This window comes from Oncorhynchus kisutch, linkage group LG20, assembly GCF_002021735.2.
Source record: "Oncorhynchus kisutch isolate 150728-3 linkage group LG20, Okis_V2, whole genome shotgun sequence".
Classification (NCBI taxonomy): Eukaryota; Metazoa; Chordata; class Actinopteri; order Salmoniformes; family Salmonidae; genus Oncorhynchus; species Oncorhynchus kisutch.
Genome location: NC_034193.2, coordinates 26,015,569 through 26,159,747, shown reverse-complemented (window position 1 = coordinate 26,159,747; position 144,179 = coordinate 26,015,569). Strand labels below are relative to the sequence as shown.

At 41.6% G+C, this 144,179-nt stretch overlaps 2 protein-coding genes across 24 annotated transcripts; one reads left to right on the top strand and one right to left on the bottom strand.

The window, feature by feature from the left end:
* Window positions 1-37,287: 37,287 nt before the first annotated feature.
* On the top strand, window positions 37,288-93,735 carry kansl1a (KAT8 regulatory NSL complex subunit 1a). Of its 3 annotated transcripts, XM_020453820.2 has the most exons (14): window positions 37,288-37,325; window positions 37,952-38,028; window positions 48,828-50,220; window positions 73,721-73,862; window positions 80,668-80,825; window positions 80,968-81,103; window positions 87,622-87,790; window positions 88,453-88,608; window positions 88,971-89,192; window positions 89,451-89,608; window positions 89,910-90,089; window positions 90,561-90,673; window positions 91,479-91,722; window positions 92,041-93,735. In XM_020453820.2, exons 3-14 carry the CDS (start codon window positions 48,896-48,898, stop codon window positions 92,236-92,238), a joined length of 3,201 nt encoding a protein of 1,066 aa, XP_020309409.1. In that variant the 5' UTR covers window positions 37,288-37,325; window positions 37,952-38,028; window positions 48,828-48,895; the 3' UTR covers window positions 92,239-93,735. The 3 variants fall into 3 exon arrangements, with proteins under 3 accessions (XP_020309409.1, XP_020309411.1, XP_020309407.1); XM_020453822.2 differs by lacking the exons at window positions 37,288-37,325; window positions 37,952-38,028 and adding an exon at window positions 45,961-46,761 and having other exon boundaries at window positions 89,913-90,089; XM_020453818.2 differs by lacking the exons at window positions 37,288-37,325; window positions 37,952-38,028 and adding an exon at window positions 46,053-46,761.
* Window positions 93,736-97,220: 3,485 nt separating this feature from the next.
* On the bottom strand, window positions 97,221-140,336 carry mapta (microtubule-associated protein tau a). 21 transcript variants are annotated; one of them, XM_031799467.1, is made up of 17 exons: window positions 135,582-135,724; window positions 127,797-127,979; window positions 124,729-124,857; window positions 124,183-124,305; window positions 123,135-123,158; window positions 120,970-121,007; window positions 120,634-120,762; window positions 112,682-112,745; window positions 112,568-112,585; window positions 112,156-112,412; window positions 111,789-111,881; window positions 111,368-111,460; window positions 108,610-108,702; window positions 107,047-107,128; window positions 104,626-104,732; window positions 103,342-103,507; window positions 97,221-100,584 (listed from the first exon to the last, which is right to left on the bottom strand). In XM_031799467.1, exons 2-17 carry the CDS (start codon window positions 127,960-127,962, stop codon window positions 100,580-100,582), a joined length of 1,587 nt encoding a protein of 528 aa, XP_031655327.1. In that variant the 5' UTR covers window positions 127,963-127,979; window positions 135,582-135,724; the 3' UTR covers window positions 97,221-100,579. The 21 variants fall into 21 exon arrangements, with proteins under 21 accessions (XP_031655327.1, XP_031655322.1, XP_031655325.1 ...); XM_031799462.1 differs by lacking the exons at window positions 103,342-103,507; window positions 135,582-135,724 and adding an exon at window positions 140,198-140,336; XM_031799465.1 differs by lacking the exon at window positions 103,342-103,507 and having other exon boundaries at window positions 135,582-135,719.
* Between the last annotated feature and the right edge of the window lie 3,843 nt (window positions 140,337-144,179).

Genomic DNA, 144,179 nt, shown 5'->3' with positions numbered 1-144,179 from the left:
ATGGTCTGTCCTCGGTTGCAACACTCACTAGTGCCTCTGGAAGCAACATCATCACAATAACTGTTCGTTGGGAGCTTCATGAAATGGGTTTCCATGGCCAGGCAGCCACATACAAGCCTAAGATCACCATGTGCAATGCCAAGCGTCGGCTTTAGTGGTGTAAAGCTCTCTGCCATTGGACTCTGGAGCAGTGGAAACACGTTCTCTGGACTGATGAATCACGCTTCTCCATCTGGAAATCCGACGGACGAATCTGGGTTTGGCGGATGCCAGGAGAATGCTACCTGCCCCAATGCATAGTGCCAACTGTAAAGTTTGATGGAGGAGGAATAATGGTCTGGGGCTGTTTTTCATGGTCCGGACTAGGCCCCTTGGTTCCAGTGAAGGAAAATCTTAACGCTACAGCATACAATGACAATTCTGTGCTTCCAACTTTGTGGCAACAGTTTGAAGAAGGCCCTTTCCTGTTTCACCATGGAAATGCCCCTGGGCACAAAGCGAGGTCCATACAGACATGGTTTGTCGAGATCGGTGTGGAAGAACTTGACTGGCCTACACAGAGCCCTGACCTCAACCCAAAAGAGTCGCTCTCTTGTCCCACTCTCTTGCCCATTGAGATGATGTTGAATGGTCCAAAGTCATGCCCACCTACCTGCAGAGCCCTAGACTTAAAGGGGCAACATTTCTGACCAAACCTCCTGTTGTTGAAAAAGTGTCCCACTTTTGTCTCCTCCCTACCGAAATTGTTAACTGGTCCGAAGTGAAGCCCAGCCCACCTAGAGAGCCATATACAGTGCATACGGAAAGTATTCAGACCCCTTCCCCTTTTCCACATGTTGTTATGTTACAGCCTTATTCTAAAATTGATTAGATAAAAGGTCCTCATCAATCTACAAAAAATAAAAAACAGAAATATCTTATTTACATAAGTATTCAAACACTCTGCTATGAGACTCAACATTGAGCACAGATGCATCCTGTTTCCATTTATCATCATTGAGTTGTTTCTACAACTTGATTGGAGTCCACAAGTGGTAAATTTCATTGATTGAGTCAGAGACAACGATAGACAGCTAACTCTGATTGGGAACCATACCAGGCCAACAAAGAAATAGAAAACATAGATTGCCCACCCTAGTCACACCCTGACCTAACCAAATAGAGAATTAAAAGGATCTCTAAGGTCAGGGCGTGACAGTCCCACAGTTGACAGTGCATGTCAGAGCAAAAACCAAGCCATGAGGTCGAAGGAATTGTCAGTAGAGCTCTGAGACAGGATTGTGTCGAGGCACAGATCTGGGGCAAGGGACCAAAACATTTCTGCAGCGTTGATGGTCCGCAAGAACACAGTGACCTCCATCATTGTTAAATGGAATAAGTTTGGAACCACCGAGAGCTGGCCACCTGGCCAAACTGAGCAATCGGGGGAGAAGGGCCTTGATCAGGGCGGTGACCAGAACCCAATGGTCACTCTAACAGAGCTCCAGAGTTCCTCTGTGGAGATGGTTGTCCTCCTGGAAACACTCCACCAATCAGGCCTTTGTGGAAGGGTGGCCAGACGGAAGCCACTCCTCAGTAAAAGTCTCATGAAAGCCCGCTTGGAGTTTACCAAAAGACACCTAAAGGATTCTCAGACCATGAGTAATAATATTCTCTGGTCTGATGAAACCAAGGTTGAACTCTTTGGTCTGAATGCCAAGCGTCACATCTGGAGTAAATCCCTACGGTGAAGCATGGTGGTGGCAGCATCATGTTGTGGAGATGTTTTTCAGTGGCAGGGACTGGGAGACTAGTCAGGATTGAGGGAAAGATTAATAGAGAAAAGTACAGAGCGATCCTTGATGAAAACCTGCTCAAGAGCGCTCAGGATCTCAGACTGAGGCGACCCTAAGCACACAACGAGGAGTGGTTTCAAGTCTGAATATCCTTGAGTGGCCCAGCCAGAGGCCGGACTTGAACCCGATCAAACATCTCTGGAGAGACCTACAAATAGCTGTGCAGCGACGCTTTAGAGGATCTACAGAGAAGAATAGGAGAAACTCCCCAAATACTGATGTGCCAAGCTTGTAGCATTATATCCAAGAAGACTCGTGGCTGTAATCGCTTCCAAAAGGTGCTTCAACAAAGTACTTAGTTAAGGGTCTGAATACTTATGTAAATGTGATATTTTAGTTTTCTGTTCTTAATAAATGTGCAAAATTGTCTAAAGTCCTGTTTTTGCTTTGTCATTATGGGGTATTGTGTGTGGATTGATGAGGGAGGGAAAACAATTGAATCAATTTTAGAATAAGGATGTAACGTAACAAAATGTGGAAAAAAATCAAGGTCTGAATATTTTCAGAATGCACTGTACTTACTAAGGACACATCTCTGACCAAATGCCAGATCAATGTTGAGTCCCAAACTAAAATCATCAACCAGTCCAAAGTGGAGCTCAGCCTCGTGAAGACCCCTGTATTTATTGCAGAGGACACATCTCTGAAAAAACCTAGAGCTGTTAAAAAGGACTCTTCTTTCCTCCCCACATCACCACCACCATCCTGAAGCATCTGCTTAAGGACTTGTTCCGCAATATGTGGGGGGGTTCGCCTTTAATGGAGAATGAGCTGACCTTGCTCAACAACGACATGGTGAACCCCATCATCGCCCCGATGAGATGCCATCTGCTCACTTTTCAACAGAGCAGAGTCTGTTTCTACCGGCTCCACTTGCTGTATGAGAATGAGCATCGTCTGAAGCTCACCAGCAATCTGGCCCCGGGACATCCTGATTGAGTGTGCCTGCCCACGTCCTGCATCTCCAGGAAGGTTTGAGGAGGGACATCCTAGACATGGAGATATGCCTAGATGTTTGCAGCGTTATCAGCAGACATCTCCTGAACAACATGAGACCTCCAGACCTGTGGAGCTTATGGGACTATGCCAGAGGATTTGATGGACCCTACCTCATGCCACCAATGGCGAGACTCCAACAGCGCCTGGGAAAAGACACCGAAATACCTTGGTGAAGCTCTGGAATCTGTAAGACCACAGACAACTTATGACACCAGTACCATTGATGCTATAAATGATCATGTGAATCCGAAATAGCACACTATTCCCTATGTAGCGCACTACATTTGACCACTGCCAATAGGGCTCTAGTGCACCATATAGAGAATAGGGTGCCATAAGTGTGTCAATCCAGTCACCATTCATCTCCAACATGTATAGTTGTTAACACTGATCATTCCTCTCTCTGTTCCAGCCCACTATTTGAAGACTTCCGAGATTAGGCCAGGCAGAGCCTGAGTGATGCAAAGTTAACTTTTGCTGTACCTAAGCAGCTGAAGGCCCGGATGTCCCAGATCACAAGTCAGTTCTTGCAGTTCATGGGAGTGAACAAAGGGTGTCGAAAAGACGCTCTGGATAGCCCAAATTATTACACGCTCTACTTTATTATTCGAATATGAAGTGGTAGCAAAGGAAAAATGCTTATGCCTTACTGACATGTCAACTTGACTACCGGTATGCATATGTATTAGTAGGCCTAAGCTGAATTGCTACTGCAACCTACCCATTTTTGAAGTAGGCTAGATTACTTATTATTGATGATTAAAATAAAGTGTTACAATCAAACTACACAATTTTCCTACTTTTTCCCTTTCTTGCTCGTTATCACCTTTTCTTAATGACTTTAGGGAAAGATATTAGTTCTATATCCATCTCAGATGTTCATGTCATTTTCTGAACACCAGAGGGCATTTACATAATAGCCTACAAATGTGTAACAGTTCTTTTAGCGAAATCCAGACAACCTTTTGATACAGGATGCAGTGATGAGTGTCAAAACTGTCTGTAACAAATCGAAGGGTGTCATGGTAGATGGCCGCCATGTCTTCCCCTTTATCTACCACTCCGTTGTATCACCCGTTAGGTAGAGTTTTTTTTCTTGTGTTTAGACACTACTCCTGTTTTTGTATTCACTACATGTTCGTTCCTAATAAACTCACCGACTGCACCTGCTTCCTGACTCGCTGAGTCTCCGTTACAATGGCATCCAAAGGTTTAAGAGTAGTAGCAGCTGCACTATAAAAAAAAGAATATCGCCATAATCAAGAACAGATAAAGGTTGACTGAATAATCTGCTTCCTACTGCTTAGAGAACGGCACAATCTGTTTCTGTAGAAAAAGCCAAATCTTAGCTTCTTCACCAGCTCATCTAAATGTTTCTTAAACATCAAATCCATATAAATCCAAATGTGCAGGAACACGTTCGATTAGAGAAGCATCTAATGAGTGAACATGCATTTCATCTGAAACATTCTTATGAGAGTTTAAAAACAACATGTATTAAATCAGTATTAAAGTATTAAATCAGCAATGGATTCCTACATCACTAGAAAATCTGACTAGTTTTGACACAGCCAGATCAACAGTCGGGGCAATAACATACATAATAGTATCATCCACATACAGATGAAATGTATATATTTTTTAGATTGACTATATAAATAGTGAAGAGAACAGGTCCCAAAATCGACCCCTGTGGTACACCTTTATGTACTTCAAGATATTCAAGCTTAACCCCATCAATCACGATGACCTGAGTTCTGTCATTAAGATAATCATGAAACCAGGTGTCAGAGCTCAGGCCTATCACTGATAACCTATTCAATATAATAGCATGATCAATATAATCAAAAGCTTTTGACAGGTCCACAAACAAAGCAGCACATTTCACTTTAGTGTCTAAAGCATTGACAAGATCAACAACTAAAGTGGTAGCTGTAATAGTGCTATGCCCAGGCCTAAACCCTGATTGTCTTTTTATATTCAAGATACATTGCTCTGATAAGAAAGAGCAAAGTTGTACATCTACCAAGGATTCAAGATTCTTCACTGGACAAGGAAGCCTTGAAATGGGGCGATAATTATTATGATCACTACTATCCCTGCAATTATGGAGTGCATACTTTTGGAATATTTCCTGATGATGCTAAATACAAAATGTGGGTTATTGAGCCAACAATGATGGGCCCTGTAGACTTAAGCAGACCAAGATCCAATTGGTTGGCCCCTGTGGATTTCTTGTTGTCTATTGCTAGCAAAGCACCAGGACTTTTTTGTAAATAGACTAAAAGAAAAGCTTTGACTATGATTTCTCTGATCAATCAGCAAGTTTCCCCTATCAGCATCCAGCCCAATATCATTGTGAATAGGCTTAGAAGATCTTTCGAAGAGATGGTGATTAAATGCAGTGACAGGGGTAAGGGGGGATACCTAGTCATTTTTTGCATCATCGTTGCATGCGATCATCATTCTCAAAGCCGCTGTTTACTTCTAAGATCACTTTAGCACCGTCCTAAAAACCCGATTCAAATTCGACACAAACCTTCAAATAGGTATGTATTGACACCTTATATAAACTCTTTATAGTGTTTTATTTACATTTTAGAGGCGATAAGGTGATAAGTTGGACAGATCGAGTGAAAAAAAGCCATTTCCCCACACGTGATCTCTCCTTCTCACTATCACGCATTAGTTTCGCTTCCCCACCCGCCATTTTTAAAAAGACCAGACGGGGCTCATTGCCTGCCTGAATTATGCAGAAACAGGCAGTGTTTAGGTCATGTAATTGATAATGTTGGAAAGGGGAGAAATTGTGCTTTACAATGGTATTGACATTACAGTTGATCTGGAAGTATTACGTTTTGGGGGCGCTAAAATAAGGGCAATTGTACGGACCAAGGCGATGTACGAGTTTACGTGAGTTTACGCTAGCAGGTCTCCCTCAGCATAAGGGTTGGCTAATGCTACTAAGCTAGCATTAGCTATTGGGTGTCAGTCAGTTATTTAACAGTATATTTGGTAAATGGTCAAGCTAAGGATGTTGATATAAATCATGATATTAGGAAAAGTGTTTAGTTCCAGAGAGTGTATTTGATGGGTTTCGTTTCTGTAGCTAGCTTGGCTGGATAGCTAGCTAGCTGAGACAGAAGAGATGAGAGAAGGTTTTTCTGACTGAAGCACATATCTTTTGACAGTGACAAGGTGCCCCCCTATGGACTGAAACTGAACCTTACTACAAGATAAAAATGTTATCCTGTTTAAAATTAGCCATGTTGAGGTGGTAGAACTGACCAAATTAAATTAATCATAGAGGTCTTATAACCTATTACATTCTACAGGTAAACATGCTTGGCTCATGTCTGTTATTTCAATATAGGCTATGTACAGTTGAAGTCGGAAGTTTACATACACTTAGGTTGGAGTCATTGAAACTCGTTTTTCAACCACTCCACAAATTTCTTGTTAACAAACTATAGTTTTTCGTAAGTCAGTTAGGACATCTACTTTTCCAACAATTGTTTACAGACATATTATTTCACTGTAGCACAATTCCAGTGGGTCAGAAGTTTTCATACACTAAGTTGGCTGTGCCTTTAAACAGCTTGGAAAATTCCAGAAAATGATGTCATGGCATTAGAAGCTTCTGATAGCCTAATTGACATCATTTGAATCAATTGAATGTGTACCTGTGGATGTATTTCAAGGCCCATCTTCAAACTCAGTGCCACTTTGCTTGACATCATAGGGAAATCAAAAGAAATCAGCTAAGACCTCAAAAAATCAAAAGTCTCGTTCATCAATGGGAGCAATTTCCAAATGTCTGAAGGTACCACGTTCATTTGTACAAACAATTGTACGCAAGTATAAACACCATGGGACCACGCAGCCGTCATATCGCTCAGGAAGGAGACACGTTCTGTCTCCTAGAGATGAACGTACTTTGTAGTGAAAAGTGCAAAACAATCCCAGAACAACAGCAAAAGGACCTTGTGAAGATGCTGGAGGAAATAGGTACATAAGTATCTATATCCACAGTTAAACGATTCCAATATCGACATAACCTGAAAGGCCACTCAGCAAGGAGAAGCCACTGCTCCAAAACCGCCATAAAAAAAACAGACTACGGTTTGCAACTGCACATGGGGAAAAAGATCATACTTTTTGGAGAAATGTCATCTGGTCTGATGAAACAAAAATAGAACTGTTTGGCCATAATGACCATCGTTATGTTCGGAGGAAAAAGGGGGAGGCTTGTAAGCCGAAGAACACCATCCCATCCGTGAAACACGGGAGTGGCAGTATGATGTTGTGGGGGTGCTTTACTGCAGGAGGGACTGGTGTACTTCACAAAATATCATGAGCATCATGAGGATGGAAAATTATGTGGATATATTGAAGCAACATGTCAAGACATCAGTCAGGAAGTTTAAGCTTGGTCGCAAATTGGTCTTCCAAATGGACAATGAGCCTAACCATACTTCCAAAGTTGTGGCAAAATGGCTTAAGGACAACAAAGTCAAGGTATTGGGGTAGCCATCACAAAGCCCTGACCTCAATCTTATAGAAAATTTGTGGGCAGAACCGAAAAAGCATGTGCTTGCAAGGAGGCCTACAAACCTGATTCAGTTACACCACCTGTCTAGAGGAATGGGCCAAAATTCACCCAACTAATTGTGGGAAGCTTGTGGAAGGCTCCCCGAAACGTTTGACCGAAGTTAAACAATGTAAAGGCAATGCTACCAAATACTAATTGAGTGTATGCAAACTTCTGACCCACTGGGAATGTGATGAAAGAAATAAAAGCTTAAATAAATCATTCTCTCTACTATTATTCTGACATTTCACATTCTTAAAATAAAGTCGTGATCCTAACTGACCTAAGACAGGGAATGTTTACTAGGATTAAGTGTCAGGAATTGTGAAAAACTGACCTTAAAAGTATTTGCCTAAGGTGTATGTAAAACCTCCGACTTCAACTGTAACTATTGGTACAAAAATGTATAAAACAAAAAATATATGTCCATTATTTAATTGGTGAAATTCTTGAGTTTGTATTTTTATTACTCTTTTTATTCACACTGTAGCTACTTACCTTTTTATTGTTGTTGCATTGTCGAAGAGTTAACCTACAATTAAGCATTTCATTGCACTGTGTACTCCATGTACGTGTATCATGTGTATATGACAAATAAACAAACTTGAGGGTGCTCAAGCCACAGCTTTTTGTTTAGATTGCATTTTCAATGTTTTGTTAACGTACATAGGCCCTTAAACTATGTGTCCTCAAATGTTATGTAATCTAAACATCTCACATTAGCTGGTAGAAGCGACAAATTGAAATTAATTATAGAGGTCTTATAAGTTATTCCATTTTACAGGTAATTTTTAGGGGCTCATGTCTCTTTATATTCATATAGCAAAGGGTAGCTTCTTATCTGTCATGTTGGGAGTTGTGTTGCTCTGTTATGCGGGAACTTGAATTTTTCTTTACCATGGTCGTGTCAGTGTACAGTAACTGTAAAGAGCAACTGCCCCTAAAATCCAACTTCTCATTTAGAAAACAGACTTTGTGGTATCGATATGGGTCAGAAACTTTTATTCTTCTGTCAAAATTGACTACAAAGTGTAAATAGGATAATTTGTCATAAAGTCAGTCTCCTCCAAAACTGAGTTTTTCAAGTCTTGTGGTCATCACTGCATCATAGCGTAAATGAAGGTTGGGTTTGTTTCAAGCCTGCCCACATGCCCACAGCTGGCAGCACACAAGTAATCATCAATTCGGAGTGCAGCTGCACGCAACCTAATCGTAATGCCTGTGATAAATTTGGGTAAAATTTGATAAAAATGGAGATCCCCATTTGTATTTATTATAGATCCCCATTATCTGTGTGCCAAGGCAGCAACTACTCTTCCTGGGGTCCAGCAAAATGAAGGCAGTTGTACATTCTTTTTATTACAATTTATTCACAACATATTAAGTGTTTACACTCAGTCCCCTACTCTACTACCACATATCTACAACACAAAATCCATGTGTACGTGTGTGTGTATAGTGCGTTTGTTATGTGTGTTTGTATGCATGTGCCTATGTTTGTGTTGCTTCACAGTCCCCGCTGTTCCATAAGGTGTATTTTTATCTGTTTTTAAATAAATTTTTACTGCTTGCTGGAGTTACTTGATATGCAATAGAGTTCCATGTAGTCATGGCTCTATGTAGTACTGTACGCCTCCCATAGTCTGTTCTGGACTTGGGGACTGTGAAGAGACCTCTGGTGACATGTCTTGTGGGGCTAGTTAGGGACCATCTGTAAATTACACAATGTACATGGGACAATGTTAAAATTCCAATAGCTTATAAACCTCAAACCAACTATAAACTCTAGAAATGTCCATACAAATATTGAAAGCATTTCATGAGAAATCTAAAAGGTGTGCAACATGAAAATATTGTCTCATTTACATTGTGTATTTCATTGACGGTCCCTACCTAGCCCTGGAGATAGGCTATCCAAAGTCAAAGTCTGGTCGCACACCAGCCGACTGAAGCTAATTGGCTAAATAATTTGGCTAACTCTTCCCACCTACGAACACACAGGAGACAACCACATCAAACCATACCCGAAACCAACTCACTTTTGATTTCAGTCATGGCTGCTATCACTTCTTAATTAACCAAATCTAAAACAAGGCGAAATCAGAAAGTACAGTCGCCCTATAAAACAAACTAATTACATGTTGCACCTCTACCTGGCTACCTTTCTGATGAGCCAAGGAAGAGGTCAGATGAGAACAACAGGCCAGGGGGAGTACTTAGAACAATAGCAGCCAGGGGAAAATGGTAGGGAATAGGATGATTTAGGTGACCCAGACATAGGCCCAAAACAATTTAAGCTACCCTAGTATCCCCTTGACTGTTTTGGATTGCAAAACTAAAAGGGACACACCAGACAAGACACAGAGGCAGCAACAGTGGTGTAGATGATGGAGAGAGACAAGAGATAAGACCGAGACCGCAACAGAAGAATAGTATATGATGGAGAGAGACACCAGAAAAACAGAACGGGATAGACAGACAGTAACAAACAAGAACCTGAGACAGCAACAGACAAGACACAGAGAAAGTGACAGAAGAGAGAAGACGGAAATAGAACAAAGGGTCAGTTGAGCACACAGCATATTATCACTTCAAGCTGCTCTATAGATTCTAATTGTTTTATTTATTTGCACAAATTATAGCGGGTGAAATACAGACAGTGAAAAAGTGAAACATAATTTACAAAGAATTTGCAGGTGAGGTGTAAAAGCCTGAAATTACTATTAAAACAATTGTTTACTTTTCACTTTTTGCAACCAGGACCAGTATGAGAAAGGGTACACAGGAGACAGCAACATAGAATACTCAGAGACAGCAACAGAAGAGGGCAGACAAGAGACAGCAACAGACGACACAGAGAAAGTGATGGAGAGAGGCAGAGGGGTGAGCACACTGTAGACTGTCACTTAAAGCTGCTCTATGCATTCTAATTACTGCATATTGTGTGTGTGCGTGCGTGCGTGCGTGTGTGTTGGAGAGAGAAATGGTGTTTGGGTACTGTGGGATTCATTAATCAGTTTGGCTCATGGGCTCAGAGTCTATGTTGTGGTTCTTGGCAATAGATGTATGTGTTCCAGAGTAAGGAGTGTTCCAGAATGGAGAGACCCACAGTAACAACTGTAATTGAGCACTGGTAGTGTCTGCTGTGGCAGGTGGGAAGTTGCAAGTTTCCTGAAAAAGATCTCAATGTTCATCTCAAAGTGCAACAAATGGATGCATTTAGCTATTGAAATTCATTTTTTTCCGGGGTAAAATGTCCCCAGACCCTCCTACTGGCTTTGGGCTGAGCCCCCAATGTCTTAAAATCCTAGAAACATCCCTGAGTTCTACACATTTTCCCATGAGGTGGAGAGACATTTTCGCCGTTTTAAAGCAAATATCCTGAAATTCTACACTTTTTTCAAAAACTTATGCCATGTTGATATGATTGTCGTGCCCAGTCTGTAATTCGGCCATGATGTTAGACTGTCACATAACAAGAGAAAAAAAACTGCTGATGCAAAACCAAATTTTGAAATTGCACCTTGTGTATTCTAACTGTCAACAGTAAGTTGAGACCCTGATTGAGTCCATAAATATTTTTAAATATCAAATGGGGGCCCCCTGGACGTCAGGGTCCCTGGGCATGTGGCCTTCGGGCCCGGTTGGTAATTTCACGGCCATGATTACTACAAATTAAATAGCTGGCTAGACTAATTTACCAATCTAAAAATGTTAGCTGACGTGCTAATTGAGTGACTTTCAGTGACTGACATAAAAGGAAAACTGCTGATGCACAACCACATATTCTACTATTATAACTCTCAGTAAGTTGAGACCTCGAACTGAGTTCCCCCAAAAATGCCTAGGGCTAGCCATGTTGCTAAGTTAAGGAGCCATTTTGCTATGCCAGCCCTAGAACAACATTTGTACTATTTATAGTGCAGTGACACACACAATTGCGCACGCACACACACACACTGGATAATGCACTCCAGCTTTTTAACCAGCAAATATTTTTTATTGAACACACATAAGAATTGTGTACATGTACTTTGTAGAAAAGTGTGCATTTCTTATATAGACAAAATACAGACACAAAAAAAAGATCTAAATAAAAACAGAACAAGGACAAATAAACAGACAAGATGGCAGATGTCCCCCCTCACAGCCCTCCCTCCCACCCAGTTATACACAGCCCCCCCACCTCCCCAATCTCTCTCCACTAATTTAGTGTAATCTGTGTAAAATCTTGAATTGTATAAAACAATGTCTGGAGTTAATTGAGCCGGTGTGGATATACTCCAAGCTATCCTCCCAGTCTGCTACAGAAATGTCAGTGCCTAGTTCTTTCTCCCATTTTGCCTGAATGGCATCTGTAGAGGGTGTGCTTAGCAATTGAAAAGCATCATATAGATATCAGTTTGCCTGAGGTGGGACATATTTTGATGCCACCGTCAAACGTGGAAGGTTTAGCATTTTCAAATGTAGGAAGATGTTTTCTAACAGTCTCTAATCTGTAGGTATCTGAAAGGTTACTTCTGGGAAGATTATAGGTACCCTTCAGCAAATCAATAGAAGCAAAGGTCCCTCTATATATAGATCCCCTATGGGTTTGATCCCTAGCTTTCCCCATAGCTCAAATGTGTTTTCAAGGTTAGAAGGGACAAAGGAGGGATTCCTTGCTATAGGGAGCAGGAATTATATTGGTCTAAGGTCAAAATGGGCCTTCATTTCCTTCCAGATACAGACTGTGCTATGTATAATTTGATTATTAGTGGGGTTATTGGGTTTCAGTTACATAGATGAGAATGTCATCTGCGTATAGAGAGATCTTATTTCGAGTATCTTTAGTATTATAGCTGTGTATTATTACGTGAGATCTGATTGCTTGAGCGAGAGGTTCAATGACAAGAGCAAAAAGCAGAGGCGACAATGCACAACCCTACCTCGTCCCTCTATAAAGATTCAATTGGGGCGGCAATGATTGGTTAGTGAGTATTCTCGCGCAGGGGCTCCCATATAGAATCTGGATCCATTTTATGAACCTGTTTCCAATATCACATTTGGGTTGGACCGCAAATAAATAGGACCACTCAACTTGGTTAAAGGCCTTTTCGGTAGAGATATTTTCGGTAGAGATATTTTCGCATTCAGGAAGTTAGAATCTTCCTGCTCCAGGGCGGTAAGATTACACTACTCCAAAAAGTTTTCCATGATTATTAAAGGGTTAGGATCTGCTTTAGATCAAATCAAATCAAATCAAATTTATTTATATAGCCCTTCGTACATCAGCTGATATCTCAAAGTGCTGTACAGAAACCCAGCCTAAAACCCCAAACAGCAAGCAATGCAGGTGTAGAAGCACGGTGGCTAGGAAAAACTCCCTAGAAAGGCCAATACCTAGGAAGAAACCTAGAGAGGAACCAGGCTATGTGGGGTGGCCAGTCCTCTTCTGGCTGTGCCGGGTGGAGATTATAACAGAACATGGTCAAGATGTTCAATGTTCATAAATGACCAGCATGGTCGAATAATAATAAGGCAGAACAGTTGAAACTAGAGCAGCAGCACAGTCAGGTGGAAGTTGAAACTGGAGCAGCAGCATGGCCAGGTAGACTGGGGACAGCAAGGAGTCATCATGTCAGGTAGTCCTGGGGCATGGTCCTAGGGCTCAGGTCAGTTGAAACTGGAACAGCAGCATGGCCAGGTGGACTGGGGACAGCAAGGAGTCATGTCAGGTAGTCCTGGGGCATGGTCCTAGGGCTCAGGTCCTCCGAGAGAGAGAAAGAAAGAGAGAAGGAGAGAATTAGAGAACGCACACTTAGATTCACACAGGACACCGAATAGGACAGGAGAAGTACTCCAGATATAACAAACTGACCCCAGCCCCCCGACACATAAACTACTGCAGCATAAATACTGGAGATGAATACAGAGATTCATAAAAGTGATGAAATCTGGCATTGATTAAAGGCCATCAAAAAGAAGAAGAGACTTGCTTGGGCTAGTTCACTAGCAAACACTAGCAATGGACATTAGACCAGTGGAAATTTGTCCTTTGGTTTGATGTGTCCAAATTTGAGATTTTTGGTTCCAACCACTGTATCTTTGTGAGTAGGTGAACGGATGATCTCCGCATATGTGGTTCCCACCGAGAAGCATGGAGGAGGAGGTGTGATGTGTGACATGCTGACCAGATCGGACATGTCGCGTGCGCGAGCGTTACAAATTCAATTTAGAAATCCATGTTATTCAATAATTTCCCCCACACTGCTCGCGCGTGCCAACAAGCGTCTGCGACACCAAGGGCTAAAATAGAACTCATTCCTATTTCTGATGCAGATTGCGCTGAAAGTCCTGCCTATCTCCTCATTGGTTTATAGAAGCAGGTACCCACATGCCATCTCCTCATTGGTTATACCCACGTGGGTGACTGAAAGACAAACTGTTTTGCCGGTTGTTGTGGTAATACAATGAAAGTTTAGATGCGATCACCATATAAGTTAAACGATGAAAAAGCCTGGAAGGAGGAGAGATGACTAGAAACGATTTGGTTGACCGTTTTATGTGTGGGTTAATTGTCAGAGTAGAGGTCCTTGTGCATTTCAGGTAAAATAACAACTCAATGTTTATATCCCAGGACAAATTAGCTAGCAACAGCAAGCTAGCTAAATAGGACAAGTTAACGTTAGCTAGCAAATGCAAGCTACCTAGCTAAATTGTCATACATGTTTAATGATTTTAGACCTGTCCCCAAAATAATGTAATTGGTTCAGAGTTTGTTTTGATATTTTAACCTGCGTGTCGTGATCGCGTTTGGTGTGGGGGTGGCAAAATAAATTTATGCACAATAGCGCACGATGGCGCACGCGCGCAGCCGGTTTGGGTTCCGTGTGAGGGGCTTTGCTGGTGACACTGTCACTGATTTATTTACAATTCAAAGCACACTTAACCAGCATGGCTACGACAGCATTCTTCAGAAATACGCCATCCCATCTGGTTTGCGCTTAGTGGGACTATCATTTGTTTTTCAACAGGACAATGACCCCAGACACCTCCAGGCTGTGTAAGGGCTATTTGACCAAGAAGGAGAGTGATGGAGTGCTACATCAGATGACCTGGCCTCCAGAATCATCCGACCTCAACCCAATTGAGATGGTTTGGGATGAGTTGGACCGCAGAGTGAAGGAAAAGCAGCCAACAAGTGCTCAGCATATGTGGGAACTCCTTCAAGACCTTTGGAAAAGCATTCCTCAATGCCAAGACTGTTCAAAGCTGTCAAGGCAAAGGGTGCCTACTTTGACAAATCTAAAATATATTGGAATTTGAAAAATACTTTTTTGGTTACTACATGATTCCATATGTGTTCATAGTTTTTATGTCTTCACTATTATTCTACAATGTAGAAAATAATACAATTAAAGAAAAACACTCTATTGAGTATATGTGTCCAAAATTTTGACTGGTATTGTATATACATACAGTGCATTCGGAAAGTATTCGAACCCATTAACTTTTTCCACATTGTGTTATGTTACAGCCTTATTCTAAAAATAGATTAAATTATTTTTTCCCCTCAATCTACACGCAATACCCCAAAATGAAGCAAAAACAGGGTGACACATTTTTGGAAATGTATTAAAAATAAAACAAAAATGCCTTAATTACATAAGTATTCAGACCCTTTGCTATGATACTTTAAATTTAGCTCAGGTGAATCCTGTTTCCATTGATCATCCTTGAGATGTTTCTAAAACTTGGAGTCACCGGTGGTAAATTCAATTGATTGGACATGATTTGGAAAGGCACACACCTGTCTATATAAGTTCCCACAGTGACTGTGCATGTCAGCACAAAAACCAAGCCACGAGGTCAAAGGAATTGTCCATAGAGCTCTGAGACAGGATTGTGTGGAAGCACAGCTCTGAGGAAGGGTACTAAAAAATGTCTACAGCGTTGAAGGTCCCCAAGAACACAGTGGCCTCCATCATTCTTAAATGGAATAAGTTTGGAACCACCAAGACTCTTCCTGAAGCTGGATGCCCAGCCAAACTGCGTAATGAGGGGGAGAAGGGCCTTGGTCAGGGAGGTTACCAAGAACCCGATGGTCACTCTGACAGAGCTCCAGAGTTCCTCTTTGGAGATGGCAGAAGCTTCTAGAGGGACAATCATCTCTGCAGCACTACATCAATCAGGCCTTTATAGTAGAGTGGCCAGACGGAAGCCACTTCTCAGTAAAAGGCACATGACAGCCCGCTTGGAGTTTGCCAAAAGGCACCTAAAGGACTCTCAGACCATGAGAAACAAGATTCTCTGCTCTGATGACACCAAGACTCTTAAAAATCCACCTTTCCAGAAACAAGTCTCTTACTGTTGCAACTTGCTATAGACCACCCTCTGCCCCCAGCTGTACTCTGGACACTATATGTGAACTGACTGTCCCCAATCAATCTTCAGAGCTCATGCTGCTAGGTGACCTAAACTGGGACATGCTTAACACCCCGGCCATCCTACAATCTAAGCTTGATGCCCTCAATCTCACACAAATTATCAATGAACCTACCAGGTACAACACCAAAGCTGTAAACACGGGCACCCTCATAGATATCATCCTAACCAACTTGCCCTCCAAATACAAGATCAACCAAGATCTCAGCGATCGCTACCTCATTGCCTGCATCCGTAATGGGTCTGCGGTCAAACGACCACCCCTCATCACTGTCAAACGCTTCCTAAAACACTTCAGCGAGCAGGCCTTTCTAATTGACCTGTCCTGGGTATCCTGGAAGGATATTGACCTCATCCCGTCAGTAGAGGATGCCAGGTTATTCTTAAAGTGCCTTCCTCACCATCTTAAATAAGCATTCTCCATTCAAAAAATGTAGAACCAGGAACAGATATAGCCCTTGGTTCTCTCCAGACCGGACTGCCCTTGACCAGCACAAAAAAATCCTATGGAGTTCTGCATTAGCATCAAATAGCCCCTGTGATATGCAACTTTTCAGGGAAGTTAGGAACCAATATACACAGGCAGTTAGGAAAGCAAAGGCTAGCTTTTTCAAGCAGAAATGTGAATCCTGTAGCACAAACTCAAAAAGGTTCTGGGACACTGTAAAGTCAATGGAGAATAAGAGCACCTCCTCCCAGCTGCCCACTGCACTGAGGCTAGGAAACCCTGTCACCACCGATAAATCCACTGTAATTGAGAATTTCAAAAAGCATTTTTCTACGGCTGGCCATGCTTTCCACCTGGCTACCCCTACCCCGGTCAACAGCCCTGCACCCCCCACAGCAACTCGCCAAAGACTCCCCCATTTCTCCTTCACCCAATTCCAGATAGCTGATGTTCTGAAAGAGCTGCAAAATCTGGACCCCTACAAATCAGCCGGGCTAGACAATCTGGACCCTCTCTTTCTAAAATGATCTGCCAAAATTGTTGCAACCCTTATTACTAGCCTGCTCAACCTCTTTCATATCATCTGAGATTCCCAAAGATTGGAAAGCAGCCAAGGTCATCTGTGTCTTCAAAGGGGGAGACACTCTAGACCCAAACTGCTACAGACCTATATCTATTTTCTAAGGTCTTCGAAAGCCAAGCCAAACAGATTACCGACCATTCCGAATTCTCCACTATGCAATCTGGTTTCAAAGCTGGTCATGGGTGCACCTCAGCCACGCTCAAGGTCCTAAACGATATCATAACCACCATCGATAAGAGACAAAACTGTGTAGCCGTATTCATCAACCTCGCCAAGGCTTTCGACTCTGTCAATCACCACATTCTTATTGGCAGACTCAACAGCCTTGGTTTCTCTAATGATTGCCTCGCCTGGTCCACCAACTACTTTTCTGATAGAGTTCAGTGTGTCAAATCGGAGGGCCTGTTGTCCGGGCCTCTGGCAGTCTCTATGGGGGTGCCATAGGTTTCAATTCTGGGGCCGACTCTCTTCTCTGTATACATCAATGATGTTGCTCTTGCTGCTGGTGATTCTCTGATCCACCTCTACGCAGACGCACCATTCTCTATACTTCTGGCCCTTCTTTTGACACTGTTAACTAACCTCCAGACGAGCTTCAATGCCATACAACCCATTCCATGGCCTCCAACTGCTCTTACATGCAAGTAAAGCTAAATGCATGCTCTTCAACCGATCGCTGCCCGCACCTGCCCGCCCATCCAGCATCCCTACTCTGGACGGATCTGATTTAGAATATGTGGACAACTACAAATACCTAGGTGTCTGGTTAGACTGTAAACTCTCCTTCCAATCCAAAATTAAATCTAGAATCGGCTTCCAATTTCGCAACAAAGCATCCATCACTCATGCTGCCAAACATACCCTCGTAAAACTGACCATCCTACCGATCATCGACTTTGGCGATGTCATTTACAAAATAGCCTCCAACACTATACTCAACAAATTGGATGCAGTCTATCACAGTGCAATCTGTTTTGTCACCACTGCCCCATATACTACCCACCACTGCGACCTGTACGCTCTCGTTGGCTAGCACTCGCTTCATACCCGTCGCCAAACCCACTGGTTCCAGGTCATCTACAAGTCTTTGCTAGGTAAAGTCCCGACTTATCTCAGCTCACTGGTCACCATAGCAGCACCCACCCGTAGCACGCGCTCCAGCAGGTATATCTCACTGGTCACCCCCAAAGCCAATTCCCCCTTTGGCCGCCTTTCCTTCCAGTGCTCTGCTGCCAATGACTGGAACAAACTGCAAAAATCACTGAAGCTGGAGACTCATATCTCCCTCACTAGCTTTAAGCACCAGATGTCAGAGTAGCTCAAAGATCACTACACCTGTACATAGCCCATCTGTAAATAGCCCATCCAACTACCTCATCCCCATATTGTATTTATCTCCTTTGTACCCCAGTATCTCTACTTGCACATTCATCTTCTGCACATCTACCATTCAAGTGTTTAATTTCTATATTGTAATTACTTCGCCACCATGGCCTATTTATTGCCTTACCTCTCTTATCTTACCTCATTTGCACACACTGTATGTAGACTTTTCTACTGTATGTTTGGTTATTCCGTGTGTAAGTGTGTTGTTGTATGTGTCGAATTGCTTTGCTTTATCTTGGCCAGGTGGCCGTTGTAAATGAGAACTTGTTCTCAACTAGCCTACCTGGCTAAATAAAATTTTGTTTTATTTTAATTTTTTTAAAGATTTAACTCTTTGGCCTGAATGCCAAGCTTCACATCTGGAGGAAACCTGACACCAATACTACGGTGAAGGATGGTGGTGGCAGCATCATGCTCTGGGGATGTTTTTAAGCGGCAGGGGACTGGGAGACTAGTCAGGATCGAGGGAAAGATGAAGGGAGCAGAGTACAGAGAGTTCCTGGATGAAAACCTGCTCCAGAGCACCCACGACCTCCGACTGGGGAAAAGGCTCACCTTCCAACAGGACAACGACACTAAGCACACAGCCAAGACAATGCAGGAGTGGCTTTGGGACAAGACTCTGAATGTCCTTAATTGGCCCAGCCAGAGCCCGGACTTGAACCCTATCGGACCCTGGAGAGACCTGAAAATAGCTGAACAGTGAAGCTCCCCATCCAACTAAACAGCGCTTGAGAGGATCTGCAGAGAATAATGGGATGAACTCCCTAAATACAGGTGTGCGAAACTTGTAGAATCATACCCAAGAAGACTCAAGTCTGTAATTGCTGCCAAAGGTATTTCAACAAAGTACTGAGCAAACATTTCTAAAAACCTGTTTTTGGTTTGTCTTTCTGGGGTATTGTGTAGATTGATGAGGGGGAAAAACGATGTAATCAATTTTAGAATAAGGCTGTAGCGTAACAAAATATGGAAAACGTCAAGGGGTCTGAATACTTTCCGAATGCAATGTACACACACACACACACGTATACATACACACTTATGTATACATACATACAGTGCATTCAGAAAGTATTCAGACCCCTCAACATTTTCCATATTTTCTTACACTCCAGTCTTATTCTAAAATGGATTAAATAGTCCCCCCCCCTCATTTATCTACACATAATACTACATAATGACAAATCAAAAACAGGCAGACATTTTTGCATTTTTATATATATTTAATCAAAAACAACAAACACTAGCACTCAAAACTAACATGGGGGAAACAGAGGAAACTGAATTCAAGAACTAACAAAAGGAAACAGAAAACACACCTCTCAAAGTTAATGGGGAAACCATCGTGAAATAAGACACACCTGAGTACAATAAAGGTCTCTAGGGCGGTGTCTGCCGCCCTCTTGTGCCAGGAGAAACCATGACTCTTTGAACACAGGTCTGTTGTTGAGTATACCACCGACGCCGAGGACCATTGTGGGTGAATGCTCAAGTTAAGTATCTCTCTCTTAGTGTGGCTTTGGTGCAGTACGTGTATTAGCATAGGCCTACCCGTATTTCTCACATTTCAACATCCATTTATGGCTTTGCCAGCACCAAAACAAATAACAAGGGGATTTCTAAGTAATTACATAGTAAAATGGTAACTATGTTTAATAACCTAATAATGCTGTTTAAGCACCTTTTAATATGGTGTTATATACCATTACGTACACAGAAGACTGAGGGGAAAAAAACTATTAGAGAATCCAATAAGGTCCGACAGATATATCATAAATCTTACAGTAAATGAGGCATAGCTCTGCACAAACATAAGCTTAACCATCCCTGCTGTTTGAAATCATAATCTTCCCATGGTTTCATCCTCAAACAATCCTCCTTTTATCTTGACTGAGCAGAAGATTGATGTTGGGGGGACACATTGTGCTTATTATCATTGGATGGTTAGATAAGTTGTTATGAATGGTCAGGTTATGTAGTGTCAATGTGTCATATGACTCATAACACATACACACACGCTCTTGGCTGTGTGGGCATTAAAAGTGCACAAAGGTTTGGCACAATTCCAACCATTTTGGCTCATATCCATGACAACATGACACTTAAGAGTAGTATAGTGGCTGCAACATAATCTTGTTTTCATCAAATATGAAACATTATGGAAACTCGCTTGAGGAAGCACTTTCTGATCTATTGGTTTTCATCCTGTCCACATGTTTGTATTTCAAACTCTGTATGCTGCATTGTAAACCCCAAGGCATTTTTAACTCAAATACTTCTAGTAAGTGAACTCAAAGTCAATAAAAAGTCATTATTACTTATTATACCACAGAATTGTTAAATACTCGTTTCTGATTGGCTAGAATGACATTCTAGAATGGACATTTCAACCAGATTAAGGGATATTTGGAAAATATATCAGGACAGTTGAAGAAGATCTCCGGACAGCTTGCAATCATGACGCAATATGTGCTTACACATGCAGACCGTACTTGCTACAAAGTTACAGAAAGTTAAACCAACAACTGTCACGCCTTGGTCATTGTATTTTTGTGTTTTCGTTATATATTTGGTCAGGCCAGGGTGCGACAGGGGTTTATGTTATTGTATTTTCATATTGGGGTTTGTAGTATTTGGGATCGCGGCTGATTAGGGGTGTTGTATAGGCTTGGCTGCCTGAGGCGGTTCTCAATCAGCAGTCAGGTGATTCTCGTTGCCTCTGATTGGGAACCGTATTTAGGTAGCCTGAGTTTTGCTTTGTCTTTCGTGGGTGATTGTTCCTGTCTCTGTGTAGTTTCACCAGATAGGCTGTAATTAGGTTTCACGTTCCGTTTGTTGTTTTTTGTATTTATAAGTTAGTTCATGTATCGTTCCGTCATTTGTTTCATTAAAGATCATGATTAACCACCACGCTGCATTTCGGTCCTCTCTTTCAACAAACGAAGAACGCCGTTACAACAACCACACAAAACGAAATTGGATACATTGTAAACACAGGTCCAACGACAAAAAACATAGATAGCTAGCTAGCAAGTGATTTGTTTTTGCAAAGACATTTTTTGGGGAGCATCTAACTTGGTGAGTGAAGATGAACATGACTTTCTCCGGTCCCTACTGTCAAATACTCCCACATTACATTTTTTGTTTGACAAGCTGTTTTCAGCAACTGATATTTTTGAATTCAGTTTGCTAACAAACTATTTTGTATTTTATTAGGATCCCCATTAGCTGTTGCATTAGCAGCAGCTACTCTTCCTGTGATCCATACAAAACATGACATAATACAGAACATTAATAGACAAGAAGAGCTCAAGGACAGAACTACATCAATAAAAATAGGCACACAGAGCCAACATATCAATACACAAACTATCTCGGTCAAACTATCTAGGTCAAATAGGGGAGAAAAAGGTTAGCTTCTAGCCTAGTGTTTGATATGCAATCCTCGTAATGAACAGTGTCAACGTGTGTCCTGATGAGCCAGGCAAAATTGGGCATCATCAGCTCATTGTTATGGAGGTATCCACATTTTGATTTATCTATTTAACCTTTATTTTATCAGTGACTCATACTGAGACTAAGGTCTCTTTTACAGATGAGCCCTGAATTATGTCAATCACAGAAAATACACACAGCAAAATATAAATACAAAATACAAACCCCCCCCAAAAAAAAAGACATTAGAAAATATCTTAAACAAACAAATGCAGCTACTTTGCTGTTATTCTGGCTGCAGAGGTTGTGACTGTAAAGCCAAGTTATGCTTGCTCTGGAATACAATCCATAGGCTCAGAACAGAGAGTGTGAAGCAATTGCGGAGCCTCAGGAGGCTTACAGAGGCCAAATCGAGGTCAGTACAAGGCTCTGCATGTACTGCATGGTCAATCTGATGTCTGAAGTGTCCGTACAGAATTTACTGCGGTGCAGCCTCCGCAGACGTCAGTGCTATCCTACTTCTTGCGCTTAGTAGAGCAGAGCTATTGTGAAGGAAGTAGTCAAGAAATTGAGTTTGTATTTATATAGGACGCACCACCCCCCCACCTACCATCAACCAGGAGACAAAGGGCTGTGAGACATGAAAGGTGGGATGAATACGAAGGGTATGGGGCAACTGAAGATGAACAGCATAGGGACGAATACTTTTGGAGATGGGAAACGGGACAATAAACCGCGGGGAGAGTTTACGGGATTACCCCCGGAGTCGCAGATCCCGGGTGGATAGCCATACCTTCTGCCCGAGACCGAGGAGCCGGGGTCCGATGGCAATCCGCTTGTCGTCGATACCTGGGGGTGGTCTTGAGGAACGCCGACTAGGCTCTCCTCCAGGTATGACGACAACGGCAGCCAAACATCTGGGCAGAAGGTATGCCAACCTCTTCTTCCTGCTTGGGGAAGAGCGGGGCCTGATACCCCAGGGAACACTCAAATGGCGATAGGCCTGTGGCAGAGCAAGGAAGGGTGTTGAGGGCGTATTCCACCCACACAAGCTGCTGGCTCCAGGTGGTGGGGTTGGCGGAGACCAGGCAGCACAGAGTAGTCTTGAGGTCCTGGTTGGCTCAGTAATCCAGATAGGTGGGGCAAAGTTACAAGACGGCAGGCAGGCAGAAAAGGTCAACTGCTGGAAAACTAGAAAACAGCAACAAGCGAGAGATAGGAAGAGAGGGAAAACCGCTTGTAGGCTTGACGAAACAAAATTAACTGGAAACAGACAGAGAACACAGGTATAAATACACAGGGGATAATGGGCAAGATGGGCGACACTCGGAGGTGGGTGGAGACAATCACAAAGACAGGTGAAACAGATCTGGGTGTGACCCTCAGCATTGTTACAAATTTTGAGAGGTGCACAACGATGCGGTACAGACCTTGATTTGGCTTCTGCATGCCTCCGGAGGCTCTGCAATTGCGTCACACCCTCCAAACGAAGCCTTGGACCACGTTTCAGGATTAAGCATAAATTGGCCTTAATGTCTCCCAAATAGGCCTTGTGTCTCCCAAATTTAGCAAGATTAATTTATCTTCCTTCTCTCTGGGTTTAATCATTTTCATTCAATTCGCAAGAGGCTGAATGTACAGTGGGGAGAACAAGTATTTGATACACTGCCTATTTTGCAGGTTTTCCTACTTACAAAGCATGTAGAGGTCTGTAATTTTTATCATAGGTACACTTCAACTGTGAGAGATGGAATCGAAAACAAAAATCCTGAAAATCACATTGTATGATTTTTAAGTAATTGATTTGCATTTTATTGCGTGACATATGGATTTGATACATCAGATAGGCAGAACTTAATATTTGGTACAGAAACCTTTGTTTGCAATTACAGATATCATACGTTTCCTGTAGTTCTTGACCAGGTTTGCACACACTGCAGCAGGGATTTTGGCTCACTCCTCCATACAGACCTTCTCCAGATCCTTCAGGTTTCAGGGCTGTCGCTGGGCAATACGGACTTTCAGCTCCCTCCAAAGATTTTCTATTGGGTTCAGGTGTGGAGACTGGCTAGGCCACTCCAGGACCTTGAGATGCTTCTTACGGAGCCACTACTTAGTTGCCCTGGCTGTGTTTTTCAGGTCGCTGTCATGCTGGAAGACCCAGCCACGACCCATCTTCAATGCTCTTAATGAGGGAAGGAGGTTGTTAGCCAAGATCTCGCGATACATGGCCCCATCCATCCTCCCCTCAATACGGTGCAGTCGTCCTGTCCCCTTTGCAGAAAAGCATCCCCAAAGAATGATGTTTCCACCTCCATGCTTCACGGTTGGGATGGTGTTCTTGGGGTTGTACTCATCCTTCTTCTTCCTCCAAACACGGCGAGTGGAGTTTAGACCAAAAAGCTATATTTTTGTCTCATCATACCACATTACCTTCTCCCATTCCTCCTCTGGATCATCCAGATGGTCATTGGCAAACTTCAGACGGGCCTGGACATGCGCTGGCTTGAGCAGGGGGATCTTGCGTGCTCTGCAGGATTTTAATCCATGACGGCGTAGTGTGTTACTAATGGTTTTCTTTGAGACTGTGGTCCCAACTCTCTTCAGGTCATTGACCAGGTCCTGCCATGTAGTTCTGGGCTGATCCCTCACCTTCCCCATGATCATTAAGGTGAGATATTGCATGGAGCCCCAAACCGAGGGTTATTGGCCGTCATCTTGAACATCTTCCATTTTCTAATAATTGCGCCAACAAAGGGCTGTGAGACATGCCTTCTCACCAAGCTGCTTGCCTATTGTCCTGTAGCCCATCCCAGCCTTGTGCAGGTCTACAATTTTATCCCTGATGTCTTTACACAGCTCTCTGGTCTTGGCCATTGTGGAGAGGTTGGAGTCTGTTTGATTGAGTGTGTGGACAGGTGTCTTTTATACAGGTAACGAGTTCAAACAGGTGCAGTTAATACAGGTAATGAGTGGAGAACAGGATGGCTTCTTAAAGAAAAACTAACAGGTCTGTGAGAGCCGGAATTCTTACTGGTTGGTAGGTGATCAAATACTTATGTCATGCAATAAAATGCAAATTAATTACTTAAAAATCATACAATGTGATTTTCTGGATTTTTGTTTTAGCTTCCGTCTCTCACAGTTGAAGTGTACCTATGATAAAAATTACAGACGTCTACATGCTTTGTAAGTAGGAAAACCTGCAAAATCGGCAGTGTATCAAATACTTGTTCTCCCCACTGTATCTCACAAGAGAAAGCACCCAAGCAAGCGAAACAGTGCCCCTCTGTCTCTGTAGCCCATCTGATTTTTATTTCTTTATTTAACTAGGGAAGTCAGTTAAGAATTCTTATGGCTCAAATCCCGTTAACAGGATCGATTTGACAACAGCCAGTGGAACTGCAGGGCGCCAAATTCAAACAACAGAAATCAAATTTTAAATTTCTCAAACATACAAGTGTACAACACCATTTTAAAGATAAACGTATTGTTAATCCCACCACAGTGTCCGATTTCAAAAAGGCTTTATGACGAAAGCATACCATGCGATTATGTTAGGTTAGTACCTTTCCAGCCAAAGAAAGGAGTCACAAAAAGCAGAAATAGATATAAAATGAATCACTAACCTTTGATGATCTTCATCAGATGGCACTCAATGGACTTCATGTTACACAATACATGTATGTTTTGTTCGATAAAGTTAATATTTTATCCAAAATCTCAGTTTACATTGGTGCGTTATGTTCAGTAATGTTTTGCTTCCAAAACATCCGGTGATATTGCAGAGAGCCACATCAATTTACAGAAATACTCATCATAAATGTTGATGAAAATACAAGTGTTATGCATGGAATTAAAGATATACTTCTCCTTAATGCAACTGCTGTGTCAGATTTCAAAAAAGCTTTACAGCAAAAGCACACCATGGAAAACTCTGAGTACAGCGCTCAGGCACCAAAACAAGCCATACAGATACCCGCCATGTTGTGGAGTCAACAAAAGTCAGACATAGCATTATAAATATTCACTTACCTTTGATGATCTTCATCGGAATGCACTCCCAGGAATCCCAGTTCCACAATAAATGTTAGTTTTGTTCGATAATGTCCATCATCTGTCCAAATACCTCCTTTTTGTTTGTGCATTTAGTTCTGTAATCCAAATGCGCAGGCACTAGGTCCAGACAAAGTAAAAAAAGTTATATTACAGTTCGTAGAAACATGTCAAACGATGTATATAATCAATCTTTAGGATGTTTTTATCATAAATCTTCAATAATGTTTCAACCCCTTTGTCTTTAGAAATGAAAAGGGACAGAGCTCGCTCTCAAGGCCACACGCCTGAATTAGCTCATGTCATTCTGCCAGACCTCTTAGTCAAACAGCTCTTATTCCCTCCCTCTTCATAGTAGAAGCCTGAAACAACGTTCTAAAGACTGTTGACATCTAGTGGAAGCCTTAGGGAGTGCAATATGACCCCATAGACACTGTATATTGGATAGGCAAAGACTTGAAAACCTACAAACCTCAGCTTCCTGGTTCGATTTTTTTCTCAAGTTTTTGCCTGCCATATGAGTTATGTTATACTCACAGACATCATTCAAACAGTTTTAGAAACTTCAGAGTGGTTTCTATCCAAATCTACTAATTATATGCATATTCTAGCTTTTGGGCCTGAGTAGCAGGTAGTTTACTCTGGGCACCTTATTCATCCAAGCTACTCAATACTGCCCCTCAGTCCCAAATAAGTTTTAAGAACAAATTCTAATTTACAATGATGGCCAAGGAACAGTGGCAGAATGACATACTTTTACCTTGGGGATTTGATCTAACAACCTTTTGGTTACTGGCCCAATGCTCTAACCACTAGGCTACTTGCCGCCCCGTTAGGGCTTGGGTTGGAAGATCTGATGCATTGTTGCCGTCCTTAGCATTGAATGCAAGTGAAGCCAGCAAACATTTGGCCTCCCTTGGCAAAAAAGTATAAAATAATCAGCATTGGAAGTAAACTGAGTGAACAAAACTGTGAATGATCCTGGCGCACCAAAAAAGTGTAAAGGGAAGCCAGTTTGGATTTAGTTCCACACTAATCAAATCGAGAGCAAGATGTGAAATGACATTTAAAAAATTGCTGCTGTCCTCTGGTGGCTAGCTAGTTAGCTAAAAATAGCCATTTCCTAAATTTGCCAATGATTATAACAGCGATTCTGATCCAACCATGAATTCATACTTTGTGCCCCTGGCCTGAGAGGATGGAAGTTCAATATGTAGGCTAGTTAAATGTAGTAGACTAATGTTAACTAGCTGGGTCATTGTTGCCCATGAAAGGAAGTTTGGCTAAAATGGTTGCTCGCTAGCCTATGACAACAAAAACTAAAAGCGTATAGAGTCATAGACTTCGAAATGGTCTGTAATCTGTTTGTTGACTTGGCTTTCGAAGACCTTAGAAAGGCATGGTAGGATAGATATAGGTCTGTAGCAGTTTGGGTCAAGAGTGTCCCCCCCTTTGAAGAGGGGGATGACCGCAGCTGCTTTCCAATCTTTGGGAATCTCAGACGACACGAAAGAGAGGTTGAACAGGCAATGTTCAATGTTACAAACCTAGAGCTACTTTTTCATTATTTAGAGTTATTATATACTTTTTGGATTAGGGTCGTAGCATATTATGCACATCTGCAAACATAGCAGCAAAGGCAAGGTAAATATTATTTCTCTCTTATTTTGTTTTAATATGTTAAAATTCTATATACAGCATCCTATGTACATAGTGAACATTATAAAGGGCCATAAAACAATGGCCAGTTTGGGTCAAAGAAAAAATGTGCCATGTCTGGCATGTAAATTCCTGTTTTTTCAATTTCGTATTTTTTCAATATGGCCCGTGCGCTGATTGATTTTGACACCCCTGGGCTAGTGTATCTATTTATGCAGCTAGCTATTTATTTAGTAAGCTAAAAACACCTAGTTTATCATTAGCTAGCTAGGTAGTTAGCTGCTGGGAGGATGTCATGTCATTGGAGGAGTAGGTGAGTGACCAACTTTTTCCCCTTCATATCGTTTCTCGGTGGATACAGCTAGAGATGCAGGTGTCATTTGGTTAGCTAGTAAGAAATGTGAATGACTTTGCTAGCCATGCTGAATTTGAACGACTGTTATCCACAGTTCGCTTATATATCTTAGACGTCAATCAAATGTATTTTGCATCGATCAAAATGACAGACAGGCAAGTTCCCATTCAGTTGTCAAAACGTGGGTTGGGACAAGCATGCATTGGCAGGCAAGTGGCAGAAGGACGAGGAAGCTATTGTTTTAGTGCACTTCTGACGGCCAACTAGCTTAAAACGTTTGAGAGGGTTTATCTAATGTTCCCTCATTCGATTTTAGCATAAGTTGTTGTCGATCTTGTTGTTCTGATCTGGTTGTTTGATCAATAGGACTGTGAAGTTACCATACAGTGCCTTGCGAAAGTATTCGGCCCCCTTGAACTTTGCGACCTTTTGCCACATTTCAGGCTTCAAACATAAAGATATAAAACTGTATTTTTTTGTGAAGAATCAACAACAAGTGGGACACAATCATGAAGTGGAACGACATTTATTGGATATTTCAAACTTTTTTAACAAATCAAAAACTGAAAAATTGGGCATGCAAAATTATTCAGCCCCCTTAAGTTAATACTTTGTAGCGCCACCTTTTGCTGTGATTACAGCTGTAAGTCGCTTGGGGTATGTCTCTATCAGTTTTGCACATCGAGAGACTGACATTTTTTCCCATTCATCCTTGCAAAACAGCTCGAGCTCAGTGAGGTTGGATGGAGAGCATTTGTGAACAGCAGTTTTCAGTTCTTTCCACAGATTCTCGATTGGATTCAGGTCTGGACTTTGACTTGGCCATTCTAACACCTGGATATGTTTATTTTTGAACCATTCCATTGTAGATTTTGCTTTATGTTTTGGATCATTGTCTTGTTGGAAGACAAATCTCCGTCCCAGTCTCAGGTCTTTTGCAGACTCCATCAGGTTTTCTTCCAGAATGGTCCTGTATTTGGCTCCATCCATCTTCCCATCAATTTTAACCATCTTCCCTGTCCCTGCTGAAGAAAAGCAGGCCCAAACCATGATGCTGCCACCACCATGTTTGACAGTGGGGATGGTGTGTTCAGGGTGATGTGCTGTGTTGCTTTTACGCCAAACATAACGTTTTGCATTGTTGCCAAAAAGTTCAATTTTGGTTTCATCTGACCAGAGCACCTTCTTCCACATGTTTGGTGTGTCTCCCAGGTGGCTTGTGGCAAACTTTAAACGACACTTTTTATGGATATCTTTAAGAAATGGCTTTCTTCTTGCCACTCTTCCATAAAGGCCAGATTTGTGCAATATACGACTGATTGTTGTCCTATGGACAGAGTCTCCCACCGTAGATCTCTGCAGTTCATCCAGAGTGATCATGGGCCTCTTGGCTGCATCTCTGATCAGTCTTCTCCTTGTATGAGCTGAAAGTTTAGAGGGACGGCCAGGTCTTGGTAGAATTGCAGTGGTCTGATACTCCTTCCATTTCAATATTATCGCCTGCACAGTGCTCCTTGGGATGTGTAAAGCTTGGGAAATCTTTTTGTATCCAAACCCGGCTTTAAACCTCTTCACAACAGTATCTCGGACCTGCCTGGTGTGTTCCTTGTTCTTCATGATGCTCTCTGCGCTTTTAACGGACCTCTGAGTGCAGGTGCATTTATACGGAGACTTGATTACACACAGGTGGATTGTATTTATCATTATTAGTCATTTAGGTCAACATTGGATCATTCAGAGATCCTCACTGAACTTCTGGAGAGAGTTTGCTGCACTGAAAGTAAAGGGGCTGAATAATTTTGCACGCCCCATTTTTCAGTTTTTGATTTGTTAAAAAAGTTTGAAATATCCAATAAATGTCGTTCCACTTCATGATTGTGTCCCACTTGTTGTTGATTCTTCACAAAAAAATACAGTTTTATATCTTTATGTTTGAAGCCTGAAATGTGGCAAAAGGTCGCAAAGTTCAAGGGGGCCGAATACTTTCGCAAGGCACTGTATGTAAAAGGACTCCTGTGGTATTTACATACCTGCAGAAATTAATTTGTGTATTTTTTGGCTTTTAACGAATCAATGATCCAAAGTCGCACTGTTTCTACTGCCTGTAAACAGACAGTTCAGTTCAGTTCAGTGAATGATGGCAGGCCCGCGTGGCAAATTATTTGCATATAGGCCTACTGTAGCACTGATTGGCTATGGTGCACCGGTCTGTGTACACTCTGGTCCTGGACAAGATAGATGATTTTATTAGGTTTTATTTACTGCAGTGTCTATTAATTGTCCTCCAAATACACGTTAGCTTTCTCACTCTATATTGCTATAGAATTGTCACATGCCTTACTATACTTCATTCCCAAACATTCTATGAATTCATGAAAATGACCATATCTAAGTGCATGATTGTCAGAATTTTTTTTTTTTAAATACGGTGAGATATTCCTCCTGGGGATATACAGTACCAGTCAAAAGTATGGACACCTACTAATTAATGTTTCTTAATTCTTACTATTTTCTACATTGTAGAATAATAGTGAAGACATCAAAACTATGAAATACACATATGGAATCATGTAGTAACCAAAAGAAAAACTCTTGAATGAGTATGTGTGCCCAAAATTTTGACTGGTTCTGTATATGAACAGATTTGAATAAGATTTCATGTTGCTAAAACGCTGTCAGTTTCACTTTAACTCTGCAAATGAACAGAACGTCGGCATTTATCCCTTACAAATGTTTATGTGGTACGAACTCAATTAAATGAATAGTCACAACTCTTTTTTTTTTTATTATGATAAATTAACTTTTTACTCTATGCTGTACTGCAGGTTGATTTTTTGGAATTGTTTTTCATAGCAGTGTTTTTGCATGTTTATTTGTTTAACCTTTAACTAACTAGACAAGTCAGTTAAGAACAAATTCTTATTTACAATAACGGCCTACCAAAAGGCCTCCTGCAGGGACGAGGGCTGGGATTAAAAATGTAAAATAAATATAGGACAAAACACACATCATGACAAGAGAGACAACACTACATAAAGAGAGACCTAAGACAACATAGCAAGGCAGCAACACTTGACAACACACCATGGTAGCAACACAACATGACAACAACAACATGGTAGCTGCACAAAACAGGGTACAATATGAATCCTGACTTAATGAATTGGTGATTAAAGAGCTCAGCCATGTGCTTCCTGTCAGTAACAACCACATCATCAATGTTAAGGGACATGGGCAGCTGTGAGGAGGAGGGTTTATTCTCCAGGTCTTTAACCGTTTTCCAGAACTTCTTGGGGTTAGACCCACAGAGAGAGAACTGCTCCTTCAAGTAACTAACTTTGGCCTTCTGGATAGCCTGAGTGCACTTATTTCTCATTTGCCTGAACGAGAGCCAGTCAGCCTGAGTATGCATGTGCCGAGCCTGTCGCCAAATGCAATTCTTGAGGTGGAGTAACTCTCCAAGATCACGGCCGAACCAGGGGATGAACCTGTTTTTAATTTTAATTTTTAAAATTAACAATACCACTGAAAATATCAAAAAAGATGGTCCAAGCGTCTTCGACAGAGGGGTTCAATCTCATTCTATATCATTTTACAGAGGCCAGTTCATGAAGGAAGGCTTGTTCATTTAAAAAAATGTTGCAAGCGTCTATGATAAATCAGGACAGGTCGTTTCACTGAGCAGCCATTATGAACACAGGCTGTAAAACAGTAATCACTAAGGTCATTACAGAAAACACTAGACTGGTACATATCAGGATTATTTGTGAGGATAACATCAAGGAGAGTAGCCTTTTCTGGGTGTTTGGAGTCATACGCTGTGGGATTGGTATTAATCTGAGAAAGATTTAGGGAGTCCCATTGCTTTAGGACTTGGTCAGGTGGTTTAAGTATATCTCAGTTTAGGTCACCTAGCAGGGCATATTCAGACTTAATGTAAGGGGCTAGGAGAGTGCTTTGGGCAGGTAGGGTACAGGCCGCTGCTGATGGAGGACGATAGCACCCAGCAACAGTTAACAAAGATTTATTTGAAAGTTTAATGCTTAAAACCGGCAAATCAAATAGTTTGGTGAGAGACTTGGTATAGACAACCGAGCACTGAAGGTGATCCTTGGTAAAGATTGCCACTCCCTCACCATTGGCAGATCTGTCTTCCCGAAAACAGTTATAACCAGAAAGGTTAACATCAGTGTTCAAAACACTCTTCCTTAACCACGTCTCAGTAATGACCAACACATCTGGATTGGAGCTGTGAACCCACACTTTCAATTGATCCATTTTAGGTAATAAGCTTCTCGTGTTAACGTGCAGAAAACCCAGTCTTTTACTAGAGCAGAAATCAGTGAAGCAGATATCAGAGCAGAAGTCAGAATTGGGGCTAGCAACAGTAGATGGGCCAGGGTGTACATGCACATTTCCAGATATCATCAACAGTAATACAGTCAAGGCACGGCCAAGGACCGGGAGAGCTTTGCTGTGCTGATTTATGACATCAGAATGTGCATCATATGGCAAGAAGATCATATTCTACAGCAATTACATCAGGTAACATGAATACAAAGCTGGCGAGGGGTGGTTGGAATAGGACGAGAGGCCAAGAGTCCTTGTATCCAATAGAGTCAGAGTCCCGAGGGTGGGAACAAGCAGTCTGTCCCATGGTTGGGTAAAGAAAGTTTGTAGTCAACAAAACATGCAGGAGCCATGCGGCAAATAGCAAAATGCACAAGACAAAATTAAAAAACATAACTTGGGGCCAGCCATTGTAAGTTCAGAGTCACTCTCCCCAACAGTGTGTGTGTGCTGGAGGCGAGCGAAAGCTCAGGAGAGAGGGGGGAGTGTGGTGGGGGTACCTGTACCAGACAGGGGAAGACAGGCCAGGACAGGCGGTGAACAGATCGCAAGGTGGAATCCAAGCAGCAGGCAACGGGAGTAGGTGTCACACCCACTTGAGAGAAGCTTTTATTCCTGGAGGCAGATTTCTTGTAGAAAATGCCAGTGGGTGGTCTTTGAACAGCAGGAGGGGGCTTCAAAGACTCCTGCCACTTGTTGGGCCCAAAGGCCTCGACACCTTTCTCTTCACACCTCGGTACTAATTGAAGTTGTATCTGGTCTGTCCTAGCAAGCTTGACAGCCTTAACTCAGCATTCAGTCCCCATAAACTAAAATATATCATTGTAATGTCCTTTATTTTGGATTTTTTTCATTTTACTTTTTCTTCTTGGCTTTCAAAATAGCATCAGACCAAACACTACTCACTCAGTTCCAGGTTGGATCGTGTCCTCAGGTCTCTGTTTGTTTGCTAGAGCACCCTCCATATAGCTTGGAAACAGGAAACCTTGGTAGCAGTAATATATCTGGTTCATTTTGGCCCAAATTAGGTTGTAGGTTTGGAGTTTTGATCTGGAGCGAAGGCCATGCCGTGGAGGGTAGCATCCTGCATATGTCCCTGCCAAAAAAATCCAAGTTTATCTAACTCTAAATCTATTGATTTGTAAAAAATAAAAAAAACATGTTGAAAAATGTGAGAGCTCACATGCGGCTGTGTCTCTCTCTCTCTGCCTCTCCAAGACTGCATGTACATTAAGTGTGTGAGGACAGATACTGGGAGACGAGAAGCAAGTACAGGGAGTAAATATTTAATAAATAACCGAAATGGCTTAGGTAGTTTCCTCACACTGTTTCTAACCCTTGCAGTCATTATGAATGCAGGTTGCGGGTGAATAAAAAATATATACTGTTGTATATCCTAACTCTGGCTGGATTAAAATAAGAATTACATATCACTTTGCAAACCAGCATAATGTGACTTGAAGGTAGGGTTGCAAAATTCTGGTAAATTTCCCAGGTTTTCCAAAAATCCCTGTTTGGAAGATTCCTGGAAATCCCCCAACCAGGTTTTTTGATTTTATCTGGGAATTTTGGGAAAGGTACTGGAATTTACCCTTTTTGCAGGCCTGTAAACAATTATTTTCAGACCACTTTATTAGGGTAAAGCTAGGCCTCAAAATAAGGCCTCATGAGACATGTAATGTATTGTCATAAAGAGTTTAATTATAATGATAATATATGCCTAGGAATTCACTTGGTAAAGGACTGAAAATTAACTAATTCAACAACCATGTATCTTTCACTATCAAATACAGCAATGGGTGGTACTGATAGACTGTAATAAATGACATCACCCCATTGTTTACTATGAGAATGCTCAGTGGCACATTTGAGGATCAGGAAGTGTTATTTCAGCAGGTCGCTGTCTTGCTCCATGGAGGAAGTGATGTTGCAGGCTAGCTTAGTGCTGCCTCCTCTCATGGAGTATCTCAAGTTGAAGGCTGACCAAGGTACTGCAGGCTGCCATTAGCAATTACATTATCCTTATAACTTTGTCTGTGTGTGATTTTAATGTAATCGGTTCAATGATGTACATCTGGTAAAATATAAGTAATTATTGCTGCCATGATTTTGTTCAGAAAAATGTTTTACATCCACAAATATTGACCATAAAGATCCTTATTTCACCATTCACTATAATGGGAGATCCTGTTTTCTGGAAACAATACCTGCTGTATCGTGGTTAGCCTTCAACTGGACATCCTCAATGCGAGGGGGCAGTTGTTCTCATCTGGTGGCAATTCTACAATTCACTTGAAAATGCAAGGCGTACTGAGAAATTATGTTGGAGGCGTGGCTTAGTGGGGGCGCTAAGCTGATACAACTCAAATCAAAGGGACTCCCTTTGGCCAAGATGTTCAAATGTTCATAAATGACCAGCATGGTCGTATAATAATAAGGCAGAACAGTTGAAACTGGAGCAGCAGCACGGTCAGATGGACTGGGGACAGCAAGGAGTCATCATGTCAGGTAGTCCTGGGGCATGGTCCTAGGGCTCAGGTCCTCCGAGAGAGAGAAAGAAAGAGAGAATTAGAGAGAGCATATGTGGGGTGGCCAGTCCTCTTCTGGCTGTGCCGGGTGGAGATTTTAACAGAACATGGCCAAGATGTTCAAATGCTCATAAATGACCAGCATGGTTGAATAATAATAAGGCAGAACAGTTGAAACTGGAGCAGCAGCACGGCCAGGTGGACTGGGGACAGCAAGGAGTCATCATGTCAGGTAGCCCTGGGGCATGGTCCTAGGGCTCAGGTCCTCCGAGAGAGAGAAAGAAAGAGAGAATTAGAGAATTCACACAGGACACCGAATAGGACAGGAGAAGTACTCCAGATATAACAAACTGACCCTAGCCCCCCGACACATAAAGTACTGCAGCATAAATACTGGAGGCTGAGACAGGAGGGGTCAGGAGACACTGTGGCCCCATCCGAGGACACCCAATCTAGCCAGCTAAATTAACTTAATGACAAAAGAAATGGCTTAACTAACTAACATATTCCTATCAATTGTAGATATTTTTGCATGATTCGTCATGACGTTACATTTGCTTCCATCCTAGTATTTTTGTCAGCCATCTTCGCTGAAGAAAGTCTCCAGCCTTGAGTCGCATAGCGTCAAATTCGGCATGAGAACCACTCGATATGATTGGTCGCCGCTGGTGTTTTGCATATAGTTGGGAAAAATGTATATTTTTCACCGCCTTGGACGGAAATGAATGGGAGGGAGTTATGTACAAACGACCCATGTCGACGCTGCCGTTTGAGCATGCTTTTGGGGCACAGTCGATAGCGCGCTGGAGGTTTTTAGACCTGCTCCCTGCCTATTTCATTACAATACTATATACTATTATATCCTACAGATATACTACATATTCTATTCACGTACTTTACTGTCCATAATTACTTTATATCCCATCACATATATACTGTAAATATTTATACTCTATACTCCGACATTGCTTATCCTACTATTTATATATGTCTTAATTCCATTATTTTAGTTTTATATTTGTGTGTATTGTTGTGTGTTTTTTTATATTACTGCACTGTTGGAGCTCGGAGCATAAGCATTTCGCTACAACCCCAATAACATCTGCTGAATGTGAATGTCTATGCGACCCAATAAAATTTCATTTGATCTGATTATTTGGTTTGCAGCAAGAATTTTCCCCCAAGGGAAAACGCCGCCTCAAAATGGCTTTTGCCTCAAATTGGCCTGACTGATTTATGGAAAGTATGTGTAGACTATGTATCCATTAGTTTGTATTTCAAAATAACTGTTGACGTTGACATTTAAAATGGTTAAGGTACGTGTATAGACGTCCCAAGGATATGGGATACTTTTATTTATTTATTGTTTTATTAATTTGTATTATTTATTTTTTATTATGAACACAACAAAACAAAACAAAAACAGAAATATACAAACAAGTGTACATAAACCTAACAGACAGGGTTATTACATATCAAGAATCATTTTCAATTTGTTAAATACTTTTATGTATTGCTTTTTTGTTTTTACATTTACTGAGAATTTAAATATTATTTTGAAATGATATCTTAAATAATGTGAAGAGGGGTTTGTTCTCTGCCCACTTCATTTTATGGATACAGAATCTTCCATGAAAGATAAACAAATTAACAATGAAAGTTAAATCAGGGTCCATATCATTTGGATCAAAATAAAACATAACATCGGAGTCTCTCAAATTAAAATTCATAGTCGTTTCTTTTAAATAAAATCTACTAACTCACTCCAAAATCTTCTGACATAAGAGCAGTCCTGAAATAAATGGTCAAGAGTTTCTGGGTCACAACCACAAAATACACATTTGTTATCAATAACTATTTTAAATCTGTGTATAATAAAGGTCTTTACAGGGTAGATTCTATGAATGAGTTTGTATGATACTTCTTTCACCTTATTAGATATACAATATTTACGAGACAACAACGAAACTTTGTTCCAGTTCACTTGTCCTGGGGCTGCATTCCAGTACATTTTAGCAGAGTGAATTGTAACCATTTTGACATAGTTTCCTTATATACATGTTATTACATTTATAGTTTAAAATGTCAATTCCTTCTAATTGTATTGAGGCTACAAATTCCTCAATAGTTTCACTTGGAGTAGTGTTATATTCTCCTAAAAGAATAGCACCTTTAGGGACAGCTCTAACAACAGTTTGATACTCCTCAGGAGTGAATGTAACATTGTGTGTTCTCATAAATGCTGGATAATCATATAGTTGTCCATCATTATTCAATCATTGTTGAACCCAAATAATGTTGTTGTCAAACCAGTTCTGGAAAAAAAATACTTGTTTTTGTATTTTATGTCTTTATTATTCCATATTGTATACCTATGTGGGGAAAAAATGTGTTTGTACATGAGGTTCCAAGTTAGAAGTACTTGTTTATGAAAGTTTGCAAGCTTAATAGGGATTTTACCCATATCAATGTTGCATTTTAGTAAGAATTATAGACCACCATGGGATATGGGATACAATTGACCCTTCACTATTTCCGCTGTAAGGCTTTTAATAAAGAACGACAGCTACGTAATCCAATAAAAAAATGCAGATTCACAGTACTGGCCAATCGCTAAGCTTGTAGGTGGGTGTTATCACCTCAAGGATCGGTTGGTTACTGCACGAACAGGTGAGCGTGCATATTCTTGTTTTTGTTCAGAAAACTAATTTAATGGATAAAGGAAAAACGTTCAGTGCACATCTAACCACAGACTTGTTTGTGATATCGGTATTTTCTGTTTTTGCAGTCCAACAGCCCATAAAACAGCATTATATTGCTCACTACTTGTTAGCTGCACTTCGTCAGCTAGCTAACGTTAGCTTTTGCGAGCGGTCTGAGGGAGAGTATCAACATATTTAAATGACAGAAATTATGATTTCAAAACAACTGGGGAAGTATTTATTTCTGTGATATGATGCCCATTATTGCGCCGAAATGCACTGTTACATGCGTTAGCTGATGTTAATGTTTAACTTGTACAGTAGCTTTGCTACTTAGTAGCTAACGTTAGCTAGGTAACGTTATCAAACGTCTCTAGCACAGCTAGCTAGCGCTACCTGTCTTAAAGGGACATTACACTCCAAAATAATACGCTTATCAGGTCTTTCTGTTGAGATAAGTGCAAATCCCAGGTCATGTTTTGTTGATGTGCCATTTGGCTGTGCCATTCAATTGGGGTTGAAGCATAAAGCTGGACACAACCAATGGTGATTTTATTTTTCTATTTATTTGTATTAACCCACATTTTTTGTTAGGTAGTATCTTCTTGCAAATGAGTTTTGGAGATTTGGATCCAGGCTACTGTTTTTCACAAATGGACCATACATTACAGGTAAGAGATGGAAAAATTAAAAATGTGTAGCCCCAACTACATTGTACTACAACGTCATTAATCTTCTTGAGGTATGTATAACTAATTCAACAGGTCAAAATGTACTAACACAATAATACACACAAGAAATAGTATGCACAGTGATGTACAGCAGCCTCGGAAAAGAACACTGCGGGGTAGGGCTGGGCAATATGGCTTAAATTATGTCTTGATTTTTTTTCAAATTGATCAACGATTCACAATCTCTAAATGAGCTTTGTTGTACAATGTAACGGTCATATACACTGCATTTCAAACAGTCAGCAATAATCTAATGCGTTCAGGGCTTGTGAAATTATACCTAATAGTCACAGATCTGGCTTTCAAGTCTTTATGGAAATGCCCCTTTTTGTTAAAAAATTTCCATAACATGCACAATACATTCATTAATAATGACTAACTTCTTGTAGCAGGCATTATAGAAGTTATGTACAGATCTCATAAACAATCTCTCAAGCACAAACCCATGTGCTAGTGAGTAGCCAGCTAATTGTTATTTCATGTTTAGCATCTTGGATCTATTTGCTAGCTAACAAGAGAAAAGTTGAATTGTTATGAACACATCCTTCTGTACGTCTTCAACTGTTTGAACAGCATGCTAGCCAGTTTACTTTGTTCAGATGTTGAAGTCAATTGCCTACCTTATTTCTCAGAATGAGAACGAGTTGCTAATACCTTAATTGTTTTATGCTTATTGCACATTTATTAAACAGACTAGACAGCTCGTATAACAGTCTTTGTCTAAAATGTTGCTAGGGGGTGTGTGGTAAATTGTGTGACAAACTGAGCATTAATTTTTCCAGAATCAATGTTCAATGATACTCCTGTTTTAGTAGTGTCTGCTCTGCGTGCAATTTGAGGAGTTGAGACATAAAAAGGGTATCGTTAGAAAGGTTACAGTAAAATAATGTCTTTCGGTGTCCATAGGACTGATTCTGTTGGACCAAACCTCAAATTCAAATAGCTAGTTGAAACTGCTTGTCAGAGAGGAAAAAGGGATCTCTCATCTTTGTTGTGAGTGGCAGGGGGAGGGGCTTGGTGGGATTTGAGTATATGGGAAGGTGCACACAGCAGAGAAGGAACAAAGGAGACAAGACCAAAAAGACATGAGTACAAGCAGACAAATGCTCATAAATTAGATTTTTTTTAAATGAAAAGCTATATTCTTGTCATACAGGCATTTTGGAATATCGCCTTAAAACATGCATTCAAATTTTATGGCCCTACTGTGAGTCAGAATTTTTTTATTTTACCTTTATTTAACTAGGCAAGTCAGTTAAGAACAAATTCTTATTTTCAATGATGGCCTAGTAGGTTAACTGCCTGTTCAGGGGCAGAATGACAAATTTGTACCTTGTCAGCTCGGGGATTTGAACTTGCAACCTTCCGGTTACTAGTCCAACGCTCTAATCACTAGGCTACCCTGCCACCCCAAAATGTTGAATAATATTCCATTTCAACTTGCTGGTTTGTCAGGGGGTCGGTCCGGTCCCTTGCCTCGTTTTAAGGCTATTTAACCTTTTATTCAAGCAGGAAGGCCCATTGAGACCATGGTTTTTTCTGCAAGGGAGCCCTGCAATACAAGACCAGCAGCAACTGCATATAGGGCAAATAAGCCTGAAATAATGACTCAAATCTGGCCTGTGTGTGAGTAAACAAATATAAAGTAATGATTGGATCCTAGCAAATCACAGAACTGCAAGGTGTGGCTCAGAATCAGAAGTTCACCAGACTGGGGGAGGTGTTTGGAGGGAGATGATTCCTGAGCATTGGGCAGAACATGTCTGGTGAATGTGATTGAGGGTGTCCGTGGGTTCTTAAGTTCATTTATCTAATTTAAAGGCCCTAAGTCTTTAATTTATCAAAGGTCTTAAAAAATGTGATGGAGATGACTTATGTTTTTGACTGCTGCTTAATTGTTTCCACCACTGCAAAACATTTTTTTTTTTAAACATGAAATGATACGAGGTGCACTTTCAAGATGTTAGAGCGCTATCCACATGTGCACAGTTCATGTGCAGGTTGAGCCATTGCCAGAGGGGCCTATAAAATTTGAAGACCACTCCCTAGCTGGGATAAAAAATTACAGATTTCTTTTGGTTCTAAAACCATTATTTGGTCAACACTAACTTTCATTGCCGGAAGCAGGTTAATGCACATATCTGCCCTATCCCTGTTTCGCTGTCAACTCTAACACCCTTTCCCCCCTCTGAGAGATGCATTCTGTTAAGCACAAGCATAGGCTACTGACAGTTGATCAACATTTTGAAATGTAATTGTAGGGAAAAGGTTCAACTGTCAATAGAGGAAATAACCAATTTACAAATATAGGACATAATTGAGATGATGCGCCAGCAGAACGGAGCAGAGTGTGCCACTTGTGGTATATACATCAAGTAGCCTATTTAGGCCTACCAATGGACAGTTTTTGTAGGACATAAAATGTACTGTTAGATCAATTGCATGGCTATCTAGCAACAATATCATATTTACAGTTATCAACCTAGCTGATGTATTTTGAGTTCCCACCTCATGTGGTAAATAGCCAAGGTCAATATGCACAAAAACATGCAGGCAAATTCATCTCTAAAGAGCCAAAAATATGTGATTATTCTGGATCCTTTTTTGACATGTTGCACATCAAAATATAGCCATCATGCATTCCCTGAACTAATAGATAAATAGCTACATTGTGTGACAGCCTGAACTCAAAATTGATTTCTCACCTACAGTGCATTTGGAAAGTATTCAGACCTCTTGACTTTTTCCACATTTTGTTACGTTACAGCCTTATCCTAAAATTGATTCAATTGTATTTTTTCCTCATCAATCTACACACAATACCCCACATTTACATAAGTATTCAGACCCTTTAATCAGTACTTTGTTGAAGTACTCCCATTCTTCTCTGCAGATCCTCTCAAGCTCTGACAGGTTGGATGGGGAGCGTCGCTGTACAGCTATTTTCATGTCTCTCCAGAGATATTAGATCATGTTCCAGGACATGGAGACTTGTCCCGAAGCCACTCCTGTGTTATCTTGGCTGTGTTCTTAGTCGTTGTCCTGTTGGAAGGTGAACGTTCGCCCCAGTCTCATCAAGGATTGCTCCGTTCAGCTTTCCCTCAATCCTGACTAGTCTCCCAGTCCCTGCCACTGAAAAACACCCCCACATCATTTATTTATTTATTTATCCGTTATTTTACCAGGTAAGTTGACTGAGAACATGTTCTCATTTGCAGCAACGACCTGGGGAATAGTTACAGGGGAGAGGAGGGGGATTAATGAGCCAATTGTAAACTGGGGATTATTAGGTGACCATGATGGTTTTGAGGGCCAGATTGGGAATTTAGCCAGGACACCGGGGTTAACACCCCTACTCTTACGATAAGTGCCATGGGATCTTTAATTATGCTGCCGCCACCATATTTCACAGTAGGGATGGTGCCAGGTTTCCTCCTTGGCATTCAGCCTTCATTTCTCAGAACAAGAATAGACTGACGAGTTTCAGAAGAAAGTTATTTGTTTCTGGCCATTTTGAGCCTGTAATCGAACCCACAAATGCATGCTGCTCCAGATACTCAACTACTCTAAAGAAGGCCAGTTTTTTTTATTGCTTCTTTAATCAGTACATCAGTTTTCAGCTGTGCTAACATAATTGCAAAAGGGTTTTCTAATGATCAATTAGCCTTTTAAAATAAACTTGGATTAGCTAACACAATGTGCCATTGGAACACAGGAGTAATGGTTGCTGATAATGGGCCCATGTAGATATTCAATAAAATAATCTGCTGTTTCCAGCTACAATAGTCATTTACAACATTAACATTGTCTACACTCTATTTCTTATCAATTTTATGTTATTTTAAGGGACCAAAAAATTAGCTTTCCTTTGAAAAACAAGGACATTTCTAAGTGACCCCAAACTTTTGAACAGTAGCGTAGGTATTCACACCCTGGAGTCAATACATGTTAGAATCAATCACCTTTGGCAGTGATTACAGACATTTTCAAATCTTGCCATAGATTTTTGAAGCATATTTAAGTCAACTGGAACATTCAATGTTGTCTTCACAAGCAACTCCAGTTTATATTTGGCCTTGTGTTTTAGACAATTGTCCTGCTGAAAGTTGAATTTGTCTCCCAGTGTCTGTTGGAAAGCAGACTGAACCAGCATTTCCTCTAGGATTTTGCCTGTGCCGAGCTTTATTCTGTTTTATTTTTAACCTAAAAAGCTCCCTAGTCCTTTCCGATGACAAGTATACCCATAACACGATGCAGCCACCACCATGCTTGAAAATATGAAGTGCTACTCAGTGATGTGTTCGATTTGACCCAAACATAATGCTTTGTGTTCAGGACAAAGCAAACCGGATGCATGTTTTGGAATATGTTTTATTCTGTGCAGGCTTCCTTCTTTTCACTCTGTCATTTAGGTTAGTATTGTGGAGTAACTACAATGTTGTTGATCCACCCTCAGTTTTGTCCTATCACAGCCATTAAACTCAGTAACTGTTTTAAAGTCACCATTTGCCTTATGGTGAAATCCCTGAGTGGTCAAGGAAAGGACGCCTGTATCTTTTTAGTGACTGGGTGTATTGATACACCATCCTAAGTGTAATTAATAACTTCACCATGCTCAAAGGATGTTCAATGTCTTCTTTTTTTTCTTCATTTTTACCCATCTATCAATAGGTGCCCTTCTTTGTGAGGCATCGGAAAACCTCCTTGGTCTTTGTGGTTGATTCTGTGTTTGAAATTCACTGCTCGACTGAGGGACCTTACAATTCTCAGTATGTGTTGGGTACAGAGATGAGGTAGTCATTTAAAAATCATGTTAAAAACTTATTGCACACAGAATGAGTCCATGCAACTTATGTGACTTGTTAAGCACATTTTTACTCCTGAACTTATTTAGGCTTGCCATAACAAATGGGTTGAATACTTATTGACTCTAGACATTTTAGCTTTTAATTTAATTAATTTGTAAACATTTCTAAAAACATAATTTCACTTTTACATTATGGGATATTGTGTGAGCCCAGTGACAATCTCAATTTAATCCATTTTAAATTCAGGCTGTAACAACAAAATGTGGAATAAGTCAAGGGGTGCGAATTCTTTCTGAAGGCATTAACTTATTTCATGACTTACTTGGCACTGGAAAAAGTTGGTCTCCAGCCCTCCCACTTAGCTACCTTGCTTGAAAGTATAGTCATTTGATACCCGATTCACTGAATGAGGGAATTCATTTATTTGACTTTTTGGTTGTTGTGTGTTATAGCATAATACCTCCAAGAGAGCTACTGAGTGTGTAGACTTTCGTTCCAGCTCCACTAACACCAGATTCTACCAATAAACTGCACAACAGGACTTTAAGCTGACTGGTGTGTTTGAGCAGTGCTGGATTAAAAGCCTGCACATCCAGTGGCCTAGCTATTCAGATGGAGAGTTGACCACATGTTTTAAACAGTAACAGTGCTGTATGTCTGACTTTAAGCCATTTGTTTACAGTGGTATTGTTGTAGTATTGAGTATCATTAGCTGGTATTGGTATCGGTTCAAAGCCAATAATCTGGACACCTAGTTTGTGATCTAACGAATGATTAGCCCATTATATTTGCCAGAATATGCCGACTCTACCATTATGCTTGTTTACACTGAGCTGCACTGGGGTCAGAACGCATTAATGGTTACATTAAGACACAGTGGAGCCGGCGTGAGATGTGGGTTGGAAAACATACCTCAATGCAGGGATGGGATATGCCACTGTACCACATTTTTATCCACACTGCTCCATCGGAGATTGCAATACTCATATTTTTCCCGGAAAACTGACCTTTGTCTTATTGTTAGCTAGCAGTAGCCACACCAGCCATTATGGTAAAAATAGTGAAAGAGCCAGCCCTAAAAATACAGCTTTTTGACATGGGCTCATTTCTGGAGGGGAAAATTAGCAGGTATGTGGCATGCACAAAATAGGTATTAAAATGCATTCCAAGTGGCATTAAAAAGTTCATGCTTAGTCTTAAATTCAACTTCATGGAATCTGCAGATACCCTGTGATTAATTGGTCAATGTTTAAGTCTAAGTATCGTACAAAGTATTCACAGGAAAGTTTTAGTAAAGACCGAACATGCCAGACCGGTCGGCCGAGCGCAATAGGCAGACGTTACATCGCTTGCTGTTGCGACAGTATGTTATAAAAACCAGCTGCACAGTGGTGGCTGTTTACCCTGAGTCTGAATGTAAAATATTCTGGTAATAAGCATTCTGTCCGTCGTTTAGATGTTTGTCTTACGTGACTTTACAACAACTTCTTCCTAAATGTGGGTCGCCAGAGCAGGTTAATTATGTCATCACTTCACCAATTGGCAAAATAAAAGTCCCCTGCAAGACTCTTCATTGTGCCTGCTTGTGCACATTTGCAGGACTTTTATTTTGTCATGCAATTAAAGGGATAGTTCACTGAAATTATTAAATTACATATTTGTTTCCTTACTCTGTAAGCAGTCTATGGACAAGATATGACCACAATCCATGCTTTGGTTTTGTTTATCTGGCCACTTTCAAATGCTAACTTTTATGCATTTGTGCCACAAATACGGTCCAAGTCAATAGTACCTATATTAGCATTTTCGCACTTCATGTCCAAATCATCCAAATGTTTTAAAAATGTTGTACCTCAATGAAGTTACTTAGATGATTTAAGAAACAACCTGGATACCTATATTTTAGAAAAGTGTAATAATACTTTGCTGTAAAGTGGCACATTGTGTCAAATGTCTAGTTGAACAGGGACCAACCCACTGACAAACCTGGGGTGTGTTCATTAAGTCTCGCAAAGGAACCATTTACCGTTTAAAGAACCAAACACAAGCAAACGGAACGGGGAGGGACCTACCTGAATTTTCCCAATAGAAACGTGTTTTTGTTCGGGGTAATGTATACACCCCAGGTGTGCATTTTAGTTTGTGTCAATGTTAGCTATGTTGTGTGATGGTTTGTACTGAATGGCACGTTTCCCCAAAACGGTGTGCACTGTTCTTCAACAGCCTTTGAGGTACATTTGCTCCTGTTTGGTGGGTGTGGCCTGATCAATATGGCTGTGATCATTTTGGAATTGCAAAACTCGTGCAGAACACCACACAGTAATTGTCCTCAGGGCCACCATAATATATTTTTTTAAACTGGTCGTACCGTTTCTGTTGAATTCAACATTGCACACTGTTTTGTCATACACCGTTCTGTGAACACACCCCAGGAGAGTAACATGTCTGGTCCACTGGGAGCGTAGCGTTTGAGTAACCAAAGCAGAAGCAATTGCACTAATTCATTTTGCATCGCCTGGGTGGGTAGAGATTGTACGTCTTATAAACAACTGTCAAACTCATTCCACAGAGGGCTGAGTGTCTGTGGGTTTTCGCTCCACCCTTGTATTAATTCATCAATCAAGGTCACTAATTAGTAAGGAACTCCCCTCGTTGTCCAGGTTTTAATTGAAAGGAATAAAACTAAAACCCGCAGACACTCGGCCTTCCGTGGAATGAGTTTGACACTTCTGTGGTAAACCCCTTCAATGGGCATAAAATTAAATCTTACCCACCATGGGGCAAAACAAGCACCCACTATTGCATCACACTCTGCCAATGTAGCAGACATTTCCAATGCCAATTTAGACAGTTATCTTATCTGTAAGGAGGATGTATACATCTGTGGTGCATTTGGTTCTAGCAGCGTATTGCTGTACATCCTTCCACAGTCCATTGTGTATTGGTACATCAGATGTATGAATAGCCTAGCCCTAGTATAACTCTTGTTTGTCTCATGACAAATTATACAAAATAATTTAGGTAAAGGTTGTTCTCGTGGTGTGCCATTCCATGAGCACTACAGATATTATAGAAATAATTCAAATCCAATTTTATTGGTCACATACACATGGTTAGCAGATGTTGTTATTGCGAGTGTAGCAAGTACAATTTTGATACAGTGTCAGGGGAGGCTTTTACCCTTTTGTTCAGGTTTTTGTTTGTCGGACACTTTTTACATGCACATACAGAGAAATGCTTTAAGAAGCCCCCTCTTATGGCACGTTTGGGCATTTCATGTAGTCTCTTGTCTGCCCTTCAGTCTAGCGGCGAGAATGAGAAATGTCTCCCGCCTACCAGAATTTACACACCACCACCACTTCTGTTTGTCAGACTCAAATCAGAGGGAGAGGAGCAAGCCGCCATTTTCTGAGCGTCTCTCCCTAAAACGAGAAAATAGGCTCTTCTCAAACACCAGAAAAACTGGCCTTCTCAAACACCTTAGGGTGTGGGGAACGGAGTTTGCGACAAAGGATTGTTGTAAAATAATTAACAGAAGTATTTTTGACCAGAAAGGACCATTTTTACACTTACTTGCTATTACTAGTAGCGAGGCGCGCTAGCTAGCTAACTTTAGCGCGTTAACGTTAGTTAGCAAGCAAGGTGTAGCTTGCTACGTTAGTTGATTCGCCCATTGCTTGGTTCCGGAACGAATCTGGAGCGCTTGAAACGGGGTCTTAAATAAAAAAGGATTGCATTTTTAGAAAGGGGAATGGCTGATTAATCGATTCAAATCGTGTTTTGTTGTGGTATCCGTTTACATTTCCTTCAAAAACTGCGGGGGATTGTTGCCGAAATTCACTCGGATAGTGCGCCTCGTCACGTGGTAGGTTCCTCCTTTTTCTTTGTTAGCTAGCTAACAAGACTGATTAGTCTTTACTCCGACTAACTTGTCCGGTTTAGCATTCGACAAAAATGTACCTAATTCAAGTAGACTATTAAAAACTATTCAAATGATTTAGCAATCACACATTGTCAAGCAAAGCGTGGTTTGCATGTGGCTTATTTTAGAGAACAAATTGCATTGCCAGAATCATGTGCATGTCTAGAATAGCCATTGTATTTAAAACAAAAATTAAACTATAACCTTATGAACTAAGATACACTGTGAAATGTTTTTGCTATTGCTTTTCAAACGTTTTGTTTACGTTACAATATAACGTTAGCTAGCTAGGCCGCTACAGTTGTGTGCTTATTGATTTAACGTTAGCCAACATTTGGCTGCACGGTTAGCAAACGTTAACGCTGCCATTTAGAATTAGATGCATAATAATTTAATACACACGACTTGGAGCGAGCTAGCTAAATAATTTGTTGAGATGCATTACGTTTGAATCAGTAACTGGACACGTGAATTTGAAGACAAAAACAATAAACGTAAACATTTGTAGGGGGCATTGTGCGAACAAATCCTTTACCAAGGCGTCATGGAAAATAAAGGGAAATTTGATATATCGAAAACAGTAGCCAATGCATTAATAACGTCAACGTAATTATTAGATTGACATTTTCAACGTCAAGCCTTTTGATAGGGACAAGTTTATTGGATTTATCAGCGTTGAATAGGCGGTTTAATGTGGATGAATTGCATTGAATCTCCCTCGGAAATACAACATGGCGTTTGTGCGCGCTGACAAGAAACTGCGGTGGAATACTGAGCCCCCCCCCCCCCCCCCCCCCCCCATTCATATCGCCTGACAGATGATACAGGGAAGAAGCAGAACGCCTTTTATCATTGTGGATTCTGTCTAGCTAGATTCCATAGATCGAATTTGGACCAGATTCGCATGTTTACCGGAATTAAATACCAATCCAATAATAAACGTCCCCCTTAAAATCGGCATTAACCATACACACTGATTGCACCACGAGCAAGGCTGTACCTTGTGAACATAATCTAGTAGCCTACATATGATTTAGGAAATGTGGATACTTGTGTGTCTGAGAATTTCACACAGGAAGTCAGAATGTCATGTGCTTTGGGCTATTGGGCTAAATCCACCTGCTTTACACCTCCAAACCCTGCTGCATCTGACTTAGTAGGGTTTGAATAATTTGCATTGGCTGCTTTGCTTTCCCTCCTTATCATCCGACTATCCTTGAATTCAATGGTCACAGGGCACAGATAATTATTTGAGGAGGAGCCTGGGGAGTAGTCCTAAATGACGAAGGCCAACTTGTTCACACAAGCACAGGTGCAGTTAGCTGTAGGATTTATTAGCCTGAGGTTCCGCTAGGCTAGTGTCTTGCTGTTGACCACATTGTTTTCATTATTTCCTACATGTTAACCATGTAGGCAAGTTCAATCACAAAGAAATGGGCTCATAAATCTACTTGCCTGAATGTTTTTTATTAGATCACAAAGTAGTCTAGCCTGCTGGATATTCTTAATATTGACTCTGCCCTAACTAAAGGCCTAATATAAATTTAAAAAACAGATACATGTTAATATTATTTGTTTAATCATGTTTTCAGGCAACACCATACTTACCACCCTGACTATGGTCTGTTAGGTCTTAGGCAGTATGCTATGCTTATCAACATGAAGGTTGCTATTTAATATGCAATTAGAGGTTCCAATTGCATGCTTTTTGTAAATTAATAGGCCAATTTAAAGCAGACTACATACTCCTTGTTTTCTCAACTTCTCTAAGTAAATGCTTTTATCTTATATAATTTGTTAGATTTATCAAGTGAAGCACAACATCTCTAATTTGCCTTAGTCAGAGTAAATTATGTTAATCATTGTAGCATTTTAAGGAGGTGTTAGTCCACCTGTGGTTACTTGAGGCAGGTTTGTTGGTCACCGACCAGGATTGGGTGTGTCTGCTGTCTATCACACCTTTACTGTGTGGTACTAGTGTCTGACTTTGTCTCTTCTTGACCACCCAGGCTGTCCTCTGGCAGGGCAGTAAGCGGGTGGTGTGGAGCAGGCCGCGGAGTCCGTCTCTCTGCACTGCATGGCTGCGATGGCGCCCGCTCTCACCGACGCCCCAGCCGAAGCTCACCACATCCGCTTCAAACTGGCTGCCCAGTCCTCCAGTCTCTCCCCGGGCAGCACAGAGAACGGCAACACAAGCAACATCCTCATCCACAACAGCAGCGGCACCGGCAAATGCAAGGTCTCCGCCGCCGACGAACACTCCCACAACTTTTGCAGCGGGAACCAGGAGCTGCCGACCCAGCAGCATCAGCAGTCCCCGGCCTCAACACTGGGCAAGCTCCAGCCGCTGGTAGCTTCCTACCTGTGCTCCGATGTGACCCCCGTCCCCTCTACCAAGGAGTCTATTAAACTGCAAGGAGTCCTCATCAAGCAGTCTGTGCTGAAGAGTCACGGCATCCTGCCCAGCTCGCTTTTCAACGGCGGGGGAGACTTCCTGCTGAGTAAGCGGCAGACTCTGGAGCTGTCCGGAGGACAACTGAAGAGCCTCATGAGCAGCAACGGCGGTGGCCAAGCCGTGGCGGCCATCAATGGCCTAGCCAAGAAGCTGGCCATGTCCGGCGCAGCGGGCTCCGTGGTGGCGAACAGGAGCAAACCCTCCGCCAGCGCTGAATCTCAGCCCCTAACGCCTCCACTGGACTCCAAGGCCTTCACGGGCGCCATCTTAAAGGGACCCGTCAAGCAAAAGCATTCCCTGGGGGTTTCTCACAGCGCAGGAGGAAATGGCCTCCAGCAGCAACCAGCTCACTTTGTGGCGCCTGATACACCCTCAAATCAGCCGGACACACCCTCAAATCGGCTGATGCTGCCTGTGACTGACTGGGAGAGGGCAGGCAGAAGCCAGCAGGGGTCCCCAGTCTGCTCTCCGGCACCCCAGTCCCCCTCCTCCACCCTCTGCAGCCTGGACGCCCAGGTGAAGGAGCGCACTCTGCTCAACCGCAGCCGCCAGGGTGAGATCGAGGGCCGGATGCGGCGGCTACGCAAGCGGCTGCAGGTGGTGCAGGCCAAGCAGGTGGAGCGCCACGTTAAGCAGCAGCTGGGGGGATTTCTGGACTCATCCCTCAGCATGCTGCCTCCCGCCACCACAACGCGCAAGGGGGACACCACCGCCACATGGCGCCCGGGCCGGCACTCCTTGGGAGCCAGGGACAGCCTGGGCAGGTTCTTGAAGAGCGGCTCCATCCCCACAGAGTTGGAGCGCCTCTACCTCAGCGGCACGGCCAACCTGCACGTAGCTGAGAGCAACTTCGACTCGGACGTGACGGAGAGCAGCTCGGGAGGGGACACCGACCTGGAGGAGGAGGTGCTGACCAGAGTGGACATTGAGCAGCGGCACATCAAAATGTAAGTACCACAGGACACACCGTTGTGACATGAGGACCCCAAGTGACGTTCCATCATATAAAGGTTTGGAAAATGGTGAGACTGAAGTGATGAGTGTTCATATGCCAAGCTGAAGGCCATATGGGTCTTTTGAAAAACAAACTCTTTTTGCACCTTGTGACCATCAGTGTATTGAGCAGAAGGGACTTACCATGCCCCTTTTCTTTGGCTCAAGCAGCATCACAGGCTGAAAGAGCTTTTGGTCAACCAAATCATGTAATCTTCTTGATGTTTGTTGCCTGGCAGAAAGGGACAAAGTGGGACTAACATAGATGGAAGGTGAGATGGTGTTCCCCTAACTATTCTACTCAGGATAATGGGATCTTAATCTACACGGTACAAAGGGTCCCCAGCTTTCACCTAGAAGGCTGCTCTGTGCAGATGAACTAAAAATCTTCTATTTGGGCTAACAGGTGCTAATGGCAATTAGAGATGCCCCATCTCCCTGAATGGAAGGATCAAACTCCAGGAAGGGGGCGATAACGCCAGTTGCTTGGAAGAGCTGGTGTTGTAGTGTGGGTGTGATGCTGTAGTTACTGGAGAGACTGAGTACACTGTGTGAATCTATTAAGTCCCTGTACACAGTGCTGTACTGCCACAACCAAGGCTAGAGCTGAATGTACTGTTTATATGCAGAGAGAGAACAGAGAGCACATACAGAATACATGTTTTGATTTAGATAAAACCAAGGAGGAAATGTGACTTCATGCAAAGGGTATAATTTTCACATTTCCACTTTCTTGTGTTTTTCTTAGCGGGGGCTTTCAAATGTATTCCACGCGAGGCGCAAGCCAGAGTGCCTCATTTCTGCTTAATGTTTTTGAGTGAAAATAGACTGCCAGTTGGGTCAGCGGCATTAATGGACTTGGTGACTTGTTTGGCGTTTGGTAGATGATTAACAAAGCAGAGAACTTATTTTACAGCCCCTTCCTGTTCCTTTTGGACTTTTGGCCTAAATATTTTCGTATCCATACAGAGAGAAGCCTGAGTTATTGGCACAAGCATAGAGATTGACATGGCTGATAATTTGTCTGGATGGGGAAAGAGTGATGTACAGACTTCACTACATGATAAATTGTTCTACTTGAACTGTTTGGTAACCCCATTTATAGCAAATGAATTGGATTTTTATCCTAAAGGGTTTGCAGTTTGGCTAGAGCTTTGTTGTACCTGGGATGGGAAGTAGACTAGCTTATTAGTGCGATAGCATGTTGACGTCATCAATATGTGACCAGACAGTGCTTTAGCCCCTTCAAACTCAATTCTGAACATCGAAGCCAGTTCCACTGCATTTGTTGATTGTTCTCCTCTAATCAGGGACTAATTTAGACCAGGTCGGTGCAATTATTGGGTAGAGCAGAAAACCAGCATGCCCCGGACCTCGTAAGGGAAGAGTTGAATACCCCTGGTTTAGCCTATTTGAACTATACTGGCTCCGCACAGTGAAGAGCAGTCTCACAGCGCACAGAAGGGCAGCATGTTAAAATCAGAGTAATTTGTCTATTCCTATTTGCTATAGCATATTTCAATACATGTTATATACAGAATGCAAGAGTGGAATGTAAGCCAGGCGGAGTGGAGGATTCCACCAAAAAAGTAGCACAAAATGTCTAGTCGGAATCTCTTTCTCGCTGCTGGTCTCTGTTTGCGACATTCTCTGTCGGATACATGGGCCTTAGGCTATATCCTGAACCTGTTCATAAAAAAAAAAATGATAACCGACACTCCTTAGCTGTCTTGCTGTTAAAAAAAATGTTTAGCCTATATTCCCTATTTCTCTCTCTGATAGGCTATGAATATGACTTTGGGCTCTACTATAGGCTAAGCTTTCATTGTTTTAAGCATTGCTTTCTCTCAATCAAATAATTAATGTAACAGGGTTCCTTCTCATTTGTTTGAATATCCTAAAAATGTAAAGTAGCCAGGGGAATGAGAGTGAACAAACAATAGCCTATAGAAACATCTAATGACAAGTTTAATCAAGTTTGCTTATTAAGAAATTAACTATTTATGTGGGCAGGGGAAACTCTCCATGCGAGGTTGAAAACCTAATAGCCAATTACCCATCCTCCTACTAGGCCTAGCCTAGGAATAGCCTAGGAATAGGCAATCACAGCTTTGAGAGAGAGAACATTATTTATTTACTGTTTTATAAAGCAATTATTATTCAGTTCTGAAGTCTAGACTGCTTCTGTCTAGCCGATAACGTATAACCTAACTCACTATGTTAAGACATCCCGTTCCTCATCAGACAATCACTGCTCAATCATGTGCGCAATCGCAATTTGACTTGCGATTTAGAGCAAACCACTTGTGTGAACTGTCGGAATCATGGAAATAGAATGATTATTCTAATTCTGTAGTTAGAATATAATAGTTGGCACTTTGAATACAGTGTTTGACATGACAGCGAATGAAAATGCCAGGGAGGAGTTATTGTGACAGGGTAGGAACCAAAGTGTTGATGCGTTTCCTAGGGTCTCTATAGTCTTTTGGTGACATTGAATGTTATTTTTGCTACCTCGTGTAGCATTCATGCTTCACGTATTCCTCTTTGATTTAGAAGATAATGTTGCACAAATAACATGCTGATTTTGGTCTATATCATTACTGGTATTATCAGGCTGTATATAGCTCGCTACGTTTGCTCTGACTCGGTACATTTAGGCCCAACTTCCCAAGAAAATAAACTATCCATTTGCAGATCTAAGAAACACACTAATTGTGTAATTGTAGAATGCTAGTGGATTTATATTAAGAAGCAAAGTGAAAACCACGTCATTGTCATCAACATTGGCCATGCTGACTGAATGCAAGTGTCTCGAGGTCGAGGAACAACAAATGCGCTCCTTGAGGGATGAGGTGGGGCTAGGTCTTTGTGGAAAGCGGTGTGGGGAGAGGACTCAAGTAGCGGCGTAAACTATAAAAATGGATCTTACACACGGCGTATCACATTTTAACAAACCAAACATTCAAATACTGTTATAGAAGGTAAAGTAATAACCCAAACCTCTCCGTGGATGAATAGGGCTGGGCGGTATACCATATCTGCTCCATGGTCGGGGGTTAGGTCTAATTAATTGCACCCACCTGGTGTCCCTGGTCTTAATCAGTCCTTGATTAGAGGGGAAGAGTGGAAATCCACAATGTAACTGGCTTTGAAATTCCAGATTTAGGATTTGCCTGGCCTATAATCTTTGCTCTTGAAATTAGAGGTTGACCGATTAATCGGAATGGCCGATTTCAAGTTTTCATAATCGGAAACCGGTAATTTTGGAAGCAGATTTAGCAGATATTTTTTTAGACTTTTTTTTTTTACACCTTTTTTATTTAATCTTTATTTAACTAGGCAAGTCAGTTAATAACACATTCTTATTTTCACTGATGGCCTAGGAACAGTGGGTTGGAACTACCGCTCCCGGATCTGGGAGAATTGTCATCAACTGTCCGGATGAAAAACGTGCCCAAATTAACCTCTAGTGACTCCCCATCCCGGGTGCGGGAGCATCCTTTGCGTAATTAGCATAACGCAAAGGACAAAAGATATTACTAGAAAATATTAATATTCATGAAATCACAAGTGAAATATATTAAAACACAGCGTAGCCTTTTGTTAATCACCCTGTCATCTCAGATTTTGAAATTATGCTTTACAGCCAAAGCAAGACAAGCATTTGTGTAAGTTTATCGATAGCCTAGCATAGCATTAGGCCTAGCGACCAACTATTTTTTACCTTTATTTAACCAGGTAGGCAAGTTGAGAACAAGTTCTCATTTACAATTGCGACCTGGCCAATATTGTTTCCCAATGAGAACTCACTTAACAGGCAGAGACCAACAAAAAAAATCTGAATGGTTAGTCCTTGGGGTTTTGCCTGCTACATAAGTTCTGTTATACTCACAGACATGATTCAAACAGTTTTAGAAACTTCAGTGTTTTCTATCCAAATCTACTAATAATATGCATAGCATGAGTAGCATATTCTATGCATATAGCATATTCTTGGCATGAGTAGCAGGAAGTTGAAATTGGGCACGCTATTTATCCAAAAGTGAAAATGCTGCCCCCTATACCTTAAGAAGTTAACTCCTATCTTCAGAGGAAGTGTGAATAAGAGCCTGTGCATGGATCACAGCAGCACTAGGCAGAGGGTGTGGGGTGCGAAGAGGATCAAATTCAGCTGGAGAGCTGCAATCATAAAGAGAAGTGGTTATGTAACTCCGGCTGTGGGTTCATGTTGGGGAGGAACTCACTGGAGCTAAACAAATCCAGATGTGTCGAACAGGATGGGAAACGGTACACAAGGGGGGGGAGATACTAGAAAACTGCACAGTAATGCTGAGCAACAGCATGCGCTGCAAGCCATGGCCTCAGCCAACTTAGTTGGCTTGATTATTAGAAAACTTTGTACACATTTTATGCACTAGGCCCGTGTATAAAGCTAAAACATGAACTGGATTAGGGCTAACTGACTTAAGGTCTTCTAGTTCCCTAGAATGGATAGAATTTATTCTTCGAAAGCAGAACTGCAACCTCAAACTGATTTATACACTTTCTATTAGTGATGGGGGGGATATCGTATAGTTTTGATCAATATCAATATTTCTGTGCTAGTTGGCTGTACCTGCACCAAAACAGCAGTATTTTCCTTCGAAACATGCTCTCCCTCTTTTTTTAAAATAGGGAGACAATTTGTTTAACACTTTTGTTTTCTCAAGGCTCTCTTGTTCCTCTACAGCAGACATATATATGGTGACCAATGTACTTGGAACACCAAATTGCAATTAAATCACAGTACCAAATCGTAATACATTTAGAATCACAATACATAGTATCGGCACCTAAGTAATCGTGATATCGTATCGAGGGGTCCCGGGCAATTCCCAGCCCTACTTTATATTCACTATTAGGCCAATGTAATGCATGTGATGTAATGCGATTCTTGCCTCAAACACTGATCTCTCAATATGGGCAGCCCTCAGCCATGTAGGCCATTACGCTAAAATATACAGAAAATACAAATACACAACCAGGAGACAGGCCTGCTAGTATTCAAAGAAAACCACTAAAACTGAACCTCTTTCGAATTAATACTGGGACGCATCATAAGCATGGTAAACAAACGTTGGCTTGAACTAAGAGGTATCGGAACTTGTCTCTACAATATAGGTCAATGTGACAAGATCCACTGTCAGAAAATCAGCAGTCCTGGACTGGTTAGTGCTCTTTACCATTTCAAGTAGAGGTCGGCCGATTATAATTTTTCAACGGCGATACCGATTTATTGGAGGACTAAAAAAGGCAGATAGTGGTTAATCGGCCGATTTATATTTATATATATATATATATATATTTATATATATATTTATTTATTTATATATATATATATATATATATATTTATATATATTTATATATATATTTATTTATATATATATATAATATATATATATATATATATATATATATAAATTTGTTATTTTATTTGTAATAATGACAATTACAACAATACTGAATGAACACTTATTTTAACGTAATATAATACATCAATAAAATCAATATAGCCTCAAGTAAATAATGAAACATGTTCAATTTGGTTTAAATAATGCAAAAACTAAGTGTTGGAGAAGAAAGTAAAAGTGCAATATGTGCCATGTAAGAAAGCTAACGTTTAAGTTCCATATGAAAGCTGGTGGTTCCTTTTAACATGAGTCTTCAATATTCCCAGGCAAGAGGTTTTAGGTGTAGTTATTATAGGACTATTTCTGTCTTACCATTTGTATTTCATATACCTTTGACTATTGGATGTTCTTATAGGCACTTTAGTATTGCCAGTGTAACAGTATAGCTTCCGTCCCTCTCCTCGTTTCTACCTGGGCTCGAACCAGGAACACATCAACAACAGCCACCATGCAGAGCAAGGGGAACAACCACTCCAAGTCTCAGAGCGAGTGACGTTTGAAACGCTATTAGCGAGCACCCCGCTAACTAGCTAGTCATTCCACATCGTTACACCAGCCTAATCTAGGGAGTTGATAGGCTTGAATTCATAAACAGCGGAGCTGCTGGCAAAACGTACAAAAATGCTGTTTGAATGAATGCTTATGAGCCTGCTGGTGCCCACCATCGCTCGGACTGCTCTATCAAATCATAGACTTAATTAGAACATAATAACACACAGAAATACAAGCCTTAGGTCATTAATATGGTCGAATCTGGAAACTCGAAAACAAAACATTTATTCTTTCAGTGAAATACAGAACCGTTCTGTATTTTATCTAACGGGTGGCATCCATCAGTCTTAATATTCCTGTTACATTGCACAACCTTCAATGTTATGTCATAATTACGTAAAATTCTGGCAAATTAATTCGGAATGAGCCAGGCGGCCCAAACTGTTGCCTATAACCTGACTCTGCGTGCAATGAACGCAAGAGAAGTGACACAATTTCACCTGGTTAATATTGCCTGCTAATCTGGATTTATTTTAGCTAAATATGCAGGTTTAAAAAAAATATATACTTCTGTATTGATTTTAAGAAAGGCATTGATGTTTATGGTTAGGTACCCGTTGGAGCAACAACAGTCCTTTTTCGCGAATGCGCACTGCATCGATTACATGTACGCAGGACAAGCTAGACAAACTAGTAATATCATCAACCATGTGTAGTTATAATTAGTGATTATGATTGATTAAGTTTAATGCTAGCTAGCAACTTACCGTGGCTTCTTACTGCATTAGCGTAACAGGCAGGCTCCTCGTGCAGTGCAATGGGAGGCAAGTGTTTAGCGCGTTGGACTAGTTAACTCTAAGGTTGCAAGATTGAATCCCCGAGCTGACAAGGTAAAATTCTGTCGTTCTGCCCCTGAACAAGGCAGTTAATTTGGCCGCGCTTTTCATCCGGACATGAAAATACTGCCCCCTACCCAAGAGGTTAAATGTGTATTTTTCCAAATACACACCCTATATGTCTTAATAAAATCAACTATATCCATTGAACTTGTTTGAAATAAGGCAAATGTCTCGAAGGCACCAAAGGTCTAGGTAAGTAGAAAACCGTAACCTAACCCAACTATTCTCCTGCTGGTTTTCGTTACTCTCCTGAAGTTGCCGGTAATAGGCTACATGAGGAGTCTGCAACCTTTCTCGTGTGAAATGCCAATTTGTCTTACCATTTCTACCGATCTGCATGTCAGTAATGGTTTTCATTTAATTATGGTTTTCATTTAATTTGTCTTCACATCTCAAAATCATTGTCATGTGGTTAATCAAAATTTATATCTAAATGAAAATGATGCATACATAAAAAACGACCTTCTGTTGCCATTGCCAACTGTTTTAAAAATAGCCCACATAAAGCCAACAAATAACATTGCAGCATGCAGGTAGAAAATATCCTGATTTAAAAAGATCCTATAAATCACCTTGGCTATTCATGACCTGTGCAACGAGCTTGAAACGTAGGGTATCAACTATTAACTTGGGTCCGGCGAACTTGCAACGTGTAAAATATTCTGGGCCCTCAGACTGTCCTGTGCCAATGAGCTCAGGACAGAGACAGCTTTAGGCTATTTGCGCAGGGAATAAGAAGCTGTGCTTGACTTGGGCTGGAGCTGAGTACTGGCACCTCAAATTTTCTTCTGCTTGAGCTCTTGTTCCTCTTATAGAATATTATCTAAAATGTATTGTGGAACTCCTGGACCTAAATATAAACAGTACCAGCACCCAAACTGAGTACCGGAACCTATTTCTGTCAAGTTAAGTACTGATAAGAAGTAATTGGCTAGGCCAATTTTCAAATCAAATTTTATTGGTCACATACGTTTGGCAGATGTTATTGCTGGTGCAGCAAAATGCTTGTGTTTCTAGCTCCAACAGTGCAGTAATATCTAACAATTTCATAACAATATACACACATTTAAAGTAAAGTAAAGGAATGGAGTTAAGAATATCTAAATATTTGGACGATCAATTGCGGAGCGGCATAGACTAAAATACAGAATAATACAGTGTATACATGAGATTATGTCCCCATTACCAGCAAAAAATGATCAGTCTTTCTTTCACTTACTGAGCTGTTTTGTTGTTCATTTGTTAAGTCGTTTCGTCGTTTCAACCATGATATATAAGGAACGCCGTTAAGTATTATTTGATTAATGGTGGTCGGACCCATCTATGTGTAGCTAGCCACAGTAAGGATTAGTCACAATAGTGGACTTAGTGGTTAGCCTTCAAATGAAAAGGATAGCATAATTCTACCATTTGTATTCATTTGCATCACTGTCAATAACATACTTTTACTTTGAAGGCAAACCGCAAATCCCACAATTGTGCCTAATCCTTATTGTGGCTAGCTTCACAATACATAACCCAGTCCGGTCGAGCCTCACTAGCCAGATGAAGCTAGCTGACTGCTTATAACATTAGCTTTGGGCAACAAGGTTAAGTAGGTGGCTAGAGATTTATTTTCATGAACTGAAGTTATATTTCAATAGGCGAACAAGTGGCAACCTTGCTAATACTTACAAGGAATCCTAAATCATTTTTGTAAACACATTGTTCGTGTCCGAGGTTTGCTTGTTTGCTGACTTTTTTGTTCAGCTTTGACAGTGCTACTATATCTTTTTTGACACGTTCCGTAGTATGCATGTCGTGAAGCTAATAGCAGTGATGCTATTACTGTGTAACGCCAGTAGGGCAGCATCTGAAAAATAGCGCACTTAGTGTGTACCGGTGCTCGACCAGTCGGCGAAAGCCAACATCACCCGCGACAGAACATTTGATTGTCAATGGCAATGAATACCATTATCTTGGCTTTAATGGATTTCGCCTTTGAGTTGTCTCGCTGAAAATATCTTACTTTTTCAAATGATGCTTGACTTGTTGACTGCTAAATCCACACAGCAGACATTGTGTGGGCTAAGTTAGGAACGCTGTGCTGCATGTGTAGGGCAACATTTTACGGGGTGTCATTACGTCATGTACCTACGTTGTTAAAGCTACCTTGAATACCTATACATCGATTTTTTTACATCGGCGTTAAACTAGACATCGGTCAAAGCTAATATCGTCCGATTCCGATATATTCACCAATATATTGTTCATCCCTAATTATTATAGTGACTAATGTTCCAATTATTAAAGTGGTCAGTGATTTTCAAGTCTTATCTATATAGGGCAGCAGCCTCTAAGGTGCATGTGATGGCTTTAACAGTCTGATGGCCTTGAGATGGAAGCTGTTTTTCAGTCTCTCGGTCTCAGCTTTGATGCACTTTTTATGGCATTTTCATTATCAGAGCATGACATTTTTCCCTTCAATGCTGAGTGGTTATCGAAAGAGAGCTAGAAAGATTTTTCAAATACATTGAGCAACTATTATAATTATCAATGGATATAAAGTTAATTTTGAGGTGAAAACATTACTTTGAGAAGCTCCACAGGTCATTAGTGGTGGTGCGTTAAGCCAATCAGAAATACTATCAGAAACTCCCAAATGGGCACCTTTTTATACGCCTACATTTGCTCGCAGGCCGGGTAGCCTATAGGCCTACTTCTATGTGTGCGCGTCCTTACTTAACATCAACAGGAGCGCTCCAAACAAAAGACACTGACTAGATTGACAAAACTCGAAAATGGAATGAAATAAACCAAAACTTGTTTCTCACAAGTGTAGCATAGGTTTTGCACTCAGCAAACAATGTGTCCACTCTGACAGTGAGAATGGGAAGACTCTGAATAACAATATTGAATGTATTAATATAAAGGAAGTGACCAAAGTAACAAACATTGTAGATTATTAATTAACAGTAAATGTAACACTGGTGATATATGTAATGGGGAATTGATATACAGTAACAATCAAATGCAAACAATTCGCACAGTGGAGTTATGAAACAATGAATGTGCACAAATTGGCGGGAGTGCGTTCTGGAGAGAGAGGTCCATTGTCCGTCTGGGCGTGTGGTCAATACGATGTCTGCATTGGCCAGGCAGCATTTACGGTGATATGGCCCGAGCAGAAGTCGGGGAATTCATACTTCTTGTGCTTTATGGTGGAGTGCAGAACTGTTGTCAAGGTAGAGAGTTTGTTTTCAACAGGATGTACTGCTCCCACCTACCATCAACCAATCCTGTCAATGTGGAGCTATTCAGAGTCTTCCGTATTGTTAAAACATTTGGGAGGTGCATGTCAATGCGGTACGGAGCTCGTCTCCGCAATTGCTTCATACGGAGCATCCGACCACATTTTCGGATCGAGCATAAATTATATTTTAGTCTAAGCCTCCGCAATGGATTAGTTCACTGAGATGGGTTTAAATGTGTGTATATTTGTTACTGCTCGACTAAAACGATCTCGGTTGACCAACGACCACACAATCGACTCGTCAACTAATTGGGGTCAGCCCTAAGGCTATGCTTACGCTGCGTTGTTTGCCATTGCCTCGTGAGTAAATCTGAGCTGAAAAAAATTGTGGATAGGCTATTTTGTAAAAACAACTCCAGCCTTTATGCACGTTGTAATCAAAATTCTAATCTTAACTGCCAGATTTCAAACTCTGCTTTTGTGAGAAGCAGCCAGAAACTCTGTAGATGGCGAGTGGTGGGATCAGTAAACCAGAATTGGAGGGTCCTTTTCTGCTGCTTCCCTCACATTTATTCAATCGTTTGAAGAAGAACCATCCCCTACTTTATAGCTTTAGACATGATTCCTTTTTACACAGTCAGCAAAGACTGTTTCAAGAAGATGATAAGCAAGCTGGACAGAGAATAAATTCTATCTCGCACATATTTCTCCCAAGTCGCCATCCCAACACTATAACAAAATGAAGGGAGAATTTGGAACGAAGCTCACGAGTTGTTTATAATGCGACATATTTAAGTTTTTATTGATAAATTTGCAAACGTATTAACTCTGTTAATACGAACGTATTTGCTCTGTTATTGTGAGGTATTGTGTGTGTCCCCCTCAATCTACAATTTGATCCATTTTAGAACAAGGCTGGAACGTAACAAAATATGGAAAAAGTACAGTGGTTGGAAAACTTAACGAATTCCCTTAAATAATTACACAATCATACTATTCCATCTGCAGCCTATGGCTGAATTAATAATTAACAATTAACTTTGGTCATGGTAAAATGGGAATAGGTACTCGTGTTATTAATTAATGAATTAGTGCTGCGCCTATTGCACACTATTTTGATGTTAAAATGTATGTTCATGTGTAATAATCCTATCATAACAATGTGAGAATTAAAAAAATTGGTTTTGGGTTCAGTTAGCACCGTGTGTTTAATCAATCATAACAGAAGATGAATGTTGTTGAAAGCATGGTCAGAGGCTATGTGGGGGCTAATATTTCCATATATTAATTTCTGGTGGAGGTAGATTCAGTACGGAACAGGTGTCTGTGTGGCATGCACATGGAGCAAAGTATTTCGCTACACTCGCATTAACATCTGCTAACCATGTGTATGTGACAAATAAAATTTGATTTGATTTGAAGTAAGAGAGAGACGTGCCAGTTGTGCTGCAGCGCTGGAGTGGACAGGATAGGGAGGGAGAGACACAGTAGCTGACGAAGCCAAGCCAATTTAATGTTATTTATCATCCCATCTCAAATAAGAAGTTAACTGACTTCTTATGGCTTCAGGGGCAGTATTGAGTAGCTTGGATGAAAGGTGCGCAGGGTAAACGGCCTGCTCCTCAGTCTCAGTTGCTAATATATGTATATTATTATTCATATTGGATAGAAAACACTGAAGTTTCTGAAACGGTTTGAATGATGTCTGTGTGTATAACAGAACTCCTATGGCAGGCAAGAACCTGAGAAGAAATCCAAACAGGAAGTGAGAAATCTTGAGGTTGGTATATTTTCAAACCATTCCCTATTGAAATCCCATTGCGATATGAATGTAGATTCACTTCCTAGGGCTTCCACAGTTTGTAGAAGCATATCAAACAATTTTTATAATCAATCCTTAGGGTCTTTTTATAATAAATCTTCAATAATATTCCAACCGGACAATAGCGTATTCATTACAGGGGAAAAAGAAGGAACGGCACGGCACGCCCGCGTGACCGTGCAGTAAATTGATTGGCCACAGCTTAGTCCACTTGTTGAAACAGCTCTTATCTGACCCCATTCCACAATAGAAGCCTCAAACAACTTTCTAAAGACTGTTGACATTTACTGGAAGCCTTGGGAAGTGCAATCTGGCCCCAAGACACAGCATATTGGATAGGCAATCACTTAAATGAAACTACAAACCTCAGATTTCACACTTCCTGGTTGGATTTGTCTCAGGTTTTCGCCTGCCATATGAGTTCTGTTATACTCACAGACATCATTCAAACAGTTTTAGAAACTAAAGTGTTTTCTATCCAACACTACTAATAATATGCATCTTGGACAGAGTGGCAGGCAGTTTACTCTGGGCACCTTATTCATCCAAGCTACTCAATACTGCCCCCCTGTCACCAAGAAGTTAACAAACCTCCAAACGAGCTTCAATGCCATACAACACTACTTCCGTGGCCTCCAACTGCTCTTAAATGCTAGTAAAACTAAATGCATACTCTTCAGCCGACGCTGCCCTCGCCCGCCCGACTAGCATCACTACTCTGGACGGTTCTGACTTATGTGGACAACTATATATACCTAGGTGTCTGGCTAGACTGTGAACTCTCCTTCCAGACTCATTAAGCATTTCCAATCCCAAATTAAATCTAGAATCGGCTTCCTATTTCGCATCAAAGCCTCCTTCACTCATGCTGCCAAACATACCCTCGTAAAACGGACTATGCTACTAATCATTGACTTCAGCGATGTCATTTACAAAATAGCAAATTAGATGTAGTCTATCACAGTACCCAGACGTTTTGTCACCAAAGCCCCATATACTACCCACCACTGTGACCTGTATGCTCGTTGGCTGGCCCTCACGACATATTTGCCGCCAATCCCACTGGCTCCAGGTCATCTATAGGTCTCTGCTAGGTAAGCTCTGCCTTATCTCACCTCACTGGTCACCATAGCAACACCCACCCCTAGCACACGCTCCAGCAAGTATATTTCACAGGTCATCCCCAAAGCCAACAGCTACTTTGGCCGCCTTACCTTCCAGTTCTCTGCTGCCAATGACTGGAACAAATTGCAAAAATCACTGAAGCTGGAGACTTATATATTTCTCCCTCACTAATTACTTTAAGCATCAGCTGTCAGAGCTGCTTACACAGCCCATCCCACCAACCAACTACCTACCTCATCTCCATATTTGTTCTTGTTTTTCTGCTCTTTTGCACACCAGTATTTCTACTTACACATCCTCATCTACACATCTATCACTCGTGTTAATTTGCTAAATTGAAGTTACTTCGCCACTATGGCCTATGTATTGCCTTACCTCCTTACTTCATTTGCACACACGGTATACAGTTTTGTGTTATTGGCTGTACCTTTGTTTATCCCATGTGTAACGCTGTTGTTTTTGTCGCACTGCTTTGCTTTATCTTGGCCCGGTCGCAGTTGTAAATGAGAACCTGTTCTCAACTGGCCTACCTAGTTAAATAAAGGTGAGAAAAAATTTAAAAAATTAAATTGCATTAGAGAGCTTCACTTGGTACACATGGAGCTTCTTTGACTGTTGCTTTCTTTATCATATTGAAATGGGCTATAGGAATAGGTGAATTACTCAATGTCACTCTTGTGCTGCCCTGCTGAGCACTGCCCAACTCTGTTCATTCCTGTGCGGTGCCAGTCAAGTTCAAATACACAAAACCATCGTCAGCATCACGATTTTGCCACCATCAGCGATTGCTGTCAGTATGGTCTATTGACGATGATTATCGAAATATTGCCCAAACACTACTCTGCTCCAGAAGTAAAGTATTATTTATTTATTTTTATTTTTTTGCACCAGCGTGAGCACACCAAAATTGTTGCTGCGTCACACAATAGAAAAACAAGTGTTTTAAGTCATTCAGAGCTATAAGAAATAAGTTGCTTCGTCTATCCAATTTAAAACAATGATTGTGATTAATTTTGGGTTGATAATTAAGCTATTGCTGCTACGTGTACAACACTCTCACAATAGGGCTCCAAAATTTAAAATGTATTTTGTTCAATGGCTAATGTTTTTTTGTGTAGAAATCTTACACTTATTCATTTGGGGCAAATTCATCATCTAAGGAGATGAGAAATCAAAACGCTAAATATAATCGGCTGCTAAATATAATATGCTGCTAGTTAGATGGGTACGGTTATTCGAATAGCCGAACTGACGTTTGTATTCTATTACTTGGAAGCAATGTTCCTTCTAAGCTGCGCGAGTACATCTCCCCTCGGACTGCTGCGCAGAAGAAATGAGACGGCGCAGAGAAGCACAAGATTGAACTTCACTCAACTTTATACAGTTTTCCCTTAATGCAACCGCTGTGTCATATTTCTAAAAAACTTTATGGAAAAATCAAACCATGCAATAATCTGAGTGCAGCTTTCAGACAAAGCAGCCAAAAAGATATCCGCCATATTGGGTAGTCAACATTAGTCATAAAAAGCATTGTAAATATTCACTTACCTTTGATCTTCATCAGAATGCTCTCCCAGGAATCACATTTCCACAATAAATGTTTGTTTTGCTCGATTATGTCCAAATAAATTATTTTGTTGGGGCGTTTGGTAAACAAATCCAAAAGCGCGTTCAGGTCCCGTCTGTCAAAGTTCCGTTACAGCCCGTAGAAACTTGTCAAACTAAGTATAGGATCAATCTTTAGGATGTTTTTAACATAAATCATCAATAATGTTCCAACCGGAGAATTCCATTGTCTGTAGAAAAGCAATGGAACGAGAGCTAACTCTCTCGTGACCGCGCCTCAGAGCCTTAGGCAATCTGCCAGACACCTGGCTCAAACAGCCCTTATGAGCCCCCACTAAACAGTAGAATCCTCAAACAAAGTACTAAAGACTGTTGACATCTAGTGGAAGCCTTAGGAAGTGCAACATAACCAATATCCCACTATCTACAATAGGGCCTGAGTTAAAAAATTTAAATTAAATTTTAAAAAACTACAAGCATCAGATTTCCCACTTCCTGGTTGGATTTTTCTCAGGTTTTTGCCTGCCATATGAGTTCTGTTATACTCACAGACATCATTCAAACACTTTTAGAAACTTCTGTGTTTTCTATCCAATACTACTAATAATATGCATATATTAGCATCTGGGACAGAGTAGCAGGCAGTTTACTCTGGGCACCGTATTCACCCAAGCTACTCATTACTGCCCCCCTGTCACCAGGAAGTTATGCTATCAATGTTTCGCTAGCCAATACTACTAACTATATGCATATTCTAGCTTTTGGGCCTGCGTAGAAGGCAGTTTACTCTGGGTATCTTATTATCCAAGCTACTCAATACTGCCCCCCAGTCCCAAAGATGTTAAGAAGCTGTGCGGTTTGGTTGGGTTGTGTTTCGGAGAACGCATGGCTCTCGACCTTCGTCTCTCCCGAGACCGTACGGGAGTTGTAGCGATGAGACAAGACAATAACTACTAACAATTGGATACCACGTAATTGGGGAGAAAAAGGGGGTAAAAAAAATTGTTTCGCCTTTTAACCAATAGCTTAACAACTCGTTGAAAAGTTTAAAGACTTTTTATTGTCTTTATTAAGACATCCTCTATGAAATTTCTGTCAGCCAGCCCGAGCCACCTGCATGCCCGACCCCCCTCGCTCCCAAAACATTTTTTCCCCCACTTTTTTTTTTATTCCGAAGGGAAAGGTTTAAAAAAAAAAATACAAATGGTAGAAAATACAGAAACACATACAGCTGCATAACACACAGAAACCGCACACCCTATATTAATCTCATAGGCCTGTAGAGATATTTTACGTGCACACAATATAGTTTCGTCGCCTCGTCCTGTGCCTAGGGATCCACCGCCCTGAAGTGCCCCAAGTCAACACACTCCACTCGGCTTTAGGATCTTAGTGAAACATTCATAATTGTTTTGGGTGTGTACTCCCAAGGCCAGAGTGACAAACCACAGGACGGTAGACCCCCAAGGCTAGGACTAAGCAGCCCAGCAGCTAGGGATTTCCTAAATGGGTATCTCCCCATATCTATTTCAATAGACTCCTTTTGTCTTAATGTATTCCATAAAAGGCATCCAGACCTCGTGAAAGTTTCCCAGTATAACGTTAATATTGTATTAAATCAAATCTATTGATGCATAACCTGACATTTCTGCCATCCATTGGGAGGATAACCAACCTTCCAATTAATGGCAATGCATTTCTTGGATGCTTGGTTACACTGTTTGTTTGATAAGTCTCCAGTATCAACAAGCAAACAAAAACAGGGAGAAGTGAGAATCTGTAGACATGCTCCGATATAAGAAAATACTCTGCCTGAATTCAAGACCATATATGTATCCTTTTTGTGTTTTACCCCTCCAGCACTCTGAAATGTAATTCCTCTGCATGTTATTCAGTTACACTGGCATATAGTGTGTTCTATGGATGTTCTTAAACTGCAGTAATTTGTCTGAGATTATATGAACTTGGCATGCGAACATATCACTATCCATTCATCAATAGCTTCTACCAGGTCTTCCTCATTTTTGTTTTACATGCATTGTGTCATTGGCAAAAGCCTCTATCAACCCTTGTTTACAGATTGGAGGTTTGTCAGACTGCCGTAAAATAGTGTCAATCTTTGACGCGTCTGGCTTCTCCAGTGTTTGCTGCACAGAGAAAATAAAGTGTTGCGTCTGTGAAAATTCACCTCAGCTCCATCACAGCCTGGTCTTCCCTGCTGCCTGACCCTGCTGAGACCTGTAACCCTCTGATCCTCCAACGATGAGGCCTGACAAATAATTATCTTGATGTATATTTATACGTTATATTATCCAAGAATAGAATCAATCAATAATTGAAATTACCATTAAGCTCAGATCCCAAACTAACTTTAGGCTTAAGCTGCTGTCCTGTAGCTACTGTAGGTCTACCCATCAACTCAAGATGGAGCTTTGTATCATTCACTGATATTGTGAATTCACTGCATTTCACCTGAGCTCCATAGACTGGTCTTCCCTGGAAGTCTGACCCTGCTGGGACACCTGTCACCATCTCATCCTGCTAAGACATAATAAACATAGTGTTGTGTACTGATGCTGCACCATGACTGTGAAGCCTGTAGAGCTAGTGAAACTGATAAATCAATTACATTACAGTGCTCTACTGACATTAATAATAACTCACATTGCACAAAAAAGGTAAATTGTTGATCTAAAATCGTTTGGCTGCTAGTTTCATTGTTTGATTTGGGTCTAGTGTGAATTTGGCAAAAAGTATGCTTCGTTTTGGCCAGCTCTCTTAACGGTACATCAACTGGTGAAAGCTAGCTAAATTAATTTGTTGAAACAGGACTAAAAGGCTACAAAACATTTACATTCAAACAACGACTGTTAGATGGCAATAAGAGGTGGCTATTATTAATATCTGACTGATAGCTACAGGCTAGAACTGAACTGGCTGTGTTAGCTACTAACTAGCTAATTCACTTTAGCCGAGGGGTTGAAATATTAGCTAACGTTAGACTACTAGCTCAGCACTGGGATAAAAACACCAGTTTCGTTTTTTTCCTGTTAAGTTAAACAACCGTTACCTTGCCAGCTACATCAGTCAACTAAATGTAGCTAAATTGGTCATATTCTGGAGTCCTTCTGTAATGCACATGCCCAAATAATCATATATGGCATATTTTTGTCAATTTGAGATTAAAACTGATTTTTCTCTGTGTTCTGACAACCAATCAGTGATTGAGATGGCCCAACTGAAGGCCTTGAATGACCGTTGCAGCTCTAGTAGCACTGACATCTATATTTCAAGTCTGCATTCTTCCCCAGGAAGGTGTGCTTGTGATGCTTGTGATGCTGGACATTGCCTGGCCCTGAACATCAAGCCTTATGTTGTTGGCTAGCCTGCTGGTTTTTGGAAGCCTTTAACATGACTATTGCAGGGTGTTTGGTGTTGTAAGCCAAGGTTAGTATTATGCTGTGGTGCTGGTTACTGTGTATAACATATGTGCTGTGTTTTAGGAAAGCGCCACATTGGGGAATGTGCTGACAGACAAAAACAGGCTTGGTAGTGAGTGCTGCTGGTGGGGTGTGAAGTGGGGGAGGATGGCGTGTGAAGCTGGTTGGGAGATGACAAGATGGAGCTCCTTGTTTATTGGGAGGGAGGATTTTCCCTGCTCAGTTATGTCCTTCCTTTAGACCCTCACTCTATCTGAGGTCACTGATCCTCAAGTCAGCATCTTTCTATGCAGGGTGGGGATATTTGGTTGAAAGAGACGATCTGCGTCGTGTTCAATAGGGCATACAGCAGAAACGTTATAAAACGCTTTGCAACTGAAATGTAGTCCCTCCCTGTTTCTTTTAGTCCCCCCGTTTCTGTCTGTTTTCTTCCGTTTGCTGCCTAATGGACATGCCCCAGGGCTGCGTTCAGCAGGCCACAACATTGTTGATTGTTGTAATATATTATAGGACACATGCCTCTGACATGTTAGAAAAATGTATCACATCAGCTTTAGTCATCACATGTTAATCTGCAACCTTCCACAATGCTTGCCTACTACATGTGACCCAGGCCTGGCCACCAGTCTTAATAAATTAGGCTTATTTAATTAATTGTCCCTGTAGTATTCTGCATCCTGCTTCTCCTATGTGACCTTTCTACCACATGGCTTGCTTTGTTTGCCAGCTAGATTGGCCTACTATAGCTTTGTGGGAGTGGCTAATACAGAATACAGTGGGGGAACCTTCATTGTATTTTCTTGATTTCTTGTGCCCCTCCCTGCCTCCCTACTCAAAATTGATTGGAGGGGAAAATCAGATGGGAGGAACCTCGGAGGAATCAAGCAAATACAATTGAGATTCACCCACAAATGTTTCTTATTTGACAGGGAAGAAATGGATCACCACCTGAGCTGACGTATCCTACATCACGTGTATAGACCAGCCTGGTCCCCCACGGCAGATCAATTCAACACTTGCCTATCTGCGAGGCACACTGATTGGTGCAATTGAATGTGCAATATGGTGCTGCTGCTGTTAGGGTGCCAATTTGGGACGCAGCCCCAGAGATTTAAATGAGATACCGGGTTCATTGATTAGATAAGAGCTTGTTCAGGAGGGCGTGGTCTTACGGAAATAATATGCGTCTAGCTCTGTCTCTTTCGCCTGAGATGGGAATCTCCTTGGCTCTATGCCTTACATTTCTATCTGCAATACCTAGAGAACTTGCATTGCATTTAATAAGCCACCAGGTATCCTGAAGAGAGATTAGTGAAAATTAATTTCCTGTTTTCCTCACTGCTTTTCAATTTGGACAATTGGCGTTGGAATTTAAGTTTACTTCCTGTATTGTCTGAATTTACTTTAGCACATTCCTGATCTATTATCCTATACCACAGTATGTCACTTTGTCCTTTATCCAAAAGATAACTCCCCCTGTGATGGTGATAATCAGTGATGTGGTGGTAAATCTAGATACTTAAATTGAGTTTGTGGTGAATACAGTAACGCTCCCTATACTTGCAATGCATCTTTATGCAGAAGGTGGGTAACCCGCATAAACTGCGTTCACACTACACCACTAGCCCCCCAAAATCCATGCCTTGCGGCCAAAGTGGCCGTTGTGCCCTCGGGCCTACAATAATTATAATTCACTTCTGCCGGTCAAATTTGCACTTCTCTTTCCTCTCTCTGCGCTCCGGAGCACCTCGCACTGGCACACATCCCAGTTCTTATTCGCTAATGCCCGTGATCGGGTCCTTCTCACAGCCCTCAGCTCAAAGTTGAGGTGAAGACCGACGCAATCAGGGATGCAACGGCTTAGTCCTTCTTATTGGATCTTAGGAAAGAAAGTACCCGCGGCCACTGCTCTTCCCCATTGCATCGGCTGCTGCTATAATGTCGCTGCCACTCCCAAAAATGATAGAACATGAAGAAATATTTTTGCAGAGGCGCACTTTGAAGTTGTAAGAACTGTCCACATTTACTTTTCCTCACACAAAAAGATGAGTAACAAGCAGCAAAACCACTGTCAGAGTCAATATGCGGGGGCACCGGAATCGCGGTAATATGTACATATAGGTAGCGTTATTAAAGTGACTATGCATAGATAAGAGAGTAGCAGCAGCGTTCCAGAGGGGGGGAGGGGGCAATGCAAATAGTCTGGGTAGCATAGAGGTCCTGGATTGGCTGGAAGCTTGGCACCGGTGATGTACTGGGCCGTTCGTACTACCCGCTGTAGTGCCTTGGTCGAGCAATTGCCATACCAGGCAGTGATGCCACCTGTCAGGATGCTCTCAAGGGTGCAGCTGTAGAGGATCCATGCCAAATTTTTTCAGTCTCCTGAGGGGAAATCGATTTTGTCGTGCCCTCTTCACGACTGTCTTGGTGCGCTTGGACCATGTTAGTTTGTTGGTGATGTGGAACTTGAAGCTCTGTAGCAGCAGCATTATGTCCAAAAAAAGTTAGGAACAACGCGAAAAAACTAACAAAATAGCATGGTTGGTTAAGACTGCAGCCCTCCCCTCCGGCGCCATCGTAAAATGTACTATTCCAATAGTATAATAGTTTACCAGCTTGTTATGTGCGAAGAAAAAAATATTCAGAAATTACATTGCCACGAGCAGCGAAAAGATTTTGCGATGGGTGAAATGTTTCAGTCACAGTTTCAGTTACATGAGCTCGGGGTTTGCTTCACACTTTTACGTGGTCCAAAACAGTGCGAAATTGAGTCTTGTGCTTCAACGCCCTAAGTAGTTGTGGAAATTGACCCAATATGTACTTTCAGCATCTTCATCATATCACAGTCTACCTTTTTAAAGGCCAGGTTGAAGATAGTGGATGTATAGTGCATTTGGGAAGTATTCAGACCCCTTACATTTTTTTGGGTGATTTGGTTACTTTAGCCTTATTCTAAAATGTATTAGTTTATCTACACCCAAATACCCCATTACTACAAATCGAAAACAGGGTTTTAGAAATCCTTGCAAATGAATTACAAATAAAAAACACATCTTATTTACATAAGTACTCAGACTTTATGCCATGCGACTCTAAATTGAGCTCAGGTGCATCATGTTTCCATAAGTCCACCTGTGGTAAATTAAATTGATTGTAGATGATTTGGAAAGGCACACACCTGTCTATATAAGGTCCCACAGTTGACTGTGCATGTCAAAGCAAAAACCAAGTCATGAGGCCAAAGGAATTGTCCGTAGAGCTCTGAGACAGAATTGTGTCTCGGCACAGATCTGGGGAAGGGTACCAAATCATTTCTGCAGCATTAAAGGTCCCCAAGAACACAGTGGCCTCCATCATTCTTAAATGGAAGATGTTTGGAACCACCAAGACTCTTCCTCGCCGCCCTGCCAAACTGAGCAATCGGGGGAGAAGGGCCTCGGTCAGGGAGGTGACCAAGAACCTGATGGTCACACTGACAGAGCTCCGGAGTTCCTCTGTGCAGATGGGAGAATCTTCCAGAAGGACAGCCATCTCTCCAGCACTCTACCAATCAGGCCTTTATGGTAGAGTGGCCAGACAGAAGCCACTCCTCAGTAAAAGGCTCATGACATCCCGCTTGGAGCTGTAAAGTGTGGCGGCGGCAGCAGCATGCTGTGGGGATGTTTTTCAGGGACTGGGAGACTGGTCAGAATTGAGGGAAAGATGAGTACCTAGATCCTTGATGAAAACCTGCTCCAGAGCTCTCAGGACCTCCAACTGAGACCACGGTACATCTTCCAACAGGACAACGACCCTAAGCACACAGCCAAGAACACAAAGTAGTAGCTTTGGGACAAGTCTCAATGTCCTTCAGTGGCCTAGCCAGAGCCCGGACTTGAACCCGGTCGAACATCTCTGGCGATACCTGAAAATAGCTGTGCGCTAACACTCCCCATCCAATCTGACAGAGCATTAGAATTAGAATTAGAGAAACTCCCCAAATACAGGTGTGACAAGCTTGTAGCGTCATATCCAAGAAGACTCTAGGCTGTAATCGCTGCCAAAGCTGCTTTAACAAAGTACTGAGTAAATAGTTTGAATACTGATGTAAATGTGATATTTCAGTTTTTTTTTATGATCAACTGTCTTCGTTTTGTTATTTTGGGTTATTGTGTGTAAATTGGGGGGGGGGGATAAAAAAAATTACATTCATTTTAGAATAAGGCCGTAACAATGTGGAAAAAGTGAAGGGGTTTGAATGCTTTCTGAATGCTCTGTACAATTTATGCTCCCTGCCTATAAAAGCTACAAACATTTACATTTTAGTCATTTAGCAGGCTCTATTATCTAGAGCGTCTTATGGGGGCGGCAGGTTACCTACTAGTGGTTAGAGCACTGGGCCAGTAACCGAAAGGTTGCTGGATCGAATCCCTTAGCTGACGAGGTAAAAGTCCGTCGATCTGCCCCTGAACAATGCAGTTAACCTACTGTTCCTTGGTAGGCCGTCATTGTAAATAAGAATTTGTTCTTAAGCAATTAGGCTTAAGTGCCTTGCTCAAGGGCACATCGACAGATTTTTCACCTCTGGGAATCGAACCAGTGCCCTTGCGGTTACTGACCCAACACTCTTAACCACTAGGCTACCTGCCGAAGATTGATTGAAATGGCCCAAACATATGATTGTAGTTTTGACTCGCACGGTGTGCCTACTGTAGTTCAAACATGGTGTAAGCTGGTACGCACCAAGTTGTACTTTACGTTTTAGTATGGAAAACGGCTGTGAGGATTTTTCTACAATCACAACATATTGACACAATTAGTCTTTATAGAATAAAAATCTGATTTAATCAATTACATGTGGAAAGACTTATTTGAGTAAACATCAAACCAGCAGCAGATGAAACAGTGAATTCTCGCTCTCTCTATGGTTTTAGCTTGCGGCCACAATTGGCTAGCTGTAGGATATTTACCGGCCCATACCAGTGACAGACTTGGTTATGTTATCGAGATATGGTAGTACACAAATAAAATCTCTCACTTATTTTGTTTGCGAGATGGAAACGACCACAAATTAATTAATAAGAGGATAGCTAGCTATACAAACTTAACTTTTGCTGATGCCTCTTCAACAAGAAGCAACCGTGACAACACGTCCCTCAGTATTGATACTTTGCCACAGAAGTTGAATGTTTGCTATTTGACGTAAATGGTCGTTAATATTGTGTGATTTTGTGAATTACCCAATGTTGAAAAATTCGATATTGGCATAATGTTTGGGCAATAGTATGTGGCTTTTGCATTCATTTGTGTAGGCATTCAAGAAGAAATTATTCAAATTACACAGCAATGAAATTATTTTATCCATGTAAAAGTTCAGACCACAGACAAGTTGGTTAGATGAACACTTGTTCACCCCTGTGTGTCTGTGTGACTTTCCGATTTAGATGGAAGCGGGCGGAGAGTCGCTACACCATCGAGCGGGCCTCCATCATCAGCCACTGGAACTGGCTCCAGGCCCACATCTCAGACCTGGAGTACCGTATCCGCCAGCAGACAGACGTCTACCGACAGATCCGTGCCAACAAGGTACAGCACCGCCTCAATATTGGGCTAATTGTGCACGGTTTAATAATATAAGAGTAAAATGGACATTTCATCCAGAGCGACTTGTAGAGGTCACAGCCTTGTCACTGGCATATATTCAAGTATATGTGGCCCATGCAGTAGTCAAACCCACAACCCGGGTGTTGCTTTGACCATGCTCTAACCCATTTAGCCATTTGAATTAGAGGTCGACCGGTTAATCGAAATAGCCGATTGATTAGGGCCGATTTCAAGTTTTCAGAACAATCGGAAATTGGTATTTTTGGGCGTCGATTAAAAAATATATATATATTGTTATTTTTATACCTTTTATTTAACTAGGCAAGTCCGTTAAGAACACATTCTTATTTTCAATGACGGCCTAGGAACGGTGGGTTAACTGCCTCGTTCAGGGGCAGAATGACACATTTTCACTGTGTAGGCTCGGGGTATCCAATCTTGCAACCTTACAGTTAACTAGTCCAATGCAATAACGACCTGCCTCTCTCGTTGCACTCCACAAGGAGACTGCCTGTTATGCGAATGCAGTAAGCCAATGTAAGTTGCTAGCTAGCATTAAACTTATCTTATAAAAACAATAAATCATAATCACTAGTTTTATTTATTTATTTATTTATTTTACCTTTATTTAACCAGGTAGGCAAGTTGAGAACAAGTTCTCATTTACAATTGCGACCTGGCCAAGATAAAGCAAAGCAGTTCGACAGATAAAACGACACAGAGTTACACATGGAGTAAAAACAAACATACAGTCAATAATGCAGTATAAACAAGTCTATATACAATGTGAGCAAATGAGGTGAGAAGGGAGGTAAAGGCAAAAAAGGCCAAGATGGCAAAGTAAATACAATATAGCAAGTAAAATACTGGAATGGTAGTTTTGCAATGGAAGAATGTGCAAAGTAGAAATAAAAAAATAATGGGGTGCAAAGGAGCAAAATAAATAAATAAATTAAAATTAAATACAGTTGGGAAAGAGGTAGTTGTTTGGGCTAAATTATAGGTGGGCTATGTACAGGTGCAGTAATCTGTGAGCTGCTCTGACAGTTGGTGCTTAAAGCTAGTGAGGGAGATAAGTGTTTCCAGTTTCAGAGATTTTTGTAGTTCGTTCCAGTCATTGGCAGCAGAGAACTGGAAGGAGAGGCGGCCAAAGAAAGAATTGGTTTTGGGGGTGACTAGAGAGATATACCTGCTGGAGCGTGTGCTACAGGTGGGAGATGCTATGGTGACCAGCGAGCTGAGATAAGGGGGGACTTTACCTAGCAGTGTCTTGTAGATGACATGGAGCCAGTGGGTTTGGCGACGAGTATGAAGCGAGGGCCAGCCAACGAGAGCGTACAGGTCGCAATGGTGGGTAGTATATGGGGCTTTGGTGATAAAACGGATTGCACTGTGATAGACTGCATCCAATTTGTTGAGTAGGGTATTGGAGGCTGTTTTGTAAATGACATCGCCAAAGTCGAGGATTGGTAGGATGGTCAGTTTTACAAGGGTATGTTTGGCAGCATGAGTGAAGGATGCTTTGTTGCGAAATAGGAAGCCAATTCTAGATTTAACTTTGGATTGGAGATGTTTGATATGGGTCTGGAAGGAGAGTTTACAATCTAACCAGACACCTAAGTATTTGTAGTTGTCCACGTATTCTAAGTCAGAGCCGTCCAGAGTAGTGATGTTGGACAGGCGGGTAGGTGCAGGCAGCGATCGGTTGAAGAGCATGCATTTAGTTTTACTTGCATTCAAGAGCAATTGGAGGCCACGGAAGGAGAGTTGTATGGCATTGAAGCTTGCCTGGAGGGTTGTTAACACAGTGTCCAGAGAAGGGCCGGAAGTATACAGAATGGTGTCGTCTGCGTAGAGGTGGATCAGGGACTCACCAGCAGCAAGAGCGACCTCATTGATGTATACAGAGAAGAGAGTCGGTCCAAGAATTGAACCCTGTGGCACCCCCATAGAGACTGCCAGAGGTCCGGACAGCAGACCCTCCGATTTGACACACTGAACTCTATCAGAGAAGTAGTTGGTGAACCAGGCGAGGCAATCATTTGAGAAACCAAGGCTGTCGAGTCTGCCGATGAGGATATGGTGATTGACAGAGTCGAAAGCCTTGGCCAGATCAATGAATACGGCTGCACAGTAATGTTTCTTATCGATGGCGGTTAAGATATCGTTTAGGACCTTGAGCGTGGCTGAGGTGCACCCATGACCAGCTCTGAAACCAGATTGCATAGCAGAGAAGGTATGGTGAGATTCGAAATGGTCGGTAATCTGTTTGTTGACTTGGCTTTCGAAGACCTTAGAAAGGCACGGTAGGATAGATATAGGTCTGTAGCAGTTTGGGTCAAGAGTGTCCCCCCCTTTGAAGAGGGGGATGACCGCAGCTGCTTTCCAATCTTTGGGAATCTCAGACGACACGAAAGAGAGGTTGAACAGGCTAGTAATAGGGGTGGCAACAATTTCGGCAGATAATTTTAGAAAGAAAGGGTCCAGATTGTCTAGCCCGGCTGATTTGTAGGGGTCCAGATTTTGCAGCTCTTTCAGAACATCAGCTGAATGGATTTGGGAGAAGGAGAAATGGGGAAGGCTTGGGCGAGTTGCTGTTGGGGGTGCAGTGCTGTTGTCCGGGGTAGGAGTAGCCAGGTGGAAAGCATGGCCAGCCGTAGAAAAATGCTTATTGAAATTCTCAATTATGGTGGATTTATCAGTGGTGACAGTGTTTCCTATCTTCAGTGCAGTGGGCAGCTGGGAGGAGGTGTTCTTATTCTCCATGGACTTTACAGTGTCCCAGAACTTTTTTGAGTTAGTGTTGCAGGAAGCAAATTTCTGCTTGAAAAAGCTAGCCTTGGCTTTTCTAACTGCCTGTGTATAATGATTTCTAGCTTCCCTGAACAGCTGCATATCACGGGGGCTGTTCGATGCTAATGCAGAACGCCATAGGATGTTTTTGTGTTGGTTAAGGGCAGTCAGGTCTGGGGAGAACCAAGGGCTATATCTGTTCCTGGTTCTAAATTTCTTGAATGGGGCATGTTTATTTAGGATGGTTTGGAAGGCATTTTTAAAAAATATCCAGGCATCCTCTACTGACGGGATGAGATCAATATCCTTCCAGGATACCCCGGCCAGGTCGATTAGAAAGGCCTGCTCGCAGAAGTGTTTCAGGGAGCGTTTTACAGTGATGAGTGGCGGTCGTTTGACCGCTGACCCATTACGGATGCAGGCAATGAGGCAGTGATCGCTGAGATCTTGGTTGAAGACAGCAGAGGTGTATTTAGAGGGGAAGTTGGTTAGGATGATATCTATGAGGGTGCCCGTGTTTAAGGTTTTGGGGAGGTACCTGGTAGGTTCATTGATAATTTGTGTGAGATTGAGGGCATCAAGTTTAGATTGTAGGATGGCTGGGGTGTTAAGCATGTTCCAGTTTAGGTCGCCTAGCAGCACGAACTCTGAAGATAGATGGGGGGCAATCAGTTCACATATGGTGTCCAGAGCACAGCTGGGGGCAGAGGGTGGTCTATAGCAGGCGGCAACAGTGAGAGACTTGTTTTTAGAGAGGTGGATTTTTAAAAGTAGAAGTTCAAATTGTTTGGGTACAGACCTGGATAGTAGGACAGAACTCTGCAGGCTATCTTTGCAGTAGATTGCAACACCGCCCCCTTTGGCAGTTCTATCTTGTCTGAAAATGTTGTAGTTTGGAATTAAAATGTCTGAGTTTTTGGTGGTCTTCCTAAGCCAGGATTCAGACACAGCTAGAACATCCGGGTTGGCAGAGTGTGCTAAAGCAGTGAATAGAACAAACTTAGGGAGGAGGCTTCTAATGTTAACATGCATGAAACCAAGGCTATTACGGTTACAGAAGTCGTCAAAAGAGAGCGCCTGGGGAATAGGAGTGGAGCTAGGCACTGCAGGGCCTGGATTCACCTCTACATCGCCAGAGGAACATAGGAGGAGTAGAATAAGGGTACGGCTAAAAGCTATGAGAATTGGTCGTCTAGAACGTCTGGAACATAGAGTAAAAGGAGGTTTCTGGGGGCGATAAAATAGCATCAAGGTATAATGTACAGACAAATGTATGGTAGGATGTGAATACAGTGGAGGTAAACCTAGGTATTGAGTGATGAAGAGAGAGATATTGTCTCTAGAAACATCGTTGAAACCAGGAGATGTCATTGCATGTGTGGGTGGTGGAACTAATAGGTTGGATAAGGTATAGTGAGCAGGACTAGAGGCTCTACAGTGAAATAAGCCAATAAACACTAACCAGAACAGAAATGGACAAGACATATTGACATTGAGGAGAGGCATGCTTAGTCGAGTGATCAAAAGGGTCCGGTGAGTGGAGATGTTGGTTGGTGATTTAGACAGCTAGCCAGGGCATCGGTAGCAGGCTAGCATAGGATGGAGGTCTGTTGTTAGCTACCTCTTGCGTCAGTAGATTAGTGGGGTTCCGTGTGGTAGAGGGGATTAATCCAAATCACACAACAACAACAAAAATAAAAACAATAGATATAGTTATAGAGGCCCAAGAAGAAAACATAATAATAATAATAATAAAAAAATAAAAAAATAAATATAAATATATTTAAAAAAAAATGTCCGATTGTCTATTCAGATAGCAGCCGGTAAGACAGCTAACGGTTAGCAGGCCGCAGATGGGCGTTCAGGTAACGTCGCGACGGAGGAGCCAGCCAAATAACTCCTTCGGGTAGATAACGTCGGCAGTCCAGTTGTGAAGGCCCGGTGGGGCTCCGCGAAAGCAGTAAAACGGGTCCGGATAGGTGACTGCAGCCCAGGTGTGATTGATGGAACTCAGGAGTGATTGACGGAGCTTGCTAGCTCCGGAATAATTGATGTTTGCTCCGGAATCGACGAAGGCCGATAGTCACACGGATAGCAGCTAGCTAGCTGTGAGATCCGGGTATGAATGTCCAGAGAGCAGTCGAAATCCAGGGACATGGAGAGAAAAATTGGTCCGGTATGTTCCGTTCCGAGCCGCGCTGCGCCGTACAGAACTGGCGATAGATTTTCGAGCTAAAGGATAGCTGATGACCACAAACCGTGGTTAGCTGGATACTAACGATTTGCCAGTAAAGGAGCTAACTAGCTTCTGAACTAGCTTCTGGATTAGCTTCTGGCTAGTTTCAGGCTAGCTTCTTGGAGTTTCTGGCTAGCTTCTTGGAGGATTACAGATCTGAGGTAAATAATACTTTTTTATAAATATACATTGGTGAGGCGGGTTGCAGGAGAGTGTTTTGAAGATGAGTTGATGGAAAATAAAAATAAAATGTATGTGAAAAAGTTGTAAATATATATATATACAGGACACGACAAGACGAGGACAAAAGACGTCTGAACTGCTATGCCACCTTGGAGAGTTAACTAGACATGGTTGATGATATTACTAGATATTATCTAGTGTGTCCTGCGTTGCATATAATCTGACTGGGCATACAATCTGACTGGGCATACAATCTGACTGGGCATACAATCTGACTGGGCATACAATCTGACTGGGCATACAATCTGACTGGGCATACAATCTGACTGGGCATACAAGTATCTAAGTATCTGACTGAGCGGTGGTAGGCAGAAACAGACGCGTAAACATTCATTCAAACAGCACTTTTGTGCGTTTTGCCAGCAGCTCTTCGTTGTGCGTCAAGCATTGCGCTGTTTATGACTTCAAGCCTATCAACTCCCGAGATGAGGCTGGTGTAACCGAAGTGAAATGGCTAGCTAGTTAGCGAGCGCTAATAGCGTTTCAAACGTCACTCGCTCTGAGCCTTCTAGTAGTTGTTCCCCTTGCTCTGCATGGGAATGATTTGATTTGATTTAATGCTGCTCCGAGGGTGGCTGTTGTCGTTGTTGCTGGTTCGAGCCCGGGGAGTAGCGAGGAGAGTGACGGAAGCTATACTGTTACACTGGCAAAACTAAAGTGCCTATAAGAACATCTAATAGTCAAAGGTTAATGAAATACAAATAGTATATAGGGGAATAGTCCTATAATTCCTATAATAACTACAACTTAAAACTTCTTACCTGGGAATATTGAAGAATCATGTTAAAAGGAACCACCAGCTGTCATATGTTCTGAGCAAGGAACTGAAATGTTAGCTTTCTTACATAGCACATATTGCACTTTTACTTTCTTCTCCAACACTTTGTTTTTGCATTATTTAAACCAAATTGAACATGTTTCATTATTTACTTGAGGATAAATTGATTTTATTGATGTATTATATTACGATAAAATAAGTGTTAATTCAGTATTGTTGTAATTGTCATTATTACAAATAAGTTAATAAAAAATTGTCCGATTTAATCGGCATCGGCCTTTTTGGTCCTCCAATAATCGGTACCGGTGTTGAAAAATCAATAATCGGTCGACCTCTAATTTGAATGACCATTTCCGTCCAGACTTGCACCACGTACATGTGAAAGTGGCCTGTAAAGAGATGAGCATGAGCAATACCACAGGTGCCGTGTAGCACCAAATATAGTAGTGCCACTATTCACTATTGTGGTAGTACTAGTACACACATGACCTATATAAACGTCCTGTATACGGCCGTGTTTTTTTAAGATGCGGTCTTAATTGTCTGGGACAATCGAGTGTAGCTCTTATCACACAAAATATATCCCATTGCGAGTCACATGATACAAATATAGCAGGTAAATTACACATCACACACGCACCTTGTGTAGGATGTGGGTTTGTCTCTCACTGTAGTTGGTAGCCTATACAGTATTTCATGTCTGGGGCTGATGTACGGTATTTCACTCCACCCCTCAGGGCTCAGTGGAGTTGGGAGGTGTGGCGCCCAGTGCATTGGTGGTGGGCGGGGTAGGAGTTAAGACTGAGCCTACTCCCCAGGACTGTCAGGTCACCATCACAGAGTCTGGACCCTGGAGAGGCCAGAATGGCAGGCCGGTCAATGGGGTCCTCAACAGGTACACACACAGAATACTTAACCTAACTTAAACACAGATTCTTCAAGTGCATCTATTTGGAGGAAGAACCTATGAAAATAAGGCACTAACTTGCCCTTTTTCTTGTGTGTAATAACAATGATTGATTGTCTCTCCTCTCCAGGGTGTCAGAGAGTAACACCAAACACCAACCCAGCCCCAATGACAGCACCTGTGTGGCCGCCCGCACGCGCCCCTTACTCAACTGCAGACGACGGAGACTTGTACAGCCTAACACAGTACCTAACCTCAATGGCAAGGTATGTTTCTGCTTGTGCACTTGCAGATGCATGTAGATCCATAGTATGCTTTCCTCCTGCCCAGCACTAAAACAATAACTTTTTCCAGTGTTGAGTGTTTTGTTATTTATCCTCTTGTGCTCGTGGATTTCATAGGACTGTATTGTTATCGATTCTATTGTGTGTTTCAGTGTGCTATAAACCTAGGATAATAAGTTCTGAAGGACTAATTGTTACATCAAAACCAATTTGTTATGCAAATGTCATGTCAATAGTATCACTCCCCGTAGTCCATATTGTTTAAAAAAAAATGTGACCAAGGGAACAGGCAGTGATCTACCTACAGTGCATTCAGAAAGTATTCAGACACCTTGGGTTTTTTCCCCCCACATTTTGTAACCGCCGTATTCTAAAACGGATTCAATTGTTTTTTTTCCCCCTCATAAATCTACACCCACTACCCCATAATGACAAAGCAAAAAAAATTGTATAGAAATTTGGGCAGATGTACTGCAAATAAAAAAATCACATTTACATAAGCATTCAGACCCTTTACTTAGTACTTTGTTGAAGCACATTTTGCAGCGATTACAGTGTCGAGTCTTCTTGGGTATGACACTACAGGCATGGCACACTTGTATTTGGGAGTTAGTCCCATTCTTCTCTGTCAATCCTCTGAGGTTGGATTGGGAGCATTGCTGCACAGCTATTTTCAGGTCTCTCCAGAGATGTTCGATCGGGTTCAAGTCCGGGCTCTGACTGGGCCACGCAAGGACATTCAGAGACTTGTCCCAAAGCCATTCCTGTCTTGCTTCGGGCCATTGTCCTGTTGGAAGGTGAACCCTCATCTGAGAACCTACTCCAGAGTGTTCAGGACTTCATCGATGATCTCTGTACTTTTTTCCGTTCATCTTTCCCTCATTCCTGACTAGTCTCCCAGTCCCTGCCGCTGAAAAACATCCCCACAGCTTGATGCCGCCGCAAAGATGCTTCACCGTATTGGCCAGGTGATGAGCAGTGCCTGGTTTTCTCCAGACGTGACACTTGGCATTCAGGCCAAATAGTTCGATCTTGGGTTCATCAGACTAGATTCTCAAGGTCTTGAGAGTTCTTTAGGTGCCTTTTGTCATATTCCATGCGGGCTGTCATGTTCCTTTTACTGAGTGGCTTCCGTCTGGCCACAATAAAAGCCGGATTGGTGGGAGTGCTGCAGAAATGGTTGTCCTTCTGGAAGGTTTTCCCATCTCCACAGAGGAATTCTGGATCTTTGAAAGTGACCATTGGATTCTTCGTCACCTCCATGACCAAGGCCCTTCTCCCCCGATTGCTCAGTTTGGCCTCTCGGCCAGCTTCAGGAAGAGTTTTGGTGGTTCCAAACATCTTCCATTTAAGAATGGAGGCCACTGTGTTCTTGGGGACCTTCAATGCTGCAGAAATGTTTTGGTACCCTTCCCCAGATCTGTGCCTCGGCACAATCCTGTCTCAATGCTATATGGACAATTTCTTCGACCTCATGACTTGGTTTTTGCTCTGAAATGCATTAAGCGGTATTGTGTGTAGATTGAGGGGGTAAATTGAATCAATTTTAGAATAATGCTGTGACCTAATAAAATATTGGGGTCCGAATACTTTCCGAATGGAGAGGTGTTTGCCTTTCCGTAACATGTCCAATCAATTGATTTTTACCACCGGTGTACTCTGAAGTTGTAGAAGCATCTCAATGGAAATGGGATGCACCTCAATTTCAAGTCTCATAGCAAAGGGTCTGAATACTTATGTACATTTCTGATTTAAATGCTTTATAAATAGGGTATTGTGGGTAGATTGAGGGACATGTTTTATTTAATACACTTTAGAATAAGCCTGTAAAGTAATAAAATGTGGGAAAAGTGAAGGGGTCTGAATACTTTCCGAATGCACTGTACTTATAGTGCCTTCAGAAAGTATTCATATGCCTTGACTTATTCCACATTTTGTTACAGCCTGAATTCAAAATGTTTTATTTTTTAAATATTTTTAATCTCCCCCTTCTACACACAATACCCCATAATGACAAAGTGAAAGCGTGTTTTTAGAAATGTTTGCAAATGTATTAAATGAATATCTCATTTACATAAGTATTCACACCTGAGTCAATAAGTTGTGGAAGCACCAACAGTCTCTACTGCACTTTACCAATCTGGACTTTATGGGAGAGTGGCCAGACTCCTGAGAAAAGGGCACGTGATAGCATGCTTAGAGTTTGCAAGAAGGCACTTGAAAGACTCCGAGCACAATTCAAGAACATTCAGTGGTGTGTTTGTTGGGTTTAGCACAAGAAAGTACTTTCATTGTACATGCACTTTTTTCTCTTCCCGATTTCGTGGTTTCTGATTGGTAGTTAGTCTTGTCTCGTCGCTGCAAATCCCGTACAGACTCTGGAGATGCGAAGGTCGAGAGCCATGCATCCCCCGAAACACAACACAACCAAGCCGCACTGCTTCTTGACACGATGCCCGCTTAACCCGGAATCCAGCGCCAACGATGTGTCAGAGGAAACACTGTACACCTGGTGACCGTGTCAGCGTGCATGCGCCCGGGCCGCCACAGGAGAGGAGTCACTAGAGCGCGATGGGACAAGGACATCCCTGCCGGCCAAACCCTCCCTAACCCGGATGACGCTGGGCCAATTGTGCGCCACCCCATGGGTCGCAGCCGGCTGCGATAGAGCCTGGACTCGAACCTGGATCTCTAGTGGCACAGCTAGCAACTGCGATGCAGTCCTTAGACCACTGCGCCACTCGGGAGGCAATGTACATTACATTAACACTTGAAATTGTGTTTTTCAGGCCTGGAAAAGGCTTTGGAAAATGATAGAATCTTAAGTTTTCTTAAGTCATGGAAAGTAACTTCATAATTTCTGTTAATGTAATTTGAGGCAGTTTTTTTTAAATATTTGATCAATCAAATAAAAATCAGCATTTCAGCCAGGCTCAGAATTACACTTCAGAGCATCTGTATTTGCGCTCATCACCTTCATGTGTGCGAGACGAGTGGGTCGTAACTCTTGGAAAGAGAGACTACAGACATTGCAGCAGCGGGTAGGCCTAGCCTATAAAATATAATAGAGAAAATACTTATGTACCCAAGTCTAAACACATCTTGTACCCCCTAGTTCACTGTTGAACTATTATTACCACGTATTAATGTTTTCATGTCATGTCCCAAAAGACTTTCCACCGACTCTCGCGAATAAGGCCATACAAGTTTGATGTACTTACTTGAGCGATTAAAAAAAAGTTATCATTATTTTTGACTGTAACGAACGATTCACTTCGCCATTTTATTATTTGGTATTCGGTTCAATCACAGTGAATCGAATCAAAAACATATGTTATTCGCGAACAGTAATTTTAAGAACTTATTTGTAGCCTTTTGGATTATGTGGATTCAAAAGGCACTTGCACATCTGAGCTCTCTCTTTTGAAGGTGCATGGTAACAGTTGGATAAGATAAGAAAAAAATAAGGAACCCACCCACTGTTCTTGATAGTATCAATGATCTTTAATAAGATTTAGGTGTCGGCCTCAGGGGCCTTCGTCAGAGCTTTTGAGTTTTTTTTATTAGCACCCTTATGTAGACCTAGCCCCACCCACATCCGTTCAATGCGGAATGGAGTCTTAAGGAAAAACAAAGTGCTACCAAATATAACAATACATCATTGGGTACAGCGCAAGAAAAACATCAGTGTAATCTGAAATAGGGGCATAATTCATGTTCACATTTACAACATAACATACATAGGCATTTCATCATGAAGACCTTTAGGAAATAATGTCTGGTGGGTGAAAATCCCATAACTTTTTTTATTTTGCTCAGAGTATTATTTATATCACTGCCCCCCGTCTGATATCTTGACTTCCTCTATGCCACAAAATCTAAAGGTAGAAATGTCATGTTTTAGGTCATTAACATGTACTGCTACTGGATAATCCCTGTCGTTTCTCCTAATTTAACTTTTATGTTCACTGATTCTATGTTTGAGAGAACGAGAGGTTTTATTGACATAGCACAGCCCACATGGGCATTTAATAATATAGATAACATGGGTGGTGGAGCACGTAATAATGTTATTTATTTGGAACCGTTTTCCTGTATGTGGGTGGCAGAAATATTCACACTTCATTGTGTTGTTGCACTATGAGCAACCTCTGCATTTATAGCTACCATTTGGAAGAAGGAGTAAAAAAGCATGACTGGACAAACTCACCAGATTCAACTCATTGAGGGCTTGACTGTGACTAGCGGGGAAAATACAGTTGAGCCAGGAGCCAACCCAGTACTGACTGATACCATACACTCCATATATCTCTGTGCCCCTGCTTTGACTGTTACGAAACAGTGGTGTATTTATTGTGTACTGGTCAAAAGACAAGACAAGTCATTTTTGTCCGCTGCGTTGTCACTATTCCTGATATTTTTGTTGTTAGCTAGCCTCGATTGTTATCAGCAAAGCAAGCTAGCTACCTGCTGCTACCTATATCAGTCAATACGACTTACTAGATTTCATCTTGACATCCAGCTTTTTACTACAAACCACAGGATTTGAAATAAAATGGAATGGCGAGATAGTTGTTGTGTGGAGGATATGCTTTGACTTGCTTTCTTGTTGGCTAACGAAGTTAGCTGTGATAGATAGCATGCTATAGCTAACAGCTTCTAAACAACCAACATGCCAACTCTTATAAGCTACATTTGAAATAATGACAGGTTATTTCAACTCGTGGCTTTTTAACATGACATGTAGGCTCATTTGCTTCAACCCTGACAATGTGCTTCTGAGCTAGTCTAGTTTTCCTGCCACCCACAGAAAAAGGAGAAAGGGTGAGGGAGCTTCAGCTAAAAACTATAAATGTGGATTTCTACATAGCACAGCCCACATGGGCATTTAATAATATAGATAACATGGGTGGTGGAGCACGTAATAATGTTATTTATTTGGAACCGTTTTTCCTGTATGTGGGTGGCAGAAATATTCACACTTCATCGTGTTGTTGCACTGTGAACAACCTCTGCATTTATAGCTACCATTTGGAAGAGGGCGTAAACGAGCCTGGTTGATTTTTATTTTGTGGCTGGCAGTTGGCATGGACCAATTTATTGTGTAAATTGCGACCTCCTTTAAACAATAAGTGGTGGATTCTTACATTCAGCATGCAAAGCTGGGTCAAATGATAAAACATGCCAGTGTTTCTTGACAGCATCTCCCACTTTTCAAAAGTTAAAAGTATATGCAGTTGTGAACATTAGTGTTCTTTAGTCCCGAGTGGGTCTTTTTTTTGTAGCAGTTCATCTCGTGTTTTCCCTAATGCCAAATTAAGAGCTTCATTCACACATTGTGGAGAATAGCTTCTTAGAAACCTTTTGCTCATCTCCACTGCTTTTTCTAGATAGTCCTCTGTGGAGTGGCATGTAAGGCGCAGTCTGATAAACTGGCCTTTTGGAAGTCCTCTTTTGAATGGCTCGGTGGAAGCTTTCCCCCTGTAATATAGTATTTCTGTCTTTTCTATATAGTGTTGTAAACAGGGTTTAATTTGATTTCTCAATCCATACATCGAGGTAATGAACACGTTGAGTGTCACATTCAATAGTGAATTTGTGATGGGGGTGACAGACAAAATGAAGAGAGAAATTTCCAGAAAATCTCATTGTAGGATTTTTAATGAATTTATTTGCAAATTATGGTGGAAAATAAACTTTTGTTATTGACCAAATACTTATCTCAATACTTTATATACCCTTTGTTGGCAATGACAGAGGTCAAACGTTTTCTGTAAGTCCTCACAAGGTTTTCACACACTGTTGCTGGTATTTTGGCCCATTCCTCCATGCAGATCTCCTCTAGAGCACATAAGACAAGCACATCAAGCTGGCAATGTTATACATCAAGTGGGATCAACCATCCCCCAGAAGAGCCAATGGGTGTGCAGGCTTTTATTCTAGTCCCCCTCTAACAAACCAAATGTTTTAAATTAGCTGCTCAACCGGAACTTGATGAACTGGCTGAATCAAAAGCCTGCACACCCAGTAGATCTCCAGACCTAGGGTTGACCATGTGTTTTATACAGTTGCTTAACAGGTTATTCTACTTTGTGCAGGGAGTGTGTTAGATCCTTGCACAATGACAGGAGATGGTGAATGGGATTAGAGAGCAGCCTCTGTGTCTATCACATATCGCTTACTTTTTAAATATACATTGGTCATGGAATTTTGGTGAAAAGTCATGGAATTCCATCTTGTCAAAATGTGCATAAATCCTTAAGTCACCGCAACTGTATTTTCCCGCTAGTCACAGTCAAGCCCTCAATGAGTTGAATCTGGTGAGTTTGTCTGGGGCAACAACAAATTGTGCTGTTGGCAGTACTCGGGGGCTGGAGTTGAAAAACACTGCTCTAAATGATACTAGACATCATAATATGACACATTGGTTTTAAGTACAACTATTGTGACCCATGGGATTAAATTAATAAACAAGTGACTTTTGGTTTGTCCCTTCCCAGGTCCCGAGAACCAGCGCTATCCTGTGTACCTGCAGGGTCAACCCCTCCTGTGTGACATGCGGGGGTCGCCCCAGCGCACCCAGAGAAGACCCCCAGTACGAGCTTCCCTCCCTGGAGCGCTTGTCCCACCTGGACCCTGGCGTCCACCCAATCCTCTCCCTCCCTGACGGTAAGGAGCCAGGAGCATAGAACCAGAATCTATTTTTATTATTTTTCTATGAGCCAGGAGCCAACCCAGTACGGACCGATACCATACACTCCATATATCTTACACTCCATATATCTCTGCGCCCCTGCTTTGCCTGTTACGAAACAGTGGTGTGGGCGTATACTGGTCAAAAGACGAATTATATAATAAACGTGAGTCATTTTTGTCCGCTGCGTTGTCACTATTTCTGATATTTTTGTTGTTAGCTAGCCTCGATTGTTATCAGCAAAGCAAGCTAGCTACCTGCTGCTACCTATATCAGTCAATACGACTTACTAGATTTCATCTTGACATCCAGCTTTTTGCTACAAACCACAGGATTTGAAATAAAAATGGAATGGCGAGATAGTTGTTGTGTGGAGGATATGCTTTGACTTGCTTTCTTGTTGGCGAACGAAGTTAGCTGTGATAGATAGCATGCTAGCTAACAGCTTCTAAACAGCCAACATGCCAACTCTTATAAGCTACATTTGAAATAATGACAGGTTATTTCAACTCGTGACTTTTTTTATTTAAACCCCTCTTCCCTCCATTCCCCCACCCACCTTGTTCCCTTTCCTTCTCTCATCTGCACCAACCATATCTTCTTGTGGATAACACGTAGTGCGTGTTTCTCTCCTTAGATGTGTGTATGAGCCTGCGGCTACAGCAGGTGATGAAGAGCCACTGGCAGGGCAAGGCCCCCGAGAGGACCAAGCCCCTCAAGAAGCTCTCGCTCAAACACAAGCTCTCCTCCAAAGACAAGCACATCAAGCTGGCCAACTCGCTCATGGCACACAGTGAGTATATGTGGGCAGGACCACGGACACACGCATATGAAGCAATCCAATACACACCTAGTGTAGTCATACACACCTACTTATATACACAACCTTTGGAAAGCAGGGTGTTTTCCACAGTCAGGGAGTACACATGACCCCTTGTGGACACAAAGATACACATCAACTCGCACCCAAAGGAGATAAACACAGCCTTTGGAAATGAACTTGTCAGCCAATGGCGAGTGTAGCACGTTGTCACATTTGTTTTGTGACATTTATTTTTATTTTTAACCAGTAAGTCACTTGACACACACACATACCATCCTAGCTGTGTAGAATGAAAAATCCCCTGACCAGTGTCTCTCCCCTTTCCCCCACAGGACTGTCTCACTATAAGAGCCGGTCTGATAAGCTGCAGCGGCGACAACACCACCACTTGGATGGCAACGGTGGGGTGCTGAGCGCCGCCAGGCTGGAGGGCCAGGCCCTCTGTAAGGCCGAGCGGCTTCTGCATGGCCTCCCCTCACCCTCCACAGGGCCCTATGACCGGAGCTACAGTCGCAAGAGGCCCCGTGAGCACTTGCTGGACAGGACCCACGGCTGTGAGTTAACCGCACCACTCAAATGAACCAGGCATGGGTCAAATACTTACCAATAGTTGAGCTGTGTTTGATCAACTTACCAGGTGCAATGGAATCAATGGACTAATCCCAAAAGTGCAAATCCCAAGCTAAATCGAACTCCTCATGTACGTCATTTGATCCACGTCTGCTCGGAACACACAATCTGCTATCCATTTATAATGCAAAAGATGTGAGTCATGACTAGTTGTTAATCTCTATTTCCCCTTTCTCTTCCAGCCACCCCAAAGCTCTTCCTGGACTCGGGCAGCCCCTGCTCGTCCTTGGCCAGCCTGCACTCATCTCTCCACAGCCCCTCGCTGACCCGCCAGCTGTCCACCTCCTCGGAGAGCTCCACCCCCATTGGCCCCAACAGTCTCAGCTTCTCCAACACCCCTGTAAGCTCATCACAGCTTTTATTGACTGTGTGTGTGGTCTAGGTGAATCATGAATGTGACAGCACGGGTTCTGTTCAGAAAGGTGCAATGTTACAAAACGTTCAGATAAAATATACATTTTGTATAATGTGATTTTTGGTCATGTAGAATTGGGCTTCATATCAGCTCTGTTCCATTTCTATCTGCGCTGTTCTGAACGTTTCCCCTCATTAAATACGCCCCATACCTGTTCATAATTAACTGGATAAATAGCTGTATGAATAAAGGTTTTATTTTATTTTTAAACTCTGCACCCCCTCAGCAGCCCATCCGGAGGAGGCGAGGCGAGAGCTCCTTTGACATCAACAACATTGTGATCCCCATGTCGGTGGCGGCCACCACGCGCGTAGAGAAACTACAATACAAAGAGATTGTCACCCCCAACTGGCGGGAAGTTGACATTTTCTCCCAGCCCATGGCAGAAGAGGAGAACGACACAGAGGTAAGATGTTGCTTCATTCCTAAGCCCTGCTTTGGGAACTGCCATGTATTTTGAATGACCAAGGTTTGACCTTGCTCCATTCTTTTAACTCGGTAGAGATACTTTGAATGGGTGCTGACCTGTTGCACCCTTGACAACCTCTGTGCTTATTATTATTTGACCCTGCTGGTCATCTATGAACATCTTGGCCATGTTCTGTTATAATCTCCACCCGGCACAACCAGAAGAGGACTGGCCACCACTCATAGCCTGGTTCCTCTCTAGTTTTCTTCCTAAGTTCTGTCCTTTCTAGGGAGTTTTTCCTAGCCACCGCGCTTCTACACCTGCATTGCTTGCTGTTTGGGGTTTAAGGCTGGGTTTCTGTACAGCACTTTGTGACATCAGCTGATGTCAGAAGGGCTTTATAAATACATTTGATTGATTTTATGGATCAAGGAGTCCTATCTTAATAACACATTTCTGTGTGTGTAGATGGAGGACCTCTCCGACGCGGCCTTCTCCCAGCTCCACCAGCCATGCCAGGATCAGGAGCGTTCCCGCTGGACCTGGATGGCCCTGGCCCCCGCCAAGAGGAGGGGCAGCAGGTCAGTAGGAGTCGCCTATAGTACACCCAACACACACTCATACAGAGCATAGTACCTCATCACTGCCATATGTCTCAGTTTAAATAAATGTGCTTTACTTACTACTACATCTGTGACCTATTTGATTAATGTCACCACATAATTTGGTAGGAAATATTTTAGTGGGGTCTTTGCACATTGTCAATATGCCCTGAGTGTACAAACATTAGGAACACCTGCTCTTTCAGGTAAGTCCAGGTGAAAGCTATGATCCCTTGTTGATGTCGCCTGTTAAATCCACTTCTGTCAGTGTAGATGAAGGGGCGGGGACAGGATAAAGGATTTTAAAGCCTTGATACAATTGCGACCCGGTTTGAGTGTATAGAAATGCAACGCTGCTGGGTTTTTCAAGCTCAACAGTTTCCCGTGTGTATCAAGAATGGTCCACCACCCAAAGGACATCCAGCCAACTTGACACAACTGCAGGAAGCATTGGAGTCAACATGGGCCAGCATTCCTGTGGAATTCTTTTCACACCTTGTATTGTCCATGCCCCGACAAATTGCGGCTGTTCCCCAAAATGGGGTGCAACTCAATATTAGGAAAGTGTTCCTAATGTTTTGTACACATCCATATACTTATACATCCAAAGGCTTAAACAATGTCCTTACAAGGTTGTTTTCCACTAAAAGTTATGATCACTTGATAAATGATAAGGACAGGGCTCTCTAAAGAAGTGGTAGGTAGTAACAGGGTTTGGTTTGGTCTCCATTTGTGGCACATTTCATGTGTTCTACGGTCCACTCACACCACAACTGTCCCTCAGGTCGTACAAGTCCATGGATGGCAGGACCACACCGCTGCTGTGCAGCACCAACCCGCCCACTCCCCAGCCGGCGTCCCCTGACCCTGGACACTGCCCCCTGCTGCACGACTACAGCCACGTGGCTTCGCCCATAAGTCCGGACGCCACCTCCAACCCCCACACGCCGTGCTCGCGTGACTCCCACCGCCTGCTGTCCAGTGAGGACACGCGCTGCTCCACACCCGACTTCACCTTCGAGGAGAGGGTGAGGATGAATGTAACAGACACATGCACACATGAAGAATAACAGCGACTGGTCTTCGAGTCGCTGTGCCCAGTAGTTTGTGATGATTACATATTCGGACATGGGAAAGCGGTCACAAAGTTATAGCGGTTATATTGTCCCTAGAAGAATAGGACGTTTCTGTACATTCTGAGCTCTCATTTGGTAAATGTTGGAACATGAAGAATGAGAAGTAACCATTTTTTGTCAATTTGCATCATTAGTTTAACTTGATTAACAAATTGTTGATTTGATGGTATTCAGTTGTACTTAAATTAACCCAATGATTTCCCCGAACAGACGGTGGCCCCGTGGGAGCATCGAAACTTCCCCCTGCCGGAGGACCCCGTTCCGGAGCCCGAGGTAGAGGGGGAAGATGAGATGAGGCGGTCGCGAATGCGCAGTGTCTCGTGTTGCCCGTCGACAGGCTATGACACAGACAGCCCCTTGCCGTGTGATGACGACGCCCCCAAACAGAAGGGCCATGCCCACCAATGAATGACTGACAGGCTGACTGAGGTCTTCCTCAACCCCTACCCCTCTCTGGCATTAACAAGCAGAACCTCAAACTGAGAAAAAAGGCTATTTAAAAGGGTTCCTGTTTGATATTCAAACACCAGTCTAATACTATTTCACAGTTTTTAGTGAATATTATACGGAAGATGGAAGCCTTTCCCTACACTCTTGATGTTACAAAAATTATTTCTGTTGTAGGCTAAAACGATGTACATGGGGCTTAGTGGTGTTCCATATGTGGCGTGTACACTTGTAGCGCACTATGTAGCTGACTCCTCAAAGTATGGCCAAAGGGTGTTTTTCTATTGACTAGTTTGCTTGTATTTCCCATGTACATTTTCTAGTGGTGTGACAAATAACAAAACAAGAAAAAAAATCCTCATACTCCCAAATTAACAGGTACATTTGGGATGTTTTGTGTCCTTTTTTTCCCCCTCTAGGGGGGGGGGGGGGGTATTAGAAATTGTGGAGCACATCTTCTTTCATTGCCAAGTAGTTTTGTTGGGTTGCATGTCTTTTTTTGTTTGTCATTCCTGACACTTTTTTTGTCTTTTTTTGTATCGTCTGTTCAATTAAGTCTTTCTTTTTGTGTTTTGGACAGTAATCATTCCTTTAGAAAATCTCTTTGCAGAGCACCCGGCGCCTCTGATCCCACTGAGCTCTCGCTGTCTTGTTTGCGGGAGTGACTGCGGTAGAGAGGAACCTGGGTATCCTAAGCACTTGTCCAACCTACAGGGAGCACTACTGCATGCTAAACCATGCTAATGCTAATCAAATCACCAGAGCACATAATTGAACAGGAACTTGCCACCCAGGGAAAGGAAGTGGATGATGATCAGGGATTACCCTAATATCGATTTAGTTTACTTTCCCCTTTTCTCAAATTATCATTGGTGTAGTATTATGTCAACATAGTAAAATGTATTTCAAATGGTAAAATCACACAGCTAATAGCTTTTTCATTTTGTTTTCCGGACATTGGTATTAGGCTACATGCTGGTGAATTATTGGACAATGTTTGTTAATGTTGATAATTAAGTTGTTTCTGGTTCAACTTGACAAGAAAAAGTGTGTTCTCTAGTTTCATATGTAGCAGCTCTTTGCTAGAAGCAACCCAGACCTCAGGTTTTACAGTTAAGGGAATATTTCTAATGCTGAGAAAATATTTGCCCCCCCCCCCCCCCCCCCTAAGATCGATCCGATCTAAAGAGACTACTCTGTTGCAGAATGCTTTTTTTGTGTTGCCACCCCACAATGTCATAACCACACCACCATTTCCCCTCGTAACTAATTGCTATGCAAAATCTATGGTTGTATAATTTTACACCTGTTTTTACGCCACAGTCCTTCAATCCCTGTACTTTGTTTTGTAGTTTAAGCAAGATGTAAATGTACTGGTCCAATTGTTGCAGCAGTTAACCTAATCAAAAGCAGAATTGTTTTTGTAAATAGTACCATTAAAACATTTGTTTAACTTGGGATAATTGTCAAGTATTCTTTCACTTTCTCACACATAGGAAAACATTGCACGGGTTTACTACAACTTTGTGTAATGCTTGACGTCATCTCCGATCAAATGATGACGTACAGTTGAAGTCGGAAGTTTACATGCACTTAGGTTAGTGATTTAAAACTCGTTTTTCAACCACTCCACAAATTTCTTGTTAAACTATAGTTTTGGCAAGTCGGTTAGGATATTACTTTATGCATGACACAAGTCATTTTTCCAACAATTGTTTACATATTATTTCACTTATAATTCACTGTATCACAATTCCAGTGGGTCAGAAGTTTATATACACTAAGTTGACTGTGCCTTTAAACAGCTTGGAAAATTCCAGAAAATGATGTCATGGTTTTAGAAGCTTCTAATAGGCTAATTGACATCATTTGAGTCAATTGGAGGTGTACCTGCGGATGTATTTCAAAGCCTACCTTGAAACTCGGTGCCTCTTTGCTTGACATGGGAAATTCTAAAGAAATTAGCCAAGACATCAGAAAAAATATTGTATGCATGTATCAACACCATGGGACCACGCATATGTCATACCGCTCGGGAGACGCGTTCTGTCTCCTAGAGATGAACATGCTTTGGTGCGAAAAGTGTATTTCAATCCCAGAACAGCAGCAAAGGACCTTGTGAAGATGCTGGAGGAAACGGGCACAAAATTATCTATATCCACAGTAAAACGAATCCTACATCGACATAACCTGAAAGGCTGCTCAGTAAGGAAGAAGCATTGCTCCAAAACCACCATTTAAAAATCTAGACTACGGTTTGCAACTGCACATGGGGACAAAGATTGTACTTTTTGGAGAAATGTCCTCTGGTCTGATGAAACAAAAATAGAACTGTTTGGCCATAATGACCATCGTTATGTTTGGAGGGATAATGGGGATGCTTGCAAGCCGAAGAACACCATCCCAACCGTGAATCACAGGGGTGGCAGCATCATGTTGTGGGGGTGCTTTGCTGCAAGAAGGACTAGTGCATTTCACAAAATAGATGGTGTCATGAAGGAAAATTATGTGGATATGTTGAAGCAACATCTCAAGACATCAGGAAGTTAAAACTTGGTCAAAAATGGATCTTCCAAATGGACAATGACCCTAAGCATACGTCCAAAATGTGGAAAAGTCAAGTTATTGGAGTGGCCATCACAAAGCCCTGACCTCCATCCTATAGAAAATTTGTGTGCAGAACTCAAAACGCTTGTGCGAGCAAGGAGGCCTACAAACCTGACTCAGTTACACCAGCTCTATCCGGAGGAATGGGCCAAAATTCACCCAAATGATTTTGGGAAGCTTGTGGAAGGCTACGCAAAACGTTTGACCGAAGTTAAACAATTTAAAGGCAATTCTTCCAAATACTAATTGAGTGTATGTAAACTTCTGACCCGCTGTGAATGTGATGAAATAAATAAAAGCTGAAATATATAATTCTCTCTACAATTATTCTGACATTTCACATTCTTAAAATAAAGTTGTGATCTTAACTGACCTAGACAGGGAATTTTTACTAGGATTAAATGTCAGGAATTGTGAAAAACTGAGTTTACATGTATTTGGCTAAGGTGTATGTAAACTTCTGACTTCAACTGTACATCCCTGATCGAGACACTGCAAGGGATTTGCCTCTAAAGTACCATAGCCATTAACGCTCATGAATGCACGTTGACCGTAAATGAGAAATGCTTTTCTTTGGAAGGTGAAAAAAAAAAGGTTTTCTGAGCAGATATAATAAAGCAATTTCTGCTGTGCTTCAAACTCCGCTGTTCAGTATTGTAGTCATTAACATTTTCTGAACATGATTTGTGGCAATAAAGGAGGCGGATGTTTCTTTGTAAAACTCAATTGGACTTTCTTTGTACACCATGTACCTGGGAAGAAGACTGATGCAGAATTTGTCTTAGCTTAGTGAATGTGCCACGTCCACAAACCATCTGCCAATGATGTCATGCCTACCACTGCCACCCTCATTAAGGGTGATAAAAGGGTAGGGCCTACTGCCTGCCTCCCAGCTCTTCTCACAGACCCAGAGCTGCAGTGCAGACCCTAAGACCATACTTCATCCTCTTACCCACCTTGTGACAGAGAGAAACATCATGTCAATGCTTATTAATTTAGTCTGTACCCTTAGCCTGACTAGATGCCAGGCAGGGAAATCCCTTACCTGACCAGGATGCATATTAACCCCAGAACCCCCTGCCAAAGTGGTTGGGAATTAATTCAACAGCCGCTGCTTTAAGCCCTTCTCCACACAATTGACCTGGGCAGACGCAGAGTTGCAATACCTGAAAAAACGGAACGAACCTGGCCTCAGTGCACAGTTCCGAAGAGTACGAGTTCATCAGCAACTCTGCAAAGAGGACCGACTGAAATGGGCTGAGCGGCCTCCACAAGGAAGGATTTGATCGGACAGGTCTAAGGTGGACTTGGTCAACTCTAATCTTAAAAAGCCTAATAATGAGAGAGGAATGAAACACTTGTCACAAACTGGGGGTGGAGGTGCCGGTACGATCTCCCATGCAAGAACAGTTTTCCCTTTGCCTGCGCCAAACGTTTCCTCTAGTCTGCCTTCCACTTGGAGGGATTTCACCATATCTGAACCTGACTGTCCTGAGACTTTGATAGTGGACAAAATGCCATCATTTTCCATAATGAAACGCCTTTCATCTCACAGGAAAAAATGTAAGAATTCTTAATCCTATAAGATTTCTTACATTTTAATGACACATCTGTCCATGCACGATATCTGAGTTTACTGAAGCATGTCCCCATGCAGCACCCAGACTGCAATGCCTAATTTAGGACTCAGTACACATGCAATATTTCCATAACATACCTATTTTAGAACACTTCCTGGTATGCACCAATCAATAGTAAACCCTTCATAATTCAGAGAGAAGTGTGTCCTACACAACGGGCTGCCTGGCAGTCGTGTCAGTTTGACTGACGTTTCAGTATTGGAGAACATATTGAGACTTAACCTAGAGTTGATTTCTACGGCCCTGCGGAAATCTAATTAGCATTTTTTTAAATCCTGATCAAAAATCTGTCAATTTAAGCTAGAGGTATGTATTTTTGCATTGGATGCGTCTCAATCCACCGCATCCGCCGATGTCGTACTTCTGCATCTGTGGTGAAAGGTTGCAGAGCTAGAGAAGTGCTTGTCAGACCATGAGCCTAAATCGGCTGTAACGTCCGAACAGTTTGGTACTTCATTCAAAATCAAACAGCTCAAATATCCTTGGTATTACCTTCATAAAACAATTCCATATGTTAGCTTAGACAGGGTTTAGACTGCAGAGGGTATAGGGCTACTTAACCACAAAATGGAAGTTTGACTGATGCCTCCGTATTGGAAGCAACTGTGCGAATTTAAAGGGATAGTTGACCACAAACGTGTGTCATGTTTTCGCTGTCAATAATGTGAACCGGAGATTTCAGAGCGAAGGACAAAACATGGTTTAACAGTTTATTTTTAAATTCACAGCGACAAGAATCATCATACACCAGTTATTGATAAAATGCACAATAACAATATCAACAATCACATTTTCCACACAACTGTACAGCGGCAAAAATAACAAAAGGATGACGATGAAATGTGTTACTGCAAACTCTTTCCATTGACCTCAGAACAGAGGCCAGCGGAGAGGACCACCAAAAAAACTAAAAAAAATACCTTTCCCCAACTTTTCCCCTTGAGTACTGATAATGTTAGTACTGGAACTTATCAGCACCTGCCCTCCAACATACTAGTCTCAGTAATCCACACAGAACACAGTGCACATACCCATTTAACACATTCAAACAAATGTTGTCCATTATGATGAAAAGTAACCAACAGTTTAGCATGCAGATTGTAGTGTTGCAAGCACACCTTTTCTCAAATGCTCTGGCCAGTTCCCGAGTCCTCAATTAAATATATATTGGCAATACAAGTCAAACACACACACTGGGAAGTCGTATAATGTTATCAATGCGCCTTAATCTCCACATAAAGGAAAGGGTTGCCTTTTGGGTTCTATTCCCTCGCACTAATACCTACATGTATCCTTATATAGACAAAGCAGATGTTACAGGAGGTACAATGAAAGCACAGTGTAAAAGGAGAGGCAGACCGCTTACTCTTACATGAAATGCATGCAAGGACTTTTAAGATGGTATGTTGGCTCGGAGTTATGAAGGCAATCAATGACGAGAATAATATAGTGGTGATTGGTGAACCACGGTGGGTTTACATTAGGATAAAACACTTATCCATTTGAGCATGTGAGAGAGTTTCGTAAATTTCCGTCGTATACGTTCCAGGGAAAGGACCATAGCTTTATAACCCGTGAGACAAATTGAGGAAAGTGTGACGAGCATGCTCGTGCGCAGGCAATTAGTAGGCCTAAATCTAAATATATCCGAAAGGTACGTTTCTCCATGTGACAGATGGTTAAACATTTTAGGGTACTTTTTTTTTTTTACTTAAAAAGGTAGAGTGAGCAACATGGCATCATCACATACAGCGGGGCAACTTCCTGCTTACAAAAATCAATTAACATAATTCTAATCTGCCAAAACAGCAAATTGGCTCCTCCCAATGTGGACATACCTCATGGGAGGGTGCAAACCTGAAAAAACCAATAGGGGCAGTCTTGGCGACTGGAGTTGTTGCTTTTGGTGCGTTCCAGCCAACTCTGAACAAGGAAATCTCAGACTTTAGTGCACTCAAGACAAATGAGAACTCTGGGGGAAAAATACTGTTACTGGGAAAAATAGTTTTGAACGGACGGTCATCCAACTCGGAATTACAATTCAGAATCTCGGGCATCATCCTAGAGCTCCGACTTGTCTGATCTGAAGATCACTGACGTCAAGATTCTTCCCAGTCTGTTCTTTTCTGATTTTCTTGAACGCACTATATTGGTTGTGCTCGCCTGCTCAGGCGTTGGATTGCATCAACCAATGTTTGCGTGCCACATCATTAACTGTGCAGTCGGGCACCCGATTGCTAAATCAGATGTGTTTAGCTGATAGTTAACACCAATCCAATCATTGTGAGATTTGGCAGGCATCTGCAATGTAGTCGGGCAGAATTGTGTGTAAGCAGGATGTTACCCCACTGTGAATGATGATGTCATATTGCTGAGTCTACCTTTAATATCTTGTTAATTTGACTACATGTGTTGCAGAGTTTATTATGATAAATGTAACCGATTTCTTCATGTCAGTTCAGCAATTTTTCTTCTGTGTTTTGACTTTCCTTTGACTGCCTGTTTTTTCAGTATTTTGCATTGACTTTTGGTTCTAGTACTTAACTGCCTCATCAGTTGAGCAGCTATCTTATACATTTTACAAAACCATGTCCATGAAATTAAAAGTTCAGAAAGCGTCGGTCATTAAAAAAAAAAATGGGTGAGTTTACCAACTTCTGCATTTACTGTGATCTGAAGCCAAATTAGTGAGAAGTTCAGTCCCTGACTGAAATTACGTGTCTTACATTAAACGACACAACCCATAATTGGTTAGACAATTTTCCTGGCATCGCTAAGCCTGTTAATTTAGTAATTCAGTATTCCCCTCTAATTCATGTCATCTTTAAACATTAACAAATATTTTGTCACTGGTAGCCTACATATGTTAAATGTAAACTGCCACACCGCATAAGACAAAAGCTGAAGCGCATTTACAATAGAGCCATAACAGAATAATATTTAAAATAAATTAACACTGACAGTAGCAGGCCCGATACAAATGTTTCCATATCAAATACATGTCATATCCACAGAATACAAATAGAAAAGTGTGTGTCCAACACAAACCAAGGTTTCTACGCTAAACATTCTGTATCCCTCTTCTTTTGTACATGAAGGAAAATGTTTACCTCTGAACTATACTACCTTGGTATGCAGTGTATAGAGGCACCCAAAGCAGACAGCAAGTTGGGGAGGTCTAAAAGCATTTTACTGTCTGAATGAGAGCTTTTGCTACATGAGCCCACCTTTCCTCACTTCTTTGCCTCATACTACCCTGTAAATGGATGATGTGTTTTCTTATGTTCACTACATTGTAAAAGGGGGCCCACTTCTCTCAAACCTCTTGTTTTCCATGTATCAAAAAGCCATTCAGGAGACAGCCATCACAGATCATTTGCACATCAAAAATGGACATTTGTAAAATAAGGGCTTCGAATCGCAGTCATTGTGACAGTAAAATGATTTATCGAGTTAAAGTGAATTAAATATGGGTGAAAGTTCAAATAAAATGTCCAGAAACACTTGTAGGATTCTGGGTGTGTTTGGATGTTTGTCCTCTTTAAACTCTTAAAAAGGGCCATTTATACAACCGGTACAAATAATGACAACAAAAATAGATCAAGAGAGAAATTAAATCATCTAACTTGACCGACTTGAATCTTCTTTTTTTTTTTAAGACCTCTTTTCTAACAATAAATGCATCATGAAGAAGAACAGTCGGTGATGGAAGAGAAACAGTGATGGGTATAGCTAAAAAAGTCCCGTGAAAAGGAGGAGGAAGGCGACAGGCGTCATGACTCCTCTGACGTGGGCGGTCAAAGTAGTGTGGTCGGTCAGGAGACTTCCGGTCGGCCATCGTGTGCCACCAAGCAAATCACAAGCCTTGGCTGGCCAGAGAGGCAGATACCTGGTCGGCGAGTGTGGAGAGCTGCGGTGAGTCAGCCATGTTGATGGAGCCGGAGGAGGACAAGGTACTGAGCTGGTGGGACAGGGGGTCGTCTTCCAGGGAGATAATCTCGGCCCCGTGGTCAGTGCGTGCCTTGGCCGTCTCACGGAACGTCAGCTTGTGGCTCTCAATCTGCAGATCGAAGAAAGGGTACATCATAAGGTATCGGAATCACTTTTACAAGTACATTTTCACACACCCGGAATTTGACTTACTGAAGTGGTACTGCTAGTAATAGACAAAACAGGCAGAATATAGAAAAAGGACTTTACACATAATCTTCATGTACTATATACAATATAAATACAATAAACAGAATGATAGGACAGTATTAGCAAATGTACAGTTGCTGTATTTTGTTGCAGATCACAAGTCAACAAACAGTAAACACGAGCAACGTCAAAAACAATGTGACTGCCTTACTGGACGCCAGTCGCAATCGACATAACTCTACACACTGAGGTATTGGTTGCACTTTATGGTAGATAAAATATTAGGTATGTATTCTAATAAATTACCAATTGCGTTAAAATCTTTGAACTTACACATTGTTACGACAAAGTTTCCTATTAATTAATACTAGGTAAATACCAGTGGAAACGCTATGCAATCTGGGTGGACATCCGGACTCCTTTATTTGATGATGCTGATCTCATCCACGTACTGTAACTTTCAAGGGCAAAATAATGTATTTTCTGGACAAATTGCCCTAAATATGCATGTAATAAATGTATGTTTCAGACTATTCTGTCACGCTGGTATAAAGGATTTTGGAGACAGGCGCAGGAATACAACGTTTTTTTTTTATACACCCAAAACAAACACGTATACAAAAACACTGGGCTGTACCCAAACAAAAGAGGGAGAGTAAACCTCGTTGACCGACACGGGACGATACCCGTAATACACAATACTGTATATACAGTGCCTTGCGAAAGTATTCGGCCCCCTTGAACTTTGCGACCTTTTGCCACATTTCAGGCTTCAAACATAAAGATGTAAAACTGTATTTTTTTGTGAAGAATCAACAACAAGTGGGACACAATCATGAAGTGGAACGACATTTATTGGATATTTAAAACTTTTTTAACAAATCAAAAAGTGAAAAATTGGGCGTGCAAAATTATTCAGCCCCTTTACTTTCAGTGCAGCAAACTCTCCAGAAGTTCAGTGAGGATCTCTGAATGATCCAATGTTGACCTAAATGACTAATGATGATAAATACAATCCACCTGTGTGTAATCAAGTCTCCGTATAAATGCACCTGCACTGTGATAGTCTCAGAGGTCCGTTAAAAGCGCAGAGAGCATCATGAAGAACAAGGAACACACCAGGCAGGTCCGAGATACTGTTGTGAAGAAGTTTAAAGCCGGATATGGATACAAAAAGATTTCCCAAGCTTTAAACATCCCAAGGAGCACTGTGCAAGCGATAATATTGAAATGGAAGGAGTATCAGACCACTGCAAATCTACCAAGACCTGGCCTTCTCCTCTAAACTTTCAGCTCATACAAGGAGAAGACTGATCAGAGATGCAGCCAAGAGGCCCATGATCACTCTGGATGAACTGCAGAGATCTACAGCTGAGGTGGGAGACTCTGTCCATAGGACAACAATCAGTCGTATATTGCACAAATCTGGCCTTTATGGAAGAGTGGCAAGAAGAAAGCCATTTCTTAAAGATATCCATAAAAGTGTTGTTTAAAGTTTGCCACAAGCCACCTGGGAGACACACCAAACATGTGGAAGAAGGTGCTCTGGTCAGATGAAACCAAAATTGAACTTTTTGGCAACAATGCAAAAAGTTATGTTTGGCGTAAAAGCAACACAGCACATCACCCTGAACACACCATCCCCACTGTCAAACATGGTGGTGGCAGCATCATGGTTTGGGCCTGCTTTTCTTCAGCAGGGACATTGAAGATGGTTAAAATTGATGGTAAGATGGATGGAGCCAAATACAGGAGCCTTCTGGAAGAAAACCTGATGGAGTCTGCAAAAGACCTGAGACTGGGACGGAGATTTGTCTTCCAACAAGACACAATGATCCAAAACATAAAGCAAAATCTACAATGGAATGGTTCAAAAATAAACATATCCAGGTGTTAGAATGGCCAGGTCAAAGTCCAGACCTGAATCCAATCGAGAATCTGTGGAAAGAACTGAAAACTGCTGTTCACAAATGCTCTCCATCCAACCTCACTGAGCTCGAGCTGTTTTGCAAGGATGAATGGGAAAAAAATTCAGTCTCTCGATGTGCAAAACTGATAGAGACATACCCCAAGCGACTTACAGCTGTAATCGCAGCAAAAGGTGGCACTACAAAGTAATTAAATTAAGGGGGCTGAATAATTTTGCACGCCCAATTTTTCAGTTTTTGATTTGTTAAAAAAGTTTCAAATATCCAATAAATGTCGTTCCACTTCATGATTGTGTCCCACTTGTTGTTGATTCTTCACAAAAAAATACCGTTTCATATCTTTATGTTTGAAGCCTGAAATGTGGCAAAAGGTCGCAAAGTTCAAGGGGGCCGAATACTTTCACAAGGCACTGTATATCAGGGCACATATATAACATACTAATCAGGGGAAATGGGAACCAGGTGTGTGTAATCAAACAAGACAGTCCGGGGTTGATAATGAATCCCGTTCGGTGAAGCCAGAAAGCCGGTGACTTTGACCTCCGGAACTGGTGAACAGAATGAGCATCAGTACCGGGGGGTTTCGTGACATATTCTGATAATATTACGTCACCGTATGCTGGTAAATTGTGTCCATTTACCCTGACAGGGATGCGTTATAAATGTTCAATATCTAAGATATACTGCAGTGTACACACAACATTCCACACACTCTCCCTGCTTGGCACCGGTGGATGTGGTGTACTTACTGGAGTCCTCAATCTTTATGAGCGGGTTCATCAGGATGGGTGTGATGGGTGCTGAGGGGAGGGGCTGGGGTGACTGTGGAGGGGTGACAGCAGGGGAAGGGCCGTACGTGCCCTTGTTTGATGGGCTCTCTTTATGGCTGTCTCCAGCTTCCTTCCCCTTCTCTTTCTACAGAGGACACCCAGTAATGGGGTGGGTGGTGGGGGGTGGGGGGGTGGGGGGAGATGACAAAAAAAAGCAACAAAAACATGTGATGGGGGGAAAAAAGATCAATTATAATAATGCTCACAAACAAACCAAGTGCCAGGTGATGTAAGTGACAAAATATATAGTTGGATGAAAATAAATCATGGAATGGGAACAGGGCAAGAAGCTTTCTATAGCTGTGATGTTACTAATGTGGCAGAGGGGGGAACCTAGTTAGCTTAGACAAGAAAAGCAGCACTCAATCCCAAATGGACTCCTGCACCCTAGTGGAGATCTGAAAGGATTTGACAGGTGCAACTAATATAGTCATAGCTGCATCTTGCCCTCTAATAGGCCACCATATTACTTGTACCAATTAAACCCTCTGAGATTTACATAAGTGCATAGGGTGTTGGGTCTAGGGATTTGGGATTGGGCCCAGGAAGCCAGGATTAAAGATCATGGGTGTTAACATGTAGCGGTGCGATGAAGTACACATGGGAGGAGAGCGGATGAGAGAAGGAGAGCAGGCGGTTAGGCAGCCACAGTCACCCAGGGGTCCAATGCAGCCTTAGCCTATTTTCAATGAGACCACTCACTATTCCTAATGCTCTTAAAGGTCAAACGCGGACAGGCAAACAAGATACAATCATTGGTACTTTGAAGTATTAAAAGTACCTACTGCGCATGTATTTAGCCTAATGCAAGAACAAGCTAACAACAACTCTGTTGGTCTATGTCTGGAGCAGCAATCTCTGTCAGTTCAGCCATGGGACCCCACAGCGCTATGTTAGTATGCGTGATTCATAAAGAAAATATTTTGCATCGGTACTTTGTAACAAGGATGCATTTCCATTCCTTGCCATGTTACGGTTGCCTTGATCAATATTGATTTTCACAGAGCATTTGCCAAGCAAGGTATTCCAAATCGGGGGCTATGCCATAAATCAGCTCAGAGCAAGCAGTAGAGAATTTTTTCAGGTCAGAGGGAAAAGATGAACCTATCACTGATATTAGATGTGTAATCCAGGGACATAGCTGCTTTCCCCTAAGGGCCAGTGTATAAGGTTGTTCCAGAATGATGGTTTTTGTCGTCTTACCCTCCTCTGTCCACCTCCGGCCACGTGCCCAATGTTGTCCATGGAGCCGATCTTTGATTGGACCTTGAAATCCAATTTCTCAGATTTGATCTCAACATTCCCACCACCTTATTACAGAAATGACAAAATGATACAATTGTTGAAAAAAAAAGACATTTACAGCTACCATGATTGACCTATCTGTAAACCAATTGTTGTTCCTGTGTCCTCCAGTCAGCTCGCCGGTGCCCAGCCCACTGAATGTGAGCTAGCTAGAGCTACAGAATTGTAACGTAATATGCAATATGAAAAGCACCCTCAGCAACTTTTCAGCGACCCTTTGTATGGCGGTACTTCCAGAACTTTCAACTCCCATTGGTAGTTGCGTATGGAAATTTGGATTTTAGAAAATGTTCCGTTATTAAATACATTTTTACTCAATGAAGTAATCCAACAATGTACAGTACCAGTCAAAAGTTGACACACCACACACCATTCCAGGGTTTTACTTTATTTGTACTATTTTCTACATTGTATAATGATGAAGAAATCAAAACAATGAAATCACGTGGAGTCATGTAGTAACCAAAAAAGTGTTAAACAAATATATATTATTAAAAAAATATATTTTATATTTGAGATTGTTCAAAGGAGCCACCCTTTGCCTTGATGACAGTTTGCACACTCTTGGCATTCTCTCAACCAGCTTCATGAGGTAGTCACCTGGAATGCGTTTCAATTAACAGATATGCCTTGTTGAACGTTAATTTGTGGAATGTCCTTCTTAATGCGTTTGAGCCCATCAGTTGTGTTGTGACAAGGTAGGGGTGGTATACAGAAGATATTTGGTAAAATACCAAGTCCATATTATGGCAAGAACAGCTCAAATAAGCAAAGAGAAATGACAGTCCATCATTACTTTAAGACATGAAGGCCAGTCAATCTGGAACTTCAAGAACTTTGAAAGTTTCTTCAAGTGTAGTCGCAAAACTACAATGCTATGATGAAACTGTCTCATGAGGACTGCCACGGAAAGAAAGACCCAGAGTTAGCTCTGCTGCAGAGGATAAGTTAAAGTTAACTGCACCTCAGATTGCAGCCCAAATAAATACTTCACAGAGTTCAAGTAATAGACACATCTCAGCATCAACTGTTCAACGGAGACTGCGTGAATCAGGCCTTCATGGTCGAATTGCTGCAAAGAAACCCCTACTAAAGGACACCAATAAGAAGAAAGACTTGCTTGGGCCAAGAAACTCAAGCAATGGACATTAGACCTGTGGAAATCTGTCCTTTGGTCTGAGTCCAAAGTTGAGATTTTTGGTTCTAAGCTCTGTCTTTGTGAGACAGTAGGTGAACGGATAATCTCTGCATGTGTGGTTCCCACCATGAAGCATGGAGGAGGTGTGATGGTGCTTTGCTGGTGACACTGATTTATTTAGAATTTCAAGGCACACTTAACCAGCAGGTCTACCACAGCATTCTGCAGCGATACGACATCCCATGTAATTTGCGCTTAGTGGGACTATCATTTGTTTTCTACAGGACAATGACCCCAGACACCTCCAGGCTGTGTAAGGGCTATTTGACCAAGAAGGAGAGTGATGGAGTGCTGCATCAGATGACTTGGCCTCCCCAATCATCTGAACTCAACCCAATTGAGATGGTTTGGGATGAGTTGGACCGCAGAGTGAAGGAAAAGCAGCCAACGAGTGCTCAGCATTTGTTGGAACTCCTTCAAGACTGTTGGAAAAGCATTCCAGGTGAAGCTGGATGAGAGAATGCCAAGAGTGTGCAAAGCTGTCATTAAGGCAAAGGTGGCTACTTTTAAGAATCTAAAATATATTGTATTTGTTTAACACTTGTTTTGGTTACTACATGATTCCATAAGTGCTATTTCATAGTGTTGATGTCTTCACTATTATTATACAATGTGGAAAATAGTCCAAATAAAGAAACTCTTGAACGTGTATCCAAACTTTTGACTGGTACTGTATATACCACCATCTTAGATGATCTTTTGTCTTCTTTTATTGGGTGTCCATCCCAAAGCGTTGCACTTGGGGAAATCAGAAATCAAGCGCCGCTTTAAAATGACTCACCTTTCAGGATAAAAAAAAAGAGATGTTCAAAAAGAGATCTTTCATTGAACAAGCAAAACGTTTAACTAAAACTACCAATGGAAGTTGAAGACACCAAACCTAAGCATTAACGTGTTGAACCACCATCACTATATTGGGGGGTGAAAAAAATCCACCTTGCATCAATTAAGGTTTAACATTTTATGGACCCCCTAAACTGGGTCTGTCCCCCACCTTGGCCATCCCATTCTAAATGTTCTGGACACGTCACTGGGGAGGGAAAGACTACTTTTGAAGTTTTGAAAAAAAAATGACAAACTTTCATTTTGTAGTGTAATGCCCCTTTACGTTTAAGACCTACCTGGCTTGTGGTGGATGTTGGCTGTAGAACCACATTTTGATTTAACATTGCTCAGGTCAATCTTTTTGTGGACTATTTGAACCTGTGCAGGGATAGAAAACAAAAAAACAGAAAAAAAATCGATACATATCATTTCATGAAATGTTTCCTCCAAGTGAAGGAGAAATGTGTATTGGTGATGTTGATCTTGTGATGCATGCAACCACATAGGACCTTGCCCTCTGCATTGGCCTGTTAGTGTAAGTCAGATGGTCGTTGGGGAGAGTAAAACACTGTTAACAAGATACACACTATTACTGGACAATACCGATTGACTCAAAGTCAAGATCCCCGTGCTGATTTAACTGTATCATTTGAAACTCAATGAATACTTTAAATAGTGTTTTCAGTTCATTAAGTATTCTCACATTCTATGCCGGCATTCATTTAGAATGCAAACTTTGTAGCGATATCTCAAATGTAGACATTGCTGTTATTTCGAATTGCTACATACATTTATATATTATACAGTACATTGCCATTTGACTTGGTCAAGTTTATTACCAAAAGGGTTTAAGTTGCTTTTAGATTCAAAAGCCAAGTTTCACAATCCAAGCTCTGGATCTGATGACCTCATCACATGCAGCCAGGCTCCCGGAGTGAAGGGCCCGGCTGGTGTCTCTCGACACAAAGCTCTTTGTCTCGCTTGAATGAGGTCACTTATTTGCTGTTCACTACAATAGGCTGGCAACTCCAAGCAGAAGCATAGGACAGACACACTTTTGTTAATGGGCATTAAGGGTGGCTTCTGTCCCATTTGATGCTTGTGTGCTTGACATTTGCAAGTATTTTTCATTTTAGGAAGAAAGTATACTACAAAACTCAGCTGATCAGTTCGGTCCCACTTATTAAGTACCCGTCCGGGTACTCCATGCATTTTGTTTAAAGGTAAAGTTTAGACAACCACAGAAAAACACAGGTACACATATTCTCTAGAGGGGGGTGGGGAGAAACATCATTAAGCCTACTTTAGGTTGTCATGAGCATTGCATAAGATTTCCTTGGTAGTTGCAGCTGATGCCATATGATATAACAGGGTCCTAACACAAACAGCAATTTAGGTCAGCTAGCTAGGGTTGGGGTACATTCAGGGTGAATTGTAATTTAAATTTTAATGATGAATATTGACATTTCCGTTTGCTTCCAGAATTGGCTGAATTGAAATGGAATAGACACCTAACCCTGTTGCGTACCACTGCATGCAACATAAAAGTGTTGGACCAATTCACCAACATCTATTGTTATAATTATGTACAGCATATGACACGCTCATGACAGTTGATAGAGGCTTTATGACCACTTGTTAACGCAACATATTAATATCTCACAGTTGTAGTAGTGGGAGAGTTGTAGTCACACAGATTGGGACAGATTAACACAATGGAGGCAGGGATTTCCGTGCAAAGGTGTTCGACTAGTTCCTTAGTGCAGATGCAAATTATCCCACTGGAAAAGGGAAGGGCTTTGGCAAAAGCGGTTTCTGCAGGGAGCCATGGGTTCGACCCTTTAGTAAGGCCTACTCACATTGCCTCCTCCGGGTGTATGTTTGATATTATCTTTGGAGCCACAGCGAGACTGGACATTGCTTACGTCCACCTTCTTTTCTAGTATTTGTACCTGGAAAAATGCAGATGTAGGAAGAGACTGTTATCCTTGAGCAATCAGAAAGCAGCACGGCTGCGTATGAGGACCATGGTAAAGGAGGCGAAACCAGAACTCCGTATAAAAAAAATACATTAGACTGGTTTTGTAGGTAATGACAAAGGACCAGTAGAGAAGGAAAGGAACTTTTCAGGAACTTTTTTTTATACCAACGTTTGCGTCGATGATCAGAACTCTAGAGTTACTCAAGATGCAGGAGGTGTCGAGTTTATCCCTTAGTTACTCACATTGCCACCTCCAGGTATATGTTTGATATTGTCTTTGGAGCAGCACTTAGACTGGACATTACTAAAGTCGATCTTCTGATCAAGTATTTCTACCTGGAAAAGTACAAAGGTATTTTTATTTTGATTTATTATGTCAAAGGCAGCAGCTACACTTCGAGAGGTCCAGCAAAATGAAGGCAGTTTATACAATTTGAAAAACATTATAATACATTCACAGATGTCAACACACTGTGTGCCCTCAGGCTCCTACTCCACCACTTCCACATATCTACAGTACAAAATCCATCTGTACGTGTATAGTGTGTATGTATATGCATGTGTCTGTGCCTATGTTTGTGTTGCTTCACAGTCCCCACTGTTCGATAAGGTGTATTTTTATCTTTTTTTTTTTAAATCTAATTTTACTGCTTGCATCAGTTACTTGATGTGGAATAGAGTTCCATGTGATCATGGCTCTATGTAGTAATGTGTGCCTCCCATAGTCTGTTCTGGACTTGGGGACTGTGAAGAGACCTCTTGTGGCATGTCTTATGGGGTATGCATGGGTGTCCGAGCTGTGCACCATTAGTTCAACATGTCAATACCTCTCATAAATACAAGTAGTTATGAAGTCAATCTCTCCTCCACTTTGAGCCAGGAGAGATTGACATGCATATTTCGGGCAGCAGGTAGCCGAGTGGATAGAGTGTTGAACTAGTAACTGAAAGGTTGCAAGATCGAATCCCCAAGGTAAAAATCTGTCGTTCTGCCCCTGAACAAGGCAGTTGACCCACTGTTCCTAGGCAGTCATTGAAAATAAGAATTTGTTCTTAACTGACTTGCCTAGTTAAAAAATATATTATTAATATTAGCTCTCTGTGTACATACAAGGGCCAGCCGTGCTACCCTGTTCGGAACCAATTGCAATTTTCTTAAGTCCCTTCTTGTGGCACCTGACCACACGACTGAACAGTAGTCCAGGTGCGACAAAACTAGGGCCTGCAGGACCTGCCTTGGTGATAGGGCTGTTAAGGTAGAGGAGTGCTTTATTATTGACATACTTCTCCCCATCTTAGCAACTGTTGTAACAATATGTTTTGACCATAAAAGTTTACAATCCAGGGTTACTCCAAGCAGTTTAGTCACCTCAACTTGCTCAATTTCCACATTTATTACAAAATTTAGTTGAGGTTTAGGGAATGATTTGTCTCAAAAACAATGCTTTTAGTTTTAGAAAAATTGAGGACTAACTGCAACTCTTTGTTAAGTGTTGCAGTCATTTCAGTTGCTGTAGTAGCTGACATGTAGTGTTGTGTCATCTGCATACATAGACACCAGTGGCACTAGTGACACTTACTCAAAGCCAGTGGCATGTCATTAGTAAAGATTTTAAAAAGTAATGGGCCTAGACAGCTGCCCTGGGTAATTCCTGATTCTACCTGGATTATGTTGGAGAGGCTTCCTTTAAAAGAACTGTGTTCTGTTAGACAGGTAACTCTTTATCCACAATATAGCAGGCGGTGAAAAGCCATAACACATACGTTTTGTCCTTCACTATAAGCATGCTGAACATTTGTTTACTGTAAAATAGCATTGTATCTGGCCAAACAATTTTCCCAAAAAATGTACTAAGGGTTGGTAAAAGGCTGATTGGTCGGCTATTTGAGCCAGTAAAGGGGGCTTTACTATTCTTAGGTAGTGGAATTACTTTTGCTTCCCTCTACGCCTGGGGGGCACACACTTTCTAGTAGGCTTGCATTGAAAGATAAAGGTATAGAGGGATAGGAAAGAGACCATTATGTTGGAGTAATCCAAGTGGAAGACTGAGGTAGTGAAATCTCTTCTCATGAATGACCTACCCAGTGGGCACAACTGGTTGATTTTACATTTTATTATGTCTTTAATTTGTATACTTGTTGTATAAGGACGTTTTAACAAATGTTCTGCAACCAGAAAAATGTATTTTTCTGATTGTAATCTGACCAGATAACAACCAAACAAGATGTCTTTCCCATGGTTATAACATAAACTAGTTGGATGCAATCTGGTTATTATAATACTTTTTCAACCAGAAAATTAAATCAAAACATTATGTGCAAAATTGGGCACGCTAGATAATGGTACCTGTCAACAAATAAAATTGTTGTCCTTCATTAACACTTTTAATAGTCAATATAAAGTATCCACAGAAGCTTTCATGACGCCCTTTAACAAGTTATAAAATATTTATAGACCCCTAAGTAGCGGCTGCCTGCTAATGATACTACAGGGCATTGCTTGTTATTGGGAGATGTTCGCATATTTGATTGTTGCACTATTCTCCTCTCTTTTATCATGATTCCCACAGGGTCAAAAAGACGGGGCAGTGATGGAACAGAAACGATCAGGTTTGTGAATAAGGTTTCGTTACTCACCCTGCCTCCTCCAGGAGTGTGATTCAGGTTGGCTTTGGATCCACAACGAGCCTGGACATTGCTTACGTCCAACTTCTTCTCGAGGATTTGGACCTGAAAGTAGAAGTAAAGGAAAAGGAGTATTAGCCTTGAGTAGTCAAATGCAGCAAGGCTGCAGATGAGGACCATACCAAAAGAAAGAGAGAATCTGACCGCTTGTAGGGATGAAAGCATAGGGCAGACATTTTGACTCACTTAATCCTTTAAAGGAGTACATTGTAGAGTTTGTGCACCTATGATAATTAAGCTTGTGATGAGGAATGACATGAGAGCCAGCAAAGATGGGGTAGGACATTTCCAATTTTTAAAAAGGTTGCTTCGATGATCATAACTGTAGAGAGACTCAAGACTCAGGTGTTGAGTTCATCCCTTAGTTACTCACATTGCCACCTCCGGGTGTATGTTTGATATTGTCTTTGGAGCCACACTTAGACTGCACATTGCTTAAGTCGATCTTCTTTTCAATTATTTGTACCTGGAAAAGTGCAGAGGTAGGGGAAGAGACTGTTATCCTTCAAGGGATTCAAAGCAGAGGACTCTACACTAATTCAAGTGAGCTGTCTGAGACGGATAAAAAAAATCTCTCAAAACAACGACTAGCCACGCAACAGTTCGTCATCGGAGTGAGAGCTTCCATCCCTGTGTAAAACACTAATGCAGATGAAGAGACAGTGGATGAGAGGAATGGAATATCAAGGTTGTGTGAGGCACATTGCCATGTAGTAACACCAAATAGAGCCCGAACTTACCCTTCCTCCTCCAGGCTGGTGCTTGATGTTGTCTGTGGAGCCGATCTTGGACCTGACGTTCTTCAGGTCCGGCAAGGGGGCCGCTGCGGTGAGGGGTGCAGGGGCGCGGCTCTTGAGAGAGCCAGGAGACTTGGGTGGGGTGCGCACCACCGCAACCTTTTTCACCTGGTTTGTGGCCACAGCCAAGGGCTTTCCGGGAAGAGTCTTGCTGGAGGGAGACTTGGGAGTACCAGGGCTGCTCTGTCCACTGGTGTTGTCTTTAGAGAGTATTGAAAGGGTACAGTGAGCCTTTTTGAAGACCGTAAATGTACAGTTATTGCAAGGCCAGTGAAAGATCGTACAAAGAAACAACTGAAGGCTAGTCCTGATTGAACTAATGGGTTCAATAAAATTTATAAATTTTTCGATTTACCTTTGTTCTTGCCGATTGCTGTATCACAAAAATAAACAGCATACATTAGGCATAATCAGAGGTTTGTCAATAATGCTTGTTGTGCTGCACATTGCAGGCTAGCTAGCTACATACCTGGAGCTGGGGTTTTGGCGGGAATCTTGGTTCCGGGGGCCTGTGGCCTAGCACCACCCAAAGTCTTTACATCCCCAGAAAAAGAAACACAGGGTTGAAAAGGACATTAGTGACAAATTATCAACTAACATGCTCTTGATTGACTGGTTGATCCATCAGCACTCTTGATATTGTATTTTTCCGAAAATGAAATTATACATTTGTTTCTAGCTAGTTACCTAGATTGCATTGCCTATTGACAATGTAGCTATTTTTTTATTTTACCTTTATTTAACTAGGCAAATCAGTTAAAAACAAATTCTTATTTACAATGACGGCCTACCCCGGCCAAACCCTCACCCGGACGACGCCGGGCCAATTGTGCGCTGCCCTATGGGACTCCTAATCACGTCCGGTTGTGATACAGCCCGGAATCTAACCAGGGTCTGTAGCGATGCCTCTAGCATTGAGATGTAGTGCCTTAGACCGCTGCTGCACTCGGGAGCCCGTAGCTAATGCTACTCCAAGTGTATTTAGATAGATAAGTTATTATGAATATAACCCTCATATAACCCTCACCCTTCTGTCAATCTGGATACGATTTAAGAGCACTAGCTACCCGAAATGTGGCCATTAGCCTTGACTGCATGCTGAACATGCATTCAGAGCCATAAAACAAGCTTTATTTTAGGGGTCAATTGCAGTCCTTTAAACATGGAAAAATGCATGCCAAGATTATATAGCCTCAATGCATAAGTGCAGTATCATTCAAGTGGCTTTCAATACCGACAAAGAGCATCGGCCTCAGACATTCATAGCGCGACACTAAGCTTGCTTCAGCTAACTACCATCCACAATGTACAGTATCTGTAACAGATGACAACCCCCATAGGAGTTGGTTATACACCATCACTGCAGCCTTGTATACATAATTCATAGTACTGAAGGTGTGACAGTGAAACTGTGCAAGGGCTTGTTTCTCGGAAATGGCCGTGTTGTGATTGATTGAGGCATGGATCAGAGTTTCAGTATACAGGAAGTCGTTAACGTGGGCTAACGAGTTACTCACTGGCATGGCAAGAAGGAACACACTTCACTCTGCTACTCTTAGTGAGCATACACTTCTATTCTGGACACACTCAAGACTGTTCTCACCCTGCATCATAAATGGCTACAGATATTCAACAGACTGTCCCTCTAAAATGTGACATACAAGGAGGAGGAGACTCATACTGGAAGTGTAAAAGGTATAGGTGGGTTAGCTGACAACGTCACGAAACCTATGCGCACGCTTCAACAGGGCAAAAGTCTGAGTTGTTGTGATTCTGGATGGCCAGATGGCTACCAACAATGGCAAGAAACTGCAATGTGGGGAATCGTATGTGACTAGTTTCAGCTAGTTTCATCTTGTTCTTGGATAACATGTCTTGTTTTTTCACGGATTTCATAGCAATGCTAATATGGCTAAAATTAGCTAGCTGGGTAACCAACAACTGTATCAACATTTTTCAGCCGGTTATTGTCATGCAAAAGACTGCCGGTCTCATGGTAAATGACAGTTAATTAACATAAACATATTTAGCATCACCAGGCCTCCACACAAGCCGCTGATGCACCATTGCAACATCTTCATTTAAAAAAGTATAATAAATCAATTGAATATACAATCACAACAAATCCATTATTTATTTTAGTCAGGTCTAAATAAACATTATGATTTGAAGAAAATGTATTTCAGAATATGAGTTGGCCTACTGTATGTTATCTGGCAATGCACCATGTCATAGGTTGTAGACATGTTCATTTAGCTGACAAGCTATGCTTATAAGTCCCGTGCCATTATTTGATATTATATCGTTTAATAGTGAGAAGAATATAGAAAGGATATTTTTCCCATTCTGGAGCGAGTGTACATATTATGTCGGGTGTAATTTGAAACAGATCCTATATGCTAGATTTAGAGTTATTTGGCAACTTTAGTTGTGAATGATACAAACCTTACAATGTCTTAGAAATGAAAACATATTTTTTAATGATGCGGGGTAGGCTACTTCAGTTTTATAGGGGAGCTGTGCTTAATATGAGCAGCTGAGAAATATACACATAAGAACACTTATTTCACTTCAGGCAATGGGCTCTCCAAGCCTGTTCCTGCAGCTACCCAGTGCTTAATTTGGGAAACCAAGTGAAATCTGTTCGAGAACATCAAGAGTAACATGTTTTCGCAATGAAACATATTTCACTAAACTGTTGACAGCCCCTCTGTGAGCCCAAGAAAGGAATAAAGGAGAGAGGAGATGGAAACATGGTGGTGAGATATTCTGTATAGGTGAAGGTAATGTGTAACCAATTAATTATGAAAATATAAAATATACTAGGCTATTCAAAATCAAATAAAAATGCACTAAAATTGTAGGCTAACTGATAGCCGCTCTGCACAATCAATTAACCAACAGCATCACCTAGGGCTATACTTTCTCAGAGACTAGGGGATAGACATTTTGGAGCGTAGTATAAGGTAACCAGTCCATCCAGTATGCATAATAATACAGTCCACACTCAAAGGCAATTACTCAAATTTGTTTCATTTTGGAGTATGGGCTAGACTAATTATGTACCAAAGACATCTTAAAGCAGATTTGTTTTATGCTCTGCCATGGGTAGTTTGGGCTTGAGCTCATAACCCTATGCATAAGCTCTGACATGCGTATGAGTGTTTTGAATTAATCATCACCTTAGAAAGCGCTGTCCATTTAGTTACTACACGGAACCCAAACTGGCTGCGAGCGTGCGCCATCGTGCATGAATTTATTTTGTCCCCCTACACCAAACGCGATCACGACACACAGGTTAAAATATCAAAACAAACTCTGAACCAATGACATTAATTTGGGGACAGGTCTAAAAACATTTATGGCAATTTAGCTAGTTAGCTTGCACTTGCTAGCTAATTTGTCCTGGGATATAAACATTAGGTTGTTATTTTACCTGAAATGCACAAGGTCCTCTACTCCGACAATAAATAAATCCACACATAAAAACGGTCAACCGAATCGTTTCTAGTCATCTCTCCTCCTTCCAGGCTTTTTCTTTGTTGAACTTATATGGTGATTGGCATCTAAACTTTCACAGTATTACCACAACAGTTCATCTTTCAATCACCGATGTGGGTATAACCAATGAGGAGATGGCACGTGGGTACCTGCTTCTATAAACCAATGATGAGATGGTAGAGGCAGAACTTGCAGCGCGATCTGCGTCAGAAATAGGAATGACTTCTATTTTAGCCCTTGGCAACGCAGACGCTCGTTAACACGAGCAGTGTGGGTGCAATAATTGAATAACAGATTCCTAAATGTATTTTGCAATGTTCACGCACGTGACGCGAGCGGTGTAGTCAGGGTATTAGGCTTTGAAACATCCAGAACGACCACGTTTTACTCAGTATCAACCTGCTGATGAACTTCTTTCTTCAAAATGATTATCACATTGAGGTGAGTTTTAAATGCATGATGTTTTGATGGTGTGTTTGATGTTATTTTCAATAGCATTTCCATTGATGTCAAAATGGTTAGAGGGACAATAGAGCCCTGAGTACCAGGCCATTAGGACCTGATGGCCGTCAGCAAAGTTGGTACTACTAAAGTATGTCCAGAGTGCATAAGAGATGTTTGGACTGAGTTGTCATCATCATTCTCCTTATTCTACTGGTCCTTCTGTATGGCTTCAAACTTAAAGATGTCTGTCCGTGGATCCAACCAGGACCGGATCACTAGTCAGAACTTTAACCAGGACCAAAGGTCCATTCAGGGTTCTGATCCTTCATATACACCCATCCCGATGCAGTCTGACGACGCTGTGGCTAGTAGCTCCAATAACGTGATTGAGATTGAACATGGAAGTAAGGCAGCAGGGTCTGGTACAGCGATCCGGTAAAATAAATAGCAGGGGATACGGCGGTAAAACGTGAGCCTACCACAATTAATACAACGTGGCCAAAAAAACTCATGGCTATTACACCATTACAGCATGTCAGCCACATGACAAATTAGCGGATTGACTGGAAACCGGGTGGTATACTCTCCAAATTGCATTGTGGTTTGAGAACACTTACATTTTGTCAAGGCAGAGATGAGTGGCCGAGACTAGCATGCAGACAAGGCGGAGATGAATGGCAGAGATCGAGGCACACGTGGACAACTGTGGATGCATCAATTCAGGCTACAAGTGTAGGCCTAATGACAATGCCAGAATGTCATTACACGTAGGTGTTTTGTAACAGATGTCTATTTTCATTCATCAAATTGCGGGAGCACAGCGCATGTTTGAGGTTTGGATGCTGAAATAATTTTGAGTGAGCGAATGTGCGTAGGTGGCCTACAGGAGCTCCTTTGCTAAGTGATTGTTTGACAATCAGATGAATACATGACTGGTTGTGTTTATGCCACATGAAAAGGCATAGGCAGTGTGTCCCTAAAGTAAATTGAATTCATTGCCAAGATTATATAGCCTAGTTAACTTACTCCCGTCTATACAGAAATACATACCGTTTGAAATAGGCTACTCCACCAGAAAGCATTATTTGGCCACATAGGATCATTAGCTTCTGTTTTAAACCGCATAGCCTACAGTCAGAAGGGTCTGCAATTTGCGCAGCGTGCACTGCAAATACCAAATAGATGATTGTTAAGTCGCGACTGTCAGTGGCTAGCAGCGAGACCCATCCAGGCCAGGCATATTACAATATTAAAAAATACAATCACAGAAAAACTTCGGAAAGCAAAAGTCTATTGCTGTAAAGGGATGACAATGAAAACACTCAAATCAGTTTTTTAGTTCAAAATTAAAATTCTTTACTTAATTGAGCAAACAGTAGCCTATTTGCACCAGAGGAGAACAGCAGTGAGTATGCATATTCACTGTTTATCATTAGGTCAGTGCCACTTGTTTGTTTTTGGACAACCATTTCCTCCTCCAGGTTAGATGGACTTCATATTGTATTTATGTCTCCCCCTTCTCGTAGGCAGATTATATGGATCAGACATCATTTTATTGATCTGTTTGACAGTCTGTGACATTATATAAATGATTGGAGACAGGCGCATGGGACGGGCTAGTTGCAGCGTGGTCAGACGGGCCATTCCCACTGTCCATTTAGGGTTGGTTATTCTGTCATGTTGTATAAATGATTGGAGACAGGCGCATGGGACGGGCTAGTTGCAGCGTGGTCAGATGGGCCATTCCCACGGTCTCCATTTAGGGTTGGTTATTCTGTCATGTTGTATAAATGATTGGAGACAGGCGCATGGGACGGGCTAGTTGCAGCGTGGTCAGATGGGCCATTCCCACGGTCTCCATTTAGGGTTGGTTATTCTGTCATGTTGTATAAATGATAGGCGACAGGCGCAGGAATTTGTAATAGGGGGGGTTTAATACTCCACCCAAAATATACAACATGCCATGAAAAGGCACGGGTACGAAGCCCAAAACAAACACGTATACAAAAACACAGGGATGTAACCCAAACAAAAGAGCGAAGTAAAACCTTGAATAAATACACGGAACGAGACCCGCAATCCACTACACGGAACGAGACCCGCAATCCACTACACGGGGCGAGACCAGTAATAACAAATGCACAACAATACATGGGGTGAGAGCCGTGATAACAAGTGCACAATACACGCAGCACGAAAACCAAAATAACAAAGCACAGGTACTCACAGACCAACGGACATGGGAACAATAACCAACAAGACAATGGTGAACAGAGGGCACATATATACAATTACTAATCAGGGGAATAGGAATCAGGTGTGCGTAATGAGACAGTTCAGCTGGCAAAGTAGACCTCTGGAACTGGTGCACTGGAACTGGTGCACGGAATGAGCAACAGTACTGGGGGAATCCGTGACAGTGTCAGCAGAGTAAGCTCCCCTGTAATTTTTGTAGTATTGAAAAAAAAAGGCATGAGCCCACTTGGGTAGTCCTGTACCGGTAAGAAATTACATGAAAGAAATGTAAAATACTAATCTACTTTCACCCCTGTCTATACATCAGATTGAACTATTGTAAAAATTTAAAAAAAAAATATTTAAAGGAGTAACCTCCCTCTCCAATCTACTCTACAGTGAGAGCTGCAGGTCCCTGAGAGACAGGTTGAGACCAAGGACAGGAAGTGGACACATTGACACAGGCACGCACACACATGGACAAACACATATGCACCACACACACACACACGTACAGTTGAAGTCGGAAGTTTACATACACTAGGTTAACTGTGCATTTAAACAGCTTGGAAAATTCCAGAAAATTATGTAATGGCTTTAGAAGCCTCTGATAGGCTAATTGACATAATTTGAGTCAATTGGAGGATGTATTTCAAGGCCTACCTTAATACTCTTAATACTCAGTGCCTCTTTGCTTGACAATCAGCCAACACCTCAGAAAAACAATTGTAGACCTTCACAAGTCTGGTTCATCCTTGGGAGCAATTTCCAAACGCCTGAAGGTACCACGTTCATCTGTACAAACAATAGTACGCAAGTATAAACACCATGGAACCACGCAGCTGTCATACCGCTCAGGAAGGAGACGCATTCTGTCTCCTAGAGATGAACGTACTTTGGTGTAAAAAGTGCAAATCAATCCCAGAACAACATCAAGGGACCTTGGGAAGATGCTTGAGTAAACAGGTACAAAAGTATCTATATCCATAGTAAAACAAGTCTTATATCAACATAACCTGAAAGGCCGCTCAGCAAGGAAGAAGCCACTGCTCCCAAACTGCCATAAAAAAGCCAGACTACAGTTTGTAACTGCAAATGGGGACAAAGATCGTACTTTTTGAAGAAATGTCCTCTGGTTTGATTAAACAAAAATAGAACTGTTTGTCCATAATAACCATTGTTATGTTTGGTGGAAAAAGGGGAAGACTTGCAAGCCGAAGAACACCGTCCCAACCGTGAATCCCGGGGGTTGCTGCAGGAGGGACTGGTGCATTTCACAAAATAGATGGCATCATGAGGAAAGGAAAATTATGTGGATATATGGAAGCAGCATCTCAAGACATCAGTCAGGAAGTTAAAGCTTGGTCGCAAATGGGTCTTCCAAATGGACAATGACTCCAAGCATATTTCCAAAGTTGTGGTAAAATGGCTTAAGGACAACAAAGTCAAGGTATTGGAGTGGCCATCACAAAGCCCTGACCTCAATCCAATAGAACATTTGTGGGCAGAACTGAAAAAGCGTGTACAAGCAAGGAGGCCTACAAACCTGACTCAGTTTCATCAGCTCTGTCAGGAGGAATGGGTCAAAATTCACCCAACTTGTTGTGGGAAACTTGTGGAAGGCTACCCGAAACGTTTGACCCAAGTTAAACAATTTAAAGGCGATGCTATCCCACTGGGAATGTGATTAAATAATTAAAAGCTGAAATAAATCATTATCTGTACTATTATTCTGACAATTCACATTCTTAAAATATAGTGGTGATCCTAACTGACCTAAGACAAGGAATTTTTACTTGGATTAAATGTCAGGAATTGTGAAAAACTGAGTTTAAATGTATTTGGCTAAGGTGTATGTAAACATCCGACTTCAACTGTACTATCAATGATATCATGGAAAAACATGTTTTTTCTTCGACCTTTAACTATGAATGATGTATTTATGTTTAGCAAATACCAATACAATTGCACCTATTAAGAATTGAGCAATCCAGAGGGTGGGCCCCATTTAATCTAATGTATATTTTGAAAACCTTCAAACACACCCTTACAATCAAACGGGGTTACATGACAAAAAAAGGAAAGACTGGGAGTTAGTGAGTGTTGGCATCAGTTAATGAACAGGGAAAAAATGCTGTTTGTTAGGCGGCGGTAAGGTCTGGCCTGCACCACTATCAGCCGTATGCAGGGGTGCATGGGTTGTACCACTCTCAGCCGTGTGCAGGCTTGTGCCATACTTACACGGGACTGCCTGGCCCCTACACTGCTGGCTCTAGTGGGTAATAAGGTGGGCCCATTTCTGGTTCTGTTGACTGGGGAAGGTCTTTTAAGGCCAGATGTGGGTCTAGCTTTGGTGGCAGTTTTGGTTGTCTTTGTATGATTGGAAGCAATGAGTGTAAAAAAAATGTTTGAATACCTTGAAAGTAAATGAAGAAATGTCATGAAACAGGCATGGATTCACATGAGTTAAAGGTTCATACTGATAAGGAAATATGATTTCAAATAAGTTTTCAATGACAAATTAAGAAGAAATTTGTAGCATTGTCCATGTGTACTGCTATGGGATACGTTGCCTACCTTCTTATCAGCATTGTCATTTTCAATCTTTGCTTGAGCTGTGGAAGAAAAAGGGGAAACAGACATTTAGCATATTGGAATCTTCAGACAAAAATATCCATTGCCCTTTTTTTTAGCTCACCGAGTGAACAAACTTCGAGAGGCCATTGACATGTTTCTTTGTATGTATGTGTGCATAGGGAAGTGGAGACCAAATGAAAGACAAATCACAAAGATGTGGATCTCTCAAAAACATGCATAGTGACTGTAACACACAAGACTTGTTGACTGGAAACACTCAAAGCATTTGTGAGATCCGTAAACCGTAGTGGATTTTTGGGTCTGCAAGGCCAGCAGAAAGAACAAGACAAACAGGAGGAAACAAAAACAAAGGGAAGGGAGGACGACAAGCTTATCCTCAGCCAAACGTGAAGTTCCATAGCGCATTTTCAGGGGAGCGAATGCTGCATAGCATACGGTAGCTGTTTGGTAAAATAAAGAGGATGAAATTAACTGAAGAAGATTTAGTTTGGGATTTGGTGAATAGAACTGGAAACAGACCTTTGTATATAGCAACCGGGACCAATGACATTCTTGCGGGAGAACTTTGGGGAGTTTTCTGGAGTTCGTTTGTGGTCTTGGTGGACTGTACAACATCTCTCGTCTTGGGATCCTCGACGAAATCAGGTATGGACATATAGCTTGCTCCTTCTAATTCTAAAACAGGGTTAATTACACCTATGTCAGATAGTACTGTTGTCAAATGTTTGTCACTATCAGAAGACACCTTGTTTCCATTGACCTGTGGCTCTATTTGTCGCTCCAGCCGGTTGTCCACATCAAAATGGGCAGTGTCCATTAAAGCTGATGAGACAGCGTCATGTACCTCCTGGAGATGTTCTGAATAATGTCTGGGGCTTCTATCCACTGGTACAGAGTTTTCCAGAAAAAAGTGGGGAGAGGATAGACTGTGAACCGGAAAGGAATCAGGGTTTCCTGGCACAAACTCCTTAGATCCATTATTAGAAGCAGCAGCAACCTGTTGGAGAGACTCGGCATAATCGAAAGCCAGTCCTTGTTTTTTGGCTTCTTTTGAAATCCTTAGACCCTGGTCTTCATCTACCCACAATCTATTCTCTTCAACAGAGGTGAGGTCCTCAAAGGCTGTGCTGCGGACTAAAGAGGTGCCCAGCGGATCGCTCTGCCCAGGAGAGCACTCAGGTGCATCAAGACTGACCGCTCTCTGAGAATCTGGACTGACCCCCCTGGCGGATGGGAGGTCCCCTCTCCCCTCTGACCCCTGGGTATGGTCTCCAGAGGTCCATAAAGAGTTACTCAACTTCTTCCCAAAGTCCCCTCCCCCCTGTGCCCCCTCTGAGTCTGCAGCTTCAGAGTCCAGAGAACAGAAAGCTCCCAAGGTCTTGAAGCCAAGTCCTGCCCCAATCTCTGTGTCTTCAGCAGCTTCCGATCCATTAGGCGGCGCCAACACAAATCCACTGAGGATTCCCACACCAGGTTCCTCTAGTTTTTTTGAAAGGCAGATTTAATTGTGAATTTACTCCACTCGTTTCCGTCTCCCCGTTAAAATTTTATTTGAGAAGAAAAGAGAAATTAATTTGACAGTGAACTACATAGTCATGATTTGGAGAACACCACAGAAAAGTACCAAAAAATACATGTTTTTGTGTTTATAATGGTGTCGTGAAAGAAGTCAGAGGACGCTCTCTGCGTCTGTCCAGCGGCTATGAAAAGTGCGGAATGGATAGAATGGCTTTATAAAATGCACATAACAACTTACATTAACATTCATGACGTAAAGATGGACAAAATGCTTCACAACTGGATCAATGGAAAAGATTGACAACAGATGACTATGAGACCAATGTAAACATAACTGTGAGATGTGCTGGGATGATATGCTGTGATACACACTGAATGGTGCATATTTCATTCCAAAATATGCCTTTAAAAAAATACGTCTAATTATGCTGAGAACTTTTAAACAACCATCATATTCTTTTAAACATGTATCACAGCAGTTTATATTACCGTATTATATTTAGTAGTATGGCACCAATAATATTGTAGCAGCTATGGCTAATATCATAAAATAGTGATCTGGACTTTACCTAAGATATATCCAAAGTGTTAGCAAACATTGTCCACAGTGTGATCGACTAAAATACCTGTTGAGGCTGTTCCTCCAGTTGCTGTTCAAACACGGTGAGGCAGTGCAGAGAAACAAAAAGAGGATCCAACTATTAGGTCTTGTCATACACATTACACGCTACAGTGCATAACATCCAAAAGAACCACGCAACTGCAAAGAAAGCAGAGCAGCCTAGAATACTTGAAACCATGCATACCGTTTTTTGGGTAATGCACAAAAGCCACAGCAACTCATCTTTCCCTCTGCCTTTTTCACATACATCAAAACAAAGTCATTTGATTAAACAATCCATATCTAAATCCAGCTGTGTGTCTGGGTGGTTATAGGTATTGCTAGACGTGGGAGATGCTGAGCCTGACACACTGTTTTCATTGAAAAACCATGGTCCAACATGACACCTAGCCTGGTTTTCCTTCTGGCAGCACAGCAACTGTGTTCTCCATTAGTGTGGCATCCTCCATATCTGAAGGCTCCTGATCTGTTCTAACATATCACAGGGTCCTTTCAACCTGCTGTTTCCCTTTTCTCTTGGGCTATGTAACATGTAACATGGTGTGCAGTGTACTACAATACCCATAATGCTATGTGTAACATATCCGGTTTCCATCTGGTTTCAGAATGGAGGCGTGTGTTTTGATCCCACTGCTGACAGTAATTCTAGTTGAGATACTGTTGCTATTGTATTGTATATGGACCAGGGAAAAAGTTATGCTTTGTGATTTGTCTGCTGCAAACTTGACCACACACACAAAACCAAATGCACTGGGGGGAAATTAACGAGAGAAGCAAGTATTAAGATAATTAAGAGTGATTCATAAAAGGGAAAAAAAGGTTAACCCAGAAATGACATTAAAGTAAGCATTAACAAAAGCCGACCAAAACACTAACTCTTCAGGTTGTGGCTCTGAAACCAACAAATAGTTAAAACAATATTAAGCTGATACAGTACATAACATAATCATGTTACGTACAAAAGAGGGGCAGAACCAGCGATTAATATAAAATAACAACGTTAGAAAAGTTTAATGCAAAAGACCGTGGTGGTTCTGGTGGTGGGTGCATACCAAGTTGCACCTCCTCCCCAGAGGTGCAAAGGTGCACCTCCTCGTCACAGATGCTCTCCAGTTCAGAAATCTCAGACTGTGGTTCAGTCAACCTGTGCTTTGGTCTGGCTTCCTCAGGCTCCACTGGGAGAGAAATGCACACTTTAGGTCAGAAGACCTGGTTGGTCATGTCATGGATTATTAATAAATAACATTCTGCTTTATTATGACAGTTGATCAGAAGTGAAAATCTAAAACACAAGAGTTAGACACAATCCTATCAAACTGAGAAGAAAGCAAAGGTTAGTCATATAGTTTGTCCGACATTTGTAAAGGAAAATAAAGTCTGCAAACCAAGAAAAAGCTTTTTTTGGGGTTATGGCTCTGAAACAAATGAATAGTTTAGCAATATTAAAATGATACAAATGAATAGTTTAGTTATATTAAAATGGTATCCTGCATAGAAACACGTACTGCACATAGTGAAGGATTATTTCTTTTTTAAACGGATAGAAGGAACATTGGTATTAAAGCTGAATGCAAGGTGCAATGGTGGTGGGTGCATACCAGGTTGCACCTCCTCCTCACCAGAGGCGCTAAGTTGCACCTCCTCATCACAGGTGTTGCTCTCCAGTTCAGAGAGCTCAGACTGTGGTTCAGCCGCTCTGTCCTCTAGTGTGGATTCCTCAGGCTCCACTGGGAGAGAAAGGCAAGCTTTAGGTTAGAAACCTGGGCCGTGTTCAGAAGGACACACCGTAGGAAAAGGTTATGAAAGGGAAAATGTTAAATTACTGTTTCATATTTGACATGTGCATGTAGCCTGTGCTGTTTCAGTCTGTTTGATGCCTAATGAACACAACTGCATAGACACGTCATTAGTAGATGGCCCCAAGCCAAGCAGTCATCTATCTATGGCCCTGGCCCCAAGTGCATATGGTGTGTAGTATTGAAAAACCTCATCCACATTTTCCGCACATCAAACACTGGTTATGGAAGTAGTGAATGTCAACAAACGCTGTGAAATTAAATCCAAAATACCTTTATTTCAACATTTAAACCCAGCCATTGGGTATTATTGTAATGTTTAGTCCCTAAATCTAGGCTTAATGTTGCACCCGTTGACCAGCTCTTTAATTCCCCTTTCAGAGAATGGCGCCTGTTCCTTTAGCTTGTTACATCATCAAACAATCAATTGCCAACATATTTCAGCATAAAAAATAAGTGACAATTATTTAAGTTAGCAGTAGTCAGTCTGGCAATGAAATGGAAATGGCTGAAAGTGTGAAAACCATCTCTTTAACCAGTAAGAATTATCACTAATTGCCAATGACATGGTCTCATCTACCACTAAACTACACAAAACACGCTTGACTCCGTTGGGAAGTCAATATTTAGTATCTACGCTAGATGACTACGAACAAATCACAGTGGTCTCCCGTAACTACTAGTTAGTAGAGTGTACTCACTATGTGCCGTACAGTCGGTGCAAGTACTGTTAAGCCCTGTGTAGGAACCTGACTCAGAGCGGTGTAGCTTCCTGCTCGTCCGAGTGGCTAGGGGAAGGACGAAGGGGGAGAACGAGTGCACTAGTGAGGGCTGTAAACTGGGGAAAGCTAGACTACGTACTACTTGGGCAGAGCAGCCATTTTGGGGGGGAATAAAAAGAGAAGGTTATCATCATTGTTGTTGCGCTCGTTGCAACACAACAGCCAACCCCCATTGTGAGAGGTTGGTGACCCCGCCTGTAGTCTGCTAGTACAGCTACTGTGCTCTTCTCTCCTTTCTAGATTAAGTGCCTTCAGAAAGTATTCACACTAATTAACCTTTTCCACATTTTGTTGTGTTAGATTTTTTGTCACTGGCCTAAACACAATTACCCCATGATGTCAAAGTAGAATTATGTTTTTAAACAATTTTATAAATTAAATAAAAATGAAAAGCTGAAATGTTTTGAGTCAATAAGTATTCAACCCCTTTGTTATGGCATGCCTAAATAAATTTAGGAGTCAAAATGAGCTTAACAAGTCACATAATAAATTGCATGGACTCACTCTGTGTGCGATAATAGTGTTTAACATGGTTTTTGATGGACTCTCTGTACCCCACACATACAATTATCTGGAAGGTCCCTCAGTCGAGCAGTGAATTTCAAACAGATTCAACCACAAAGATCATGTAGGTTTTCCAATGCCTCACAAAGAAGGACACCTATTGGTAGATTGGTTTAAAAAAGGAAGCCTATGTATGAAAAAAAAGGAAGCCTGTACAGAATAAAAAATGTCCCAAAACAAGCAGGGCATTAACCTAAACTCAAGGCCAAATATACCCTGGAGTTGCTTACCAAGACAACATTGAATGTTCCTGAGTAGCCTAGTTGCAGTTTTGACTTAAATTGGCTTGAAAAGCTATAACAAAACTAGAAAATGGCTGTCTTACAAGTGATCAACAACTAACAGAGCTTGAAGAATTCTTAAAAGAATAATGTGCAAATATTGTCCTATACTGGTGTGCAAAGCTCTTAGAGACTTACCCAGAAAGACTCAGAGCTGTAATCGCTGCCAAAAGTGATTCTAACATGTATTGACTCAGGGGGTTGAATACGTATCTAATCAAGATACAGTATATTAGTGTCTTTAATTTTTTTTTTTTACCAATATTACAATTTGCCTTCGACTTTGACATTAGAGTATTTTGTGTAAATCGTTGACAATTTTCTTTTTACAATTAAATCCATATTAATCCCACTTTGTAAGATTACTTTCTGAATGCACTGCAATATGCCATCAATGCCATGGGGCAAACCTCCCTGTTGCCAAGGCTTTCCCTACTGTACTGTATCTCCTCATTCCTTCCCTAGTCTTAGCCTTCCATTGACTACCCATTTGATTAATAATGTGCCTTTACAAAAGGTTAAGGATCTATGTACTGCCCTGAAAGCTTGATTGTTTACGGGGATGAATTGGTAACAGTGGTGGTGGATGGAGGCGCAGGGAGCGTTCTGAGGTCCCTGACCCAGATCCCTGTATTGCAGAGTAGGAGAGCGGGAGAGTGCAGCTGCAATCTGGGGACTGAAGGCCCAGTCAAGCATGCCTTGTTTGCTTTATGTAAAGGGATTAAAAAATAGAACAATCAGAAAGCCTCAGCCTCTTGGCCCGTTCATTGCAGAGAATTTTGACTAAGAAATGGCATGTGACTTTAGAGAGAGAAAAAAAGGCCATCATTCAAGACATTCATCTAGATTTGGCTTGGACACATTTTTGTGGCTAGCATAATGCTTGTTGACTACAAAGCTACCCTCTGCCCACTACGCCCACACAGATCCAATCACACAGATCCAAAGCTATAAAAATAAGCTGTGTAAATGAAGTCATTTGTTGTGTTCTTCCTGACTACAATAAGTAACCCCTGATCACACTTTTCTGGCTCGTGCAGTTTTAATGAAGACATTCTTTTACCCTTCAAGCTCCTTTACACATCCATCCTCTAAATCTATTTTAGGCCCCGCAGTAGCTATACCCTCAATAAAACATCCCTCTGTTTCTATCTGGAGGTTAATTGAGCAAGCGTGTGCTTTGACGGTCTGTGCTAGTTTAGCAGCCTATTTTACAGGCTGATAGATAGATATAATAGCTGACCTTTCATGGGGCCTTCCCCTGGGCTCCTGTGCCCCAGCTGGACCCCGTTCTCCTGGTGATGCAGGTCGTTGATGGTCATGCCGGCTAAGGAAGCGCTCATGGTGTCCCCGGAGTTGTAGCTGTAGGTGTTAGGGGCGTTGTTCATATAGTCCTGGTGTTGATCCATAGCAAGTCAGGTTCAGGCTATACAAAAGAGCAGAAGAAAGTGCCAAATATATGTTACCCAAAAAATGTAAACGCGCCAGTGGCAAAGGCACATAAAAATATCGGAATTCAGATATGACGTCATCGTTTTAGCGCTATCCACTTTTACGAACCTCCACTATTGAGCTCACCAGAGAATGTCAATTTCACTCAAGGTGGATCAAGTCAAATTGTGTTGCATTGGAGAGCCTATTCTTCTGAGAGATACAGGTGACTATCGGAATCCAATAGAGATAATCAAGGATGCAAAGGAACTTGCCAGTACCTGGTCCTGAGAATTTGCCAAGTAATTCAATGAACAACCTTTGAAAGTTGAAGAGTCTCTTCCGCCTGACATAAGCCAGTCAGCCAGCAGCGGCTCAACGTAAACAGACACTGCGCCTAAGAAAATCAGGTTATTTATATTCTTAACATGGGTACCTGGTGTAGAGTTGCGAGACGAAAATAGTCCCCTGTGCCCATGTGCGTTGTGTCCTAACTGTGATAACTCGCACTTCCATAAACAACCAGAGACTACCTCTGTGTTTTCCTCCTTAAGATTCACTCAACCTCAATCAGACGGACGCTGCGCTTATTCTTGTGACCTAACAGAAGTGAAAAGCCACTCAACTGTCAAGCTTGAGGTTTTAGCCAATTTTTGCTTTATTATTGTTTTCCAGTAACATCTTTAGAAATATGTAATTAAGATGTGTATCAACTATCAAGGACTTAGAGACCAGTGTGTGAGGACATGCTCTCTCCACGGCTTCAAACCTCATAAAATGAGGATTACATACTGTATCAGATTAAATCAAAGCCTATGGTTACGTCAGCGTTTTTTCTATTTCTATCGGCCTTTTCATCTTTCCCTCTCTCTCTCTCATACACCACGCACATTGCCTTTTGATACCCTGACCACAAGCACACACACACACTAACTCACATGCACGTGCACACACACACACATAAGAACCACAAAATATAAAACGTAAGTGATCATAAAAAGCGTATTTATTGTCTTGTAAAGTTTTTATTTTATTTTATTTTTTACATCTGAATTCCGGCATCAAGTCATTACTAAACACGATTGCGAATGTGAATTCACAAAATAGCTGGGGGCAAAATTATAAGGATCATTGATAATTATACAACGGGTGGGTCTAATCCTGGACACTGATTGGTTAAAACCGCATTCCAGCTGGTGTCTATTCCACAATTTACCACCGGCTAAAGCTATGACTTGAAATGCCTATTTACTCTGTTCCGTCTCACTGCGCAATCCACTGGTTGTCACATCAGCCCAGTCAGACAATATATAAACTTGATATCCACTGTAAAAAGCATCTAGACATGATCTCCCATTTATTTTATACTATGAATTGGTATTCAATAGCGGAGATTTGAATAAAACTTGTGGTCTCTCTCTCATTTGCAACATTGTTTCAATATTGAAATTCGATCCCCAGCGGTCCTATTGTAATGAACGTGTAGGTTTCGGGAGTCGGGACGACACACACAGGCAGGCAGCTCTTCTCAGACAGTTCAAAATCATGAATCAGCATAATTTCTATGGACATATACAAAGAAATAAAAAACTGGCAAAACGAAAGACAAAATGCAGCTAGTATGCAGTCTTTACAGCTTCAGTTTGTGTAAGGACCGACTCTGGGAGACGAGAAGCAAGTACAGGGAGTGAACATTTAATGGAACAACAGACATGAAACAGAACACAGACAGCGTCTGGACAGGGAAAACAAAATGACAATAATGCTGACACGGGGATGAAACAGAGGAACAGACAGATATAGGGAAGACAATCAAAACGTGAGGGAATTCAGGTAATTCCATTGAAGGCTGATGTGCGTAATGATGGTGACAGGTGTGTGTAATGATGGGCATCCTGGCGCCGAGAGAGGGGGAGTGGGTGCAGGTGTGAAAGTTTGAAGTGATTGTGTTAGCTGTATTGTTGGCTAGCTCCTCTGAACAACAGTGTCCTGACAAGAGCGCACATTTTCTATGCTAGGTGAAATCGCGCATCAGTAGCTCATTCTTATGAACGTATCCAAATACATTTTACTAGAAAACAGCTTAATAAACTAATGAAAATGCAGCTACATTGCTGTTATTCTGGCTGCACTGTTTGACCTGACTGTAAGTTAGCTGTGGTTGGCTATCTAGCAAGCAAGAGATAAGAACATTACCAGCCAGAACGATTGGGTCGCATCCATACAGAACAAAAAATACTTAACGACTGGGTTGCATCTGTGGCCAGCCGGCTTGGGTAGCAACCCTAGATTTGTGTCAGGACTATCTCGTGGAAGGATGAAACAGTATGAATAAATTCATCTAAATAAATGTTTTAATTAAACTATTTCTATCATTATTTGAATATTTTGGTAACCCACTGTATAAAAGTGATAATGTCCTCGAAGCCGGTGTTTGAAGGATATATTGGCACGGTTTGCCGGCCCTAGACAACACCCATTCCAATATATCCTCCAAACACCGGCTTCTCGGTGTCACGTCCTGACCTAGTTCCTTTTTTATGTCTCTATTTTGTTTGGTCAGGGCGTGAGTTGGGGTGGGCATTCTAGGTTTTGTACTTCTATGTGTTGGCCTGGTATGGTTCCCAATCAGAGGCAGCTGTCAATCGTTGTCTCTGATTGAGAACCATACTCAGGTAGCCTGTTCCCACCTTTATTTGTGGGTAGTTGTTTCCTGTTTTGTGTTGTGTCACCTTGCAGGACTGTTTCGATTTTCGTTGTTTCACGTTTGTTATTTTGTATTCAGTGTTCAGTTGTAATAAATTTAACATGGACACGTACCACCCTGCATTTTGGTCCGATCTTGAATACTCTTCCTCAGACGAAGAGGAGAATCGTTACACTCAGGCATTATCAGGCCTAGATGGACTACCCTTCTTCCCAATATAACCTACTGTGTGTGGGCCAACACACTATCACAGCCTATTGTGAAATAGACACAAATTACTTCTTCGAAATTCGTGATGTGTATTAGATGGTTTTTATCATAACGTCTTTCATCATAACGCATTTGTGTACATTACACAAATTCCAATTTGTTGTGTCTAATGTTAGCTAGGCTAGCTCGGTGGCTCATGTTAGCTAGGCTACAGGTTAAGGTTAGGGTTGGGGGTTAAGGTTAGGGGTTATAGTTAGCTAAAATGCTACCTAAGTAGATAAAGGGTTAAGTTTGGGAGTTAGGTTAAAGGATTCAGGTTAGGAAAAGGGTTAGCTAACATGCTAAGTAGTTGCAATGTAGCTAACTAGCAAACATTTTAAAGTTGTCCGTGATGAGAGTCGAACACACAACCTTTGGGTTGCTAGACATTTGCGTTATTCGCGTTACACGCCAACCCATTCCCCCTGCCCAACCTCCCTCCTATTGTTTCTGTCTTAAGTAACCTACTGTCTTTATCTGTGATTGAAATGCACTGTCTAAAAAATCCTATACTGCACACTAAAAAAATATATTTTTTCGTGTGCCTGTCACTCATTTCCAATAAGTAATTTGTGTCTATTTCACAATAATATGTGATACTGGGTTGGTGTGGGCTGCTTGGCCTGAACACCTGACCTTCACTGGGTGCACCAGCATATCTTCTGTCCTTGACTGTTTAAACAAACACAATCCTGGTCCTCATATATAGCACAAATGAGAAGTCGTACCATAGTAGGCCATAGTACCCACCAGACCAGGGAATAAAGCCCTCAGAGCACCCTAGATTAGGAACCCTTAACTGGGGTGCAAATGTCCATGTCAAATGTCACTGTCCATCGACAGTGATCTCGTTAGTATGTGTGGCAATGTACAATTGAATTCTAAATGAAATATGTATTGAAATATGTACATGTATAAGTAAAGTGATGGGTGTGAGGCAATAAAAAGTATAACTAAAAAGTAATAAATAGAATGTCTTAATAGGGCGTTGGACCACAAGACAGAACAGCTTCAGTGCACATTGGCATAGATTCTACAAGTGTCTGGAACTCTAATGGAGGAATCCGACACCAATCTTCCACAAGAAATTCCATCATTTGGAGTTTTGTTGATGGTGGTGGAAAATGCTAGCTATGTTCTAATACCCATAACATACTGTATACTGCATACTAAATGAGTATATACTACATACGATATAATATTAGTTCAGTATTAGTTTTTAGTATACTGTAATCGAACAGTAGGTGAGTGTATTAGCGTTTCGACTGTCTCCCAAAAGTTGATGCTGTTGCAAGCTTGTTAGCATAACAAATTACTAGGTAGACATCTTATGACTTCATTAACAATGTCCATTGACAACGCACAATGACTATACCACTTAGCTAAGCTAAGAATGACGTGAATAATCAAGTCAATAAATGTAGTTATTTAGATAGCATATAGTTAATATACTGGCAAGTTCCATGTATTAGTAGCCAACTAACGTTAGATAGCTAACTAAACGGTCAATACAAGTAACTGCTGTAATGATATGATATGTGGTTTGTAAGGCTAGTGTAACGGATGTGAAACGGCTAGCTAGTTAGCGGTGGTGCGCGTTAAATAGCGTTTCAATCGGTGACGTCACTTGCTCTGAGACCTTGAAGTAGTAGTTCGGTCTAAAGTTATACTGATACATTGATGCTGTTGACCCGGATCACTGGTTGCTGCGGAAAAGGAGGAGGTCAAAAGGTGGGTGAGTGTAACGGATGTGAAACGGCTAGCTAGTTAGCGGTGGTGCGCGCTAAATAATGTTTCAATCGGTGACCTCACTTGCTCTGAGACCTTGAAGTAGTAGTTCCACTTGCTCTGCAAGGGCCGTGGCTTTTGTGGAGCGATGAGTAAAGATGCTTCGTGGGTGGCTGTTGTTGATGTGTGCAGAGGGTCCCTGGTTCACGCCCGGGTATGGGCGAGGGGACGGTCTAAAGTTATACTGTTACACTAGCGTAGCAAACAAATTGTCAGCCAACATAACATGTAACATAACTTATTTGAAAAGTCATTACCTTATTACATTGCTAAATATGTTCTTAACATATGTCATAATTAGCTAAAGCAATGAATTTGTATTCGCTCTCGTCGTACTTCTTCAAATCTGAAAATGTGGTGAAGCCCATTTTCAGAAGAATTGCATTATGGGCCCTAAAATCACAGAAATAGTGTCCACTGCTTTTGTATAGTTCGTATTTTGGCGAATGTATTACGACATCCGGGAACTTTTGGCATACTAACTATATCCACACTATGACCAATAGGCATACAACATACTCAAAATATGTCCCAAATAGTATGGTTAGTGAGGTTAGTATGAGTATTCAAACACCGCTGCTGTCTCAGGCGTCGCTCCAGAATCTACCATACGTGTTCAATTGGGTTGACATCTGGTGACTAAGATGGACATCGCATGTGGATTACATCATTTTCATGCTCATTAAACCATTCAGTGACCATTCGTGCCCTGTGTCATCCTATGGGGGGCATAGCCATGGTTGCCAAAATAATGGCCTGCCCAGCATTTTTATACATGACCTTAATTAAGCAATTAGCATCCTGGCATATTTAACTCAGGAACCATACATGTGTGGAAGCACCTGCTTTCAATAGACGTTGTATCCCTCATTTACTCAATTGTTTCCATTATTTTGGCAGTTACCTGTGTATTCTACCACGAGTGCATAAACATTCACTTAGGCAGTTACTCTCAATATTTGACACAACTCCCTCACAACACTCCCATTGTGGATTTCCACAAAACAGAAGTCAAACAACAAGCGAGCTGCTGCGTCCATGCCAAAGAAAACAATCGCTCAGAGAAAGTTGACGCTCCATGTCCGGGAGCTTTAAGGATTAAGAGAACTAACAGAGGCAAACCCAAGGTCGAAAAGAACTAGATCCCTTATCTGATAACCAGCATATCTATTTTATGCTATGTTTCTATACTTCAGTCACCAGGTTGGCAACAGCTAATTTTCCCCATGTTATTATTTTGTCAGGGATAGTGCCTATGTAGAAAACACAGTGTAAATTTAATCTTATCCTGCTTTGAGAATCCACCCCTCTCAAAAAAACATTTGAGAAACAACAAACAAAGACACTTCACCAGGTCGTCTTTTGCGGTAGAAGGAGCTGAATTCAACAGAGACATTCCCACTGGGCACAGACGTCAATTCAAGGTCTATTCCACGTTGGTTCAACATAATTTCATTGAAATGGCGTGGAAACAACGTTGATTCAACCAGTGTGTGCCCAGTGAGTTCTAACGAATTGCTGTTGGCACTAAAATGTTATTTAGGACCAGTCTATTGCAACAGAATTCCATCTTCGCTGGCTTCAATTTCAACTGCTAAATAAAAAGAGGACTTTATTGCATGTTGGAATTTCATGAAGGCACAGAAAGGTTGGCAGTGACTTGCAACCGATCCCACGTGGAGCGTGTGAAAATGGGATCTTGGCAAATAGGCCCTGGTTCTAAAGCAAACCCAGCATAGACGGCAACAGAAAGAGCATGGTCAACAAAGATATTGACATAGCTCTGGGAGAACCAAGACGTACCCAAAGAAATGACTGACATTATTACTGTGAACCAACAGAGCTCTTCTTGACCTATAGAACCACTTATTTTCTGAGGAAGACCCTAAATGCCAAGGTTGAGATTAAATTAAATGGGAGTATTTGTCAAACTAAGGATTTACTACAAAGAAAACTAAAGATTTACTACAAAGAAAATATACAAATCTGTATTAAAACCCCTAAAGGGTTTATGCCAAGCAAAATGACTCGGTTCATCAAAGCAGCAGTTTTAATGACTCAGTAACATCATGAAAAAAGGTTTCCTTCAACATCAAAGATGACAGAGAATCAATAATAAACTGTAAAAACAATTAAACCACATACAGTCTGTAATACAAACGGGAAATAGACCCAATAGCCAATTCAATGGATTGCAATACAAAAACAAAAGGTTTGCCGACGCAGTGAGTGTATCTGATGGCATGCTCACTATTGCTGCGTGAGCTAGCTAGCTGCCCTCATGCTTGACTGCTTCTGTATCTCTGACCTACTTTCACCATGACTCCCTCTGTATACTCCTAGTCTCCATCCTCAGGCAGGAAGTAGTACCATAGAAACAACGCTGAAATCTACCTTTAAAACATGCCTACGCCTACCAAATGGCCAAGGATTACCGTTAAAGTGAGCCTCATTTTTCGCATCATACTGCTGGAAGCTAGTGAAACAGCTTGCGGCACAGCCTGCGTAATGAGTATGGCTCACTCAGCATGGGATGGCAGCACGTCATCGTCCGCAAACACACGTTGGCTTAGAAACTGCGGGCATACTTTTCACAGTGGTGGGATATTTTTTAAATATCTTTGGCTTCATGACTCAAGGCTAAGATCCCTGTGCGTTTAATTTAGGTTTGGGAAATGTCTTCTTTTTTTTTTTACCAACAATTTGGTAACGCTTCCTATAAACACATTACATTATAAGCACATATATAAGGTCTTATGAACAATTGCATAAGCCATTCCTAAAATGCAGAGCAGAGATGCTAATAATTAGTATTCAATCGTAGGAAGTGTCTGGAATTTGATTGAAGCTTACCATTTTCCTTCGTCACTTGAATTCAGGATATCTGGAATTCTGATACTGTCGTGATAGAACATGAACTGTGATGGCCTCAGACGCTGCAGCTGCTGCAAGTTCCAATATGTACACCGTGTCTGCAGCTACAGTACGATCTGCCACACACACCCCTTTCTGACACTTTAATGAAGACTCGTGGTGCAATGAGCCAACGTCTTCCATCAGCATGGTGCCAATTAACCATGTATAAGAATGCAGTTAAAAGCCCAGTATGACTTTTCTCCTCCCTTTTAACAATACAATACAATCCTTTTCAAGAAAGACCTAATTTGGACTTCTTATGCAAGATTCTATAATTGTCTGAGGGACATAGTAGTCTAGGACAAAGTCATTTTTAATAGTGCCTTTTAAATAGTGCCCCCCCCCAAATGTCAGATAGTGCCTCAACAGGAATATCTGCTGGAATAAATCCATTTGATGAGGAACAAACTGCTTCATTGATTGCTTTTTAAATTTATTGAACCTTTATTTAACTAGGCAAGTCAGTTAAGAACAAATTCTTACAATGATTGCCTACTAGAAGGCAAAATGCGACCTGCGGGGACGGGGGCTGGGATGTAAAATTAAAGGACAAAACACACATCACGACAAGAGAGACACCACAACACTACATAAAGAGAGACCTAAAGACAACAACATAGCATGGCAGCAACACATGAAAACACAGCATGGTAGCAACACAACATGACAACAACATAGTTGCTGCACAACATGGTAGCAGCACAAAAAAATGGTACAAACATTATTGGGCACCAACAACAGTACAAAGGGCAAGAAGATACAAAACAGCCACAACTGTCAGTAAGAGTGTCCACGATTGAGTTTTATCTCCAAGAGATGGAGATAAAACGGTCCAGTTTGAGTGTTTTTTTGCAGCACGTTCAAGTCGCTAGCAGCCATTACGAACACAGGCTGTGAAACAGTGATCACTAAGGTCATTACAGAAAACACCAGACTGATAGCTATCAGGATTATTTGTGAGGATAACATCAAGGAGAGTAGCCTTTTCTGGGTGTCATACCTTGTGGGATTGGTAATAATCTGACAAAGATTTAGGGAGTCCCATTGCTTTAGGACTTGGTCAGGTGGTTTAAGCATGTCCCAGTTTAGGTCACCTAGGAGGACAAATTCAGACTTAGTGTAAGAGGCCATGAGATAGCGTAGGGCATTTAGGGTACAGGCCAGTGCTGATGATGGCCGATAACATCCAGCAACAGTCAACAAAGAGTTATTTGAATGTTTAATGTGTAAAACCAACAAATCAAATTGTTTGGGGACAGACTTGGTGGAGACAACTGAGCACTGGAGGTGTTCCTTGGTAAAGATTGCCACTCCACCACCTTAGGAAGATCTGTCTTGCCGAAAAAGGTTATAACCAGAAAGGTCAACATCAGTGTTCAAAACACTCTTTCATAACCATGTCTCAGTAATGACCACACTTTCAATTGATCCATTTTAGGTAATAAGCTTCTAGTGTTCATGTGCAGAAAAACTAGGTTTTTACGAGAGCACAAATCAGTGAAGCAGATATCAGAGCACAAATCAGAATTGGGGCTAGCAACAGTAGATGGGCCAGGGTGTACATGCACATTTCCAGATATCATCAACAGTAATACAATCAGGGCACGGCAGAGGACAGGGAGAGCTCTGCAGTGTTGACTTATAACATTTGGCAACAAGATCATATTGTACAGCAATTTCATCAGGTAGCATGAATACAAAACTGGCGAGAAGGGGTTTGAATAGGACAGGAGGCCAAGAGTCTGTGTAACCAATAGAGAGTCAGAGTCCAGAGTATGGGAACAAACATAGACTGTTCCACTGTTGGGTCAACAAGCAAGTTCATAGTCAAAAAAAGCATGCAGGAGTCATGAGGCAAATAGCATAAAGCACAAGCGAAAAACATAACAACTTGGGGCTAGCCATTGTAAGTTCAAAGTCACTTGCCTCAACAGTGCATGTGTGCTGGGGACGAGCGAAAGCTGGGGAGAGAGGGGGGAGTGTAGTGGGGGTACCTATACCAGACAGGGAAAGACAGGCCAGGGCAGACAGTGAACAGATCGCCAGGTGGAATCCAAGCAGCAGTGCAGCAGGCAACGGGAGAAGGTGTCACACCCACTTGGGAGAAGCTTTTTTCGGGAGGCAGATTCCTTGTAGAGAATCCCTGCTAGCTAGCTAACGTAGCTAGCAAGTCTCTGTCCGTCTTTTCTACATTTATCCAACTAATTCTATATTTTTGCAGAACTCAGGAGCCCATGCTCTCTGAGTTGAAAGGAATATTTTAATTAGTAGGCCTACTAAAGGCTATTCTAGACAGTCTGAAAAATGGGTGATGGACATCCACTAATGAATACATACAATACGAAACGTAACATATCGTACTAAATGGAGTGTCTTGGTTTATGTCCAGAATAATACAAAATGCTCTGAGACCAAGTCAATTCCATTTGAATTCAAAGCTGGAAAAAAATCCATACTGAAACTGGTTTTATTTCAAATTCATAAGGTGACTGGCGGAAACTGTGACAATTTATTTTATTAATGAATTGAATTTGAATTCATATCCTGAATTAGCTGATTTTCTGCTTTAGCCTATAAACCTTTGGAGAACTTTTGGATGGTTGCTTCAACAGGAAGGAATTTGTTGGGTTGCCCTCTCTCCCAATTTGGGTGGGAAAGTTGTTTTGATAAATCATTCTAATTGGTTGCTGTAATTAACTTAAAGCATTCAAGTTCAAATCAATTACATTTATCAAGGATTTGTCTGTCAGCTTTGTGGAGTATTGGAACACAGGTTCCACTGCAAATATAAACGCAAATACCAGAACTACCAGTAGGCTACATTCCATTAGTGCCAGTGCATCAATACTGCTGTAGAAACTTGCAGCTGGGTGTATCAACACCTCCACACATGACCAAAAACATGTAAATTCGTCCACTATTTTCCATATTTTTGCAAGCGTGCCTATAGGCTACTGTAGCCTATGAGTTTATGGCTTTCATTCAATTTACAGACCATGCAATCCATTTTACAGAATGCAATCCATTTGATAAAAGTCTTCCTAATGCTTTCTCGATTTTATAAATTGACATTTCATTCTCATTGTTATATTGCATATAGGCAATGTGCACCGGTGCAAACGGTTGGTTTTGCCCGATCAGACTGTTCCATCATTGCATCGCCGCCGCTCCTCGAGACAGGAGAAGAGAGGAAAGGCGTGTCCGTGGAATGAAATGGAGACTTGGCTACTACTGACATCCATTCTAACCATTTCATACCAAGCCGCTGATTAAACCCACAGCAATTGATGACACGTGTCATCGATTGCCTCAAGTATTTTCCTTCCAAGAGGGAGGCTGGCATACAATAGGCTTGTCATTGTCTAGATTCTACTCAAGGCGAATATAATGCGCTCATGGATTTTGTGCACGCCTCATTTCAATAGATTAGACCCCTCGACCAACACAAGCGGATTATTGCGCTAAACAAACCCATCACCCATGTGTACAATCAGATGACCAGCCACACTGCTGCAATGGCTGCATGTCTTCTCAAAGGTTTGACTGCTCTGCACACGGAGGAAAGGGCGGAATTGCATACCATTGGTACAATATTAATCAACTAGAAATGGGTATGGCTTTTCTGTTGAGTGCAGGCTATGGAAAATTCGCACCACTTTTGTTCAGTCGCTCATGAAAAAAATTATTTTACAATTTGATAAACCCTAATTATGCAAATATCTAATGATGAAAAGAAAAAACGATATTTGAGGCACAATAACCGGGCAAGCTTGTCGTTGTTGACTCACAACGATGCCATGTTTTGGTAGGGCCTCGGATGTAAGGAACATGCAAAACATCCAGAAAAAAACGCACTGTTTACCTACAAATAGGTAGCCGTTCCGTGTTATAGACATAGTCACTACAAATTGCAGACCACAAAAATGACAGGAATAATTTGCTGTCCTGAAGAGTGTAAATGGCATCAAATGATGTCGAATCACTTTTATCCTCATAATAATGACATTGTAAATATTTGATGGATTATCCTTGTTAAAATGTTTTTTTTTAATCATATGACTACAACACATTCTTGTTCTTCCGTGCAACCGATGACACTGAGAAATTGTGATTTAGGAATAGCCTATCGCGAGGACATGTCTTACATTGCGTGTAACGATAAATAATGGCAGATACAAAAAAAACATGTTTGTGTATTGTTGCATGATGAACACTCTAAAACCAATAACAATAATGCGCATATGTATTCAATACATTTGCATAGGCTACAAGTCTATGCAAACTGGATTTTTGGCACAATATTAGGCCACACTGTTACAATATTACATTTTAATATGAACACAATTTGTATTTGTGCTACTCTGGCCCAACCTCTCCCACCTCATGGAAAAATATAAATGACAAGACCAATTCCGATTGAGAATTACGACGCTTCATTTGACGTTTCATTTGACGCGCATTGCAATCGAGTCCGCATTGCAATAAGAAAAAACACGGTGTAATTACAGTGGATTTAGGTCAAGTCAATAATATAATTATCTAGGTTTCCTTACCTGTGTGCAGACAGTGTGGTTGTTTCTACAGCTGCACAGTTGTTCACAGAGCGCACAGTCGTCAGACGCAGTTAACCAAGATGCCATAACGGGAGGCAGTCGCCAGAGAGCAGCAGATTTGTGATGGTGTCTCGAAGTGTCTGTCTGCCTGGCTCTGTCTTTGTCAGATCATTGAAGTAACAGTCGTATGCATACCAGCCAAATTACTCCATACCATAAAGTCATATTTATCAATCATACAATAACCCCAATTACACTTGGCATTAAATGATTTGACAGGCAATTTACTGAAAGTACATAATAGGGGACTCTTTACAAAAAAAACGGAGTGGGACTCAGACACTTGTGGTACTGTTCTATCGCCCTCTCTGCCCTCCCTGTGGCATTTATTGCCACACACCCAGTGCCAACTTTTACACTGACTTGACAAACCAGTCAGCACTTTAAAAAAGTAGCAGGGGATTTATTCACAGACAGTCAGAAACTCTATATAAATTTTGAACCAACTATATCTTGGCTTGCCAACAAAAAATGTCCCCCTCTCCCTCTCCCTCTCCCCACACCCATCTTTCCTTCTCTCTCTCCTCCCACTTTCCCGCTCTCCTTATCCTTTCTCCTCTCTCTGGAGATGTGCCAAACCTTTTTCCCTCTCTCTGTCTCTGCCTCGCTCTCTCTCTTTCTCTCTCTCTGCCTCTCTCTCCCCCTTTGACCCCTCCCTCTTTTCTCCTTCTCAGCTCTCCCTCTCTTCCTCTGCCCAAACCCCTCTCACACTCTCTCTGTCTCTCCCCTCCTATTCCCCTATCTCCCAACCCCTTCCCCTCTCTCCCTACCGCTCTCTTCTATCTCTCTCTGAAATTCTGCCCAGAACAACATCTGCCACTAGTTTTCTAGCTTAAGATGATTTGGATTTGTCCTGGGCGGGACTTCACTGTCTCAGCCAAGGTGCTTCTGTAAGTCCTCATCAGACTAACCCTAAGAACCTCAGACCATTCTCTTAATCGGGGTGGCAGGGTAGCCTAGTGGTTAGAGCGTTGGACTAGTAACCCGAAAGGTTGCATGTTCATATCCCTGAGCTGACAAGGTACAAATCTGTCATTCTGCCACTGTTCCTAGGCCATCATTGAAAATAAGAATTTGTTCTTAACTGACTTGCCTAGTTAAATAAAGAAAAAAGAAAAGAAAAAAAATCCTGGGTCAGCACTCTAGCACTCTGCCTCCAGGAAACACTGTCATGACAACAGTGGAGTGGGCCCTTGCAATAAGACATCCAAATGAACTACACACATGACAACAATATATGGCTGTAATACAGACTATATCTTCCTGCAATTGCCCATTCTTGTTAACACTTCACAATAGGGTACTTGGAAGGTGTTTGATTTACATATTTTTTGGGGGGTAGTTTATAGACAATTCATTATTAGTTAATAAGTTGTTTTTTCAATCTTATTTTCACCAAAAGATTGTTTTACTAATGCTGATTACTTTTCAATCTTTAGCTTATTTTTGTACCCCCCAAAATATTTTTCACACCCTTTGCCTTATTTCAGACTAAACTGTGTTTATAGACACCATCACAACAAGTTTGGTGATAAAGTGGTTTATGTGTGTGTACTTAATTAATTGTCCATGTCTTGGAGAATATCCAGATTCACACATTGTAGTTTACCAATAGGTGGCATGGCATTCATGCTTTACAGTCTGTTTCACATACCTCAAATTTATCTCGAACAGCCTATGCATGAAGCTATGATAATTCTATAACTGAGTGGACCGTTCATAAATACAATGTGTACATATGGAAAACTGGCTCTGGTTGAAGCATGTTTTCCCATGGTAGAAATGTGCACATTGGACCTGAATGACCATCCATTCAGGAGATATAGGTCCTCAAAGTTGGCCCATTTAGCCTTTTTTTAACCCCCTTACGCAACCACAAAACATCCATATCTTGGTCATCGATTAAGATAAAAGGTTGATTTTGATATATTTGAATGCTTACAAACAAGATTTTCATGCAGTTGTATAATGTCTGCAATATATATATATACCTTTTTAAATAAAAATGGCAATTTTTAAAGATTTGATGTCAATTATCTAAAAACCATAAGCTCAAGAGTAAGATGTGTCTCAACTGGTGGCGGGCACAACACAAACACCACCGATGTTGTAAATCAGGGTCTAAGCTACAACATACTGTATGTGAATATTTAAAAAAAAATATATATATATATCTCTTTATGCGTTTTTAGATCTTGACATTAAAGGGAAGAAAATGACATAATTTTTACTGAAACATTTTTTTCCAAGAAGTTATAAAATAGTTTGACATACCTGTTTGTAAGCTTTCAACCGATGTCAAACTCAACCGTTTAACTTTTTCAGTGGTGAAGACATGGATGGGTCGTGGTAGGGTGGGGTATGCAAAATGGGTCAACTTTGAGGACCTCTCTCCTGAATGTTCTGGCATTCAGATCCAAAAAGTTACTTTCTGATCATTTCTACCATGTGCAAACATGTATGGAATGTTTTGTTCAAATCAAAAGTGTTGCATTCTAAAATGAGATCGAATTCAAATGGAACGACCCAGTAGTTACATTTCTTCAACCCTGCCCCTCGAAAACAGTGGAGCGCGGTGGCCGCTTTGTTATTGTTCAACACAAACTGTATGATGACGTAACCAATGGTTAACAAACTAAAGGGTTATACGTAGACGTAAAATTGTTACTGACATATTTAGTTATATTAGGCCTTTTCACCAAGAAACATAGAATGCAACAAAATATATATATGAAGCTATAGTGTAAAGTAGATTGACTATACACTTTCTCTGTTGTAGTACTTTGCAACGCATTCCAGCATAAAGCAGTGGAAAGGGATTCAGCATGGATGTCCTGTGAGAGTTCTTCACATTCCCAGTGGATGCAGAATCAGTGCTGGAGCTCTCCTTCAGCAGCTGTCTTGGCATTCCCCTTGAGAAAATAATACTTTTACTGTTCCGCGGCTTAAGGGAACACTTTCAGTAGATCACATTTTCTCTGATGATGGATATTTTCATCATTTGAAGTGATGAACAGCAGTAGCACTGAGTTGAGAGTAGGATTTTAAACGTGTAATGACACTTTAAAGGAACGTTTACAGTAAATGCTTACATTGATATTTAAAACACTTTTGAGGGAATAGTGTCTTTGACATGATATAGAATGAGAGGGAATGGTCAGGATAGACATGTTCCCCTCATGGCTGTTCTTCTGGTAGACCTCCTGTTTGTGTGGTGATCCACAGTAGATATCTCTCACAACCCGAATAAAAAAAATGTATATTTTGTTTATTTAATACAATCAAATGACAATGGCCATTTGTTCAACTTACCTGGCTGATCACCTGACATGATATGTTTGACAAAAGCTGAAAAATAAATGTATATCACATGAGGCTGGTGGCATGAGCTACAGGAGGACTGGCTCATCGTAATTGCTGGAATGGAATAAATGTAACTGAACCCTGTGTGTGTGTGTGTGTGTGTGTGTGTGTGTGTGTGTGTGTGTGTGTGTGTGTGTGTGTGTGTGTGTGTACGCTGAAGCACTAGGTGCAGCTTTGTTGCCTATCTTGGCCAGGGCGCTCTTGAAAAAGAGATTTTAATCTCAATGAGCCCTTCCTAGTTAAATAAAGGTTAAATAAATAAAATAAAATAAATAAAAGATGCAATATGTAACTTTTTGGGCGACCCGACCAAATTCACATAGAAAATGTGTGTCATAGATCTGTAATTCACATCGAAAGCAAATCAAAGCAGATGTAGATCTGTTCTATGTGAGCTATTTCTATGCTTCTCGTTTTTAGGTTTAGTTTTTGTACCTTTCGGTTATGTATAACCAACTTCAAACAGTTGAAAATACAATATATTTGGTGATGGAAAATATATTTCACATCAATTCTCTACACCATACTTGATTGTTTTGTCACAACTGAAATTAGGCGA

Excerpts from the sequence above, each read along its gene's own strand:
- kansl1a (XM_020453820.2), top strand. The coding sequence starts at position 48,896 with ATGGCTGCGATGGCGCCCGCTCTCACCGACGCCCCAGCCGAAGCTCAC. Across the intron at positions 50,221-73,720 it reads GAGCAGCGGCACATCAAAAT|ATGGAAGCGGGCGGAGAGTC; the intron begins GTAAGTACCACA and ends TTTCCGATTTAG. Across the intron at positions 90,674-91,478 it reads GCCAAGAGGAGGGGCAGCAG|GTCGTACAAGTCCATGGATG; the intron begins GTCAGTAGGAGT and ends ACTGTCCCTCAG.
- mapta (XM_031799462.1), bottom strand. The coding sequence starts at position 127,962 with ATGGATCAACACCAGGACTATATGAACAACGCCCCTAACACCTACAGC. Across the intron at positions 123,159-124,182 it reads TGGGGAGGAGGTGCAACTTG|CAACTGGAGGAACAGCCTCA; the intron begins GTATGCACCCAC and ends GTGTTTGAACAG. Across the intron at positions 112,746-120,633 it reads TAGGGGCCAGGCAGTCCCGT|ACTTTGGGTGGTGCTAGGCC; the intron begins GTAAGTATGGCA and ends GGGGATGTAAAG.